Source organism: Haemaphysalis longicornis, unplaced genomic scaffold (assembly GCF_048455015.1).
Source record: "Haemaphysalis longicornis isolate Haplotype H1 unplaced genomic scaffold, Haemaphysalis longicornis Haplotype H1 scaffold_14, whole genome shotgun sequence".
Classification (NCBI taxonomy): domain Eukaryota; kingdom Metazoa; phylum Arthropoda; class Arachnida; order Ixodida; family Ixodidae; genus Haemaphysalis; species Haemaphysalis longicornis.
The window spans coordinates 13,530,782-13,674,960 of record NW_027526245.1 but is presented as its reverse complement, the minus strand read 5'-3'; the positions used below and the strand labels follow the sequence as shown (position 1 = coordinate 13,674,960).

Genomic DNA, 144,179 nt, shown 5'->3' with positions numbered 1-144,179 from the left:
CACTGTGGCGACTCCAGCAAATGTGGCGATTGGAATCGCCGCTGGGAGCTCTGCCGCTCTCACTGTTTCCTCTTCACCTGCCCTAGGGACACCTGAGGGCAGGGAGGTGGAGACGGGGGGGGGGCCCACGGCAGCGCCCATCCTATCTCCACCGCCTGCCCCGCCCGCGGCGCAGGCAAAGAACACCCGACCGGGTACCAAGTCAAGGGGGCCCAGTCCACTGGGTACCCCCTTGCCTTCAGATGACGACATGGACGTCGAGCCCTTCCGGCTTCCATCCCAGCGGAAGGAACGGGCTGCGACGTCCAGGTCAGTAGAGAAGGCCAGAAAACCCCTTCCAAGAGTCCAAGCCCCAAAAGACCCTACATAAATAGTCACACTCCAGTAGCTCCGAACACATCATAATGGGAAGAGAAAATATTGTTCAATGGAACTGCAGAGGCCTTCTGAATAATCTTGATGACGTGTATGAGATTCTGCATGCCAATCAGCCAAGTGTAATGTGTGTTCAGGAAACACACCTGAATTCCAAGAACACAAATTTCTTGAACAGTTACTTGATATACAGAAAGGACAGGGATGGCTGCACGCACTCTTCTGGGGGTGTGGCCATAATTGCCCGGAAATCCTTAGCATGCCACCCTGTCGCTCTGAACACTGTCCTTGAGGCTGTGGCAATTCGAACAATAATATTTAATAGGTTGATAACGGTGTGCTCCATATACATTCCTCCTGATGTTGCACTTTCAAGCTCTGACGTCGAGGCACTGGTTGACCAGCTGCCGGAACCATACATTCTTACAGGCGACCTTACTGCTCACAACTCTCTTTGGGGCTCTTCTCGCACGGATGCCCGAGGTCGCCTGATAGAGAAATTTCTTACATCTTCAGGAGCATGCCTTTTCAACAATAAACAGCCTACATACCATAACATAGGACACAACACATACTCATATCTTGACTTGGCGATTGGCTCTGCAGTTCTCTTTCCTCTTCTCGAGTGGGGTGTTGGCACTGACCCATATGGCAGTGACCACTTCCCCACCTCACTAACATACATACATAGATAAAGGCCCAAGCAGTTCATCTTCCCATAATAGGTTCAATGAAGCACGAGCTAACTGGAATACATTTACAGAGACATCCATACTACACCACACATCCATAGGACACCTACACGTTGAAGAAGCTACCCAACTGCTGACGGCGCACATCCTCGACGCCGCCGAAAAGTCCATTCCCCACGCCTCTGGTGCCCCACGCAACCAGCGGAGGCCGTGGTGGAATGAGGACTGTAGGCGGGCGCGAGAGGCCCAGAACAAGGCTTGGGGTATCCTTCGTCGGTACCCCACGTCGGGAAACCTCCTCTTGTTCAAACGGGCCAAGGCATACGGAAAACGTGTGCGCCGTGAGGCAAAACGAGAGAGTTGGCGTACATTCATAACATCAATAAACTCCTACACAGACACACGGAAAGTATGGACACGTATACGCAAACTCAAAGCACAACAGACACACAGCCTGCCCCTGGTCAGTACAACAGGGGACACTCTGGAAGACCAGGCTGACACACTCGCACAACACTTCCAACACGTGTCCAGTTCAGCCCACTACACTAACACTTTCCTGAAACATAAAGCCTGTTGTGAAAAGAAGTCCCTACACGACAACAACAAATCACAGACTTCTTACAACTCCCTGTTTTCACTACATGAGCTGAGGGCTGCTCTGAGCACGTGTAAACCCTCAGCTCGAGGCCTAGACAACATCACATACACAATGATACAACACCTGCACGCAGACACTCTTCTAACACTCTTACACCTATATAACAAGATTTGGCTTTCGGGGCACATTCCAAACTCTTGGAAGGAGGCTATAGTTGTAGCTTTCCTGAAGGAGGGAAAGGACCCGTCGTCCCCCTCAAGTTACCGTCCTATTTCCCTGACGAGCTGCCTGTGCAAGCTCTTCGAGAAGATGATAAATCGCAGGCTCGTGTACTTCCTTGAGTACAGCGGTCTTCTCGAGAGCTGCCAGGCAGGCTTCAGGGCGGGGCGATCCACGAATGATCAACTCGTAGCTCTTGAATCGTATATTAAGGATGCCTTTGTACATAAACAGTATCTCGTAACTGTGTTTTTCGACCTCGAAAAGGTCTACGACACCGCTTGGCGCTACGGGATCCTCAGTGACCTGAAGTCTTTCGGTGTTTCGGGCCATATGCTCAACACTCCAACTAGTTATCTGTCCCACAGAACGTTTCGCGTGAGAGTTGGTAGCGCACTGTCAAGGATTCATGTGCAAGAAAACGGCGTGCCGCAAGGTGGAGTTCTAAGCTGTACTCTTTTTATAATTAAAATGAACTCTCTTGGGAAGGCATTGCCACCTACCATTTCTTACTCTATGTATGTAGACGACGTACAGATATCTTTTAAATCTTGTAATGTGTCAATCTGTGAACGTCAGGTCCAGCTTGGTGTTAAAAAACTTGCCAGCTGGGCAGACAAGAATGGTTTTAAACTCAATCCAGGAAACAGTTCTTGTGTTGTGTTCTCCAAAAAGCGCGGGATCCATCCGGACCCAGATATTACTCTGAATGGCGTTTCAATTCCTGTTAAAAAGGAGCACAAGTTCTTAGGCATAATAATCGATAACAAGCTAACATTTGTCCCACACTTGAAACATCTTAAGCAAAAATGCCTAAAAACTATGAATATTCTCAAAGTTCTCTCCCACCAGTCATATGGTGCAGACAGGCAACTCCTTCTGCGGGTTTTTAGCGCCGTAGTGGGATCCCGCTTGGACTACGGCAGTGTTGTATATGGGTGCGCAACCAAAACGGCACTAAAAATGCTGGACCCGGTGCTGCATTTAGGGCTACGCCTCGCATGCGGTGCTTTTCGCACTAGCCCTGTCCAAAGTCTCTATGTAGAATGCAATAAATGGTCCCTAGATCACCAGAGGGTGTACATGGACGTTTTATATGCCTCAAAAATCATGTCTATGACAAATCATCCTTTTACTCCGACCATTAATGATGCATCCTCACAGCAACTCTTTTTAAATCGTCCATTAATCTACATGCCGTTTCATCTAAGAGTGTGAGAAGAAGCCTCTGAGCTAGAAGTCTCGTTTTCAGGCATTCACAAGACGCCCATCATTGATTCAATTCAACCATGGCATCTCGAGCCCTGTGTCATGTGACCTGTCTTTTATGCAGTTTAGCAGGAACAGGTCACCAAGGATTGTGATTCTGCAGCATTGTTTGTGCAGCATAAGTATCGCTGTGAAGAGTTTTACAGCGATGCGTCCAAGACTGCAACTGCTGTGGCTTGAGCTGCGCATGGGCCAAACTTTAACGTCAGTAAAACAATGAAATTTTGTAGCAGTATATTCACAGCGGAAGCATACGGTATTTTAATGGTAATAAATCACATAGTCCAACATCAAATCGTAAAATCCATCGTGTACACGGACTCTCTTAGCGTTCTACAAGCACTTGCATATGGAAAGCATTCTAAAAACGTTGTCATCAATCATGTTTTTAAGGCTATCATGTCTGCATATGTATCAAACCTTCAAATAAGTTTCTGTTGGGTTCCAGGGCACTCTGGAATTGCCGGGAACGAAACCGTAGATCGAATGGCCACTGCAGCTACACTCTTGAATACAATGGACATAGCAACAGTGCCATACACAGACATGAAGCCACACATCAGACACCAACTTCGCAACAGATGGCAAACACAATGGAGTGAATAAACAGATAACAAGTTACACGTTATAAAACCACGCTTGGGACCATACACCACTGACACACGCAATAGATACACAGAAGTTGCCCTTGCTAGGCTACGGATAGGGCACACACATGTCACACACTCGTATCTCCTCACGGGGTCTTCAAGACCCCAGTGTGGCAGGTGTGGAGAGGCCCTATCTGTAGTTCACATACTCATTCAATGCAACGCACTTCACACAACACGACGCAAACACTTCCCACAGCTATACAGACTACACGTCCCACTACACCCAGCGTTTTTCCTCTCTGACGATCCCATGTTTTCTATCAAGTGCGTTTTTAAATATTTAGAAGAAGTTTAATTTTTATACCTCATTTCATACCACGCGTGATCACTCTCTGGCCCTATACACCAGCCATGCTCATTGCCGTTTTGTGATTTTACTTTTGTTTTTGCTGACTTTTCGTAGTGTTTAAGGTTTCACCCCTCATATATGACTATTGTCTTGGCGCTCTTTGCCCCAGTTGGCCTTGCGCCATAAACATCCAACCATCATCATTATTCGTAAACCGGAACAATTTTGTGTTGTTGATGTTGCGGAAAAATATACCGGATTTTATTATGCGGTTTGCAGTCCCACAAATCAGATAAGGAATTCTACGCAAACTGTCTTGGTGTACACGTGACCGAAGCCTGCACAAGTTAACTTTGTACCTCGAGGTAAAGAACCGACTCAAAAAGGAATTCGGCATTTCTTGAAGTGACTGTCATTTTTAACTTGAATTATTTGTGTTGAGTGATACAACTTTAGTAGTTTTGTTCAAAAACGACTTTTTTACTCCGCGCTTTAACAACGCAGCAGGCTGAATTGTTTACAGATCGCTTATGCCGCAACCTGGATTCCTTCATTCGCTAGTAAACAGAATGACTGTGTTCTTCGCATCTGTTTTTGATATGAATGCCGAAATGGCGATATTTCGTTGTTTATACAAGTGGCCTCTTTCACTTGTACACGTTCGTAAGCCATCTGTGTGCGAGAGACTTTAGGGTGCGAAGAATTTTTCGTGGCGTTTAACTTGCGCTATATGAAGGTCTTGAGGTATCTCCATACAAACGTATTCACTGTACGCGCAGTTAGCGTCAATTTAGCCCACGGCATGCAAGTCAATATTTGCAACAAGTGTGATGAACAGACATATGTTTATTAGAAATACAAAAAATGAACGGGAGTTATTAGTACCGATACACTGTAGGCGAAATTGGATATTGATCAATAACGTCACTCAGCAAGATTCAACATTCTTGAGACTGAAACCAACTAAACAATGCATGGTCAGCGAGTGCGCTCTTGTATCTTGAAGAAGACGGCGTAGGGGAAAAAGTAAGGACTCAACACTGTACCCTAGACAGCAGTGAGTGCATTACAAACTACCTGTTTCTGGGAGTTACAAACTCCCAGAAAGCGAAGGAGAACACAGTCGCTCAGATAGCCGAGTTGGTAAGGCATTCGAGATCTAATCGAAAGGCGTGGGTTCGGTCCCCACTCTGGGCGCGTGTTTTTCTTTCTTTCTTTATCACGTAATTAATAAAATAATAATAATAATAATGTAACGTCACTAACGGTAACAAATAGTCCAACCATTCCCCTATGCCTTCTTTGGCGTTGTAGACTGCCGGCATTTCTTTCTGTATTTCCTAACGAGCCCCTCATTTCTAAACCCTATTATCGTGCGAAAGCTTAGCGAGGGCCTCGGTTCTGGCAGCCTTGATGCCAAGGTAGCATAAGAGGGTTTCCCGCCAGTTCGCGTCACGCCCCGGGGGTTGAAAAGAAGGTCCCCTTCTCCCCGTGTAGTCTGAGTGGCGCTGGCTACCACCCTCAAGCGTCAGATACAGTTGTAGTAAATATAAATAACCCAGAAAGCGAAGGAGAACACAGTCGCCCAGATAGCCGAGCTGGTAAGGCATTCGAGATCTAATCGAAAGGCGTGGGTTCGGTCCCCACTCTGGGCGCGTGTTTCTCTTTCTTTCTTTATCACGTAATTAATAAAATAATAATAATAATAAGGTAACGTCACTAACGGTAACAAATAGTCCAACCATTCCCCTATGCCTTCTTTGGCGTTGTAGACTGCCGGCATTTCTTTCTGTATATATATATATATATATATATATATATATATAATGCACGTACTCTGTGCGTAAATAAAATATTACGATACTCGGTATTGCCGATCAAAAATTTTAAGGGTCCTTACGTTTTAGCTGGGCCCAGCGCAATAGAAGATAAATGCGGGCTGCTGAACTTCGTGATTTTAAAGGGTGACGTAATGTGGTGCAGGGGTTCATGCATTCGAACGAGATGAAGCGGTATAGATTTGGATGTGTAAAGTTGTATAGTTATCAGGTTCTCATTTCACGTTTTCAGTTTTCGCATCAACAAGAATTATAGGTATAATAAGTACTCACAGCAGAGCAGAAACGATGGAGAAAAAGATAAGCAGTGCCAATTTCTTCATATTTTCTTCATTCTGAAAGGAGTGGAAGATGTTACATGCACGGCCACATATAAAGCATGTCTCCCGAAGACAAATGATTGAAAGGATAAAAGGTGCTTCACCGAAAACGATAGAAACCAGTGCTTTAGACAAGACATACGTGGCTGTCATTATGACAAGTATTGTTCACAAACGAGCAACAGACGTTACTTGAACAACTAGAGTGTTTTTCTTTGAAGTGCATACCTAAATGTCGCTTTAGGATGAAATTTTTGAGCAAAAATTGGTAATTTTTTATGATCCTTAGAAATTTTGAATAAAAGTGTATTGTTTTCTGGCCAAAGGAAAATTCGAATTCTGGCAATATTCAAGCACCGTGAGTCATATAGCCCGCACCTAATACCTTTGCTAAAAAAATGCAACCTATTCATGAACTCCTTGAAAATTTGCGATACAAAATTTAAGTAACCAAATTGTCTGTACGTTCGCAACCTTTTCGAAGCCATGAAGGAATTCCAATACACTGCAAAGCTATACAATAAGCTAGTTTTGGTAACATCGATAATTTACCAGGTTTTTCTGTAAGAAAACAAAGTTTGGTTGTGGTACAAGGTCTGCCATCCTTCGTGCATACATATGGTTCTGCTAACGTACTTGGCCCCCAATTTTATGCTTTTGTTGCGATAAAATGGCCTGTGAATTAGAGACGTACCACGTCTTTGCGTTCTACTTTTGAACAATTTCTTTGATTGATGTCCTGGCAACCTCTGCCCACACCCTCCGATTATAAGGCAAATAAATTGCGTTCCACAGCACACTTTTTATTTATTTTGGGTAGTCCTTAAGATGCAGTTTCCCGCTTAATTAGACCTATTTGAACTCTAGGAGAATATTAGTGAAAAGTCATTTTAGGAAAAACTGCAAAGAAACGTAAGCAAAGTAAAGCATGCTTTTGGGCTTGTCTGTTTTGTATATTTAGACGCAATACTCCGCACAAAGACGGGACAGCGAAGCGGAAGCGAAAGTCGAGTTGCGATTCTGGAGTATACTGTCTGTCACCGATATACCGCCGTCAGCGCCGTGCCCTGTGCCTCCTTCTCTGTACTACGCCGGTTTCGCTGTTTCTAATGAGGTGAAACCGTAACAACGTGCCTATTTTCCCGTTATTTTCCTCGTCCTCTCGCCTTTCTCAATGTCGTGTGTTTTCAAGGAGTTTTACTTGAAACATACAAGCTTTCCTGAGTTACAATGGCGAATAAATAACTCGCAAATTTAACGCTCCTGATTGTTCAGTCAAGCTTGGTGCCCCAAGTAATTGTGGCTGTAGTGATTCTGGGAGAGTTCAGCGGGGTTGATTTTGTTGGATTGCTAAAGGCGGTAATTACGCTCATTGCTGCAATTGGCACTTTTCCTGTGACTCTGCTCAGGTCGCGGCGCGGTTCACGACTTTTGTTTTCTGGTGCGAGATTCTTAGTATAGAATGTTTGGCATGTAAACGGAGGCCTTTTCTGCGCTTCGCACACTGACGCCTCCTTCGGCTTTGTGACTCAATAGGCTATATATTGCTTTTGCCATAGCACTGAGCAACTTTACCGCATACATCACGCGTTTCTGTCCAAATTCAAATATAGTTGCGGGAACTACCAAGAGCCCGCTGAGTTCGCTGGCCCTCTGAAAAAAGCATGACTCAGACCACTGCACAACCGGAAAGTTTGATCGCTGAGGTGTATTTGCCGGACAGACATGACGGTGTGTAGGAAATTTGCCTAATTTCTAAAACATTTTACAGTACTTCTTTCAGGCAATTTGGTTGCTTGCATACGAAGCGTAAAAAAGCAACTTCGTTGTTCAGGGAACAATGCTGTGCCATTTGAGTCAGCTCCCTTGTTTCAAGAAGAAAAATATTTTTTTTGTTACACGCCCGCAGCGTACTAAAGAAAACAGTCTTGGAGTTTCTTGAGGAATGCCTTTTGCCAAGGCTGAGGTGATTACGAAAATTTCTAACAGAAAAGTGAAAACGGTAACGGACGTATGGCTCCGATATCAAGGCGAGTTAGGAAAGACATAGTGGCAGCGAATAGCCAATGCTGAGGCTTCAAAACGATGTGTTTTTTGCGGGATGACGAATTCTCCTACAAAAAGTGCTGTGCAAGATGAGCATGCCGGTGTTTTTGCTGAAGACGAGTGGGATTTGTTACAAATGGACAACTACAAACAGTTTGTGAGGAAGGTGTGCGTGGAACCCTTGTAGAAATGAAAAGGTCGGTTGTGCAAAGAATTCATAATTGTAGCAAATGACAGTGGCCAGATAAAAAATATTTGGAACCTCTTGATTTATTTATTTATTTATTAGAATTGCTCACCAACAGTGCAGGCCTTCTCGGGGTGACACGAGGTACATGAATATATATGCAAAAGACAGCATATAGGAAGGGAAACAAAAAATGGTCAAAAATAAGTGTGTAGATATATACAAAACAGAAGAGTCATCAAAGAAAGAAAAACCTTTTCTGAATAACAACAGCGCTGAAGTAGTGTGTAGAGTATGCACTAAAGAACACATACAGGCATAAGCAAGGTGGTGCTTGTGGTGCAGAAACACAAAAACGGATGCAAAAGTTCAGGTCTGACCTCTCCGCAAGATGCGCATTCAGACTAGAAGGAGCGTTTGAAAAGAACCTTGTCATGGTGAAAAATTCTCAATAGAAGATAAAGGTTAAACAGACGGTAAAGGCATGGTTAATAAACGCGGGCTTTACGCGAAAAAAGACAACGCATACAGGAAGGACAGGACCAGCGCAAACTCTGAACTAAACTTTATTGGACGGATCACACAAATATAAGTACACTATTATCTGGTCACTCATGCGCATTCATACAATTAATGCAATCTTTACAGACAGCTCTATCACAACGCTACAGACACATGCAAAGATATACAATCTCTGGTTTATGAAGAAACACCGATGTGTCACTCGCGCATCCTTCTTCCTTCTTTCTTGTAAGGTAGGCCTCTAAAATTTTCCGGCTCTTGGATGGCGTGGACTGCGTGTCGAAGACAGCCAGTAACCGCCCCAACCACTCGAGGAGGCATGACCCAACGGCAAGTATTGTCTCCTTTTTCAAAAAGAATGAATTCCGACTGCTGCAACAAGACAGTGGCTACCAGGTATCCACTGAAAAGTGATTGCCACGTGTCCCTTTCGCTCACTATATAACTGAAGAGTTCCCCAACCGTAGTGGGTTTGGCGGTGAAAAAAGAAAACAGCTTTAAACTTGTGGTGAGCCCGTTTTCGCCACTGTCCTTTGAAAGTTTCGCTTGCTGAAAGCTCTTGCACAAGACTATTTACACAAGTCTACTTACAAGTGGCCTTACTCCTCAGCTTTGCAGCACTCACAATGTCAGAAGAAAGGTCTTGTTGATGGCGAGTGTAGTTTTCGCGTTAAACGTTCCAGCGGCCATAGCCACCAAACGGCTTTTCTTGTCGCTTTGTAGTAGCCTCAAATCGTTTACCACGAAATAGTTGATCCTGGCGTCTAACCGGCGACGTTGTTCTCGGGTAGGTGAGGCGGTGCGGAGAAGACCCCCGAGTCATCTTTCGCTGTCTTTGGCCTGCACTTTTATGGTTACTCTATTATTAAGAGAAAGCAGTTAATGGGCAGGCATCATCTTCTCGGCGCAGTACCTTGGTTATTTTTGAAAAAAATTCCAGCTATCTTGCCGGGGACTTGGACATCACCGAATAATTTGAGGATTCCAGCTCCGCCCGCTTCTTTTCAAGTTGTCTATGGTGGAAGAACGAATATTGCCCTCCACCAGAATTCTCTTGTTTCGGCGGCAAGACGTCGGTAGAACTGATATCTCCTCTTTGCGATACACTCAGGATACTAATGAAGAAAAAGACTCGCAGTGAACCCTCGTCATCTTTCCACTGAGCCTCCCATTAAGTATGCACCACTTCGTCCAACATCATGCTTTATTGAAGTCACTTGCGGCTGCTGCTAGCTGGATGTGAGTTCATGAAGATTTAGTGAAGTTTCATCCTTTCAGTTAACTTGATGCACTCTGAAGCAAGGCCAGTAGATCCCCCGTTTAATGTGGAATGCGATTCCTCCGTTAACAAAACATCTCGCGAGAATAGGAAACTCCCCACACACGGTGGGAGATGGGGGCGCATCTCGTGCGAAAGTGGTATCCTCTCTACTCGGTGAGACTTTCACCCTCACGCCGTCTGGTCAGCATGCAACATCGATGTCATATTGGACCTGGTGGCTGCTGTTAGGTTTACTATCCTGTGGACAAATTACAGTGCAGGTAATGCCTACAAGTTCGTGTGCCGCTTTGTAAGTGTAATCTTTCACGAAACAAAAAAACTGTGTTACTACTAGCTTAGGTAAAAAAAAACAACCTCCGGAATGCCTGACTGCGAAACCATTCCCAGCAACCGCAGCCAGCGCCAGACAAGCTACAGGGCCATCGTGGGTTTGCTTCACTTCACAGCAGTCGAATACAAGGTAGGAATGAAACGCAAGGTACTTCCAGAAACCGTTCCGACTCAGTCTCGGTTTTACCCAAACAACAAGCTGCTGTCTCGTTTGAAGGAGCGCAAAACTTTGCTTTGTGCGCATTATAGATGCACGCAAGCGAGAATTTCAGAGGAAACTCAAAGGAAAAGCCTCAGGGGAGGAAGCGTACTAGTTCATAATGGGTAATCTCGTCTATACATACGTCGAGAAAGCCCTGCAGTCAGCAGAGATCTGTCGTTGTGGAAAAATATGCGAGATACTCTTCGAGTTCGGTACTTTTGCAACTCACCAGCTACCCTTTATAACATTGTTGAGCGCAGTAGAGAGAACACAGGACGAGGGATACAATGACTCTACTGCGCTCAACAAAGTTATAATTAATTACCAACTCGCTTGTACCCACATGTTAAGCTACCCTTTAATGCGGTGTCCCACTTCCAGTGACCCGTACCGCTGTGCAAATTTATGTGAACTCGTTATCAAGACGCTGCTAAGGACCCTGTTGGCCATCTGGGTTGAAAACACCAACCGATGGCTAGAAAAAAACACTAATATTGCCATCAGCTGCTCTCCCGCAACTTCTTCCCTTGTGAGGTATTGAGACTATGTGAAATGGAGTAATCACTTAAGTCGTGTGGTGTCGGAGGAACTACTGCTGGGACCTTGGCCAGACGCGCAGCGTTCCCACAAGGCATTTAAAGCTGTGCTGACATTTCTGCGCAGCAGCGGCCTCTCAGAGATATTGTAGTTGAGGTCCGTCCGGCTGAACTTTAATAACACATGCACAGTATAAGTATAGGCATCTTCTGTACATAGCCATTTATTCATTTCTCCGCCATATTCATCTCTCTCGTCCTCTATCCACGCTCTTTTCTCCCCTTTCCCTTCCCACACACAGAATAGCTGGCCAGATATACTACCATCAGGCCAACCTTTCTGTGTTTTTTTTCATATGAATAAAATTCCTCTCTTTTTATCTCTCTCTCGCTTAAGTACACCCGCAACTATTTACTAAGAATCATAACTGACAATTGTCCGATTCATATACGTCACTCTTGATCGTCGCACGTGCCGGCACGATCGACGAGGTCATCGGGCTGCGACCAGGGAAGCGCGATTGGAAGCTGACGACTTGCAACTGCGGCACTTGCCATTGCTGGGGCCTACAAAAGCAGCCTGCACCGTCCGTAGCTTCACTTGGCAGTGGCAACGGCACTTCGGGAGCAGTGTCTAAGCATTCTTCTGCCTTTTGCTGCAGGTTGGTGTCAACCATATTTCCTGGTCTCGTTCACTTGTTTCTGTTCTCGTTCGCTGTTGAGGCATTCTAACGCGCCGACGCTACACAGGCGATAAGGCGCGGCGTAGTGGACGGCTCCGGATTATTTTGACCCCCTGAGCAACTTTAACGTGTGCGGAAGTCTCGAACTCTTGGGAGGCCTTGCTTTTCACTTTCATGAGAAAAGCGGCAGCCGCGGGCGGGAGTTCACTGCCAAGTTGAGCGTGTTTATCGATAGAAATGGCGAAAGAGTTTGCCAAATTAAAGGTTGAAATAAAATCTCAAATGATTAAATGTCAGTATAAAAAGTTCTTCCGTAATTATCAGGGTGAACTGAAACTGAATGAAGTATGAGGATGAACCGACATTTGGTGTCAGTCGCTTAAAAGAGTACTTTTGGATGGAAGGCGCAAGATTCGCAATGAGGAGCAAACTGTGAGTGAAAGTATAAAATATTCAGATAAAACTCCCGGCCGCGGCGTCCGCTTTTCTGATGGAGGCGAAAAGCAAAAACGCCCGTGTGCACGAGATTTTGGCGCAGGTTATGATCCCCAGTTGGTCAAAATAAATCCGGACCCATCAACTACGGCGTGCCTCATCGCCTGCGTTACGTCGGCACGTTAAACGTTGTAATCAATCAATTTTCTGACAAAACTATCGACGAATTACAGAAAAAGCGTGAATGCGAACGCGCAAACAGTGCTGAACTAAAAAAGCAAAATGATGCTCTTCTTGCGGAGTGCGTAACTTTGCAGTGCAAAGCAGCTGACCACGAAAAGAGGTCGCTTTTAGTAGAAGAATATTCGCGTAATGCAAACATCGAGATCAAGGTCAGTGCCAAAACTAGCGGTGAAAACGTTATAAAAATTGTTCCTAAAATTTGCACGGCTGTTCAAGGGCCTATCTCTCAATCGGATATTGTGACCGGCCATAGTTTTCCTACGCTGAATTTTGACGTGTTGAACGTCATTGTTCAGCCAAAGTAGATAAGGCTAAGGAACATCGCCATCGGGCTCAACGATTCGGCCCCCGTTTCTGTTAAGGAGCAACTGTGGCCAACGTTGAAAAGACTCATCGCAATGCCCACGAAACGCAAGTACGAACACAGATGGAAGTCGGTGTGGTCGTACAATGCCAGGAGATATGCGCGGCAACATGAAAACTCAGATTATGTCGTTATTGATGACGATAGTGACCTCGGAAAGATATGCGTACAATCGCTTGACAAATCTCAGCCGAAGTAAATGCCCGCCCTCAAGAATGCGCTTTCACGAAGTCAACCTTCCCCAATCTGTAGATACCAAGCAATCACTGAGTTATTCTGTCCTACACCCTAATACACGTTCCGCACTGAACAAAGAAAATAGCATTGCGCAGTTCCTGAGCTAGTTCTCATTTCACTTTAAAATTATTGTTTACCGAAGCATGGAATCATCACTACTGCGCGATGCGACATCTTGACGGATGGAAAGATTGCTTCATTAATCGCGCAAACCCGCCCAGGTGGTGGTGTGGCAGTTTAGGTGGAAGCCTGTCGTCACGTCGAACTTTTATCTGATTTCTGCGAATCAAATGGGACTATGGGATACTAACACGTAAGTGCAATCAAGAAATTGTTTCGGTAGTGTATCGCCCCCCCCGCCCCCCTCAATGAAATATTGCTCGCTGTAATACTTCTTTTGGAAACTTTGTTAAGTTCCATTTCTTTAATCAATTCTAAGTACGTCTGCCTGGAAGAATTCAACATGTTTACAAATCATAGTGCGTCCTAACTTTACAGATGTCACCAGACCTCAGCGTAGAGTATGTACTTACCTTTTCAAAACAATTTGCCAACATGAGGATGTAAAAGCTCCTCGTCATTTATTCAACACTGCCCCCTGTTTAAACAAACCTCTTTAAAGAACGTTTATTCACAAAGAACGAGATGTGCGCCACCATATATCGGGAGTTACCTTGCAGTTTTACCAGGAGTAACGGCCCAACTGAAAAGTCGGGTTTTACGGGTCGGGTTTACGAAAGTGCTGAGATGGGAATACAATGTGTTCTGGAATTTGGCACGATTTACTAATTAGTGAAATGGGTCTGTAGTTCAAAGGGTTCAGAAGTGTTGCCTTGCTTGGGCACTTGAACCTCCTTTCCCGCCTTCCAATCACTGTGACGGTTAGAGCATTGCAAGGACTGTGTGAAGATGCAAGACAAAATTATAGAAGAATACGTTACAGTGTTCATTAAAAGTTGCGCAGAAATTCGAATAGTTCCAGGGGATGAATTCTTCATAATAATGAGCCACTCAATTCCTACCCTGTCAATACCAATGAAATCAGCTGGCGGCAAAGACACGTTGTAAGTGCTGGACAAAAAAAAGGTACAAGAATTATTACCAAATGAGACAGTAATTGCATCCTGTAAAACATCGCAACACTGGTTAGAAAGAATGGCAGTGCCTTGTTCATGGCAAAGGTTGAGTAGTTTTTTTTAAGCCATTAAATAAATTCCAGAACTTACGCGGGTTAGTTTGAAGCAAAGACGGCAAGAAGGTTGCGAAAAACTTCGATCTCCTCTCTTTAAGTGCCCGTTTTTATTCAGAAACAGCGGTAAGCGCACCATCTGCCTGCCTTATCTGTCAACACAGCGCGCCGGTACAGGCGCTTTTTCTTGTTGCAGAGCCTGTTTAGGTTAGACGTAAACCACGGAGACTTGAAATTAGAACGTATGGTAGGGGCGGGTATGAATTTGTGGATCAGTGATAAAGGTTTGGTTTTGAATGCATTCCAGTTATCTGATACTGTGCGATTTTCGAAACTGCTGGCGAAAGAATCTGCAAACGCTTTAAGTTCTACATTGGTGGCAGCAAAATCGCCCCTGCATAATCTCCTATCTTTGTGCTTTGTTCTTTACTAGGAAATTTGGTACACTGAGCAAACTAGTATACAACGGTCGCTTAGACCACTTAGGTAGGTCACAGGGGAAATGGTGTCGGGGGTAGTGGTGAGGATTAGGTCAAGCACATTGGAAGAAGTAGGCGTAGCGCGTGTAGGTTTTATTACCAGTTGGGTTAGGTGGAGATCCTCACAAAGGCTAATGAAACTTGTGCCTTCAGATGAACGGGCACAGGTGGGTTACTAGTTCCCTTCCAGGAAATATCAGCAAAGTTATAATCACCCAGGACGAAGATTTGGGAGGTGGGATATCGGAACGACTAAACTGTGGAACGCGTCGTACAATGTGTCGCAAAACGTGGATGATGAGTTTGGCGCGCGTTAGCAGGCATATAAAACCACTTCTTTGTGGGCCGAAATGAATGCATGTACAAACAAGCTCGAGAGGACAACTAATGGGAATAGTATGACAATGCAATTGTGCAGAAACAGCGATTAAGACGCCACCACCGACTCGTGTCACGCGTTCGTATCTTTAAATTATATACTCCTGTGCGGTTTGAAAAATTTCACTATCTTTTATCCTGCTGAACAACCATGTCTCCCTGAGAATTACAATGTCGGTGGCGCAGTCATCGATTACGGAAGGAAGACCGTCACGCTTTTTCAGAATGCTACGGATATTGGTAAATAGAAATGACTGTGTTTGCAGTGGTACCAGCATTACTACAATGTGATTGCTAGACAGTCGAAGGCCTAATATACGCTCCGAGAGCCCTTCATGTCCGGGAATCAGAAGGTTCAGTGACATGGCTAAAGTCTTACACTTTATCAGCCTTTGCACAGTAGGCGAAACATTTTTTGTTAACATAGAGCTTGTTATAACGGAGCGAGTATTGCTGACCGCTCGTTTTGCCGTAGTCCAGAAGCGCTTTCTTGAATCGCGCGATGATTTCCAAAAATATTCCCAATCGCTTTACCCGTACCTTTTAGTTTACTTTTGCTAGAAAAAGCATGGTTCCTAACCTTTGAAGACAAAAATTTGACTATAGACTGACAATAGGTTTCAATGTAAATGCCCAGTCTATGCGCCCTTGCAATGCTGTCCGAGGGTATTTCAACCTCACGTGTAGAGGACGCGAAATTTCTAATTGCTTCTTCAGATTCTGTTCATGATTCGGTCGAAGTGTCAGCCAGGCCATAAAATAGATTTTCTCTGCGAGACTGGTCCTTTAGGTCGTCTAATCGGGAGTTCATCTCTATGCTCTCCCTCTGCGCCGCTTGCGCGACCGCTTGCTGAAGCTCAGTACTGTTAGACTTTTCAATCAGGCTAACACGGGATTCAACGTTAACTATTCTCGTGGTGATGTCTTGAACACTTTTCCTAGCTTTACGTGCCTGGACTTTAAATCATCCAGCATGCGTTTGAACTCGTCATGACGCGAGTCAACATGCTCATTGATGGCCTTAACTACCGTAGCCAGCTCTTGTGATAGTAAGTTGCAGCTGACGTGTTCGTTAGGCCCAGGATTAAGCTCGACATCCCCACATAAGACTAATAGCTTCATAGTATCTACACAATCACATATATGTATGCATAACACTGGTGGGCATGGGAACAGAAGCAGAAAGAATGTTTGACCGTTTACAATGCTAGGATGGAGCGGTACAAACCTGTAAGATGAAACAAAACGAATTTTGGAGAGGCTGAATTTCTGCGTCTCTCCCATGCCCAGTAAATGAAGAACACGTCGGCCGGGTTCTTATGTAGTTGTCAGGAAGTGAAGGCATTGTAGCCGAGAGTACGTTGCCTATAACGGGAAGCAGGCGTGGCATAGATGACGGAAGCGACTCAGGGCACTGCGCGTGGTCACGAAGACACCGTGGTATTGTGGTGATAGGTGCGTTGATGCTTGGCGCGTGAAAGGCTGTGCAGGCTCGGTCGTTGAGGGGCGCAAATCAAGTGCAGCCGAACTCGCCTTGTCCGTGTGGGAATTCGTGCCTTCAAAACGACACCCGAAAGGGCAAGGAACGAAAATATATTTATTCCATCTCACTCGAGCGGCGGAAAGTCCAGTGCGTCTTCGTGGCTGCGCCGAACAGCCCCCATTTCCCAGCGCTGCACACATTTATATCCTACGCAAGGGGTGAGGGGAGTCGCTGATAGCGACCGCCATCGCCCCCGACAACGCTCGTGCCAGCAACGCGCATGCGCACGCCGTTTGTGCGCCTACATCCGGGACAGGCCATCCTCTGGGTTGACCGCGCATGATCCAAGCGCCAGCAAAAACTGTAAGATGAAACAAAACGGATTTTGGAGAGGCTGCATTTCTCGCCCACTCAAAGTTAAAGTTCCTCACGAAAGTTTAAGGCAAGCACATTTTGACTTTCATTCCTGTGTAGCTTAAAGGGAAGGTGAAGCGGTTTTAGAATTAAAAGAAAAGTTGACTAGCAGCAAGTACACATTGAATAGTTCATGTGTACGAAATATTTTCGCAATACATGCAATAGAAGCGGCGCAATGAGCAAACAAAAGTGGTCCAATGCCCCGCCGCCATCTCGCCGCGCGATGCCGGAAGACCGAAGAGCGCGGGCGAAAACCGGCTGAAAAACGTCATACCTGGACTTCCGGCCGGATCGGCCGCCTCGGCCATGCTCTTTTCGCCGTGTTTCCTTGTGAATGATACTTGTTGTTGTTGTGGTTGATAGCACTCATTTGTACAATTTTCGTGTTCAAAAAGTATGCACGAACGCCAAACGAGGCATACGTTATCATGCCGTATTCCTAACCAGAATAATGCCACGCCGGGACGCTTGATAACATACGGAAGCGACAGCCGAGGTGGCTGTGCTTGATGACAGAGAATATACTACACTACGTTAAATACTTTGTAAACCGCTCCAATGCAGTTTTTTTTATGCGACGGACGTGAATGTTCACATTAGATTCTAGATTTAGGAAGGATGGGGAATACTGCTGTACTTTGGCCGGGGATGTTTCGTTCCATTCCAGAAACCAAGTCACATTTTTTCTGGAAATACTTGTTTCGTTAAACGCGTCGGTTTTCTTTCCCTATGGGCTCAGGACAGTGTTAAAAAAAAAAACAATTTTTTGGCGAAACTAAAACAAGGGGCCAATCCTGATAGAAGTTCTCTCCCGGCTGAGAGGTAAACAGTATTCCTACAAAGTAAAAGAACCAATACAACCAGATTACTTATTTTGCAAGTATACATGTCACGATAAGGTGATGTTTGTCTGGAATAAAAAAAAACACCACTCCGAACCACCACCGTGCCGTAATTTGGGTTGACTGCGGGGGCCTAATTTTTTGCCCAAGATTCCGTCTGGCTGCATATGATAACCTGTCAAGCATTTGTTGTCACTGATCCTCAAGTGTGCTCCAGTGATAGTCGGTGATATATATAATGATGATACTAAAAAAATTAGGAGCGAAGAGTAAATATACGGCCTCTGTCCGACTAGCGCGGTAAATGCTTAAATATAGAAATGCTGAAACAGGCCAACGATTCATTATCACAAACATTTGGTGATTGTTACCTAAAGTAACGTAACTACAACGTGATTGTTACGTAAAGTAACGTAACTACAACGTAACTGCCTTGTCCAACTAGTCTGTTAATTATTACGAGGTGGCCGTAATATTGTGGCAGAATGCGCAACGCACAAGCGAAAATCAAGCCCTACTACAGCCAAAAATGCTGAGCAGGCACTAGTATGCTGCAGTGTTTTCAGAATAAATGCATGTGAAGCAGTAAGACGCCACTCATCGAAGTGCAGCTAGCAATCGCGGAGGCGCCGTAGCGCCGCTGCCGAAATGGCACGCGCGTGTGGGTCTGTGTACGGGGATGAGTAACGGGGCTGGGGTGGGCGACAACGAACAAAGGAAATGCGGAAGCAGAGTCTGCTTGTTGGTTTATGCTTGTACCGGCAAGATGTGTCTCGCATATACGTTTACAGCGCATGAACGCTATTTTTTCGCGCAGTGCACGTACGTGCTTTTCGCTGGTAGATTGTTTATAAAATGCCCATTAATCTTCGGCATAAATGGTTTTGTGTATAATAAGAAACAGTAAAGGCAGTACATAATATTAACATAAGGTATAAAACCCCCCTATGCTGGTTGCCTAATTCAAAAATATTTTGATAGAACCCACTAGTCGACGTCACAGTCACTGCTATGTCGTGTAAAGCAAATTTAAGCTCCACGATAATTGAACCAACAGCACGGGAAATTATAAAACAAACTTCCAGTCATGTGCGAAAATTAAACTGCAAGCTAAATTGCCGCAAAGGCAACCGTGCGATCGTTCGGAATGCTTCCGACAACCCGTGCGGCAGAAGGGTGTCCTCCTTTGACGTCCTGACGGGCGCAACCAATCAGGGGCGTCAAAAGACGAAAAGCGCGCGTCTTTCAAACGGGGCCGCGCTTTTTGTAAGATATATGCCACTTGGACTCATGTACGATAAATTTCAATGTGATATTCGGAATCAGCGCGCAAGAAACTATATAACTGTTAATCTAACTATAATATTTTGGAAAGCGCTTCAGCTTCCCTTTAAAGGGAGGAGCTGCATTGCACTGGTTTATTTATTTGTTTTAAAAGAGCTGCTATCCTCCTGCCGGAGGCTGTCGAAGGATTTCGGAAGTTCGTGACGCGAAAATGTCAAATGAGAGGAAAGCCAGAGTATTTGTACTTGCCAAAGAACACAAAAGGCGAACAACAAGCGTACACATAGTGTAGAAAATAAAATGGCGGCAATGGCATAGATAATTTTATACGATGCGCCACAGTTTGAAGGAGTGGATAGCGGACGGCAACAAAAGTCATTTCAGTGTTCATAAAAATAACCGGTTCGTGCAAGCTGTTATACCCTCATTATTTTCTGTACCTGGGCTTGTTTTGGTGGATAAAATCCTTCTACCATTCAACTTGTTCAGGGCTTATAAAATACTTATAAGACGATTGCGAACAACGGCAGCAAAGCGACTTGGTCTGTTTGACCCCATGTATGTTGCCTCAGAAAACTTGGGAACAGTTTCACCTTCTTTGGGCCACTCCCCATCTATCACATTTTCGTTCCAGGCTTCAGCGTCTACAAACCCTTGAGGAGAATATTGCACTTTCTCCTCGTCAAGTGGATTAAACAGTGGCGGGGAGCTACTGATGCATGCACCTATCTAGTCACATTTCATCTGTCGCCTTCAACTGCCGCCTCAAGATCCGCTACCGGCTTGAGAGAACGACACAAGCATTATCTATTACGTGCCCCTCACGGGACAACCTGTAATTGTAAGCTCGTTCCTCGTCACCTTTTAGGGCTCGTGTGGGATACGGCCGCTTGAGGTAAGGCTTTAGGAGAAACTCGTCGTGCCCAAGGATGATGTAAGGTGCAACGCCACCCCCAGGAAGTTGGGAGGGTTGAGGAACTCTGAGTTCTTTCCATTTCAGGGCATGATGGGGTGAAATGCTACCGAAAACCAGTCCGTAGCTCTCACCCCACACCGTAAAGAAATTTATGTTCCGAATCGCACGTGACCAACAGAAGGTTGCGGAAGCTCCTTTTATAATTAAAATTTTCAAAGCCAGAGTTGCTGGGAGCCTTGATTGTAACGTGTTTTCCGTCTGCGCTCCCTGAAAAAAAAATCTTTGTTAGTATTCAGAACCTTAATGCCTGCAGGAGTGTAGAAAACAGTGGTAAAAGAACTTTCGGAAGCATGAACTTGATGCGTATTTTGAGTGTGCACAAAAAGTAGGGAGCATATATTATTTACCAATGCAGTTTGGAATATTCCACCGTTGCAGAAAATCTCTTGCAACAACAGTACATTCACGTTCTGTGCGGGGGCACTTGACGTATTCATCTTTCGAGTTGTTCCTTATTTCCACGATGTCTCGGATATTATTTGCCTAACAGTTGATCTGTAAACTTGAAAACCTTACGACGGGCTGCACTGGCTCGTTGGGAAGATCAGTGAATGATATAAAAAGGTTTCAAGCAAATTGAAGAGATCGACCAGCCACGCATTGTTGCTCTTATCTTAAACTACCATGCAAGAGTTGGAACAGGTACTTTATTCGCCAATGTTTGGCTCTAATTCAAGATGGAAAGCCCACGATCCGATAACATATTACTTAGTGAGTTCGTACGCATATACTTATTCCAGATAAATCTGGCTTGTTGCCTGTGAACCTTTCCTGTTTTTTATTATAAGAGGCAGGATACCCGAACCATACGGCGTTGGCGTATTCTAGTACTGGCCTTATGTATGTGGCGTAAGCTATGAGTTTGGTCGATTTAGGCGCAAGCCACAACATCTTCCCATATAAAACCGCTTGCGCTGTTTTAAAACAGCGGATGCACTGTTTGCGATGTGCGAGTAGCATTTAAGATCACATGTAAGAATTACCCTTCAACATTTGTGTCCATTTATTTTGATCAGTTGCATCCTATTCATGTCGGAAGAGAAATCCATGGGTTCGTTTTTTCTTGTTATTGTCATAGGCAATGTTTTCTTCGCATAAAGGCACGGTTTTCTTAACACAAATACTTATTTGCCACATGTTGCACCAGTTTGCAAGGTGTTTTAAAAAAAGAGTAAGGGCGAGATGATCCTGGGACTGTTAATTTCCTGGTAGATAATACAATCGTCTGAGAAAAGTTTGATATCGCATGAAATATTGACCAATATGTCGTTAGTAAGTGGGCTAAGAGCGGAGCTCCGGGGGACCACCGGAGTACGTGACAGCCGGGCTCTCTGATGGTACGTATTCAACCCTTGCAAATTGCGACCGGTCATATAAGAAGCCTTCAATGCACTTGGTGAAGTTCCGGTTACAAATGCACTTTTTAGTTTTGCCATTAATTTTCTGTGGCATTCCTAGTCGAACGCGTTAAAAACGTCGAGCAGCATTAGGTCTGTTATGCGTGCAGCTGTTGATAGGAAAAGCGAGGTCGTGTAAGACTTCTGTGATCTGTGTAGTCGTTGACCGTTTACTTCTAAAGCCGGGTTGTCTAGGTGATAGTGGGCAAGTAGCCGCTAGGAGCAATGTTATATGCTTTAGAATGATGTGTGCGAGTATTTTACATTATGTACTAGTGAGGGAGTTAGGCCTGACGTTAGAAGGCCCTGTACTGTCGCCTGCATTATATACAGGTGTTATCTTTGATTTTTCAGGTCATCCCGAACCTTTGATCAAGAAATAGATTTACGGTAAACCAGTCTTAATTACCTGCTACAACATTCCCCATATCGCCTGAGAGAATTATTTGGTATGTCGTATGGCCCGCAAGCTTTTTTAGGCTCAACGTTCAGCAAGAGGCTAAGAATTTCCTTATCATTAACAATTAATGAGTCCATCGTAACGCCGCCAACAAATAGAATGTTGGTAGTTTTTGCGCTGTTTTTTGTGAAGTTTTTGTAGGGATTAGCTTTAGCTCTTTTTTCTTCAGGCGAGAAATTGCGGGTGTCAGTTTTTGGGGTGACCTATGTTTACACAATCTACCCGGGCTATTTTTTTGAAGGAAGGCAGCGTTTGCTTCAAGTAGTATTGGTTTGCGTCTTTTGATTTTTATTTGAAGTTTGCTATTGCACGTGTCAGGGCAGACAAGTCCAAAGCGCTTGCGCCATTTTTCTTTAAAGATTTACGTACATGATGTCACTTGAACATTATTAGGTTGCTGTATAACCTAACGTAGGTTAAGAATTAGAAAGAAATCAATGAGCGCACTTGATTTCAATGAGGAATATATCTGGGTGGTTAAAGTCACCCATAAGGATGACTCTGCTGCCTCGGGGGTAATGCTGAAGGAAACCGTGAATTGTTGTCGTGCACTCGCAGTCAGAGGAGGGGCTTCGATAGACACAAATGGCCACTGTTGTCACCCTGCTGCACATTGTCTTGCAAAAAAATGCCTCTAGTGTTAGGAACTGCCAGAAGACGAGTGTGCGAAATAGGTTGTCGAATCATCAATGCCAGGCCTCCCCCACGCGATGGCCTATCTTTTCTAGTAACCGCGTAGTTTTGTGGCAATAATTTGTTATTGTGGACAGTTGATGATAGCCAACCTCCAGTATAGCTACGGTGGCCGGTTCATAAAGCAGCAAAGCATTTTCAAGGGGCTGCACTTTGTTAACAATAGTTCGGGCGTTCAGGTTCAGCAAGGCTATTTTTTGTTCTGCGCGTTGCTGCGCAGCTGGTTTGTTGGTCGCTGTCGTATTTCGTCGTTTTTTTGTCTAGTCGTGCCCTGTCTCTCTTTTCTCCACTGCAGTCAAAGGCGTGGTTATTTATGTACAATTCATCGAAGGGCAATGACTCTCTTTTTTTATCCCGGTTTTCTTTTGTGCTGTCTCAAAGTTTCTTTCTTACATCCCTAATTCTGCTCTAGAAATCTTGTCCGATGGAGTACCTGATATCTTTAAGCTTATTGTCGCGAATCCAAAAGTTTGAAGATGAGAGGCCGCCTTTTTTTTGGGGAGCTTGCCTGCCTAGACAATGGATTCGTTGGTACTCAACCCAAGCGTGCCGCAAATTTCTTCGTTGACAATTTTTTGAATGTTTCGCTCGTTTCGTCTTTAAGCTCGGATAGGCCATAAAAGGAATAAATGTGATATTCTGCTTATGTTTTCAAGTTCATCGACTCTATTTTCCAGTACTCCTGTTCCATTATGCATGGAAGTAGCCTCTAATTGACAACGTGCCAGGTCAGTTCCAAGCTTTGATGAAGTTCCACGTTTTTTTAGATGCGACGCTGAGAGCGTCTCTTGTCGGCGGCCCTGTCCCTCCTGCGTGCGTCCGTCGTCGGCGTCCGCACTTTCCTCCGCTCACCCCCTCTCCTCTCCGATAGCGAACGCTCTCTCGCGAGGGGCATTGGATTGGATTCGATTGGATTGGCTTGGCTTGGCTTCGCTTGGATTGGATTGGATTAAAGTGAATTGTGTTGGATTGTGTTGCGTCATTGCCGCGGCAGACGCACTGGCGCCGGCGCGTGCCCAGTTGAGAGCGAACACTCTCTCTCAACATCTGCGGCTGTGCGGCCCAGCGCGCTCTCACTTCACCGGTGGGCGGCGGTGCGCGCGGTGCTGCGAATGTGCAGTACTCTGTCTCTCGGCGGTCTCCTCTCCTTCGGGCGCGCTGCGCATATAACCGGTGTGCCGTTCGCCGGCGGCCTTTCGGTCGACGGTAGCTCTCCGCGTGCGCTTGAACCCCCCTCAGCGTCGCGTCACACCAGGGTTCCCGCGAGGGGAGGTGGGCGTAATTTTTCAGCGTCCAAAAACCGCTCTTATTTGATTACTTTGATGTCGTCAGCGATTTAGTTAGGTTCATTAGAAATGGTTGTGAGTTTAGAACTTGGATCGGTTTCAACGTCGCCTACTAATACAAACAACTTCCTGGGGAGCTGCAAACCAGATTTGGGCTCCTGATCATTTTCAAAATCTCCTGACAACGTGAAAAGTAAGTCGAAGATTGCATGAAAGCACTCTACGGCAACACCAAGCGAACCCTTAGGGCTGCGCAGCTCAAACAAAACGTGATTGCTTGATCTCTTGGCAAAACCGGCGTATGGCTTACGCACCTACGTAGCGAAGAGAAGCAGATTAGGAGACCGTGCTTTCGCGAAGCCACAGAGCACACAGGGAGCCGGGCAGGGCTGTCGCTCTTTTAAAGGGTCCCATCAGTGGTGGTTAAAGACGGTGGCGCTTTCAGGGCAGTGATGGCGATCGTATGTCCTGTTGCCGGAAGCGCCGTCCGGGGAATGGCGATGCCGGGAAGGCCGGAAGCAGTGGCCAAGAAAGCGAGCTGCAAGCAAGACACGGGGCCGCAACGGCCATCACAATGTCCGGCGAGGCAGCTAGCAGAAGAGGGTCCAAAACAAACACAAGTATGCTTGCGGGCACCTGCATAGCGAAGAGAAGCAGTCTAGGCAACCGTGCCGTGACCCCCAGCCGAAACTGCTAAACCTAAGGACATGAAATATCGGGAGTGCGCTTTTTTCATGTAGTACGGGCGCACTAAGGCGCGATATTTAAAATGTATACCCCTAACAGTTGAACAGAGAAAAACTGCGTTTTTGTAAATTCCTGTTACTTGGCTCAGTCCTTCAGATATCGAAGTTTTTATTGCATATGTATGTAGTACGTCGGAATCTAAAAAATGTTTTAGGTTTTGTTTTACTCAATACTGATGGTGCGGGTCCATATTTTGGAGCAGATTGGGTGTCATAATGATCTCCAAAATATTTTTTACTGGTTGATGTATTCATATTGTTTTTGCTAATTCATCTTACGTATTTAGCAATACGTACAGAAACGTACAAAACCAATTATAATTATTTCGTCCTCCGACTCCGCTAAAAGGCAAAATAATTGTTTTTGAAATTGGTGCCACCAGAGTGCTCTTTCTAGACGCTTCAAATTTCACGAGTACATTGCTATTAAGGTGTATGATCTATATATGGCTTGTGTTTTGAAAAAAAATTATGCTGCTGAAGGAAGGAAAAAAGTGCTGCAAGAGATTTTCACAAATTTCTGTTTTTATCGCATGCACATTATGCATTGAACGCGTATTGTAATTGTAGAAGAACCATATATACATGTATAAACTCCGTTTTACAAGAACTTTGATAGGAGCGAGCTTCTATTAATATTAGGAATTTTAGTATAGTTGCATCGTTTGTCCGGTTTCTCGCTAATTTATCAGCTCGTAAATATGGCCAGTACTTTCTTGCTTACATAGGCCGGCACAAAAAAGCCCCCAAACCAATTTCAAGATTTGTTTTGGGACCTTTGTAGGAGACATGCCAAACCGTGTAGGAGAAATTCCGGAAATGGCCTGGCATTACCAGGAGACATACATCCCGCTCAGGTGGGCTGTAAAGATAGAGAAAGGTGGAGGTTGTTCTAAGAAGAACGAATTCGGGATATGAGCATTCCTGCCACCACCAAGGTATTTGTCTGCCTGCAAAGTAGCAAACCAACTTGCTCTCTAAAGCAGCATATTTTTTAAAACAAGAAGCATAGTACGTGTACTAGGAGTCTCTGGGATCCGAAGTACTAATGAATCAGGCGTATTGGCTCGCTCTAAAGAAATAACTTTGGTAGAAATGCGGAAATCACGTCATGACCGCAGAAATTTCTTTTCACCAGTCAACGAGGGTGGTGATTGTGAGAGCACATTCAGCTGACAACGAGAGCAGACGAAAAAGAGACCGGCTTGCTACGTCGAAGTTTTACACCAACCCCACAACGTTTTACCCCACAACGACTCGCGCTGAAGTATAGTCGCCACACTTTCTTCCAGGGAAAGCTCCAGTAGTACACGCATTACGCAAGACTTGCCGGACATATTTACAAGCAAGGCTTTAGGTTTGCCTCCCTTTTAAGCTTACCTTGTTTGGCTACGACCGCTTTTTACTGATGTCATGCATTGCTGTAAAGTAATCGGTGTTTATTTTGCTCAGTCCTTGACTTCGATTCCCCAGTTAGTTCACTGAGGTAGCTAGTGTTCAAAAACGGCGTAAACTTCATGAATTGATTTGGGGCAACCCGCTGTCAATCGATCCGCTTCTCACAAGTAGCGAAGTCAGGTGTTTTCCTGGGATAAAGACAGCTGCATGGCACGATTTTTATGAGTTATTACAACTGCGGGTGAAAGTCATTGTACAACAGTCAGATGCTTTCTCTAGCCGGGTTCCCTGGGCTCACCTATTTGTAGATATGTGTTTCGTTTCATCTTTAGGACAAGGACCGTGATGTGGTATACAATAAATTTAGCTTTGTGCCACGTGATCCTTTCTGCGCAATGTGTACAGTAGAACTACCCTATTTACATAAATTACGGGAAGAATGCGGAGATGGTGGTGGTGGTGGTGGCCCAAAAATGGCGCATACTATCTTATGGGGATTGACCAGCAAGAGGTCTTTTTTTGACGCTAATCAACCGAATAATGCATACTAGTGGAGCAGAAGAACAAAAATAGTGTAAGTTCTAGAGACAGGGAGAGAGGGATATAGAAAAAACAAGAAAAAACAGGGAGAAGAGTAGGAAAACCAGGTAAAAGTAAGGCTAATTTTTAGCGCGGCAGACGAGCCGTTTTCGAAATAAAGAAGTGAATGGCGTTGCGCACGTCCCTATGGCAATTACCCAGCCTAGTGCCCCGAAATGACAAAAGCATTTCCACAGTCAGTGGCAGTCCAAGACGTCGCAGGGGAGTCTCCAGCAGCCTTCTCCGATGATTAGAACATCGGTGGCACAAAAGCAAGAAATGTTCATCGGAGTCAATTTCGTGGCAAACTTGGTACAAGGGGATGTTGTAAAATCTGCCCGATATAGATGTTGCTTAAATGGAGGCATGCCACAGCGAAAAGAGGTAAGCGATAATTCGCACAAGCGAGTATGGCAGAAACTTCTTTTCCAACGAAACCTGATATTTGAGCTGAGGTGAAGTGCACAGCCCGCGATCAGAGGCGTCTTGGGCCAACGTTTACTTGGGATAACGTGCCAGCAACACGGCAGCAAACGGAGGTAGCACCTCTACAATCCTCAAGCCGAAGATGTTTCGGCTAACATATCAGCGGTTTTATTCGGACTAGTGAATCAGGAGAATGTTATGAATTATGTTAGTCGGGAGAAACTTAGCGGTTTTCAGAAAAATCATTCCGAACGAAATGTTTACTACTGTGGATGGTAACTGCAAGGCGGGAACTGAAAGGAGGGTGGTGTTTAATGGAGAAACAACGAATTTGCAAAAATGACCTGTGGGCGACGGAGGTGAGACCAATAAGCACCAAAAACGACATGGAATGCAGGAGAAACAGCTCGTGGTCTGGCCAGCGGGGACTCAAGGAACTTTGCGAATGCATTGACTGTTAGGTATTTGAACCTTAAGTTCAGCGTTTGGAGTCCGACATATAAGTACAACACCCGGATTGGGACGTAACCGGGCAGGCCTAAGCAGAAGCGCAATCCTTGCTCAAGCTTCACTAAAGGCAATAGCTTATAGTTCGCAGAACCAGACACCAGAACTCACCCAAATTTTAAGGGTGAACCAACATACATGCTGTAAATCATCAAGAGCATATCTGCTCTCAGAGTTGTTCGCTTATGACTAAGACCACTAAAAAGAGCGACAGCGCGGTAGCTTTTCGCTGTAATGTGATAAATGTGTAGGCACCAATTCAATTTACCGTCAGATATGATTCCAATGTATGTTAGCGAATAAACCTGCCGAAAGGATTGTTGTCGATAGGATAACGAGATCGATATTGGGTGTGTAAGGGGAAATACGAGAATGACGCACTTATTAATAATAACGAAAATTTCAGTGTCCATCCATAATTCCAGGGCGTTCAAATATGACTGAGGAGAATGAAACAGCGAATGATTATCCTGCGAAGAACAGAAAAGGCAATATCATCTGCAGACACGTATGTTTACACATCAGGTTGAATGGTATGAAACTCAAGAGCACGTTAAATAACCCTGGGGAGATGACAGGTGTATAGCGTTTCTCGTCGGTGTATTTACGAACTGCTGTTCGTAATTGTGATGGTGATGATTTCCTCGGTGATATTCCAAGAAGGCAATAGCCGACGGAATCCCCACACTTTCACACTTCACTTTCAAACTTTTTTCAACTTCCCCACCACCACTCGTAACGTGCTTTGGAGTGCAAATAATATAAAGTATTGCCGCTATATGTTGATTTTGTGCATTAAAAGTGTATGTGTTTAGTTTCATGAGAACAATCATCTTTCGAATTCTCTCATCAACAAGCCTCTTTCGAATCAGTGATAATGGGAACGAGTGGCGAAGACGCAGAGCCCTGGAGAAAATAACGCTCGTAATTGATTCCAAGGGATAACCTGAATCTCTACAACCGCGAGTGTCAAATGCATGGATTTGTCCTATACGGTTGATAATACAGTCATTTTTTGTCAGTTAAGCAGCAGGGCTTGTCGATTAGGTTTCTGTCGTGAAGCTGTGAAATGGGATCTCAAGGTGCTAATAAGGTGTGACAACGGACGGGATGCGTAGCTGGTGCTACCTATATGATTAGTCCGCCTCGCGGCGTAGCACTAGCCGCTGAAATTAGTTTGCGTTGTGAACAGTCATCATTTTACGCATTTGTTTTATGTACGACCTTTCCGTGTTAACTCTGACTTCAACAAGAGCCCCGTTACTTGTGCTGAGACGAAGGCTGAGAGTAACCATAGTAGCCTTCCGCTTGAGGATGTTCCTTCGATGCCGCTTCTCTACTAAGGCGGGAATGAAGTAAGGCGGAGGGTATTGAGCAAGTGTTTTGAGAATACAATCTGTTGTCGCAGTGGCATTGTTGGCTATGTGGCGCATTATGTGAACAATCAATCACATGAACCATTTGCTCCTCTTGCTTGAGGAAAAAGGCTATAGTCGCTTTGAAGACTGGGTATAGGAATGCTGATTTTTGTCTTTTACGGAATTGGTGTGCCGTCAAGGGCGAGGGTTATGCACCTCAGTCTTGCGCTTGGTCGTGATTTGTACGGAGTGGCACTTGAGGTTTTTGTATCAGAAGAGCGGAGTCCTCACAGGTTGGCCAGCTGCTGCACTCACGGGAGAGAATTTCGGGCTGAATGTTGAGTGCTTTCCAGAGTTTCCGTATTTTCCCAGATAGTGACGGTCTGCATGCTGCGTAATGGTCTCCAAAAAGAGTAGGACTTGCAAATTTTAATCCGATGCAAACTAAACCGTGTGATTCAATCGCGAAAGATAGGCGTCTTTCTGAAGACTCGGACTTGCAAGGTGACTATAATAACTCAACCGTACAGCATCCTTGACGAGGTTCACCTTCACAAGGCACGCTCTTTATTTTAGGGAAAAAGAGGTAACGCGTTTTCAAAAACCACTTAGCATCTGGAAGTGAAGACAAACCACCTAACCGCTGGAAGAAGTTACTGTGGCGCATCTGTAGCGCATGAAGTCAGAGTTGTTATCACATGGTCGGAGAAAAGGCTGTCAACGCCATCCATGGTGAACGAGCTGGTCAGGGATTCGAGCAATGGGTAGAGTGTGGCCACAATTTCTGCGTACGCTGCCTGCATATAAAAGAACAATGTTTTGTGGAGGGACTTCGGTTCGAGCAGAGCGTGTGCTTCTAGGTGGAGCCAGCAGGGAAATTCTCGGTGTTATTTGAGCCTAAAGGCTTTCATTCCGGCTACGAAGTCAATCTTTACTGATGCGAGATCTAGCCAAAACCAAGCAGCGAAACTGCCTACTCATAACTGTGGTCACTTTAGAGCGTACTTTGGTTGATACAAGCACTTGTGAAGACGCACAGAATTACTGTACTTTCCTGCAGCCACCCCGCATGGCACTGCGTTGGGTGTGCACCGAGTCAACAAACGTACACCAATACGACGCACACCCAGAAACTTATCTCTGCCACCGCTGGGGCGCTGTTTCTGTTGGGACCATTTGTGTCAACTTAACCACTCCATACCGATAAAGCATGAGATAATTACGCACGAGGTCGGGGCACAGATGGACATCTATATCACGCACATAGGAACCTTACACTCCACATGCTGAACCTTCCGGCCCGTGTAGTTCATCGTCACAATGCCTGCAGCACTCCCTTTGCTTTGCATCTTGCTAAACAGAGCAGTGAAAAGGTCTGGACGTACAAAGAGAATGGCTTAGCCTTCTTTTGTATCTAAGCCATGCCTGGAGAAAGAGGACACTTTAAATTTTGGGAGTACTGTTTCACTATGGCCTAGGGGATCACCAACTCTAGATTTACGGATATATACAGCCAAAGAGAGGAAAAGAAGGCAACGGCCTTTTTCCAAATTTTACGTCATATTGGGAATCCGTTTGGAGATTTAAGTACAGCTTTGCTGAAACATGTAGCCCGCAACATGCCCACCTAGGAAGTTTAGGAGTATTACCATTTCGTATAAATCTGCACAGATCTGAATCTGCATGAACTGCATATGCGTCTGCAAGGCACAAATCTGCATTTCAAATTAAATTGCGTGCTTTTACCTATTCTCCAATAACTCTTAGAGCTCTTGATACATAGAATTTGTTTTTGCTGATAAGTGCCGCTCATACTAATACGAAAAATACTTTTAGGTATGTCGTCACAAGATGCCGCTAAACATGAGAGGACTTTTTTCTAAATTACCGGCCCAATGAACAGAAAAAGCGTAACTGGAAATACCAACGCCCCGCCAAGCATCTGGGTCTAAAGATTTTAAATTGAAATACATACCCGACGCCCCTGTCCTCCTTGCAACATATCAGAATCAGTAGTCTCCGTGTAGTATCAGTAGGCTCCCTATCGAAATTATCATTGTTAACCAGCTTACACTTCAGAGCTGTACTCGTTTTGCGCTGCATAACAGTGTTTTACTTCCTAAAGCTCAAACTAATTATGGTAAAAAAGCTGTGCATTTTTATGCTGCTTACTAATGGAACTGTTTGCCTAACTTCACAAAAAGTGCTTCCAATATTTCTTCCTTCAAGAATACCTTACGTGCTCATCTTCAGTCAATTTGAGTTCATTTTGTTTGCTTTTATCACATGTTTTGTTTGCTTTTTTTACTATAATTGTGTAATCTCAGTTTTGTAATATCTGTTTTGTCTGTTTCAACATGATACTGTAAACACTGTCTGTTGAAATATTTACTTGTTGATGCTTGTATTATAGGAGGTCCCCCTGCAGTCGTTGACTTCGGGACCTCCTACTGTATATACCCATTGTATGTTGTTTCTTTGTGATGAATAAAGCACCACCGAATCGAATTGAGTTCATCCTATCATGACTTAAATACTCTAATGACTTGAATTTTATAATATGCATTTGTGAGAAAGGGAGAAATCATTACATGTTTTCTCAATATTTAGGAGAAATAGCTTAGATTTGCTGTAAATTACTCCATTTTATGGACGCATCAAATGGAACCGCCCAAGCAACGTTTTCAGGCTTTTTCCTAAATAGCTTGCATGAGAAGGATTTTGAACCACAAATAAGAAAAGGCTTAGATATCATATCATCACCCTACGGAAAAAGGATGGTGCTCCCATTGTTTCTGAAACCACCTTCCTCTCCTCCTCCAAAATATATGACAGCAAGTGGGAATTCCGATATGTGTGCAGGTTCACGGTCCCTCTACAACTGTGCCAAGTAGAGGGTATCTTCATAGGCGTTACAAACATTAGTACATTGACTTTCCCGGACATCTTGTCTAGCGGCATCAAAACTTTTATGGCAGGCACAAGGTCTGCAGCCTATATTGTGTTCTTGCAACCTTAAAAACACCGAGACGTCCCGCTTCGAACAAAAATCGACGGCACTATAACATTATTCTAGGCGGGAATGTTGTAGAGTTCCTTCGAGGTAGGTCACGCTGAGATGTATTTCTTTGTGTTTTTACGTTGGCATGGACATCGCCCTTATAGAAGCCGGCTGAATCCTTGCACTTTAACTGGACGGTGTGTCGTTGGGCCGTTCAATCATGAAGGCGCCACCAGTTCTCGGGCTTAACCCGTCCATACCGTTTTTCGCATTTGCTTCTATAGAATGCTGGTGCTCGCTGCAATTTTTTTCAAAGGTAAGGCTCCGAGTGAGAGTTAGGCCAGTTGCTTCTAGACTTCGTCATTGCTTTTTCCAGGACGTTATGAAGGAAGAACTACGAGGAACATGGTGTGAGGAGATTATTAAACAATTGCCGATTGTTCTTACAGAAAAGAATAATTTCGCAATAAGAAGCTGTGCCGATATGCGTAAGCGCAACAAACGAAGTTTAGCTTACTCGTTATTTTCCTCCGCGTCGAGCAATCGGTGCACCAAGTGCAGAAGACACGATAGTCATGTGGGATTAATTTGTAGTCCCCATGCCACCATGTTGCGCTTTGCGCTCCAAGGCGGCGGTGATAAATAAGAAAAAAAAAAGCTTATAAAAATAAATACAATCTTGCCTGCTAGGTTCAGGGTTCTCCAGCGTCTGCCTTCCGGAAAACGAGGTAGACAATGCTGTTCAACTTCAAAACAAACCCCAAAAATGTAATTCCGTTTAAAGAGCCAAGCTACCTTCCGGCGATGAGAAGTGCTGTGATGGAGGCTTCCAGAATAATTTTGGTCACCTGCACATGTTGCTTGCGTGGAAATTATTGCATTAGTGCGTTTTTTCTTGTCGCCTTCATTATGAAAGCAGTCATTGGCACCAAGATCGAAACACTCTCCTTGCGTTTAGCAGCACAACCACTGTACCACCGCAGCAGCTGCAAAGCTAAATGTCCAATATATGAAGTATTCAACTGTTTCGTCGCAACCGTGAGCAGCCGCACAAACATTGACTGGCGAGTGTGAGGTGAATTGAGTCGGCAAGTACATTTTGATATTCACGAAACTTATATTGTCCAAGCGTTCAGCCAAAATGTATACGTGATCACCAGAAATAGGGCTGATGCTATCAAAGTGGCACCAGTGCCTGCCGATATTTGCTGCTTTAGGCTACTTCTTTGGCAAGGTAGGCTTTTTGACGTGCTTTCAGTCGAGAGATGTGGATCTGAAACACCTTCAGCTAGAATTTTGAAATAAAACGTGTTTAGAAGAACTACAGTCACCGTAGGCTACTCAGACATTTTCGCTGTTTCTGTATTGACTCGGATGTGCATTGGGGTTAAAACAAGACACTTCAGGGGCACTTTCGCCCACATAATTTATATAAATCATGTGGTCACCTGAACGAAGCTGTTGCTCCGGACCACGACCGGCTTTATACATAGCGACCTGACCATGGTCATTGATTTCACGTGGGGAATTTGCCATTGCTTGTTATTTTTTTTTCTTCCGACACCAGTGGACTGGCTGACGCTGCATTTAATCGCCAATCCACCGCTGTATACGCGCTTGCTCAGCCTGCCATCCTTGTTTATCGTCTTTCTCTGTCCGTTGGGATCAATGTTTGCCGAGTCACATTGGGAGAAGTTCACACCTTCCGTGGGCTCGACAATGCGCTAAAATAAATGTTGTCAACGAAAACTTTCTACCTGGCTAGGCTGACGAAAGCGTGCACCCACCCGGCTATCATCCGCAAAAAACACTCCACAGCTGCTTACCCTTTGATAACGAGTTCCGTGGCATTCAACGCATTTGATAGCGTGCGCATTTCCGACAAATTAAAACCAAAATAAACATTTAGCACGTTTTTTAATAGCATGTCACGGAAAAAATTAACAGGAGGAAGCATTATGCCCTCACTGTCTCTTATACTGAATAAAAAGGAAAAGGAATACAGGAAGAAGCACTTGGGACGTGATTAATTCTCATTTGCTTAATAAAACAACCATAAAACAACATAATAAAACAACAAACAAACTAGCGTGCGTCGAAACTTTCGTGCGCAGTCTTGGCACTCAGCTTTTGAGGCAGTGCCGCAGCAGCGTGAATAGTAATTCTTGAAGGAGTAGCTGCACTGAGTGTGATGCCAAGGTTGTAGGTTGTAGCAAGGTCGAGGACCGGAATAGCTGGTATATATTCATTATGATGGGACTGCGGCAACTTAACGGTGCGAATGCAGGACACAAGACGATTGCTCATGTTGTGTCATTTTCTTGTGCCGTTAAGTTTGCGCTGTTCGAACATAATGATTGTAGGTTATATTCGACTTAGGCTAGGCTCGGCGTCAAAACTAGCGAACAGAAACGAGTTCGGGAAAGAATGTCCTGAAATATCATGCTACATTTTTGCACCGTACTTTCCGTGAATCCTATCGTACGAGATGGTATTTGTCGCTTGCAGGTGAGAAAGCCCGACAGCCGCACGGCAAAGGTAATTTGTTTTCATCGGTACCGATCGCTTTGGTACAGGGGCAGTTGCTCAAAAAAGATATTCTGAACATAGCTGTGTTTCTCACCGCAACAAATGACGTAAGACGGCTGCCATACTCAACTTTGCAAATTGTTGGGCTTGTAAGCCAGCCCGACGGAGCTTTTGCGAACGTGGCGCTCCAGTTAAGGTGTAAACTCCGCAGCGCCGCTGAAAATGTTGCCATCGATCAGTGCTCCTTTCGCTGCAAAACATTTTTCCCGCAAGAAGGACGGCGCTTCCACGCACAGGATGGCGCTGTTTGGGGGTTTACACAAAATCCAGCATACACTGTAAACGTTTGCCGGTGCATAGACGAGCTTCGTGTCGAAATAAAGCTCGTTGATGTAAATCGAAGTCGAATACGTTTCTTTACGTTTAAACTTACAAAAATGCTCGAAAATGGAGAACGCTATTCGAGCAGGTGCGTATGGTAGCAGCGTGGTTTACTTGTGTACGTGGGCATTTTCATAGGTAAGAAACAGGGCCAGACAACCTTGAGTTCTGGTTGCTGGCCGGTGGTATAGGTGGTGATTGGTACATTAGTGGTACATTGGTACATTAGGGGTACATTGGTACATTAGCGGGTCACGTTCGGCATTGATTGGTACGACCGCTACATTTTATGCGAGCAGTCGCAGGCCCCACTGCGAGCGAAGCGAAGCCGGCGAGTTTGAGGATTAAACTTCACCCCACCTGAAGGAGCACGCCTTCCCTACACGGCAGAATATTTGGCACGCTGGCTACCACTGTCGCGGGCAGCCATGGGTAGGTCGCTATCTATATAGCCGGTCGTGCTCCTGACAGAGCGCGAATGTTTTATTTCAAGCTCACATACCGGAGTTTTGCAGGGCATCGGCCGGATAATTTGCATAGTGGTAACCCACGTGCACAACCAGACACTACACTGCACTGTGGATTGCCGAGGAGTCAAGCCGATGCCTTTTACGAAGTCAGATGGGAAGAGTACCATTATCAGTAGCGAACAAGGTAAGATGACAACAACACACGTGAGAGCGGGTAGTATCAACTATGTGGGGGGAAGCTATGCATTTGAAGCTAAGAAACCAGTTACCTGACGTCTTTGAAAGCTCCGAATATCCTTTACAGCAAATTATTATTTTCTCAGGGAAGAAACTCTGTCAGCAGGTGCGTATTCGAGCAGGTGCGTATGGCAGCAGCGTGGTTTACTTGTGTACGTTGGCATTTTCATAGGTAAGAAACAGGGCCAGACAACCTTGAGTTCTGGTTGCTGGCCGGTGTTATAGGTGGTGATTGGTACATTAGTGGTACATTGGTACATTAGGGGTACATTGGTACATTGGTACATTGGTACTTATTTTGGAATACTGGAAAAATACTTATTTAGTGCACCTCTTCCAATAAGCAAATCTTTGCGGCGTGAGCCCTAGTGCTTTATTGGCGGGGAAGGCAGCAAAGCAAAATACACATAGTCGTTTCCTGTATATCACGAACGGCACTAAACCAATCACTGATGCATTCTATTTTTCTGTGCACTACAGCGAGAAGCAATGACGTTTGGCTGTGGTGCATGCAGAGAAAGCATGCGAAGGTGCAATTTGTATATTAGTAAGTACAGCTGAACTTGGCCTCTAATGTTCGCTAACCCGCACAGTGTTTTATTGGTCCACTTATGTTACCTCTGTAAAGTCCGTTTCTACGCGTAAACAGATGTATTTTAAACTTACCGTCATTTTTTACATTGAAATGTGCTATTAAGAGCAAGAAGGCCTTGAAAACAATCTTTTGAAAGTTCAAAGTTACAAACACAAAGTAAGTGAACGTTTTTGCGAACAAATTTAGGACGCCATAATTTCTAGCGAACTTATTTTGGAATACTGGAAAAATACTTATTTAGTGCACCTCTTCCAATAAGCAAATCTGAAGTTTGTTGCAATGGAATATAGTAATTATGAATAAGTTGTATATATCTCTAGGTTCCCGTAGAAGAAGCTCAAATGACCAGCAGAACCACAAATAAATGATGATGATTGTGATGATGATTGCTGTTGGTTTCCCCTTTGAAGCGGGGTGATGACATGTCATCTTACCAAAAAGGACTAATATAACCATGTTTTACACTCTTGGTTTAATACTAGCGCTGCTTAGGGCAGGCACTAAAGCTTATTAGGCCCGAAATACTTTCTTTTCCCTGTTACAGGTGGTAACTTCCTAGGCAATATTCCCCTCTCTGTTTTTCGTCCACCAGCATTCTAATCTTCCTTTCGTCCCCTCGACAGCCTTGAAGTTAACTTCCTCTGTGATACCCTGAAATCCTAGGGATTCTGGAAGCCCAATATTCCCTTCATGTAGATTTGGATGGATACCCTCACATTCGAACACTATGTGCCGCATAGTTTCTGTTTCTTTTCCGCAGACCACACATACCCCATCATTTTGTGAATACTTCCCCACAAAACTCTTAGTTCGCAGGCAACCTGCTCTAGCCTGAAAAAGCAAAGCACTGCCCTGGGAATTATCGTAGAAATTTTCCTTTCTGATGTTCATTTTTTCAGCCCTCGACATTTCTAACGACGTTTTAGCTTCCATTTTTTCCCTCTATTTATTCGTTTCAATCTGCCTTGCCTCTTTTTTGGTTACCTTTGCTGTTTTGGATTCTCCACTATTCTTTCCTTATTTCATCGTTAGCCTTCTAGTCTTTCTTAACCACTGCGTGTCCACGCTTTTCAACACCTCGAGAAAACGGATTTATTGTTATCTGGTTACGCGCCTACGCGTTTATGCGTTAGGGTATGTTCAGACTACTGACCCAAAGCCATATCGTGATCAATGGAGGCAAAAAAAAAACGGCGTCACGCAGTTCGGTTGGCAAAGACGTGAAATGACGTCATTCTTAAACGTCATTACGGCAGTTACGGCAACAGACTGAACCCGGCCTTACTCTACACTTACGTTTCGTGATACAACGGCACGAAGTATTTTGATGGCTACGTACCCCGAATGTTACTGAGTTATCGCCTGTCAAACTGTTATGGTGCTATTATATGATGATCAGGATGATCATGATTGGTTGTCGCTCAATACATACTATGGGCAAAGAACGTCCGAAAATAATTCATGACAGTTACGTGAAAGCATATACTAAAAAGCCTCTAAGTAAAAACAAATGTGCAATGAACTAAAAAGCAATGAAGATGGCTGGTGTAAAGGGTCTGGTTGTGATAATGTGAGAGAACGAACTGAGGCGTTAAAAGCTTTGTCCAAAACTTAACACCATTATCTATCTCAACCATGGGAGCGTCTTCTGAAAAGATATTCTAGTGTAATATGTTGTTTGTACTGCAAGGGTTTGCGTCGTGTTGTGGGAGTTGCTTTACATTTAAATATAATGGGAGCTACTGAGAGGCCTTCTCCGCACCTGCAACACACTGGTATGAAAGCCCTACTGAGCAGGTGAGAGTGTGTTGCTTAGTATGAAAATCCGTAATCTGGCTTCCGCCATTACGGGTTGTGGGGCCCACTTCTGTATCATCCGAAGTGTCCTTTGTAACCGTAGTTTGTTGTCTGTATGTCTGATTATAACTGCCCACCTGCCATGTTTTACGAAGTAGCCTCATGTGCGGCTTGAGGTCAGATATTGTACGGTTGTATTCACTTTGTCTTGCCATGCAGTAGTAGCTGCCATTAAATATGTTACGTCATTCCCGAAGACACCATAGTAGCCTGGAGCACTGTAAATAGTCGTTTCCGTAATTGCAGCATATTAGATCATAATAGCTTTAAAAACAGGCTTGGTTGCATAGTTTACGAAAAGGTTTCAGGGTGGGAGTGTACAGACAACGCTACGGGAAATCTTGTACACAATGGTCTTTGGAGTTTGATGTTGGACAACGTGACTTAGCACAAGCAAGATTCCGAACTGTGCTTCCGTGAAGATACTTCTTTAGAGACAGTAAAATTTTGGTTTTGAGTGGAAGGGAAAAATTGCTTGCCAATCCACCGCGTGAAGGTGGTTGGAAAGAGAAGCTGGAAACGACACCGCAACGATTACCCATGCCACGTAACTTGAATTCACACACGTGGCTTTACACAGACCGAAACCAGAGACAGGTGAAATGTACTTAACAACGCCCGTTATTACTTCAAAGAAATATTCTTTTGCTCGGGTTCTATGAATGCATGATCTCTGACTGGTGATTGGTTGAGTTGTATTGTTTAAGTACATGAGTGGAATCTGTTTCTATAAAATAACAGAAGCTCAAACCCGGTGTTAGACTGTCTCACTTTTACTCCGTCTCTGCCGCCGCTGACGGAGGCGACGTTACCGGCGGCAGAGACGGAAGAGAAGTGAAATGCGTTGCTTTGGGGTGAACTTCCTTTAATATTTGCTAACTCCTAGCGCATGCGCAGGGCGCGCACACCGGCTCTACAGGTTCCGTGGCGCCCGTGTCGAAGGTTACTACTTTTTATCGTACTTTTTGTATTCTATTTTTGTCATTTTTTGTGGAGTGTTACGTCACATGTTCCTGTCTTGCCCTTTCATTGCTTGTCAAACGACAATGAATTTCAATTGTTATTCGTCTTGTATATCTCGCTACGTTCACCGCTCACCGAAACACGGCCATCGCCGTCACGTTCTTGAAAATTTGAAGCATGCATGGTTATGTTTTTAGCATTTATTAATTAAATGACACTTTCGCATTGGTCTTGCTGGTCGTTATTTGGAGCACGTCACGCTGAAAACCCAGTTTATCTTTGACATTATGAAAAGTTACACACGAAAACAAAGTAACGACGACAGGACATAAAGCCTCACTATTCAAAACGCAACAAAACATGCAAAATGAAAGTTAATAGTTAGGATGGAATGCTGAAAAGAACAAAACAAAGTAAAACAATTACCAAGTTTATACTTGCTTTACTGCATCTGTGGTGGTCTTTCTAGGCTTTATTGGCAATCTATCGCAGCACAAACGTGGCTCTTCGTTGTCTAAGAAAGCCCCCCACCCATTGAATTTGATAAACAATAAAAAAGAACGCTGGCCTTAATGCAGAAAAAAGCGCAGTCCGAAAAGGCAAAAAAAGAAGGGAACCATGTCAAACAATTGCCACGCCTTCTCTTACTTTAAAGCAAGTGTAGCAAAGACGAGTTTTCCGCCACCCCTTTCACGTACCCCCCTCTCTCCTCACGGCTTTCCACTCTCGGTGTCTTCCCATCTCGTCTTTCTGCCCTAATGGTAAATGAATAGAGGCTTCTTTTATTGAATTTAATTGGCCTGCCTTTTAACTGCTACGGAAAGGGGAGTCGGAAAAAAGCGCACGTTTCGTTTTATTATTTTGTTGCTTGTATTGCGTTGCATGGCACGAACTCCATCTTCACTCTTGTGTTCGCTTTTATTCCACCGTCCTGCGCCATTTCTAACGCCCTTTTTTAGATGCAGAGCATCTGATTCACTCGCCTTGTCCCTTCGGTTTCGTCGTCATCGGCGTTGTCCGCCCCTCCCCCCATTCTCCTCGCCGCGCCAGCTGCGCTCTCCGCCGCTCACCCACTCTCCTCTCCGATAGCGAACACTCTCTCGCGAGGGGCATTGGATTGGATTGGATTGGATTGGCTTGGATTGGATTTGGATTGGATTGGATTCAAGTGGATTGTGTTGGATTGTGTTGCGTCATAGCCGCGGCAGACGCGCTGGGGCCGGCGCATGTGCAGTACTCTCTCTTCCGCGGTTTCCTCTCCTTCGGGCGCGCTGCGCATATAACCGGTGTGCCGTTCTCCGGCGAAGCAACATCCACGCTTGGCTCAAACACCTAGAGTCCACGCCGCTTTACAAGTACGCCAACGTCGTCATCGACTGGGACCGGCTTACGCAGTCCCCTCAACGTTATGCGCGCTATAAAACGCGGTCCCTTCGCCGCTCCGCCTATGCGTCGCATCTACACAGGGGTTCGCGCGAGGGGAGGTGGGAGTTTTTATTGGAGTCGTGACAAGTGACACTACTTGCATTCCTAGTAAAGGCACCCGGCCGCTCTCAATTATCTACTCTTGTTTTCCGTGAAAGGTAAATGCACTTTCAATTAGGCTAAGTATTGCGGACGTGTAATACGCGTGCCAGCCGTTGTCCTTGTTTGGAAGGGTCCTGCTTATACGTACTTCGCAGTCAAGGCCTACTTTGATGGGGAGGCTCAATTACCACAGAGAAACAATCAGCCTGACTACGTTTTTATTGCTTGTTGCTTTTTGTGTCTGAAAGTTACAAAATTTATTACACAAACGCATAGCTTTACCTAACACAGTGCCGTCACCTAATTGCCTCACAATAGAAAAAATAACGTAAATTTGCATAACGCCGGAGAACGTCCTCACAAAATTACAGTCTCTATCTAGCCAGTGCAATACAGCCTAGAACTAAAAAACAGTAAAATTGCTGAAAAACGTTAAGAGTTGCAAGGAAAAATTGGAACAAAAGCAAAAAGCAAAGGATGTCAAAGAAACACAAAATGTGTCATATCTTGAATATCATGTCATAGACGTTATAGTTATAAAACAACACCGAAGCTACAACAGTAAATCTATCTTGCAATAGGCTCTAGGCTCGAATACCGTAAGTCCTTGTAAGTTGTTCTGTTATGCTTGATAATAGGACGGATGCTAACTACACATGAATTTTGGCATTGAATAGCGTGTTGCAATCAAATACTACATATAGGGTTCATGCGAAGGAATCATCACTCTTTAGAACTTGTCGGTATAGTATTTGTAAAATACCGAAAATGCTTAAAAACGAATAAATACAAAAGCCGGGGCTTTTGTTTGACATTTTGTCTGTTTTGTCTGTTAAACTGCAGCTGCTCTATTGTATAATTCAAGATGAGACCCAGACAACTTTTTAAAGCTGTTATTCAACATATGCAGCGTATGGACAGCTTATGAAGCTACTTACGGCGTGTCTTGCGTTCGTCCTATTGCCAATTTTGTGAGTACACTGTCTGCTATGTAATTGTAGATTGGTTTTACTTTTTATTATGATGTTCCTTGCGCCGTGGAACTATGGCAGCCTTTATTATTTGCAATACCGACAAACCACATGCTCAATGTTGTTGATGGGTTGTCAAATGAGCGTAAATTAAAAAGCAGCTTCAAATAAATATTTAAGGGAATTAAGACTGATTTTGTGAAACGCACTTCTAATACTTATCTCAGCTATTTTACTATATAAATGATACCTGTGTTAAGAAGCGCCTTGAGGGATGTAGTTTTTTGTCTGTAACAAAAATGTCAACGTGACCTGTTGCTTGCATATAGAAAAGTGTTTTATGGCAATGATGGCGGCTCTTAGTCGGGATAGAACAATGAGTACCGAAGTTGAGCTAGAGAATTTAAGTAGCACTTTTGTTCCGTGGGCTTTGTTTACAATTCCCGAAATTACAGCTGTGGGGAGGATAAGAATATCTTTATAGAATTATGATCGCAGGAATCAGCGGTTTATACAATGGTTAGTTCGACATAGCGGAGTTTGTATGTTTACGGCGTGACTTTTCAAATTTAGGTGTTTGCTGGAATTTCGGATGTGTGGTGAACAATTTCCTTCATATAGTGTTGTTTGGGGCTTTTTTTATTTTTTGTGTACAATAACGCTCATTTTTTGGATTTAAATAACCAGAACGTAATGTCAATCATTATTTCAAATAAACAGAACGTAACGGCAGACTCCCGGGACCCAGCTCAGTCTCCGCCGCGGGAAGAAAATAAGCTGCGTATTTTGTTACGATATGTGCCCACGGGCAACTTTTGATTTTCCGCTGCACTGCCGTGCGGTGCAGCGGTGGCGTAGAGGTAGCGAGTAGAGGTATAGTATCCGCCTCGCGTGTAGAATGACTGTGGTTGAAATCCCCGTGCGGGACAACTCCCACAAAAAAAAACAAAAAAAAACGCGCAATTATTGAATTGCAGTAGGGGCTTGGGGTGCGGCTTGACCCCGGCGACCATTGCCGGTAACACACTCCCTCACCAGAGCAGGATTGGCCACCCTGGTGTAGTAACGGCCACAACCTCCCAAGAATACGCCATTTAACCCACGGCTTTCAGTCTCCAGTGGCTGCAAAGCAACTGACTACAGCGGTGGTCAGACCTGTAACGCAGCAGGGGGTGTTAAGAATAGCTGGGCCCGGACAGGCCACCATTGGAATCTGAACCTGGCAACGTTTAACACGAGAACCTTATCTAGTGAAGCGAGCCTGGAGGTGTTTGAGGAATTAAAGGGCATCAGATGGGATGTCACAGGGCTTAGTGAGGTTAGGAGAATAGGTGAAGCCTTTACGGTGCTGAAAAATCGACGCGTTCTATGTTACCGTGGTCTAGAGGACAGAAGAGAACTGGGTGTGGGATTTCTAGTAAATGAAAGCATAGCTGGCAACATACAAGAATACTATAGCATTAACGAAAGGGCAGCAGGTTTTGTAATTAGGCTCAATAAGAGGTACTAGCTCAAGGTGGTACAGGGCTATGCCCCCACATCCAGTAATGATGACCAGGTAGTAGAACGCTTCTATAAAGATGTGGAATCGGCAATGGCTAAAGTAAAAACACAGTATACCGTAGTTATGGGAGATTTCAATGCTAAAGTAGGCAAGCATCAGGCTGGAGACAAGGCAGTTAGGAATTATGGTCCGGGGTGTAGAAATCGCAGGGGGGACCTACTAATTGAGTTTGCCGAACGGAATAACCTACGCATAATAAATAGCTTCTTCTGTAAACGGGAGAGCCGGAAGTTGACGTGGAGGAGCCAGAATGGGGAGTATAAAAATGAAATAGACTTCATATTATGCGATAACCCTGGCGTCGTGAAGGATGTGGAAGTGCTCGGAAGGGTAAGGTGTAGTGACCATCGTATGGTAAGATCTCGAATTAAGCTAGATTTGAGGAGGAACCGTACCAAGCTAGTACGAAAGAAGCCGAATAATGAGCTAACAGCAAGGCGTAAAGTAGAAGAATTCAGGATCGCGCTGCAGAACCGATACTAAGCTCTTACCGAGGAAGCCGAGCTTACGACACAGGAAGTCAGCGACAACCTTACACGCATTATCACGGAGTGTGCAGTAGAAGTCAGGGACACGATGGCGAGACAGGATACTGGTAAACTTTCCCAGGAGACGAAACATCTATTTAGGAAACGGCAAAACATGACAATCTCCACCCCAGATGACATAATAGAACTAACGGAGCTTTTGAAGTTAATCAATAAGTGTAAGATAGCTGACATACGGAAGTATAATATGTAGAGGATCGAATACGCTGTAAAGAACGCAGGTAGCCTGAAAGCAGTGAAGAGGCGTCTTGGCGTGGGGAAAAATCAGATGTATGCACTTACAGAGAAGCAAAGCAATGTCATCACAAATAGGGATAACATAATCACAGTGGCCGAGGAGTTCTATAGGGATCTGTACAGTAGCCGGGACATCCAGGATAATGTCGAATGAGAAAGTAGTTCGGAGGAGATAGACATCCCACCAGTAACGACCGAAGAAGTAGGGAAGGCTTTGAAAGAGATGAAAGGGGGCAAAGCACCTGGTGAGGATCAGATAACAGCAGACCTCTTGAAGGATGGCGTAGAAATTGTACTTGAAAAACTGGCAAACCTGTATTCGCAATGCCTATGTACCGCAAGCGTACTGGAATCTTGGAAGAACGCGAACATCATCCTAATCTATAAGAAAGGTGACATGAAGGACCTGAAAAATTACAGGCCGATCAGCTTACTGTCAGTCGTCTATAAGGTACTTACCAAGGTAAACGGTAATACAAGTTCTGCGACTTTAGAGTTCAGTCAACCTAAAGAACAATCAGCGTTCCTTAAAGGTTATTCAACAAGGGACCATATTCACACGATCAATCAGGCAATAGAGAAGTGCGCTGAGTATTCTGAACCCCTATATATAGCCTTCATAGATTATGAGAAAGCATTTGACTCGGTCGAAACCCTGGCAGTTATTCAGGCATTACGGAACCAGGGGGTAGATGAGCATTATGTAAAAATACTAGAGAATATCTACAATGGGTCCACAGCTACCATCATCCTCCATAAGGAGAGCAGTAAAATACCTATAAGGGAGGGCGTCAGAAAGGAGACACAATCTCTCCAATGTTATTCACAGCATGTTTACAAGAAGTATTCAGAACGTTGGATTGGGAACAGGTGGGAGTAAGGGTTAATGGAGAATACCTCAGTAATCTCAGATTTGTTGATGACGTTGCCTTGCTAAGTAACTCGGGGGACGAATGTCAAAGCATGCTTTCCGCACTAGATGAACGGACTAGAACCGTGGGACTGAAAATCAATATTCATAAAACTAATCATATATAACTTCGGGATAGCACAAAAGTTTTGGATAGGGGCGAGTTAGTGGAAGTGGTAAAAGAATATCTCTACTTAGGCCAAGTTGTGACCCCGGATCCCAACTATGAGGCAGAGTAGAAGGATCACAATGGGGTGGAGTGCACAGGGCAGACATTCTCAGATAATAAATATCAGCCTACCATTGTCGCTGAAGTAGAAAGTGTATGACAGCTGCATCTTACCGGTACTCACCTACGGGACAGAAACTTGGAGGCTCACTAAGAGAGTTCAACTTAAATTGAGAACGACTCTGAGGGCAATGGTGCGGAAAATGATAGGTGTAACAATAAGGGACACGATGAGAGCGGAGTGGGTCAGGGAACAAACGCGTGTTAAGGACATACTAGTAGAAATTAAGAAGAATAAATGGACGTGAGCAGGCCATGTAATGCGCAGGCAAGATAACCCTTGGTCATTAAGGGTAACAAAGTGGATCCCTAAAGAAGGCAAGCGTAGGAGCGGGCGGCAGAAAGTCAGATGGGCGGATTAGATCAAGAAGTTTGCAGGGATAAATTGGTCACAGTTGGCACACGGCCGGGGTAATTGGAGAATAATGGGAAAGGCCACTGCCCTGGAGTGGGCGTAGATAGGCTGGTGATGATGATGATGATGCATGTCAATGAGGAATTTTTTTGTATTTTATATTTCCCGTTCGGTGGGCTAATGAAGTGTTTTTGGGATTATGTGCAACTTGAAGAGTATTAGTTCAAGAGCCGATCACGCTATCTTCGGACTGGGCCTTTATCTTTCTGTATTGTGGTCACAGCGTGTTGATAGCTGTTCCAGACGGGGTTGCACCGTGGTTTCCTTTCCCCACAGCCATGCATCTTAGCAACAAGGCTAGATATTTATTCGCGCAGTGCTGGTCAAGTATAACCCTTGCACTTAGTGTTCCCATTACCAACGCTGCGTTCAATTGAAGGACTTTAATTTTTTTCATTTTCTCAAGTATTCCTTCAGCACAGAGCGAATTGATTTAGTTTCATCAAGAGGGCAATCATGTTAAGACTGACAGATAACACGCATGCCGTTACATGTTGAAGTACTCGCGCAACGAGTATTAGGAGTAGGGTCTTCCTTAAATCGGATCTTCAACGAGTTCATAAATGTTATTTACAATGAAAAATTTTCCACGTATACCAAAACGGCTCGATGTATGAACAACACGTACACGAAAATTACCGTAACGTATACGGTAGCTGCCTTACACGGCGCGAGCATCAACAAAGTCCCAATAAGAGAATGGCTCCACCGTCTTCCGTTTTGCTCAAATAAGCGTTCATTATTTACCCTCGTTCACTATCAATTCCCTAAATAATAGCCTATGACTGTCCTTAACAAGATTAGTACCCTTTGTCATTCTGTAATATTTGTCAATTTCTGAAAAATACTATACCTTTATTATAACAGCGAACGAGTTTGCGTTTCAGGGGCGAAGCCCCTGAGGTGCTTAGGCTGTCGGCGTCTGTTGTTATGTCGTCGTTAGGTCTTGTCGTCATCTTCGTAACCGTTGTCTGATGTAGTCGCGGTGCTAAAACCTCGGAACACTCGTTTACGCCTGGCGCTAGGATGTTACGCGCAGTAAAAAATACCAGAACAGTCGTTTACGCCTCGCGTTGAAACGCTTCGTTACGCGTACTGAAAAAAAAAAAAAAAACACCGGGACACTCATTTTTCAACGCCTGGCGCTAGACCGCTTCGTGCCTCAAAGACACGAGACTTTAACAGCAAAGCTGCATACCTCTACCCAGTAAAGGTTTCATTTCCATTTGCAAAAATACCAAGACGCCAAGAATACACTTACAGACCGTATCCTTCTCCCCTCCACTGTTTTAAGGTTCGTGGTGATGGCTTAGGATTTTTTACAGAAAGGCATTGGTTTTTGACTGGTACTTGAGTAGGGCGGAGGTGCTTAACTTTCCGCAAGACCACAATATCTTCTGCTGTCAGAAGTCAGAAAATGCGACCCTTATTCTTTGCATATATTCCTGAAATTTTGGTTTTATGCTATTGGGTACTTATTTTATTTAAATCCGGAAACTCTATAATGCGAAGTAAATAATGGTGCGATAAGGAAACTAAAAAAGCAAAAAATTGCAGAAAGAGCGCTGCCCACAAATACATTTGTGGGATCACGCAATGTCGACACTTGTCCTGCTTAATTTTGTGCTCCTGTTCTTCGTCGTCAAATCATTTGCACGGGAGCCATCACCTAGCCCACTACCAACACTACCAACTACGCTTGCCAAACTTCAAACCCCAAAGTAGTAAATCGAGCATACAAAAGACAATCGAGCATACAATACAGATAATAGGTAGATTAGGCTAAAGCATGTATTAGGTTTTTGCCCGTGTATACCTGTATTAACCACTGGACTGAATGAATAAATCAAGTAACTGAACATTTTCCGGCATAGCCTTCACATTTGTCTCAAGCCCAAGGGCACGTGAAAAATAGTTCTTGACGATAAAGTCTGCACTGCCACCCACAACATATTCAAACAGCAACACAATGCAAATCAATTACCACTTCTCACAATTATTGGCGCAAGCCTACTGTCACCTGTGCACCAAGTAAACTCAGCCAGGACTACTGCTACCAAAAAGGCCGCTAAAACTGTACGACCGTCTAATTTTGGTAAAATTGAGATTGTTGCCGATCCTTGTTGTTGTGTGCGGAAGCAAATGAACCCATGGTGATCTCCCAAGCAGTAGTACATATAATCAATGATAACACATTACATGTAACAAATGCAGCTGTTTGGTCTGGTATACAGCAAGAAAACACGATTCCTAGCAAAGATGCGACACATAATTATCCCTGTGCTCAGCCATCAGAGTGAAATATGGCGTAAATATATTGCTTGCATACACAACGCTCATTAAACTTAATATGGAATTGCGCTGTTTGGTACCCTCACATATCAAAGAACATTGACTTGTTAGAAAAGATTCAAAGGAGACCTATTCGGTTTGTTTATTTAAAATTTCGTCGCACAGATTCTGCTTTTGAGCTGATGTGGAATAACAGAATTCCAACCCGGGAGTCCAGAAGGCAGTTTCGCCGCCTTAAATTGTTGTATTTATTTTATCAGCGCAAACTTCCCTTTGACTGGAGTTCATTCTTGAAATCTCTTGCTACTCGACGTACTCGTCATTGGCGTTCTCTGTCCTTAAACTCCAATCTTCGCTTCTACCAATCTGCTTAAATTTTCTCCGCCCCCCCCCCTGCACAATTAATGATTGGAACAAGACACGCGATAATTTTCTTAACTCTCTTTTTTCATTACATGCAAATGTTTAGTTGTGCCTGTTTAGTTGGGCCTAGCGAACACTGTTTTATACTTGCTTTTCTTGTTTCTGGTTTTTTGGTGTTTACAGTTTACCTTATTGTATGGTTGATGTTGTTACCACCTTATGCCCCTCCTGCTTGGGCCTCCATGGCCTACAGTATGTTCGTAAATAAATAAATAAATAAATAAATAAGTAAATAAATAAATAAATAAATGAGTAAATAAATAAATAAATAAATGAAACTTCATTGACACAAAGATGGCGACTCGGCCTATGTGGGGGCGGGTGCAGAGTGTGGTGTCAATTCGGGAAAACTTTACATTCTCAGATGAACGCCAGTAGCGAGAGCGAAGTCCCACAAGGAGGCAAACACCTGCTTGGCTGTGGCTGCGGGTGGGTAGAGCCAGTCCGTCAAACACGTAACGCTGCTGTCTTTGCACGAGGTGCGCTCCGCGTGCAGTCTTGGACACGCCCAAAGGAGATGTTCAATGGTCGGTGTGGCTCCTAAAGGGCACGCCATGCACGTGCGTGGTGTCATGGCCGGCGGAGGTGAATTGCTTGCGGTATTGCCTGGGAGAACGGGTGGCCTCCCTTTCTTTGGTATCTAAGAACGCCACTTAGAAATGATGTCCTCTGTAAGCGCCACCCTAGCACGAGCCTTGTGGATCAGAACCTGAAGGCCACGTGGCAGCCGTGTAGGTAACGGGTAGTCATAGGCAGGGGTGTGGCTGCGGAGTCGAGCTCTAGCACATCGCTGGTAGGTAGCACGGTCTTCAAAGGGGTCCAAGTTAGGGTCGTAATGAGGCAAAACTGGGTGGGAGCGGGTGGAAAGAACATCGCTCGCCAGGGCGCTCGCCGCCTCCTCGGAGGAGTTAACGCAGTGCTCTGGCACCCAGTTTACCCGAATTTTTAGTCCTGTTGTACAATGTAGCCTCCGGGCAAGCATCTTGATGGACGCACAGATAGAATTCTGATAAGGCACCCGGCGCAATGCACGGAATGCCTCCTGGCTGGCTGTGAAGATAGTTGCACGAGGCTGGTCGGTAGGCCAGTGAGAAATTTGAAGTTGTCGGATAGCCACGTAATATCGCTTCGAGTTGGAAGTGGGTAGACGATGGTGCTGTTGGGTATTCTTGTTGGCAGGCGTCTTGAAATGTCGACTGAATGGCCGCTAATCCGGCAGTATTCGTGGTTGGGTCCCAGGTGGCGTCGGTATAAACAGCGCTATGTGGAAAACGCTCGGTCATTTCAGCTGTGCGTCTGTGGTTGTTAGAGTGGCGAAGCGTAGGGCCGGTGACCAGGAGTGGCTTTGGGTTAACGACGATGAAGTCGTCCCATGGTGGAAGCGGCGAAGGCATGCGATGTTGTGGTGCCGCGCATTGAGGCAGTAGGGCGAGTAGCACACGGCCGGCGAGAGTGGATGCTCGTCGGAAGGCGTGGCCTTCCTGACGGGTTCGGATGATTTCTGGGAGAGGAGAGAGTTTAGCGTGCTTGTAGAGCTCCTCGAGTTTGGCATGTTTGGGAAGGCCAGTGATGATTCGAACGCTCTCACGATGTAGCACCTCCAGCTGCTGCAACTGAGCCTTAGTGATGTCGAAGCATACTGCCCCATATGTGATTTTGCTCGTGAGGACAGCCTGGGTCAATAGTTTGAGTGTCTCCGTTGTAGTCCCTCCTAACCGGTTGCTTATGCGTTTGATTATGTGCAGCTATTGATGCCATGTTTTCTTGATTTGTTCAAGCCACACACTGCAGTCGCCATCCTCAGGGACAGGGATGCCAAGAACTTTAAGCCACTTTTCGGGGGACGGCTTAAGGAGCGATCGTACAAACTGAAAAGTGTAGGAGTTCTTCTGTTGCTGTGTGCCGCCAAACACCACATATGTGTTTTTGTCAGGTGATGGCTGCATCCCAGTGTGTTGGAGGGCGTCGGCGAAAGTATCGAGTGCAGTTTGATTATATACCTGCACTTGCTGTTGGTTCAGGTCTGTCTTACGGGGATCAATCCAAATGGTAATATCATCGGCATATGTAGTACTTTGAATGTGGGGTATTTGTCAGAGTTGCCTGGCAATGTTTGACATGACAAGATATAATAGAGTCGGAGATAAAATAGCTCCCTGTGGTACACCTCCGTAGTTGTGGAAGATGTGGGGGTGCTCTTTACCCGTATGAATTTCAAACGTGCGGTTGCATAGAAAGTTCTTGACAAAATTGGTGAGTGTGTGACCGATGTTAAGCTCTCCCATAATCGAAATGATGTAGGCGTAGGAAACTGTGTCGAATTCTTGAGGTCAAGAGTAACAAGGACTCCTGGAGCTGTGTTAACATTCTTTCTCCATTTTTTCTCTATCATTGGTCGTAATAAGAGCAGGCTGTCAGGAGTCGTCAGACCGGGCCGGAAGCCGGTTTGTGCAGGGTCGTAAATGGTGTCGTTCGCTGTCTCGAGCAGGTAGGTGAAACGAGTAAGGATCATGCGCTCCATCAGTTTGCAAAGAGTGGATGTAAGTGAAATGGGACGAACGTTGGAAATGCAAGGGGGGGGGGGGTTTGAGGTTTTGGTATTGGGTGCACAACGGAGTGCTTCCATTCAACAGGGAGTATCCTAGATTCCCATATTGTGTTAATTTCCGCCAACAACTGTTCTTTTGATTTCTCATCAAGTTGACGGAGCATTTGCCAAGTAATTTTGTCCTTTCCGGGAGTGCTCTTGACATTAACAACCTCAATGGCTATGTGCAGTTCTTGAATGGTGAAGAATGTGTCCTCAGGCTTCAGGTGATCACCGAGGGTTGAGGTGTAGATAGTTGAATCGTATACGTTATCTTGGGGGAAGAATGTCTGGGCTGCAACTCGTTCCACTTCGTCTTCGTCTATAGACTGAGCAAGTAGGATGTTTTGTGTGGTGTTAAGGGATTTTGTCGGACCAAAGAGAGCTTTGTAAGTGCGCCACAGCTTAAAGGAACCGGTTCTTTCATTTAGGCTTGCGCAGTGGTCAAGCCAGCGGGTTCTTCTGGGGTGCTTGGCGTACCGTCTAGCTTGTGCTGTTTTGTTCCGAACTTTGAGTAAGTCGTGGAATTGTTTTCCATTGCTGAGATATTGAAATTGGAGGGTCTCGCGGGTCGAGCAAAGGTTCATCAAGTGTTTGTCAGGTGTCGGAGTGTCGTCCGGGACGTCGAAATTTCTGGTGGCATGCTTGACAGCCCGAGCTATTTTAGTGGCTAACGGTAAAGTGTGCTCGTATTCCGCAATGAGGGAGCGAAAGCGGTCCCAGTCTACCACTGTGGGACGCAATTTGATTCTTCCAATGTTATCCATGTGCGGTAGTGATCGGAACCCATAGGGTCTGTACCACAGCGCCATTCGCAAACTACACTGAGGCCCACGTGATGTCGAGGTTAGTGTCCGTCTGATTTGCGTGAAGCCCGTGACGGGTGGGGTAGTTTAGGTCATTCTGAACTTCCAGCCTTGCTCTGGTAGCGTTATCGACAAGTGCTTGGCCGCGAAGGTCCCTTGTATTGTGGCACCAAGCTAGGTGTTTACCGTTGAAATCTCCCACGAAGAGGGGTTTGTCATGCGGGTATTGCTGGTGTAAACTAGGTAGCCAAGAATAATCAATGCCAGGAGTGGCTTGATAATCTGTTGTAGTGCGGGCGTAATGAGATGCTACGAGATATCTCGTCTTGTTAATTGGGCAGCGGGCAGCTACTGTTTCCCGTATTTCCGTACAATAGGAAGAGGTATCAACTTGGGTGTGAAGTATGTCCTTCCTGATGGGTATGGCGGCTTGTCCTTCTGTTTTGAATTGTCCCCCGCGTTGTTTGTAGTGTATGGACGGCACAAAGTAGCCCTGATAACCTGCTATGTCTGGGGTCGTACCTCTCGTTTCCTGAAGCAGGAGTGCGAGGGGCTGACCTGTTGTCCGGAAAAGTTCCCCAAGCTCTGTGGCACTGTACTTGAGAGAACGGCAGTTCCATTGAAGAACGTCAGGGTGTGAATAAGGCTTAGACGAAGCCATGAGCTATGGTTGCGAGGTTGTGACCAGTGGTCACGTCTAACTGCATGGCAATACGTTTAGAGCCTTCTGAGTCTCAGTTAGCTGTTGCGCTATGTGTTGCATGCATTGCTGAAATGACTGAATGTCCTGGTGGCATTCGACTGGGAATGTTGCTGTCTCTTTTGTGTCTTTTTCTAACATAGGGAGAATTTTGAGGTGACTGGGGGCTTGGAAATTAACTTGAAACTTTGGTTCGTCCGGCGAGGTATCATCCTGGCGACGAGAAATGGCAGGGGAGGTGGTTCGTTGTTTTTCCAGAGTGTTGTTTGCTTGAGGCTTGCTTGATGCTTGCTTGAAGGAGAGATTCTGTCTTTGTGTGATAATGTGTTTCTTTGTCATTCATTCCCTGCTCATGGTTGCATTGGAGTAATAAAATTTGTTTCGGTAGAGCTGTCATCTTCTCAGTGAATTGTATCTCGTATTTTTGACGTGCTTGTTGTACTTCAGCAATTATGGGATCATCCTCGTAGCTGACGACAGATTCCAGCGGCGTGAAGTCTTGACTGAGATAGTTTATCTGTGAAGCTTTCGATGCAACGGGTAAGGGTGAGTCGCCGGGGTCTGTAAGTCGCCGTTGACGGTTGCCATTTTGGTAACGGTTTTGAAAGTGGTTTTGTTGCTGGCGTATTTTAAGCATTGCGACGAAGTGAGTGCGAGCTGGACAGTCTGGGCTAGTGGCGAGGTGTCCGTCTTTTTTACAATGCAGACAGTGCTGCGCCTGTTCCTTATAAGGACACAGACCTGGAGAGTCCTTCAACCCGTGGTATCTACCACATTCGTTACAAATAATAGTTGGGGAAGGACAGCTACACGCCCTATGCCCTGGTTTGTGACAACATGTGCAAAGTAGTGACTTTGCCTGATAACTTTGAACACGGCTTAGAAACCGTGGTAAGTTACAAACCGTGGAACGATGTCAGAACCGAAGCGGATAAGCACAGTTCCATTACGACCCATGGGGCGTGCAGCGAGTATAGCGACGCCACCAGCTTTAAGAGCGCGCATGAGAGTATTTTTATCGGCTGAGGAGTCGCACTTATATATGACGCCGCGTGTAATGCCTCGGGTAGGAAGTTGATATACATGCACCCGTAGGCGCAGGTCGGACGAAATAGGGATGACGCGTATCGTAGAAGTCGCTCGGCATGTACAGAGTCGCATGTGGTCGCAGTAACGCTATTGGAATTCTTATTAGTTTTCATGATAACATACTTGGTCAGTTGTGGGTCTCCAGCGAGGTGGTAGATCGCCTGTTGCAGGAGATGAACGGGCAATATCATTACGTCGGTGTGCTCGATCAATTGAATCTTTAGGACGTGTGTACCGAGCTCATGGCGTTCATCACTGACTCGTTTAGGTAAAGGCACAGGTGGGACCGTTTTGTCCATCTGACGTTGCCGGCGACTCCGTGGCTTCTCCCACACTCCGCTGACAGCCTCGAGGGTATCTTCGCGCGATGACCACGGCGCCTGAAGACCATCGATGTCGTTGTGTTGGCGCTTCGGGTTTGTGGAATTCGTGTAGTCTGAATTAGCATCGGCGATAACTTCCTTGCGCTGCTGTTCAGCGAGCTCCACATCCACGCGTGTGCCGGGGCCTGTTGTGGTTTCCATTGCTATATAGTCACCCGTCGGTGGGGCCTGGCGCTTGCGGCCTACGGAAATGCCATGTGGCGGGGTCGCTGCAGCTGTGGAGAGGAGTACTGCGTCTGCTAGAAACACATCATGATGGACCGTAGCCAGAGCAGGCAGCAGTTCTTCACCCGGGGCACTAAACCTATAGCCCGGTTTTCAGCAGCAGCCTGAATGCATAAAAATGCATTTAGGAGAAAACCGATGACTTGAACGGAATTTCGGGCATTTCCAAGGAAATATAAGGTCGCCACTTACGTGTTGTGGCGAAAACTGCACAAAATCTCGGAATTACAGTCGGAGCGACCCCTGTGAACCGCGATCAACTCCTCTTCTTCCTCGTCTTCAATCAACGTCCAATAAATAAATAAATAAACAAATAAATAAATAAATAAATAATTAAATAAACATGATTTATGAAATGAGAGATTTACATGCAGTATATATAGTAAATAAATAAATAAATAAATAAATAAACATGATTTATAAAATGAGAGCTTTACATGCGGTATAAAACCCCGCACAGGGCATATTGTGTTTTAAGGGGACGGTGACACCGGGGTCCCCGGGTCCCCAAATATACGCCGTAGCCAAGCGTTGCGGGGTGGTTATAAGTAAAGGGTGCGAAACCATAAACAGTGGCCGTAGAAGCCCTGGTGAAGCTCAGGCCGATGGGCTTCCGGTCTTTTTAGAAAGCAGGGAGCTATGGGATCTCTCTGGCCACTGAGGTAATGTCTGAGAAAAGAGAACCCCTGTCCCCTACTTTTTTTCTATGGAACATAGGAAATTGTGCCCCCACCCTCCCAAAACCCGTATCAGACCGCACGGAATGTTCATTTCCACCCCTGCCACAATTCCTTTCCCAAAACCAGATACCAAAATACGTGGACTAATCGAAGCCTCTTTCCTCTCAATCCGTATTCTTTGTTTCCAAGGTCTTTGAACATGTTCTTGGCAAATCATACGACGTTAAAGATCTGTGAACGGGTGAAGTTCTAGTTGATGTCGAGCTCACCAGCAAACCAAAATTTTCCTGACCCTAACCCGCTTGGCAGATCTGGATGGACATCAGGATCACGCCCTACAGCAGCCTCAACACCCCCCAGGTTGTGATGTCTGAATCAGATCTGATGACTGAAAAGGATGCGGACCTTTTAAACTACCTGAGAGATGAGGGTGTCCCTTTTGAGCATCACTATCCGCCTAGACAAGATGGACATACACCGCAAGGGCATTATCTTGGCTTTCCGTCGGTCAGCAATTTCTGAAAACATAAATGCAGGCGTCATTCGTTGTGCAGTTCGACCATACCTACCTCACCCGCGTCGCTGTTTTAAGTGCCAGCTGTTAGGGCATGGTACCAAGTGCTGTCACGGCTGAACAGCGTGCCAAATTGTGCAAAACACGACCAAAACACAGAAATCTTCAATTCACAACAACTCTTGTGCACTATCAGGATTCTCACACGGTATACTTCTATATTTGTGGAAGGTTGAAGTTATGAAGGAACATACAAATCAAAGAACAGGGACATCTCTTTTACAGAGGTACGAAAGACGTTCGCCTCTTTCCCCTGAGGAAGTATGCCGAAGAAGCTTGCTGGGGGAAGGAGCGGCGTCTGGTTGCAGCAGCGACTCAGGTCAGCAAGACCTAGTTTCACCCCCGGCCCAGGCTGGGTTGCCTCTGGCAGCGCAACCCGTCTTCAAACAACTTGCTGAGGAGACACCGGTTGTGGTGGCAACCGTCTACGTTGGTAATTCATTTTAAAAATACCTGCAGGGCGAATATTCAATTCCTTTCAATTCAATCTTTATTTCCAAGAAGAAGTTGGGGACCCCCAGGCGAGAAGTGACCGTAAAGACCACTTGAAAGGTGCCTGTGTGCCCGCACCCGCAATATAGACAGCTACAGTATTCTGTTTCCCTTTTTGTCTCCATTATACAGGGTTGTTCGACTTCAAGAGTAGGCTACGAACAATATACACTGTCATGCGCAGATGAAAAATCAAGCATAGCGATTGAAGTGACACAGGAGCAAAAAAAAACAGTCGTAAAAATCGCAATATTTGTATACAAAGACTCCAAGGCACGATAAAGCAAAAAAAAGAAGGAAAAGAAAAAGAGAAAACAAACGACATTTTTGATCAACATATATAAACAAGAACCGTGTATGTTAACAACTTTTTAAAAACAATTCCCTGATTTCTTTTCCGGTGTAGCCACTTCAATTTGTGTTTACAATATCCCATTTGTTTAGCAGGGAAGGGACAGTACATCTTAAAGACTGCAGAAGATAGTCAGTTCGTCGAAGGGGAACTACCACCTGTCACAACCTCGAGTGCGGGAATCACTCTGTTGAACTTCTAAATCGCCAATGTGTTCCAAAAAAGCTCGGTACCTTTCATTTGAAAAGAAAAACGAATACATTAAACGAAATTCATAAATGTTCTTGACAGACATAATTTTACAATGAGAGAAGAAACACTGAATTGAGTGCGAGTAGGGTACATTGGCGATGTAGCGCAGGGCCCTTTTTTGTAAAAGAAAGAGTCTTTCAATATTCCCAATGGTAGTGGGGCCCCATATGAGAGCAGCGAACAGGGCATGGTAAATCTGAATTTTAGCTTTCACCGGAAAATTATGTCTACATCACGCTAGTGCACCAGCCGCTGACGACAGTGATCTAGCCAAGGGTTGTATGTGACCCGTCCATGTCAAATCAGAGGAGAATGTTACTCCCAGGATTTTGTGCTTATTCACTATCTCTATAGGTACGCTGCCTAAAGTTATCATTTGATGCATCGTTGTGTCCTTGTTTTTAGCTCCAAATAAGATGGCTTCTGTTTTGCTGGCGTTAATTTTTAGGCTGTTGGAATTTCCGTTCTGAAAGGTATGACTGAAGAAGAGAATGCGCTATACCGTGGACGCCATAGCGTTGTAACTTCGTCAGCAGAATACCATGGTTCAGGTAGTCGAAAGCTTTGCTATATTCTATAAATATACCAAGTGTAAGATTCGTATCCTCAATATTTTTAATTATAAGTTCTTTTTGTGCCAGTAGTGCCGTTTCTGTTGCTTTGCCTCGTTGAAAACCATGCTGGCAGTTTGTAATTATGTCGTGCTTCAGGATAAATGTGGTAATGCGGGAACATATAACTTTTTCTAATCCTTCAGAGAATATTGGGAGTATGGATATGGACCTCTAGTTGTTTGCGTCATTCTTATCACCGTTCTTGAATTTAACAGACACTCTGGCTATCTTCATAGAACGCGGAAATTGACCAGATTAGAAAACAAGATTATATATGTATGCCAGACATGGTGCTATGATGTCTATAACGTACTTAATTGGTTGAAGTTGAATGCCGTGAATATCTTTTGCTTTACTGTTTCTTAAACTAATGAACGTTCGACAGATTTCTCTTTCATCTGTTGGCGCCAGAAATATAGTGTCAGAGTTTTGATATTTTATTGAGGCCCCTGCCCGGTGTTCCGTTGGCTGCACAATATTAATAAAATGATCATAAATATGCTCTGACAGAGCTACCCCTGAAAGTTTCCTATTTTGCACAGTTATCGCAGATACTGTAGGTTTCGCAGAATTACGGTTTAACGTATCATTTATTATTTTCCATACCTGATGAGGATTCTGTCTAGAGGCATCTGAGAGACGGTAATCAAAATAGGATGACTTTGCTTCTTTTAATTCAGCATTTAGCTTATTTCTGTGCTTCTTAAATTCCGCTAACTTGCAAGGATCCCGCGTTTTAATAAATTTTTTGAACAGCTCATTTTTCTTGTTAATCATTTTTACATGCTCAGGGCCAATCCAGGGTTGCCGTCTTTTCTTTTTTTCTTTGGCATGGACATATAGAAAGCAGTCGTCATAATCATGATAAAAAAATGTGAGAAATTGTGAATAGCTTTCATTAACGTCATTGTTAGCGTAAACTGCCGACCAGTCTTGGTTCAGTATACGCCCTCGGAAGTAGTCCATATTTGTACTCGAAAACAGTCTGTACTTTGTGCGAAGCGGACAATCGTTGCGTGTATTGGCATTCATGTACGCAATAAAAATAGGCCAATGGTTACTTATATCATAACTTATTGTGCCGGCGGCATGTATTTCAATGCCTTGATTAATTATGAAGAGATGAAGAGTGATCTGGCCAGTCGGTGTCACACGCGTGGGTGTTGAAATTATATTCTTAAAATTAGAAGCAGCTATTTTGGATCTGAGCTCACTCGAATGAATATTGTCAACCAGCATGTTCACATTGAAGTCACCACCAAGTAACATGTTATAACCCTGAATTGAAGAATATTCAAAAAGTTGGTCCAAGAATTCGGAAAAAGCTGTGAAATTGCTAGAAGGTGGGCGGTAAAGCACAGTGTACAAGGTTTCAATTTTCACGCACGGAATTTCATAATCTGCAGTTATACGCGTGTATTTGTGCGCCAATTCGCAAGACATATTTTGTTTTACATGCATTGCGACTCCCCCGCCGCGTTTCCCACTTCGACTGACAAAATAGAGATTGTATCCTTCCATAACAAACACAGCTTTCCGCGTGATACCATGTTTCGGAAAATATAATTACATCGAACAGAAAGTTGAATTCTGAGAAAACCACGCTGAGTTCATCCTGCTTAGGGGCAACCGATCGTGCGTTTACGTGAATTGCAGACAGCATTTTTTAGACCGTGGCGGTACACAGATATCTGCCGGCAAGCAGTGCTCATGATAGTGCATGAAAAAAAAAGGTGTTAACAGAAGGAAGAACGAACAGCCGCTTTAGGCGATCTTTTCAAGATCACGCTCTGACTGAATACGCACTGAATAACTTGCTTCCGACCCTCGCCCATAGATCCGCCCATTTCTAGTCCACACAAAGCGCCACTGGTGCTCCCGTTTCTTGGCGAGTGCCTGTGCAAGAAGCTTTTCCAGGAAGGGGCACAAGTGGTCGTTCTCAAATATAGCACCATCATTCAAGATTCCAACATTTCTGCATTTGATGCGGTTTGTCCGCGCCTTCTCGAGGAGGACATCCCGTTTCGACCTGCTATTAAACTGCACAACAACGTTTGACTTGCCCTCCTCCCCAGTCGGCACTCGGTGGCACACTTCAATGTCGTCAGCACTAATAGGCTCGCCAATTGCCGCGCCGAGTTTACTCACTAGATCAGTGACGTCCTCATTTTCCGCCTCCACAAGACCTTTTATCTCTACGTTCGATCGGCGTGAGTACTGTTTACACTGAACGAGCCTCCTGTGAAGCTCTTCTATTTTGGATTCATTTTCCTTGCACTTTGCCCTCAGCTTTTCGTTTACCTGTTTTAAGCTTAGCCGCTCGTTTCGTTCTTCTGCTAGTTGCTTCTTCATGGCTTCGAACTCTTTTTCCATGAACTCTACTCCTTTCATCATTTCCTTGATCTTAGCTCGTAGATCTCGAAGTTCACTACGGCTTTCCCTATCGCTTTCAGACTTGTTTTTTGACATGTTCACGTATCCAACAATGCAAGGTAAGAGGAACACAGCAAAAACTCTGAACTCGGCAGTAGTGACAGCTATACAATGAAAAGGGGTTTTCGCAACAAAAATGGCGAGACAAACCTGTGGCGAGATTTCGAAGAAGGTTAGGCGATCTGTCAACCAGCCGTCGCCACTGCCGAGTGTCCGGTTCACGGGTTGATGCTCATTTTTGTAGGCGTGTTGAAACGCCCCCGAGCAGCCTCCAGAGCAAGCTTCCACGTCACGTTGAATCTGGTGAGGGTATTTACGCCGAGTGGTTCCAGCTGAACGCTACCGTGACCGGTGACGAGCTTGTCGAGATTCCTGCGGCGAGATTTCGAAGAAGATTAGGCGATCTGTCGACCAGCCATCGCCACTGCCGAGTGTGAACAAGGACACACAACGAATACGGGACACAGCGCTTGTCCCCTCGTCTCTCTGTGTTCTTGTTTACTTTTAAAATGAATTAACAATTCGCCCAACTGTACACCCCTTCCGTTGGCAGCGATGCCGCTCCCACCGTTTCCGCTGCACCGGCCCCAACCACAAATTAGGGCGCGGAGGGGACGCACACGGAGGCACCCGCGACGGCTCTTACCTCCGCTGCACTGCCTGTGCCACCCGCGGGGCGCCTGATGCCCTCTACCGTGGCGGTCTAGGGTGCACAGTCTAAAGAGATCCATCCGTAAGGTACTTCGATTACATCCGAAGACATGAACTTCGGACTTCTCCTGACTGCGTCGCTGCGTAAGAAACGAATTGTGACGTCCACGCCCTCACAGAAGCCGAAAAAGCACAAAATCACGCCTCGGAAAAACGATGCATAACAATACATTAAACGCACTCAACTATGCATAATGGGAATAAGGACATCACACAGAAGAACTTTAGGGGCCTAAATAAAAATCTGGGTTACGTAAAGAAATTACTGCATGCCAGCCAAACAAAGGTCCTGTGCTTAGAAGAAACATACCCATAAACAAAAAAAACGTACAAAGTTTCTTATCATCCATCTGGTATTCAGAAATGATGGGAGTTGGTGCCAACTTCTTCTGGTGATGCTGTCATAGCCGCCAAAAATCGTTAGTATATCCTCCCATCACTCCGAGCACTGTCCTTGAGGCCTCTCCAATGAATGATGTTTAATAGGCTATTACAATGTGTTCTATATATCTCCCTGGTGATTATAGAATTTCAAGTACTGATTTAGAAACTCTGATCTGATTTAGAAACGTTACCTGATCCATACATAATAGTAGGCAGACTTGTACATGTTACAGAAAATAAGCAACCGATTACAATACTTCCTTTAAAATGTAAGTGATTACAGTGATCAATTGCAACCACAGAAAAGTAACTGAGCAATTACAGAACTGTAATCGATTACTTTTACGTTACTTTCTATCAAAAGCTTATTGCCGTAAGAAAATAAGACAAGTTTACTCGAACTACAATGAAATTTAGTGGCTTGTATGGCAGAGAGAAGGCTGAAGGCTTTCGTCAAGGCTAGGAGGCTTACTGTGATTTCTGTGATATTGTGTTACATGTTGTTAACTTTCAACATAACTTTTTCAAAGTTGTTGTCGCTGATTCTTCCACGTTTCCTGGTTAAAATGTCATCTGCTACACTGAACACACTTTCACTGCATGCGCTGTAGGGAAGGGGGGCATTACAACGTTGAAACACTCGTGCACCTGCTCCCAGTTGCGCAGTGCTTGTAAGCTAGTGTCCATGTCCTCTATTCAGCGTCGCGCATCGCTGTTGCCGGCGCTTGGGTAAGGTGCTACAAGTAGAGCCAAGGAAAAGGTGAAAAAATCGTCGGTAAGAGATTTTTTCGGAACATCAGATGCGTCGTTTGGTGTGGAATCACAGCAGCGGTGGTTCAAGTCGTTGATCAATAGCTGGTGAACGCGCTGGCGTTGCCCTTCACTGGTCGCCCAATTAGCTTTAAATCAAGAAATTAAAACGGATGCCTGCAGACGTTCGCGTTCTTCGAAGAGGTGGCCAAATCCGTAGCGTACGTAAAAAATATATGCTTCATGCTTTATGAACCCAAAATATCGCCTACGAGGAGGCAAGTGCACAGTAGGGTTTTTATAAGTTACTTTTCAGGTAGAAATACGAAACCTTTCAAAGAAAACAATTGCGACTATTCTGTGACCCCGTTTGTAGCATTATGACCCAGTTTGTGACCAATTGTGACCCAGTTTGTAGCGCTAATTAAAATATATAAGTTTCGAAGTTTCCAGGCTCTGTCACCACTGCGAACTGTGGAGGGCTAACGAGGGATCGCACCACGTGACTAACGCAAAAACCACCCATATAGTTAAGAATGTCATCCCAGGCAACGTTAAAGCTAGACTGCCCGGCGTGGAGATACACGGGAAGCGGAATAGCCGTCTTGTCTACCCCAGAATACACAAAATCATTAAAATATTGGGCTACTTGGTAAAACGCCTCATTGAAGAAACAGCAAGTGTGACCAAGAAAACGCTAAGACTCATGCAGGCGCTTATTCTGAGCTACTATAAAATTTACCCTCAGCAAAGAAAACAAATTAAATATCTTCATTACCATAGCGCAAGACAGCCTTTAACCTTCAAATCTTCACGGTTGCTGTAGAAGCCCTAAAACTCAGTGTTTATACATGTTTGAAGACATCGGGGAGGCTATGTTCTAGCGCATTGAAACCGCTCGGGAAATAATAGGGGTGGCGTATCGTACGCCAGTTAGGCACCTCCCTAACGAAAGTGCACGTTACGATGGATATGTCACCGATACAGCGGCTCCTCATAACCACTCTTTTAAATCCCAATCATTGAACATAAACACACACATGGCCAGGATAGAAGGCAGAATAATTTCCTGCAATAAGTCTACCAAATGCATGCACAGCCTGCGCACCGACACCAGAAAGAACAAAACCACAATCGTCGCAGTGTAGTATCCTGCAATCTGTCTGACTTTATGGCCTTCCCCCACGCACACGAAAAAGAAGCGGAAATCGGAGTCAACCTCCTGGCAATACAACTACCCAAACCATCAAATAGAAGCACCAAAATCATTGGGGACGCATTAGGACATTTTAAACATCAGTACATAAACGTTTGGAAAAAAAGTTTCAATCCACAATGTCGGAAGTGCAAATTAAACACCCAAAGGAGACGGTCTTGTAGAGATTGAGTCTTCTAACCATGAAGCAAGCGAACCCACATTCGAGCCCCTTTCGACCACGCGTGCCAGACTCCCCTTCCTGAAAAATATGGGTAACGTGTCTTCTTCCTAAGCATGGTAACACGACCTTTCATGTGCAACAAGGGACTTTGTTGAGAATTACCATCCCACCGCTGCCACCACAGGTTGTGACTCGCATCCAGCTCGTCACCTCCCTTGGGAATCAGCCACCCCGACGCTGTCTCCGCTGCTCGGACTGGGTGCGCACACCGCAGCCACCACTGTTGCGACTGGCCATCCGAGTGCAGTCACCGGTGTATCGAGATTGGTTTGCTCCGTCCGCTATCGACGCGGCGCAGAGCAGAGCGATGAAGTTCTCGAGCCGACGAAAAGATGAAGCAACACTTATAAATACAGTATGTACAAGGGTAAGCAAACGTTACATGGCTCGCACAAAAGCGACAGCCCCTCTCCACTCGTTGCTTCCGAAGAGACTGGGGCCGAAGAATGCCGCCGGAGAATCCCGACGCTACGTCATCCGGGCGGGTTTTAGATGCGAAGCATCTCATGCTCGGGGTTGTGTCCCTCCCTTCCCTTTCGTTGTTGTCCGCCGTCCGCACACCCACTGCGCAGGCCTGGCCAGCCACCACTGGTAATTATTGTGGCAGGATGCCCCAAGGGACTGGCCATCCAGAGAATCCATGACGGGATAGCCGAAGGAAGCAGAAGTGAACCATAGCCCGGCCACGTTGCAACGGCTCTTTTTTCAATGTTCTTTCGCCCGTTAAACTGGCTTTTGGTCACCTCAAACGTGCCTCTACAGTGAGTGGAATTTCACCGCTCCTTACTGGCATTTCTTATCACCCACTGCTTCGCAGTAAAATTGGAATATCGTCATGAACAGCGACGCCCGGCCGTTAGGCCTAGTAAATGGGGCATGTCTTCCTCGACGCCAACGGGGCTCTTTCGGCCGCCGTTGCTGGCGTATCCATGCCCGCCGACCAACCTGAAGGACCCCGCACGCCTCCGCAATCGTCTTCACAATCGCGAGGGCCCCCACCTACCGCGCAGCCCCAGAACTCTCCAACGCCATCTGACCCGAGCCCTGCTAACCGTCCGGCCACACCGCAAGACGTCGCGATGAATGAAACAGAAACTGTTCCTGCTGAAGACACCAATCCTGGTCATCAGCTCGGCTGGAATCTTCAAGACGCCTCCAACAACTTCATTCAAACTGGATATCAAAGCCCCGGTCCTCGTGCAAGTCGGTCACGTGGAAGAGATCCTCCGCTGCACACCCTCCTGTCAACCAAACCGACCGGGTGAGTAGACCTCGCTATCTGCTCGTGCTAAGACCGCTATCAAAATTTACATTAACAAAATACCCAAAAAAACTCTCGCTAATCCGATCGGCAACACCGCCCCCCAACCGTACCTTGCAGAACTAGCCTCTCATCGATACTATACACTCGAAAACTGCCTGCACATCACGACGTACGACGAAACCCACAATTACCGCTTCCTAACAGTAACTCACCTTCAGTTTCCTCAGTCTGGCACCACTGTCACCCTCCCAGTCGAAATAAAGCCTTCTCTCTACCGGCAAAACCCATCTCGTGGGGTTATCGAAATCGAACCCAGCGACACCAGTGGTGAAATCAAGCAATGGCTACGATGAGAACAGGCCAAAATTCTCGACTGCCACCGCCTTGGCCGCACTAACAAAGCTGTCATTACATTCGATTCCCCCGTGCCCCCCAAAATGGTAAAATACTATATGGCCATTGTGAAAGTGTCCCCATACCAACCACGCGGAATGGTGTGCTTTAATTGTCATAACATTGGCCATATGTCAAAGTACTGCCCCTCCCAAAGGTGTGCCGCTTATGCGGAAAAAAGCACCCAGAATCCGACGACTGTGGCCCGACGACTTACTGCGTGGTGTGTGATGAGTTCGGTCACTTTCGCTGAACCCAACTTGCCCTGCACGCGTACCCCAAACCACCCAGAGCCCTCCTTCCAAAGATAAAACTCAAGGAATTTTATGGGTATACCGTGTCAAGAACAGTACCAAAGAAATAGACTTTCCTTCACTTACAGCCCCTTCAAACAAAACAAGAAATGCAGCCAGGGCAACGGACCAAAATCCATAACTCGCCGCAATCCTTGATCAGTTGAATGCTCTTCGAACAGAAAATGAGCAACTTAAAGCTGAAATCGCTCAGCTCAAGCGAGTGCATGTCCCCAAGCGGAACCCCCCAAATAACCCTCCGTGAAAACAATCTGTGGCGCCGCTCAGAGTTCGCGGCCGCAGCCCCAGCTCTAAGCGAACCCCTACCTCTCGGGCCAAAAATGACCCCCAGATGACCCAGACGTTGCAACCAATTCGCACGGAGATCCATCAAGAACGGCTTGCACGGTTGGACGATGGCCGTCGCATGCAAGAATATTTTGAAGGCCAACTAAACCAAATCAGAGACCTCCTCCAGCAAGTCCTTAAATCAATGCACCCTCCGGAACCCATCCCCGAACCCCCAACAAAAGTTCAACGTCGATCCAAACCATGACTCGCACATCACTCACAGCCCTACAGTGGAGCTGCCGAACCTTCTCTTCAGCGAAAACAATTCTGACCAGTAAAATGCAATTCAGACCAGCTTTCCTCCTCCTTCAAGAAACTTTGGATACCCCGAAAATTTCTGGCTACAACCCTTTCGTAAATCCCTCCATATCACGAAAAGGAGCCACCCCCGGGTATTTATTTATTTATTTATTGGTACCTCAAGGGCCCTTTTGGGGCATTACATGAGGGGTGGGCAGGAAAATAGGCAGGCAAAATACAGTGCAATGATGTAAACAATAAGGGTCACACGTCATGACACAAATCTTGTATCGCAGAAATAAAACGAGTGCTATCAGTAATAACGGCGATGTCGGCAGGAAGATTGTTCCAGTCATGCGCTGTATGAACAAAAAATGAACGTTGAAAAGTTGTAGTGTGAGCGCGTGGTGGGTAAACAGCGTTACGATGGCTGTGGCGCGATGTTTTAGGAGGGGGTAGGATGAACTGATTGTTTGGGGGCAAAGTATAAAAAAACCGGTGATAAAGAGACAGGCGTGCTATCTGTCGACGGGAGGTGAGAGGAGGGAGGAGAAGTTGCGATTTTAATGCCGAGATGCTTGAGTGATACGAATAATCTGAAAGCATGAATCTGGCTGCGCGGTTTTGAACGGATTCAGGGACGTTACAGAGGTTTGCTTGGTGTGGGTCGTAGATGGCGTTGCCGTAATCGAGTTTGGAAAGAACGAGTGTTTTGTATGCAAGTAATTTAACAGACGATGGCGCTAAGGAAAGGTTGCGACGGAAATAACCGAGAACACGATTTGCTGCGTTAGTAATTTGACTGATATGGTAGGACCAAGTTAAATCGTGACTGATGTGGATGCCTAAGTACCGTAATTACCGTAACATGCTATTACAACATGCCTACCGTAACATGGTATTACAAGTACCGTAACATGCTATTACAACTTGATCCCAAAAAACCTCCGGGGCCTGACGGCATTCCTAATGCTTTTTTTAACCGGTACGCTGAATACTTATCGGAATTCCTAACTGGACTTTTTAATCTTTCAATTGCTACGGGGGAAATACCGGCTGATTGGGGTATAGCACGTGTGAAACCAATTCATAAAAAAGGTGAACCTTTATCATTTGAGAATTACCGCCCCATTTCTATTACAAGCAGTTGTTGCAAGCTTCTTGAGCACGTTATTGCTAATTACGTCTATGAATTTCTCAGTGAACACAATGTACTATCAAAGCATCAGCATGGCTTCAGAAGGGGGTTATCTACTGTTACCCAGTTAGTTACAACTGTCCATGAATTTTCACGTGTGCTTGATGTTTCTGGGCAAACTGATGTACTGTTTTTAGATCTTTGTAAAGCCTTTGACAAAGTGCCACACGGGAAGTTGTTACACAAATTACAGCGTATAGGACTACCTACAAAAATTGTTCAGTGGATTCAGGCTTATCTTCAAGATAGACGTCAGTATGTAGTTATTAATAATTTTTCATCGACTGTTCTTCGTGTGTCCTCTGGAGTCCCACAGGGCAGTGTGCTAGGGCCACTTTTGTTTTTAATTTATGTTAATGATTTAGCTTCTGTTATTCCTGAAAATGTGTCTGTGCGTTTGTTCGCGGATGATTGCGTCATTTTTAAGCAAATTTCCTCACCGTGTGATCATGTGGCTTTACAAGATGCACTTATCGCTATCGATAACTGGTGTCAGAACGGGGGCTTGCAGTTAAACACTAAAAAAACTGTGCTTCTGCGCATCACCAGGAAGCTAAGTCCTAGTCAATTCCATTATACGCTAAGAGGCACTAACATAAATAATGTAGACAAATATAAGTACTTGGGCGTCACTCTCTCAAGCAAATTAACTTGGTCGAACCACATAACTGACATTACCACTTCTGCATTACGTAAGCTATGGTTTCTAAAGAGAAAACTAGCATCTGCACCCTCGCGTACTAAAATCCTAGCCTATAATGCCTGTGTTCGTTCTAAGCTTGAGTATGCTTCCATTATCTGGGATCCGCATACCAAGAAAGATATTATGAATCTGGAACGTATTAACAGAAAGGCTGTAAGTTTTATTTTTGGCAAATATCGTAGGTTTGATTCCCCGACCACCTTAATGCAATTAAATGACATTTCTACTTTAGAAGCTCGGAGAAAGTTCAGTCGTCTTTCCTTTCTTTACAATTGTTTGTGTGGTATTGTAAAAATTGATCTCCCTGACTGTGTTAAACCGCTATCAGTACGACGTACTCGTCATGGTCATGAACATGCTCTAACCCCAATTTTTGCCCGAACAAATGCTTTTAAATATAGTTTTTTTTCCTAGAACTGTCGATGACTGGAATTGTTTGCCGTGTGACATCTTTCATTCTAATAGGTTTCTTGATGACCTTGAGCGTCACCTTCTTTCTTAAACTTTTGTTTCTTTTGTATTGTTGTCTGTTGTTTTCTACAATTATGTTTGATGTATCCACTCCTGCTTGGGCCAGCACATTGGCCTGCAGTATTGTGAAATAAATAAAATAAATAAATTACCCGATTCTAACGCGCACTTTTTTTCCGGAAAAATAAGTAGAAAAATCGCATGCGCGTTAGAATCGGATACAAAACCGAAACTGCCGAAACAACGGAAATTTCGTCCTGCCCATCGCCATCTCAAGATGGCGCCAAAGCCTTTAGCAACGATTTTTCGGACGCAGGAAGCATAGCACTAGGCTTTTCTATCGGCGTTCACAGAAACCGTCAAATCGTTGCACTTGCGCGCTTGATAACAGCAATGACAGCAGTGGCTCTCACGCGTTCAAAACGAGCGGACGGCTGAAGCGTGCGCCTCTGGAGAAGCTCGTAGGATGGGCGTGCGAGGCGTGGGCCAGGATCCCATCGACCATGGTTGAACGTCCGTTATGAAGTGTGGCATCGCCAACGCGCTTGATGGCACCAAGGAAGAGATGTTGTAGTCAGCGAAGAGCGACGAGGAGTGAGATGAGTGAGATTACTTCGAGAAATAAATCGCTAGTTTCTCTCGAATTCGTTTTTCTTGCTCACAAAGTTCCGTGCGCGTTACAATCAGAGGTGCAAAGTTTTTCGTTTTTTTTGCCTGGAAAATCGGGTGCGCGTTAGAATCGGGGGCGCGTTAGAATCGGGCAATTACGGTACTTGACTGACGTACAGGAGGGTACTGCAGTATTGTTTAGGTAATACGATTGGGGTGCATAATTAGAACGACGGTGAAAAGAAATCAAAGATGTTTTACTGACGTTAAGTGACATGAGCCATTTCCTGCACCACTCTTGAACAGCAAGAAGATCGTGTTGAAGGGCAGTCTCATCTGAAGAGTCGGTTATTGGCCGGTATACAACACAATCATCCGCAAAAAGGCGGATATTAGAAGATACAACGTCGGGCAGGTCATTAATATAAATTAAAAAAAGAAGGGGCCCAAGCACGGTGCCTTGGGGGACACCCGAGAGAACTGGGGACAGGGCGGACGAGCGCGAGTTGGCATAAACAAACTGTTGACGATGCGTAAGAAAACAGTGAATCCAGTTTAATGTGGACGGATGTAACTTCAGACGAGACAGCTTAAATATTAGTCGAGAATGGGGGACTTTATCGAAGGCTTTCTCGAAATCTAAGAAAAGGGCGTCAACTGGAATGTTGCGGTCAAGATGCGAATGCAGGTCGTGAAAGAATAGAGCAAGTTGAGTGTCGCAGGATAGGCCTTTGCGGAAACTATGCTGGTTGGGATTAAAAAAGTTTGACGACGATAGAAAATGGGCAACATGGGAGTAAATAATATGTTCCATGATTTTTGAGCATACACACGTAATAGAGATTCAACGATAATTAAGGGGGGATGATCGGTTTCCTTCTTTGAAGACAGGAGTGATTTTGCCAATTAACCAGTCTAATGGAACAATGCCGGTGTCCAATGACTGTTGAAATATGAGGCACAAGATACTTGACGATGAATATTTGGTGTTTTTGAGCACTTTAGCATTAATACCATCGATTCCAGTAGAGGAAGAATTACTGAGTGAGTCTATAACCTTAACAATGCCAGTAGTGTTGAAAGTAATGCTAGTGTCGGAAGGGTGTAAAAAATCGGGCATATCAGGGAGATCGTTGGCAGGCTCGTTAGTAAATACTGAACAGAAAGCAGTGTTTAAGATATCGGCTACCGTTGCATCGGTGATAGGGCACCCGGTGCGGTCGAGTAAAGAGATAAGGTTAGATTGGTCTGGGTTTATGGTCTTCCAAAATCGTTTAGGGTCAGTTTGTAACATTGTAGGCAATGTGTTAGAGTAGAACTTGCGTTTAGTTTCGGTAATTAGTGTGTCATATTCTTTAGCAGCAGCGTAATATTTTTGCCAGGCAGAATACAACCTAGTAGATTTTGCAGAGCGAAACAGGCGTTTTTTCTTGTTATTCATGCGTTTTAAAGCGACGTTAAACCAAGGAGAGCGAAGACGTTCAGTTATGGTGGTAGTTGGTATATAAAGATTGATTAAGCGGTGCATTTCATTCTTAAATATTTCCCAGTTAGATTCGACAGAGCGGCTGGAAAAACTATTGGCGAAGTTGTCAGCGAAAGTGTCAAGCTCTCGGTTCATGTTCAGATAATCGCCACGATTGTAAAGGGTAATGGTTTTCTTTTTCTTTTTGGGTATTTGAAGACTGCACTGGAAGGTTGCGTGTAAGACTGCGTGGTCACTAAGCCCTTGGAGATAACACAGGGGTGAAAAGCGATCAGGATCTGTGGTAAGGATTAAGTCGAGAATGTTGGCTGAATGATCAGTAATTCGCGTGGGATTCGTGACGATTTCGGACAACCCGAAAGTAAGACATGTGTCAACAAACTGAGATGCAACGTTACTGGATGATAACGCAGGGGCGAGGTCTGACCAGTCGATAGTAGGAAAACTGAAATCGCCAAAAAGTAGAATGAGGGCGTTCTGGTGAGTAGCTTTGATTGCGAACAAGGCGTCGTGAAACGAAGCCGCAAAAGAGCTGTCGCTGTTAGGAGGGCGATAGCACACACCAATATGCACGGGAGGAAAACAGGCGTTGGAACAAATCCAGACCATTTCAAGTGATGTTGACAAGGTAACTGCGCTGCATTGTAACTGCCGATTAGCTGCTATTAGCACGCCACCACCGCGCACATTACTGGTTCTATCCTTGCGAAATATGTCAAAATCTTTGAGCGGTGGAAGCACTTCAGTATCGAGTATCGACGGGTTTAACCAAGTTTCTGTGAGTATGATAATGTTACTGGAAGATGAATTCGATAGGTCACATAAGGAATCACGCTTTGGAATTAGGCTACGTATGTTAGTAAACAGGAATGATAAGGGGAAATGACTGGGCTGAGAAGGGCACTTTCTAGGTTTATCTAGTTGCTATGGGGTCAGTTCGATAACAGTTTCGGAAGTCTGATCAAAAACGAAGGTTTTGCCATCACAAGTAAGTTTGTCGAATTTAAGCTTAAACTGCATATTGCGGGCCTTTCCGAATTCGATCAGGTTCCTTCGAGCAAGGCGAACTTTCGGGGAGAAGTCTTCCGCTATGCTGTGATCAGTTTCTTTAAGTTGGCTACGCAACGAGAGGATACTTTGTTTGTCTTTGAAGTGCGAGAATTTAACGATTACCGGACGGGGCCGGTCCTGGCGAAAGGAACCTAGCCTGTGGGCACGTTCGATATTACGCGGCTGAATGGTCAAGTTAAGGTGTTCGGCGCAAAGGTTAAGGACAATCTTTTCGGATGCCTCCCAAGTTTCATTTTTTTGCGTCCTTTAAGCCGTAAAAGATCAGGTTGGAACGCCTTGACCTATTTTCAGCGTCATCTACACGCGCAGACAATTCCGAAATCTCGGAAACACACGCTTGCGTTGTCGACTCGACGGCTCGAATTTGTGTTTTAACTGTTGTAATGGAAGCGCAGTCCGATTCTATTTTTTCTAATCGAGCTTTCAAGTCATCAAATGTTTTTTCGTGGTTTGCCAATGTTGTGCGAATGAACTGGAGTTGCTCGAGCATAGCATTCTGCCCTTACTGCAGGTCTTTCAATGCGCTGAGCACGTCGAGAGGGAGAGGGACAGGTTTCGAAGGACCGGGGTTTGACTCCACGTCACCGGCAAGCAAGAGAAGAAGCTTAAACATCATACGGCAGCAATCACACAAAATGTCAAGAAAACACTGCAGCAATATTAATCAGCAGTATGCAGCAATATTAATCGATGCGTCGATTCCTGCTGTACAACTACAGGTTCCCGCCTCGAACTCGAGCATGCACGAAGTTGTGGCCACTGTCGCCCAGCCACCCCACGCTAAAAAGTTAGTCTTGGTGTCCGTCTACTATCGGCCATATTCTGCCTCCACCGGCAGCAGCCCCTTCACATGGCTTAAATAACTTATCAATGCACATCCAAATACCAACGTTCTCGTCGGGGGTGACTTTAATGCACATCATACGGCATGGGGATATTCAACAACTTCGGCTCGTGGAACAAAGCTAGTTGAATTTACTGAAATCCTAAATCTTCAACTAATAAATGATACAATATACCCTACCCGCATCGGTCTCCATCCATCTCAAAAGGATACCACACCAGACCTTACCTGGGCCTCGCCAGGTCTTACAAAATCATGGGTACTCTGCTCTACAACGTGGGGCAGTGATCACTTCCCTATTATCATCACATTTCGCGGCAAATGAATCCGGGACGGGCGGAACAAGAAACAGTGCACCCACCTTAATTTGTTTTCCTTCCAAGATCGTCTGCTTCAACACGATCCCCTACATCACTTGCAGCAATGGCCGAAATTATACGGAAATCCTCTTCTGTTTCATTGGAAACTATTACATGTGATGAAGATTTCCCTACATTTTACAATCACCTCGCCAAACTTTGGAAGCAATGGGGTACCTCACCCAGTTCTACCGCTCTATTGGAAGAAGGCACAACATACTCCGATGTACCCGACATCAGTACGAGGCCATTAACCAATACCAAAAAGAACTATCAAGCGACAACTGGGTAAATCTGTGTCACAACCTCGGGAAAACACCAGGTTATGTTTCTTTATGGAAACTTAACCGCAGCCTTGGGGACAAAAACACAGTAAGACACCAATAATTAGCACCGTCATGCTGAGCAGCACGAATCGCGTGGATACCGAGGCGTTGCTGCTCAAAAGCTTCTTTCCACACATATCACTAACTCTCCCACCCCTCTACCCGAAATACAGATCCCGGAACCGTGCTCCGACCTTGAAAACCCCCTTCACAATTGCTGAACTTTCTACAGCTATTCGTCAAGGTAGACCGAAGTCTGCCCCTGGACACGACGGCATACAATGAACCCACCTCCGCAACCTTCCAGAACCACCATGATATAAACTCTTGGAACAAATCAACGATTCCTGGGAAACCGGGCAGGTACCTCCATATCTCAAGCTATCCCTCATATATTCCCTACCGAAACCTAACAAAAAACAGACCCCTCCTAACAATTTTTCATTTCTTCGACCAATCTCCCTAACACCTGTCCTATGCAAACTCATCGAACGACTCATTAACAATCGAATAGTGCACTACCTCGAGTGTGTCGAACCATACCTTCACGCAGCGCAAATTGGTTTGCGCCCGAATCTTGGCACTACCGACAACCTATGGCTGCTGCGACGCGTCATTAATCGCTCAAGCTGTTCGAGACTCCCGGACTATGTACTCGCACTGGACCTCCGAAAGGCCTTTGACTGTGTCAGTCAGAGCGCCATCCTCGATGAACTCGCTAAGGCCTTTCCTAGCCAACGAGCACAGACATGGGTCCGAAACTTCCTAGAAGCGCGCCCCATCAAGCTTCAAGGAACATTTCCAGGTTTGACCCCTCGTACCTTCTACCTCGACAGAGGAGTTCCTCAAGGCTCGATCCTCAGTCCCACACTCTTTATTCTAGCCATGGCTAGGATCGCCCGGAACCTTCAAAGAGACACTAGTGCGAGGTTCATGATTTAGGCGGACGATATTACAATATGAACGGAGTCAAGGCACTAAACGAATGAACGAACTATGATTACGGCCCTGCAAAATGCAGTAGAAAGCCTTGAATCTACCGTACCGGATCTCGGGCTTTCCTTAGCCCCTAATAAAACCGAATTTCTATCAGTTTTTGGCCGCAATCCAGCTCCTGACTAGTCCGCCTTGAATCATCGTAGGCATCACACCTATCACCGCCAAACTCGACCAAATTCGCCCACTAGGCATCCCCGTCAGTTACAAAAGTAGCCCGACTATATGGCTGAACCAATTAAAACAGAAACGGATTTAGACTCAACATGCCTACGAAGACTCTAATAAGCATGGAGGAGCAAAGCAAAAAGCAGTGCAGACACTTTCCCGCGCCGTTGCAGTTGGTATTCTTACATATGGAGCCCAATCTTACACATTGAATTGTACCCAACGACGCGCTCTTATGTCCTTCATAATGCGACGCTTCGTACAATCACTGGCTTACCACGCCATACAAAAATCTCGAATCTCCAATCTGCTGCTGCCCTTCCACCAATTGAAAAAATTATTCAAGAGCAAACCGACCAATACAACTTCAAGCGGAAACTTACCCATCAAGGTGCCATACTCACGGCCAGGGATAAGCAAGATCACATCCCCTTACCTGATTTCCTGATAGCTCTTCCTCCGTGGCAACGACCTCTCCTGACCGAATCAACAACAACTCACCCCATCACCCACACAACGGCCATTCCTAGACAAAAACGTTGTCAGAGGCTATTCAGCAGAAAACAAACCGACGAAAACGATATTTACACTGATGCCAGCCTGACACCACCAAATGTTGGAACTGCCTGGGTTTCCCCAGATGACCGAACCATTATAGGAACCCGACACTCCAAAATTCCTGTCACACCCACGGAAGCGGAACTACTCGCCATTGCCCATGCTCTTGACTACTTGGTGTACGACCACCATCAACCTATACGAAAAAAGATCAGAATATTAACCGATTGCTACGAAGCATTTCAAGAACTTGGACGACCATTTTCAACGCACCCTTCCGTAAACCGAATTATCCGGCAAACAATGACCCTACAACTCTATGGCATTCAAGTCCGCATTGACTGGACTCCTGGCCATGATTTGGCGGCACCGGGGAATCAGGCAGCCCACGAAGCTGCAAAGGAGGCTTGCTCTTTTCTATTCTCCGCTGACCTCGCCGTCGCCCAGCCTTCAGACCTTCCTGAATGCTTGGACACTACCGAAAATACCAGCGTACCCATGCCATTCGCGTACACCAGTACAAACACGAAAAGAAACTCCGTCTCAAGCAACTTAAGCCGAAGGATCACGTTTCCAACGACCTTACCTTACAAGAACCCAAGAAATATTTATTAACAAATTGTACAGATGCATCAGTTTCACCGGAAACAATTCGCAAATGGTACTACTCCCACATCAACCCAAAGTGTCCATACTGTTAGCAAGCCGTAAAGGCTGATTTGCACCACCTGGTCTGGATATGCCCCAAATTCTCTCGATACCGGACTTTAACTTCCCCAAACCCAGATCCCTCAACCCGTATCGATCCCCTCACATTAGATGAATACACCCTTAACCTTATAATACGGTGCGCCACTAAGAGCGATCTAGCGCGAGTTATATAGCGATAGCGTATACACCAGTGAATGGATCTCCGTGATCTCGCCTCCAGGCGAGTAGCGACGGGCCCGTTGCAGTCGTTCACCCAATGCAGGGTTTTGGCCGAGCCGCCGCGGCGTAAAAAGAGAGGCGACTATGTGGCGCTGCATGTTTCAACGGGTTTCACCGACCGCGGGCGGTTCGGTATGGTTTGGACGAGGCGTGAATCGGCCCTGCTGTCGGCGCGTCGCCCCGTGCAACGCATTCGGGCAGGGCGCTCTGGCACAACTTTCAGTACTTTAGTATGGCAATTTCTGCGTAATACTGAAAACAATCTCTATATTCGTAAATCTATACGGGCGAAGATGTTTGGCAGTAAACAGCCGAGATTAACTGAAAACTGGGGTAAATTTATACGCCGTGCACACTCTTTTTCAGAACCTAGTCTTGTCCTAGACTATTATGAGGGCACAGCAACACAAACATTACATATTCCACGTCGGTAGAGAATTGGGAGGCAGGTTTTGAAGGTTGCTTGTTTTCGTCCCAATGAAAGGACCGAAAACGAGCTGCTGTATCCGGGTGTCTAGACTTTGGGCAACCTTCTGCCTAAGCTACCGCTCTTTCTTACTCAACAAATGTAGGTTCTCTTTTTGTGTCTCTCTAATCAGAGACCAAAACGTTGACACCGGCCACGACATCAGGGCATAAGCACTGACAGTGCCGTCGTCTCGAGGCACTCAGGAACGTCAGGGCGTCCCTTCCTTTTGCGCCCACATATTAAGTGACAGAAAAGTAGGTGGCGTCTGTCTTTCTTGTGCTAAGGAGGATTTGAAACTGTTGTGGACGCTAGTCTTCACGTCTTGGCTGGCCTTCAGGAAATGTAAACTATAAATGGTAAATCCAGCAACTCCGTTCCGACAGGCTTCTTTGGTGTCAAAGTAGCGCCGTCGTGCCGTACATTCAAGACCTACACGTAGATGCCACCGCTAGTTTTTTTATATTTATACTTCTCAAATGGACACCGGAGATTTTGGTGAGGCGCTACTGAAATGTTCACTAGACAAATACTCGGAGGTAACGATTGACTTATTCATGGAATCAAAATACCTACATTGGCAATACGTATGATGAACCTCAACTATATCTTTCAGAAGCTCCAGCTTTCGGTATATCTATTTTTGTATCAAATCGCGGCAATACTTATAGCACAGCCACGAGAGTCCCGCGTTGCGCCTCGTGTTGGCTTCTTCATGTACTCCAGGGCTCCGACGGCCGATGCCCTCTCGCAGTTAGCCGCCCTCTCTTGCTTACGGCGGCGGACACGGAAAAGATAAACCTTTAGAGTGGTTCTCTTTTTCTTCTTTCTTGTTGTTGGGTCCGAAATTACCCGATTCTGCTCTATTTGCGGGCATAATACGAGAAACAAACAGTCGCCGCTCTGGGAATAGGGAGGACACACCTGAGGCTTTTCGGTCGAGGGGGGGAGCCGAACTAAACTGAGGGTGACGACCGGTGTGCGTCGTCTTCCTGTGAGCGGAGAGCTCCTGCTTCTACTCGTCACTTGGACATCAAATAAGAAGGAAGGGGGGGAAAGGGGGGGGGAAGGGAGCTGTCGCGTTCGCTTTGAAGCGTGAACTGGATGTCGGGGTGGAGGGAATTTGATGCTTTTCGTAACTAAACTTCGGTGGTCTACAGTGCGCAAAGACTTTGTATGTCTATGTCTTTACATTGTTTACATGTCTGTACGTCCGTATTGTTGTATGTATTCTTGTGTCTACACCATTGTTGTGTCTATACCATTGTTTTTACCTTCCCCTTATGTAACACCCCGCAAGGGCTCCCTGAGGGTAACCTCAACAATGACGATGCTGCACAACTCAGCGGTTCTGCACGTAAAGTGAAAGTGTGTGGCACCCTTTTATTGTACAGTTTATTGTTGTTTTTGCTTGTTGGCCAATGTTAGGCCCATCGCTGTTGTTCCTGCTGAAATTGTATGAATGCCCACCTGCTATGGACTCGCCCGAGACAGCATTGAAAATAAATAAATAAATAAAATTATGAGCAATATGAAAGGGAACACGGGAACGTGTGGCAAACAGCCTGGAACCAGGCTCGGAGCGATACGCGGATGTCGCTGTGAAAAACAAAGGGGAAAGGAGGACGCTGTTCCACTTACTGTTGGCACTCCCAACATGCTGGAATTTCTACAAAGCAGCAGCTTTCGTCATTTCGCCGATAATACGGTATCGTTCGACAGCCGATAAGACGGTAATCGTCGCAGTGGCATACCCCGATTTATTTTCTTTTCTTTCATTCATTCTTTTTTTTTCTTCGCACAACCGCTTGATAGCATCCTTAGACCAAGCTCGTCCTGAACCGAATGTTTATTTGAATCGACGCACCCAGTAGTCAGTGGCACCTTGAACAGTGGCCGCGCTCGAACCAATGACGAGACAAATATAATGAAGAAAAATGAAAAGAATCATTGATAAATTGCCGGTCGTGCGACTGGTTGCACCAAGTTCGTTCACAAAAAATCACGTCGCACACCGCAGTGGCCCACGCAGAGCAGTAAAATGTGATTTTCTTCCCTAACGATGCCTCGAGTGCCTCTTAAACAACGGGAAGACATGGTGGAAATGTATAAAAGAGGTTATACGCAGCGCAACATTGCTCTCGTGACAGGCCGCCCACTGAAAACGGTCAACCGGATCATCCAGGCTTCCCGAGATGAAGGACGTATAAATGATGCGCCGCACCGAAGGCGACCCCGATCAACAACAAATGACGAAGACCTTTGCATCGTGGCTGCCGTCAACGACAATCCATTTCAAAGTGCAAAGGACGTTCGCGGTGCTCTTGGCCTGGCAAACGTGAGCGACAGCACGGTACGGCGAAAGCTTAGAGAAGCACGACTGCGAAGTCGCATCGCCACCCCGAAACCTCTGCTAACCGCAGCCAATAAAGCAGCTCGCCTGAGTTTCGCTACTAAACACCGCAGCTGGAGTGAGAGCGAGTGGAAGTGTGTGGTCTTTCTGACGAGTCCACGTTCTCGAGCCGCTGGGACCAACGAAAGAGAGTGTGGCGGACCGAAAACACCCGCGTTAGTCCACAGAATATACAGGAGGTGGCCGCCAGCGGGCGCGTGTCTGTGAACGTCTGGGGGGCGTTTTCCCATGAAGGCCTAGGCCCACTGGTTAGAATTGATGGGAGGTTCACCAGTGCTGCGTATTGCACTCTGCTCGAGCACTAGATGATCCCCTACGTGCTGAACGGGCCGCACCCGGATGGTTGTTATTTTTTCCAGCAGGACTTGTCTCCCGTTCATACATCGAAAGAACTGGCGCGCCTTTTGGAAGATCGAGGGGTAATGCAACTTCCGTGGTGCGCGAAGGTTGCCGACATGAACATTATAGACCATGTTTGGGGCCGTATGAAAGTGAACCTTTCGAAGTTGTCCCTGGAATTGGCGAACTGCGACCAACTATGGGAAGGGATAGAACATGAGTGGAAGCGCCTTCAACGGGATACCGCATTCATTGAGGCTCTCTACGCGTCTCTGCCCCAAAGAATGGAAGCCGTCGTTAAAGCTAGCGGTGGAATGACGCGTTATTAAGCCACCAACGAACAAAACAAAGGACAACAATGAGCTGGGATGATGCTATTGCCTAATTTCATTAGCTTCTTTTATATTTGGCAAGCACCAATAAACTTATTTTCTATTCCCCATTACAGCCCATTTTTTCCCACTTTACAAGCTTTACCATATATCAATATCGAAATAAGGCCGGTTTCAGACTGCTGCCGCAACTGTCGTAATAACTTTAAAGGAGCCATGAAGAAAAACCAAAAGTTTGTTTTATTCGAAAGATTAGGTGTTTCATAGTACCCCAAGCGCTTTTCCGGAATCAAATGATGCTTTATTCACTGAGAAATAAGGCAATTTAGGTCAACATTTTAAATCTCCCGCTAAAATTTCACATTTCGTGACGTGAACAATGGCGTCATACGAGCCGGTCCATGAAACAGACACTGTCGACTCCATATAGCACCCACACGCGGGAGTCAGACACTAACCGAAACTCGTGCCGAAACCGAGATGGCGGCCATTTTAAAAATACTAGTAAAACCTAGTGCACCCGCAGCCCTAGTCAAGGAATCGCCTGATCCGGAGAACAAAACTCTCGCCGAGGAGCTAGGGCTTGCATTTAACAACCTCACACCACTTGAACTCTCAATGCTTCTAAGTGCACGAGCGGCAGGTGTTGTGGGATACGTGGTGGACGGGAAAGCGACCATTCCGCGATAGCCACAACAGACGAACGCCCTGCCGTAGGCACCGCTGCCTCGTCGGCCCCGTCGCGACGGACGAATATAGACTGGTATGTATGGGCCGTATTTTTATAACGGTTAGTAATAGTTCAACTTCAGTAGCAGTATCGCTTATGCCAGTTGGCCGGTGTCGTGTATGGAAAGCCGTTCGCGCGAGCTCTCTGCTCCGACCAGAAAGATACGAGCGTCAATGCGCGGTGTGTACGGCGTTTTATTTCCCCCAAGGTCAGAGCGCTTTGACGGCGATTTGACGAAGTCGGCGACGAGCGCCAGCATGTCCTAGGAGTGAGCTAACGTAAGGGTCCCTGCCGTGATCACTTCCTCGGAAATGAAGCCAGGACACTCGTACTTCCTTTAGCTCTCTTTCTCCTCCGTTTGCAAAGTTCACAAAACGTAGCCACTTGTTTCGCCGAGGTTCGTCGTTGGGCAGCACATGAAAGCAGATCTCCTCACCGGTGGGGACGTCGCACTCCCTCGACGATTTGCCCGTACTACATGGGCATTTCAAAACGTAGCAACGAAATTTCATTGTAACGTACTCGAACAAACTGAAGTTTTCAGTGGTTGTAAACTGGAAACGAGCTCCTAACAATAGCAGCAAGCCAACACCATTCCGAAACTGCGACGACTGTCACTATCTCGTCGCTGATTGTTGTTGCTGGTTGGCGATATGACGGCCAACCTCCTGTGAAGGGATTACGATACCAAGCAAGGTCGCGGCTGTGCGTGCTGGGACGGTTCGTTGGCCCCGAAGAGCCTCGAACCCGAAAATTCGTCTGCGTGACCGTGGCGACGGCGAGATGTCGAGTTCGGCTGGCGGTATTTTCGTACGCATTGGCGTATACGCTTGCGTGTTTATTCGGAACTTCAACCGTTTACTCCACCGTTCTTTGTCATAAAAAGAATGTGCAGTATGTTTCACGGGCATATAGCTCGCTATGCCAACTGTAAGCCCTGCCTAACATGCGTTTGCTTTTGCCGGCCTCCGCCAATCGCAGAGCATTCTCGAGTGACATCATAGGTTCTGTTGCGGAAAATGAGCTGGTGGGTCGCATGGCCATTTCCTTTTTTCCTAATTATGTAGCTTATTTGAGCGAAGTTTGCGTTATAAGCGGTGTCGTTATGGTCCTAACGAGGCAACCTTTCGAATGAACCAAACTTGTGTTTTATCTTCATGGCTCCTTTAAAGAATGACGTCATTTCACGTCTCAGCCGACCGAACTGAAGGACATGCCGTTTTTTTTACGTACATAGATCACGATATGGCTTTTACGTCGGTAGTCCGAACATGGCCTAAGTAACAGTGCTATTTTTTGTGACGTTTCGGCGCAAGATGTTACCAGTTGCGCTATATCTAACAGGGTTATCGAAGTCTGCCGGCAATATGCACGGCGGTAATGCGAACAGTTCTTAGAACAGCGACACCCTTTCCACTTTTTTTCCGACAGCGGCCGCTGCGTATCACCGATATCTGGGTCTGAGGGTGTTTTCTCGGCGTTCCTGTGTTCCCTTTCATATTGCTCATAATTATGAGCAATATGAGCAATATGAATATGAGCAATATGAAAGGACGATCTATGGACGTAAAAAAAACGGCATGTCCTTCAGTTCGGTCGGCTGAGACGAGAAATGACGTCATTCTTTAAAGTTATTACGACATTTGCGGCAGCAGTCTGAAACCGGCCTTATTTCGATATTGATTTATGGTAAAGCTTCTAAAGTGGGAAAAAATGGGCTGTAATGGGGAATAGAAAATAAGTTTATTGGTGCTTGTCAACTATAAAAGAAGCTAATGAAATTAGGCAATAGCGTCATCCCAGCTCATTGTTGTCCTTTGTTTTGTTCGTTGGTGGCTTAATAACGCGTCATTCCACCGCTGGCTTTAACGACGGCTTCCATTCTTTGGGGCAGAGACGCGTACAGAGCCTGAATGAATGCGGTATCCCGTTGAAGGCGCTTCCACTCATGTTCTATCGCTTCCCATAGTTGGTCGCAGTTCGCCAATTCCAGGGACAACTTCGAAAGGTTCACTTTCATACGGCCCCAAACATGGTCTATAATGTTAATGTCGGCACCCTTCGCGCACCACGGAAGTTGCATTACCCCTCGATCTTCCAAAAGGCGCGCCAGTTCTTTCGATGTATGAACGGGAGACAAGTCCTGCTGGAAAAAATAACAACCATCCGGGTGCAGCCCGTTCAGCACGTAGGGGATCATCTGGTGCTCGAGCAGAGTGCAATACGCAGCACTGGTGAACCTCCCATCAATTCTAACCAGTGGGCCTAGGCCTTCATGGGAAAGCGCCCCCCAGACGTTCACAGACACGCGCCCGCTTGCGGCCACCTCCTGTATATTCTGGGGACTAAAGCGGGTGTTTTCGGTCCGCCGCACTATCTTTCGTTGGTCCCAGCGGCTCGAGAACGTGGACTCGTCAGAAAGACCACACACTTCCACTCGCTCTCACTCCAGCTGCGGTGTTTAGTAGCGAAACTCAGGCGAGCTGCTTTATTGGCTGCGGTTAGCAGAGGTTTCGGGGTGGCGATGCGACTTCGCAGTCGTGCTTCTCTAAGCTTTCGCCGTACCGTGCTGTCGCTCACGTTTGCCAGGCCAAGAGCACCGCGAACGTCCTTTGCACTTTGAAATGGATTGTCGTTGACGGCAGCCACGATGCAAAGGTCTTCGTCATTTGTTGTTGATCGGGGTCGCCTTCGGTGCGGCGCATCATTTATACGTCCTTCATCTCGGGAAGCCTGGATGATCCGGTTGACCGTTTTCAGTGGGCGGCCTGTCACGAGAGCAATGTTGCGCTGCGTATAACCTCTTTTATACATTTCCACCATGTCTTCCCGTTGTTTAAGAGGCACTCGAGGCATCGTTAGGGAAGAAAATCACATTTTACTGCTCTGCGTGGGCCACTGCGGTGTGCGACGTGATTTTTTGTGAACGAACTTGGTGCAACCAGTCGCACGACCGGCAATTTATCAATGATTCTTTTCATTTTTCTTCATTATATTTGTCTCGTCATTGGTTCGAGCGCGGCCACTGTTCAAGGTGCCACTGACTACTGGGTGCGTCGATTCAAATAAACATTCGGTTCAGGACGAGCTTGGTCTAAGGATGCTATCAAGCGGTTGTGCGAAGAAAAAAAAAGAATGAATGAAAGAAAAGAAAATAAATCGGGGTATGCCACTGCGACAATTACCGTCTTATCGGCTGTCGAAGGATACCGTATTATCGACGAAATGACGAAAGCTGCTGCTTTGTAGAAATTCCAGCATGTTGGGAGTGCCAACAGTAAGTGGAACAGCGTCCTCCTTTCCCCTTTGTTTTTCACAGCGCCATCCGCGTATCGCTCCGAGCCTGGTTCCAGGCTGTTTGCCACGCGTTCCCGTGTTCCCTTTTATATTGCTCATAATAGTACACGCTAATGATGTACAGTTGCTAGCTTTTTAGCCCTCCTTTGTAAAACGAGGATGTCTACTTTATGCCATAAAAACCCGACACAACAACACCATCTTAGTTGCAAGGGATCTGAAATTAGTTTTAGTGGAGACAATCTTCAGGTTTTTTGGAACTCTTAGGACGCATACGGCTATCCCGCCTGGGCTGGCGGGGACTGAGGTTGGCTGGACGATAACAACACAGCACGCAGATCGCCGTGGCAGTGAACGCTTTCTTTTGTGAGCCCCGCCGTTTTATAGTGGTGGCTCAAAGAAAGGAAAAACCACGTGAGGTACTGACGCCACGATACCAAGCCTGCATGTTTGCAACGTCAGGATACAACAATCTTCCACCCTTTAGGTGAATAACGGTCTATTGGTTTTTTCTTACGGCGATATCGTCGTAGTTGCGGAACCAGGTTGTCATCACCGGGAACGGGATGCGCCAGCGCCGCTTCTTCCTCAAGAAGGCACCAACGCCCTTTCTTGCACCGACGCTGCTTGTTTCGAAGAAGCCTTCGTCACTTTGGCTGGGCTCTGACGTGGGCGAACTTCATCCAAGCATCGCTGCAGCTCACCTTCATCCGTCTGGATTGTGACCATGCGGGAGCCCGTGGTTCCTTTTCCAGTTCCTGGAAGCCAGCGTGCTCTTTCGCCGAAATTGCGTGCCCAGACAGAGTCACCGGGGCCAGGCGCACTTTCGCTGTCCACCTGCGTACAGAACGGAAAAGACACAGGCGGAGGAAGGCAGGTGTCTAGGCGCGACCGAATTTGGTATCCCAAGAGCCGCTTGGACGGAGAGTATCCGTCTTCCTGAGGTGGTCTTCGATAGTTAAAAAGAAGCTTCGCTAAACGCGTAGGTAGACTGCCCACCTGAAGCTTCTTTGAACCGTCCTTAATGGTCCGAACGGCCCTTTCGGCTAGACCGTTTGATTGCGGGTGGTAAGGTGCCGTACGTAAGTGTTTGACGTTGTTTCCAGCCAGAAACTTGGCAAATGCGTCGGACGTAAACTGGGTTCCATTGTCGCTGACCACCGTTCTAGGTATACCTAACCGGCTGAAGATCTCGCGCAGCGCCGTGATATTAGCCTCGGCCGCGGCGTGCGGCATGGTGACTACCTCTATCAACTTGGTGTGCGAATCCACCACCACCAAAATCATCATGCCGTTCAGTGGCCCTGCAAAATCAACATGCAGCCGGGACTAGATCTCCTGCGTCATCGGCCAGTTAACAGGTGGCTTCGCGGGTGGCATAGGCCGAAATTGTACACTCGAGGGACAATTACTCGCCATTTTTTCAATGTCACCATCCACTCGTGGCCACCAGACACTCGTGCGAGGGACCGACTTCATGGCACAGGCCCCCTGGCGAGTCTCGTGGAGGAGTTCCAGCATCTGTTCCCGTGCAGGAGCCGGCACGATGAATTGATGGCCCCAATACACGAGACCATGAACCACCGCCAGCTCCAACTTTCCGTTCAAGTGGCCAGCCGTTGAGTATGAAAGTTCGAACTGTCTTGAGTAGCTCGTCCTTAGAAGTCATCTGCCGGAGCATCTGTGACGAAAGATGCGTGTTGTCAAATTGTTGCAACGAATGCACGTGCCCTGGAAGCTCCTCGGTGACTTCCTCCGGGGTGTTCAAGGAAGTCGACTGAGGGCGTCCGCTTTTTGGTTGTCAGGCCCGGGCTTGTACTCGATGTTGTACTGATGGGCTCCCAGAAGCAAAGCACAACGCTGGATCCCGGCCGCGGCCATGAATGGCGTGGGGCGGTCTTTCGGAACAACTGCACCAATGCCTTGTGATCTGTACCAAGTATAAAAGATCGCCCAGGCAGGTAGTCCCGAAACTTTGTAACCCCAAACACCAACGCCAACGCCTCTCGCTCGAGTTGCGAATAATTTCGTTCCGCCATAGCCTTCGCGAGCGGAACCCAATCGGTTTTTCGATGCTCCCGACTCGATGAGAGAGCACCGTTCCTATGCCGTGCGTCGATGCGCCACACTCGAGGCGCAGTGGCTTGGTGGGATCAAAATGCGTTTGCATCTTGGCTTGCTGCAGTGCGAGCTTTGAGTCGTCAAACGCTTCCTGCTGTTTCGGGCCCTATACCCGGCGGGAATCCTTACTTAGCAAGTCATAGAGCGGAGCGAGCAGGCTAGCCATGTTGGGAAGAAACTTGTTGTAGTAAGTGAGAAGACCAATGTAAGAACGCAACTCGCTTACGTTCTTGGGACTTAGAGCCTTCATTACAGCTTCCATTTTCTTCTCCAGGGGCTGTAAAACTTCGCTGCTGATCCTGTGGCCCAAGTATAAAACCTCAGGCTTGCGGAAGCTACACTTGCTTTTCCGGAGCTTCACGCCATTCTCATGTAACCGCTGGAGTACCGCCTTGAGAGTGGTTCCCCCGTCCAGCTTCCTTTCAGCAAACAGCACGTCATCCAGGTACACTTCTACCCCTGGAATACCTGGCAGAATGGTTTCCATGGTGCTCTGAAAAATAGCCGGAGCAGACGACACTCCGAAAGGCAGGTGGTTGTAACAAAACAGTCCCCGATGGGTGTTGATGACAGTCAGCTTCTTGGACTCATCTTCCAATGTTATTTTATTGTACGCGTCGCTCAAATCAAAGTGCTGTACAAGTCTCCCTCGTTGAGAGCAGCGAAGATGTCGTCTATCACGGGAAGTGGGTAATGTTCCGTTTCACACGCTGCGTTGATGGTTAACTTGTAATCCTTACAAATCCTGATTGACCCGTCTGCTTTCTCAACAGGCACGATGGGCATTGCCCACTCAGAATGCGCCACTGGAGACAGCACACCGGAAGCAAATAGTGTGTCCAACGCGACGTCCACCCTGTCCTTCGTGGCCTATGGTAGCGGCCTTGCCTTGAAGAACTTCGGCACCACACCTTCCTTCACGTACAGGTGCGCGGGTGGTACCTTGAATAGGCCTAATTCCGGCTCAAACACATCACTGCAGTCTGTCAAAATGGTCTCCAAGTTCAGACCTCCTCCGTGACTGGCAGAGCTGGACAAGCTAAGGATAGAAACTCCCAAGTTGTTTAGCTTTTGTATGAGGTCTCGACCGCATAAACATGGCCCTGATTGACGAAGCACTGTCACTGGCGCAGTAACGGTCTTATCACCGTACGAAACTGGGAGAGTCAGCTTACCGGCCACTGGCAGTGGTCCCAGTAGTACGATAGTTTCAAATCGGACTTCTCGAGCGGTGGCCAGCTAGCTCGATGGCAGTTGTAGGTCCCAGGATAACACACATACTGGTGAGCCAGTGTCTATTTCCGTAACGAAATCCACTCCCCCCCAACAGAACTTGCGCCGTACTGGCCCGACGATCTTCTCCTCGACGACGGGGTCTTGCATCAGAGAGGACCGCTGCGCCGACTGCGTTTGGTCGTCGTCCGATTCCGGGTCACCCGTAATGGCAAACGTCTTTTGCTTCTGCTTGCCCGTCGAACGGCATAACGCTGCAAGGTGGCCTTTTCTTCCACACTGGAAACATTGGGCGTTCTTGAACGGGCAGGTCGCTTCGGAGTGCTCATGGCTGCCGCACCGGTCGCATGCTTTCCATGGTCTGTGCCGGTCCTTGGTGCTTTTCCATGAAGACTTTGCGACCGCTCACTTGCCAGCTTTTGTAGTTCCAGCTCGACCTTCACGTCCGGAGCTTTCATCAGCTTTGCGTCTTGTCCCGATGCTTCCGCCGCGAGCACCATGTTCTCCGCTTCCTGCAAAGTCAACTTCGGTCGAGCCAGCAAGGCCCTTTGGGTTTCGACACTTCGTATTCCGCAAACTATTCTGTCCCGTAGCACGCGGTCCAATATTTACCCGAAGTTGCATCTGTCGGCCAAGCTTAGAAGTTCCAAAATGAACTTTTGCGCAGATTCGTCCTCCTTTTGAATTCTGCTAAAAAACTTGAAGCTCTCCTCTATCTCGTTCGGCTTCGGTGCGAAAACGTTTTCCAAGAACTTCACCATTTCCGCGTAGGATAACTGATTAACCTTATGCGGCACACAATGCCCAAATAACACATCGATGGTTTTTGTGCCGAGTGCCGACACGAGAAGCGCTCTTTTCTTAGCATAATCTACAATGCCGTTTGTTTCGAAGTACGATTCAATGCGGATTACATACGAAGTCGACTTATCGTTTGCGTCGTTGAACTGTGGCATTCGGCCCGACATTTCCGTAGGTTGGTGGTTGCCTCCGTATTCTTCAAAAGGCTGGTTCAATACTCGTCGCCATTGCAACCCGCCTGGGCTGGTGGGGACTGAGGGTGGCCGGACGATAACAACTCCGCACGCAGATCGCCGTGATAGTGAACGCTTTATTTTGTGAGCCTCGCCGTATTATAGGGGTGATTCAAGGAAAGGAAACACCACGTGAGGTACTGACGTCACGATACCCAGCCTGCAAGGTTGCAACGTCGGGATACAACACATACGTTTACCCTTATACATGGAAAACAGCATTTAATTTAGTCAAAAACAAAGGTCCTATTAAGATTTCTTTGCTACAGAGAAGTCAAGGCAAACATTTCGAACGTTCTGTCAAGCCCCTTCAACAATTGTATTGTGTGGCCAGTATGAATTACCTCCCGAATTCAGTACAACTAATTTTCAGTCACTATTCCCGGCAGGATCTTTTTCCCCGTGACGTGAGTACATGTTGAAGAAGTGATAACGTAGCGTTTTTGAACTTTGGCAAGAAAAAGTTTAGTTTTTGAGCCCTTTTATTGTGCAGGTCGTGTTCATATTTACGCAATGCCGTAAAATATAAATCGCAGGATCCCCGTTAGTTCTAAGAAGCTATGTAGCAGAAAAAAACTCTCTGGAATTGGGTATACCCTACATCAGTGGTGGCAAAACATACCACGTGACTTGCTGCCGAAAAATGCAAACTGCAACAGGGCCGTCCTAACCTCGGGTCAATGGTGCCCCTTTAATCAGAACCCCTTTTTAATTCTCTTGCAAATCAATCTCATTGTTTCTTACATGCAGGAGTGTTGTTTGCCTTCAGTAGTCGGTGTTATTACTAAAGCTTGTGGACCAAAAAGACGGCAGTTTTCTGTATTTGACCTCTTCATGATTTAAATACGTTTTTACAGGCAAAGAAATACAAGGTATGATTTGTGGTTGACTTACAAGGTTGACAAGATCATGTGGTTGACTTACAACGTAAATTAGGAATTGAACTTGAAATGCCTAACCACTAGCGACGTATTTAACTGCATTTATTGCAGGCTTCGTCACTTTCGTCCCGTAACCAAATACAACCACAGCGCATAACAAAATTTTACAAGGCCTTTAGCGATTCAATTTTGTTGAAAATCACTCAAAGATGTATTTTTAAATATTTACAAAATTTTTAGACACACTCGTTATATTTCCAAAGTTAATAACACCCCTGATACAACCAAACCAATTTCAAATGTTTCTGCCAGGGCACAACGCTGGGACGGTGAGCAATCTCCAACTTTGGAATGCGGAAGTGCGGTGCGTATAACATGATGAAACTGATGGCGGTTGTTACTTTAGAAGTTATCTTTTTATGTTAACTTAGACACAAAATAATTCGTCTGCAGATTATTTCATAGAAAAGAAATATGACGTGTGGGCTTTAGCATTTGAGGTTTCCACTAATTGGGTAATAAAATATATCTGGGTTAAATAAAACACCGAGAGAAAAAATCCCAAAATATTAAAGTGGTATTTTCGGACGTTACCAACCTGCCATTTTGCGTTTTCCCTTGGTAAGGTAGTGCCGTACAAAAATGTCAAGAAGGCACTTTTTCCTTCGAAAACATCTAGCCTTTTTTACGTGTTGCCTAAAATTATACTCCGCTTCTAACATTGAAAAAAAAGCGCACATAGAAACACAAAAATGCTGGGAGTCCAACAAGTCGTTTAAATTCGGTAACCTAGCAAGTACCTCGAATATTATGGAGTTTCTCTGTAACCGCAGAAAAGGGTACTATGTTGAGATTAGAAAGTCGTCACTCTGAGAACGTAGTCAGACCGGGGTTTTGGAAAAATTACAATAAATTAGGACGTTTTGGAGGCAACAAGATAAGTTTAGAGTTTACTCATAAAGCTTTCTTCGAAATGTGGCCATACATACTAGCTGTGCATAATTATTCTACAATAAATCCTATAGATTGAGCCAAATATTGGCAAAATTCTTGCGAGACAGCTACAGATTTCTTACATAATGTGGTCCCTTTTCACTTAGGTCAGTTCATGTCTATTACGTTTTTTCCCTAGATGCAACTGAAGCTATATATTGAAGGGCTACTAAAGCGAAAACAAGATGTACGTAATCTTTATACGAGAAGTAGGACTTTCAGAACTTTTTATTAACCACAGAATGGACACAAACATCAAACCAGGTATTGCAGTACCATACTTTTTGAAGGGGGAAGGGGTGTCGCCGGCAGGAATGCGGATGGGGAGAGTTTTCCTCAGCGTTTTCAAGTGCAGAGCCCTTTAGGGGCTTGCCTTGTCGTCGTAGCTCACTTACGGTATATGTCAAGCGACTGCCGGGGTCAGGCGGCAGAGCGTGATAACGGACCCAAGTAGAGCCTGGTGTACCGTCATCAGGTACTGAGGCTGCGGGTTCCAAAACCACGCGGTTTAAATAGTCGTAACCATTCAAACGTCGTGAACCGCTGGTGCTTGTTTAGCGCAAGGAAATCTGCAGGTACATTTCAGCACAAACTCTTTGTAAATAACTAGCAGCCGCCGCGCTCATTTAGTTAGGAACGCTCGTTGGGTTGGTTTTACGACAGTAAGCGAAAAACGCGACCGCGCAAGAAAGAAATGGCGCGGTCGAAATGACGCAGAAAGGCTACAGCTGCACAAGAGCGCAAGAAAAAAAAAGGGCGGTTTCAAAATAGCGCAGAAAGGCTCCTTCCGCTGGCGCAGTTTCAGGCAGGGGGTGCGCGAGCACTGTGAAGGCGGGAAATTTGAATTGGATATTTATCAAGAGAGGAGACAGGGTGGCGAAGAGTGTGAGGGGGGTAGCAGTGAGTGGATAAAGATTCCACCACCCATTATGGCGGATCACTGCTCTGCACTTCCGACAGCTTTCACATAGAGTGGAACGGCTTTAGGTTTTGCTTTCAAACATGGTAAGACACAGATCACATTTATTTACAAGTTTTTAGCGCGCTAGATATTTCTCGCGTGTAGGTGTAAACGAAACGACCAGCAGCTAGCAGATTTCATCTAGAATGCAGGCTGAGATCTGCTGGTCCAGTTGGTCTTACTCGGTGGCTCAGTAGCTAAGGTGGTGTGCTCCTATGCCCAATGACGCAGGATAAATTCCGGCTACCATGGCTGCTTTTGATTGGGTGCTAAAAGCGAGAACGCCCATTTGTCGAAATTGCAGTGCACGTAATGATTCCCAAAAGGTCCAAATAATTCCGGAGCGCTCGACAACGGCGCGCCTCATTTTCGTGTTGGGTCCAGATTCGGCCTGTGAAACTACATAAGCTGAATCTGAATATCGTTTGCACGGAAAAAAAGTGCACCGCTCTGAATTGCTTGGTGAATAAAGTTTTGCGAGAAGGAAGCGTTTTTACAGTGTATTTTAATCAAATCTAGTATTCGCTGTTATGCATCCGCAGTCGGTGGTGGTGTACTCCGAAATGCCCGGCAGGAAAGGCCACTCTATCCAATTCTCTATCATCATCATCATCATCACCAGCCTATCTACACCCACTGCAGGGGAAAGGCCTCTCCCATAGTTCTCCAAGTACCTCGGTCCTGTGCCAACTGTGACGAATTTATCTCCGCAAACTTCTTGATCTCATCTGCCCATCTAATTTTCTGCCGCCCCCTGCAACGCTTGCCTTCTCTAGGGATCCACTCTGTTACCCTTAATGACCAGCGGTTATCTTGCCTTCGCATTACATGCCCTGCCCACGTCCATTTCTTCTTCTTAATTTCTACTAATATGTCTTTAACACCAGTTTGCTCCCTGACGCACTCCGCTCTCTTCTTGTCCCTTAATGTTACACCTATCATTTTCCGCTCCATTGCCCGCTGAGTCGTTCTCAATTTAAGTTGAACCCTCTTAGTGAGCCTCCAAGTTTCTGCCCCGTAGGTGAGTACCGGTAAGATGCAGTTGTCATACACTTTCTTCTTCAGCGACAATGGTAGGCTGCTATTCATTATCTGAGAATGTCTGCCATATGCACCCCACCCCATTCTGATCCTTCTAATTATCTCTGCCTCATGGTTGGGATCTGGGGTCACAACTTGGCCTAAGTATATATATTCACTTACCACTTCCACTGCCTCGCCATCTATCTCAAACTGCTGTGCTGTCCCGAGGTTATTGTCTCTATAGGGTGTGCTCATACCATTGAGTGGTTTGGCGCCTTCAGGCGCAGCTCGCGTTAGCCGTATGCAGATGGTGCGGGCGCCCGCGCAAGAGTGGAAGGCCACAATCGGAGCCAATCAGCGTCGTCGCTCACATTAGGCCCCACCGCAGGGGCGGTCGCTCGCTGTCTTCCGGTTGTTCACCTTGAATCGCGGCGTTGGTAGGCCGCGCGTGGTTCTTTCTGTGGAAGAGCGGATAAATACTGAAGAACGCTTAATTTAGTTACAAGAGAATGACGTACAGTGATGTATACTAAGCATGTGGTTCAGGTAAACCTGAGCGAAATCAAATAGTTTTCTTTTTTTATCGATTGATGGTTTGGCGTTTTCCGTTTAGGCATTGCATCGTGGTTTTGGCAGAAGTATTATTGTGTTGGTCTTGAAGTCATTGCCTATCGACATTAGTTGTTTTCGTTTTACTGAGATGAAACTTTACGTGCACCACTGTTTCCAGACGCGAGGGGCTTATTTTTGCTAGGTTGCAATGCCTAGCCAAAGCCATGGGTTGGAAGTTCGTACTTTAACGCACACTGGTCAGTGTCAGGTTAGCATTTTAGGGCTTTGTCTGTCTCATCATGCTTTCCCGCAAGTGTTGCGGTGTAAAACACATAAAAGTACAACTTTTTAGTGCCAGTTCTTGGCATGTTTTCTCTTATTTGTTACAAAAAGTAACCAATTTGCAAAACATCATTATCTGATTACACTAGTGCCCATCGGCAAAATCAAAACCAGTACGCGACATGGGGTATTTTGATGATTTTATATAGCCATATCCGTCGCGAAGAACTGTTCAGACAGTTTGACGCATTGGAATCTATTTGACATGTTTCTGGCTAAAACCATTACGTTTCACGCATAATCATTGTGTTTTCCCCAAATGTTATGGACAAATTTTGTGTGGACACTCTTTTGGTACCAATTTACGAATATTCTTTACCCATGATTTAACATTGCACTTTTTTTTTCAGTGCAATCCTAAGGAGGAGGAGGACAACTGCCCTCCACAATGCCCTTGCCAGGAATGCGGCAAAGGCGGGACAGGATTTTGCGCATTCGAGCCAATCCCTGCAATCGGATGATAGTTTTTATTGGCTCCATAAAAGCATAATAAAACTAAAGTTGTTGTGTTAAGAATTTTGAGAATTGCGAACTTGCGGAAGGTTAAAATTATGTATGTCTGATTCACTTATCATTATCACAATCATCACTAATGCCATTGTAATCATCCCCCTAATCATATCAGGACAAACCCCTCTTCCAACGTTTAAGGCCCCTCTTTGCGAGGCAGCTGAGTTCATTTTTTGCGCTCAAATTTTCGTTGTTCCTCCATACACCGAATCCTGGGCCACATGATTTTGCGTTTACGGGGAATGGGCAGCCACTTCTTTATTCGAATGATCCACCTTTTGTATTCATGCATATAGTGTGCCCTGTATATGCCCACTTTTTTCTCTAATTAAAACTAGACAGGCTTTTTCTCGGTTCCTTCATTCATGGAGCCCGAACACTGACTTTGCGGATGCCTGTGCCAACTGTGCCACGAAGGGGATCGCCGCGCTTCAAGCTCTACTCGAGAATGCCGCTGCCGCCGAGCACCGAATTCAGGGCTACGTCACCTTCCTTACTGAGCAGCAGAGCTGCGCGCCCTTAACGCCAAGGTCCAGGCTGCACGCACGGACGAGGCCTTTCAAGCCGACTACGCCATATCATGGCACTACGAGCACAGCATTTCCCAAATTCGGGCCCGCGTGGACACCGCCCGATCGTCGCCTTATGCTGTCACCGGTTCCTCGAGCTCCGCTGCTGGTGAGCCTATGCAAGGTCGAATGGCAAGCAAATCCACGGCTCATCCCGCCGGGCCAGTTCCCCGCGTCGCCCTCCAAAAGTTGCAGATTGCACCGTTCTCTGGGGACCGTGGCGATTGGCAGAAATTGTGGGAATAATTCGATGCCACCAACTACACAAAACATCATTTGACTAAAATCAACAAATACAGTTACCTCCGCTCGTACTTAACCGGCCCCGCTAAGACCGCGATTGAGGGCATCAGGCTCCTCGAGGATGGCTAAGACGCTACGGTCAAGATCATGAAACACCGTTTTGGCCGCAGAGACCTATTGATGGTGGATCATGTCGATGCCCTCCTCGCCTTAAATCCAGCGATGACCTATGCGGTCGTCGAGAAGCTGCGGCGCTCGCATGACGAGATCGCCTTTCGCCTGAAGGATTTGGAGGAGTTAGGCATGGCGCCCGTTGTGTAGGCTGTAATAGTCCACAGGGTCCTGCGAAAGGCGTTACCACAATACATTGGCCTTTACCGGCAACGCATAAAAAAATCGGCAGCGAGTGAGGTGACTGGGGATGCCAAGCAAGTTTATTTATTATTTATCTGTTTATTTATAATGCGTTAAAGGTCCCATTCAAGGGGTGTTTATTGAGGGGGTGAACAGTTCACTAACAGATGCTTTGTTCAATGGCTTCTTTTAAATGAGCGATGCAGGAGTGGTGCACGATGGCAGCAGTACGATCGCCCCATTCCGTTGATGTTTGCACAAAAAATGAAATGTGATGGGCAGTGGCATGCGCACGGGGGGATAAAAAGCTTTTGAGTTGCTGATACGGCATGAAAGACAAGGAGCTGGAACGAGGTGATCCGGTAGGTTCCCCGAATTCAGGTGGAAATTCGGGAGGGAGGGCACATAGACCTTACCGGCCCTCAGGTTAGACGCCGTCCAGCACACCGGCAGCCACCCAATTAGGAGTTTTTCTCCACCGTCGGTCGCGGTGCTACATGCGGAGGTCGTCGCCTCCTCCTTATAAGGACTGCTGCATCTTTGTGACGGGCGAGGCCATGGGATCGCGCAATGTCCCTCCACTGTGCTACCAGACGAGTAGCGACAACGACTGCAAGAAGGCAGACATTGCTTCCGGTGCAGCAAGCACAATCATGCTGCACGTGCATGCGAGATTGCTAGAACCTTGTGCTACAGTCGCGGCTCGCGCCAGCATCTAACTTCACTGAGCGGCGTGACGTAGCCAGATCCCGTGCACGCTACCACGCCGGCCCACTCACCTGGTCAAGGGGGCCTGCCCGCCCGCCATCCATGTCTAGACCTTCCCAAGTGGCATCATCGGTGGTTATAGCCTCAACCAGCGTCACACGGCTCACTCCAGTTTACATGCAGATTTTCCGCGCGTAGGCGACGGGTCCCAACGGCCAGATTCTGGGGGGGGAGGGGATTCTTCTAGACACGGGCAGCCAGCGGACATTCGTTCGACGGGACGTATCGCGTGCTCTGGGGCTCACCGTCGAAGGCGTTAAGAACCTAAAGTTTGTAATCTTTCGGCAAGACCCACCATACAGCAGCCCAGAAGTATCCCCGTGTGTCGGTTGCGCTAGCCAGGGAGATCTACGGCAAGCAAATTGCTACCGAGGCCCTGCATGTCCCAAGCAACTGCGCCATTACGAGTCTGCCAATCACAGATGACAAGCTCAGACTCATGGACGACCATGGTCTTTTCGCCGCTGACACTTCGCTTGCGTCCGCTTACATGGACGACCACATCAGCATCCTAATTGAGTCATATTTCTATTCGGAAGTTACCTCGGATAACATTTCATGGCTGACGCCGCACCTCACCGCCGTCGAAACTCTTCGGCTGGACTATCCAAGGTGCACAGTCCGACGAAACTGGCTTTCCTTCAGAATTGTCCACTGCTTTATTCCTAGCCTTCGTTGAGCCTTCGCTGGATGACGCAGCGGCAGAAAACGAGTTATCGTCACTGTGGTGGCTTGATGCTATCGGCATCAAAGAAAGACTTGATGCCTGAGTGCTGGACGGTGCAGCCGTCGAGCCATTCGAGAGTGACATGAGGAACGATGACGCGTGGTACGAGGTTCCACTCATGATCCACTGATGGTACGAGGTTCCACTCATGATGCGGCACTATATGCCGCATCACAGTGTGGTTCGTCGTGACGCCGTCACAACAAAACGGAGTGTGGGTTTTAGTGTCTCGTCACATGTTTCGGGGCAGCCTTCGCTGAACAACATCCTCTGTGAGGGGCCCAAGTTGGAGGCGGGCCTGCTACGGCTCATTCATAAATTAAGGAGCTATCTCATGGTCAAGGTCGCAGATATAAAGAAGGCCTACCGCCAGGTGATTGTTCGTGAACAGTTCCGGGAAGCTCTCCGTTTTTTGTTGTTCGAGCGTCTTCCTACACCGACGGAGCGCATTCCCGCAGTAGTGAAGTGGCGAATGACGCGGGTTCCTTTTGGTGGGAGGTCGAGTCCCTTCCTGCTTGCCGCCACTTTGCACCGTCATCCGCGACTCACAAAAGTTTCCGGACACCGCTATCATCTTGCGAGAGTCTTCCATGTCGACGACCTGATCATTGGCATGAACAACGTCGACGGAGCTTATAGGATATATTCGGAAGCAAGGGCCCTTATTGCCGAGGCCGGACTGGAGCTCCGCAAACCGGCTTCCAACATGTCTTCCCTGCGAGACTTATTCATAAAAAGTAGCTCGCGTTTGAGGATAAAGGTGGCGACGCAACCACAAGGAAAGTTCTCGGTGTGTGCTGGAATCGCATTGACGATACGCTGCTCATCAGCACAAAAAATGTGGCCGCGTTTATCAGCACCAAGCGCACCACCAAGCCAACCCTGCTACAAACATTTGTAAGAATCTACGATCCGCTAAGCTTTTTTTGCAGCATTCACGGTCCGGGCAAATGTTATATTTTAACCCACGGGACAGTTCTCTTCCACGTGAGCAACTCACCACCTGCAATGCATGGTGCTCCGAAGGAGCTACACCACCTTTGTTTGCCACGAAACCTGTCAGACGAGCAAGGATACCCGGAGCCGTCCATCGAAATCCACTTATTCGCGGACGCTATCCCATGAGCACAAGGCACAGCTGTCTACGTCCGCCTACCCTCCTCGCATGGTGACATGATTGAGGCACATCTGATCAGCAACGGTCGTGTGGCTACCATCAAGGCGGCGGCGTTGCCTAGTCTCGAGCTCCTTGCCTGCCTCACCGTAGCACTTCTTTACGACTACCTAATAGCGAGTTCCTGGCTATCAGCCCCACGTGCGTTCTACTGGTCGGACGGTCAGATCGCTCTGCACTGGATATCCGGGGAACCTATCTCGTGACCACCCTTCGTCCGGAATCGCTTCGAAGAGATCCGGCGGCTGACCAAAGGATACAGATGGGCGTATTACAGCAACATGGGCAGTCCTGCCGACCTCATCACACACGGGATAAATGCAGCAGTCCTAAGAACATTAGAGATTTGGTGGCATGGACCATCTTGGATCGCCCATCCGAAAACCTGTGGCCATCGAACCTGCTCCAGGAAGTAGCTGAGCTTGTCTACCCGTCAACAGCCTTCGCGCCATCTTTCCCGGTGGGGCCTTCGCCACTGAAACCTCTACGACAAACTTCGGATTATAGCCGCTACTCCAAGCTACATAGAGTAACAGCCTGGATTCTGTGCTTCATGAATAACCCTTTACCGCAGCGGCCGTCGAGGATTGGGCCACTGACTACTCACGAAGGTCAGGAAGCCTAACTGTACTGGGTCCTCCAGGTAAAGCAGGGAGCATTTCCTCATGACCGGGAAGCTCTATTCAACGTACAGCGTGGTGTGGGGAATTCCCGATTGATTCGTTTACAGCCCTTTTTGGACGCCACGGGCCTTATCCGCGTGGGTGGACGACTGCAATGTTTACAGTCTTCTAACGACGTGCGACATCCGATCGTTCTGCCCGGAAAGCACGATTTAGCCCGGCCGCTTATTCTGGGAAGCCAGGAGCGCCTGTTGCACGCTGGAAGAGAAGCCGCGCTAACGGAGATCCGCCAGTGCTCTTGTGTCATTAGAGGACGCCAGACGGTGAAGAAAGCCCTCCGCGAGTGCTTCCCGTACCAAAGACGCAAGCCTACACCTGAAACATCTCCGATGGCACAAATACCATGTGACTGCATAACCGAAACAAGACCATTCTGCTTTGTGGGCGTATACTTGTGCGGGCTTCTGTACTGCCGTACGAATGATCCATTCAAAGTAAAAGCATATGTCACCGTATTCTCGTGCGGCGTCACGCGGGTTCCACACCTAGAATTGACGACGGGAACGACAGTGTCACGTTTCTTGCTCACTTTCAGGCGCTTCATTTCTCGCCGCAGAATACCTGCCAGAGTATACTCCGACAACGCCATCGCTTTTAAACAATATGCGAAGTCTTTCCACTCCCTCACGGACGCCACCCTTCAAGAGTTCTGCAGCAGACAGCGCATTGTTTGTAAATTCAACGTAGAGAAGGTGCTGTGGTGGGGCCTTTGTTGGGAACGAGTGATTCGGACCACAAAGCAGACGCTAGACGTACCCTTGCATGCAGCTCCCTCAGAGCTGAGGAACTGGAGAACGCGTTGTGCGAAGTCAATCAACAGCCTGTCGACGTACTTGTCCACGGATGGCGACGGACCTCATCACATAACACCGGTTCACTTCTGGCTCGGCAAGCCGTACACGTGCCTGCTGCAGAATCGTGGGCAATTCGAACCATCATGGACAAGCTCCGAGTTCAGACGCCGCTGGAGGCGCCTACAGAAGGTCACTCCACATCCCATACCGCTTTAATCACTGCAGTATTACGCTCGGAGTGGAATGCTTTTTCATATTCTATGGATACCACGTACATGGTTTTTGTTCTCAGAACTTTCTTTGATTTCATGGTAATATCATAAATAGTTTGTGACGTTGAGCCCTTATTGTCACTAGGGGCAAGTTTTCTTGACTGCTGTAAGTGTAATTTTGAGATTTTGATCAGGGAAACGTTTTCTATATAACGTGTTGCAGGGAGGAGGCTAGAGGTAAATCGAAATGCGAAGTGCGGGCATTCCGAGACGAGGTAGAAAGTGTATGGTGGGTAATGCATGACTGAGTGGGAAGTAGACGATAAGTGCAAATTGGTAAACTCGTTTGCAGTTACAAAAGGTGTATGCTTGTAAAAGTTCTGAGCTGTCTGCTTATGACTGTAGAGACCGGATTTTAGGCAAATGCCTATTTTTTTCCTTGCGTTCCTATCACCCCATTTCGATATATATGAGCACGAATTGGAGGTCAAGGATGGCTTTTATGGTGGTTTTATAGTGCCTATAAATGCCTATTTTGGGTGTTGGTGCCTAAACTCCGATAAATGCCTATAAATGCCCTTTTTCTCAAATTGGCGCCTAAATCAGAACTATGTAGCATCAAGTTTCGCTTTCGAAGGCAATTTTCGAGTGCAACCTTTATTCATTCTACCTGGAAATATTTACTGCTCTGAATTCTATGGGTTTGAACCTGGTCCTCTTTTTAACACTTCCCCCCCCCCCCTTCCTTTGCGCCGGTGCAACCGGAGCGGCGGCTGCTGCATGCTTTACAGGTGGCTTTCCCGCAGGACTTGGCGGTGGACGCACAACTCTACTCCCCAGGGCAACTATGATACCGTCAGGGGCAAAGAAAGTCATGGGGAAAAATTATGCCCACCTCTTCTCGCGGGAACCCTGGTGTGATGCAACGCATCTGGGTGGTTCCTTTGGTGTTTCCGTTGGGTTGATTCTCTAAAGGAACCGTCGCATCAAGCAATCGTCGAGTACTGCGAGAGAGTGCAACGAAGCACGGACGACCGTCCACTGAGACCACGTTCGCTATCGGAGAGAGGAGAGGAGGAGAGTGGAGGAAAGACGCACTTGTGCCGACGCCGCCGCTGCCGAGAGGAGAGGAGAGTGGAGGAGAGACGGACGCCGCCGCCGCCGCTGTTTGGCGGGAGCGTTCGCTATCGGATACAGGAGAGGAGAAGAGTGAAGGAGAGACGAACGCCGTCGCCGGACAGACGCAGGAGTGACATAGCCCCGAGTAAGAGATGCGTTGCATCTAAAAACACTGTGACGTACACGCCCTTATCTTGTTTGTAATTTACTACTTGAAAAGTTCACCACCAGGGGAGAAATTGGCTCTAGGCGATTGGACCCGACCAATAGGAGGCACCCTTCCCTTCTGGTCCGGTCTTTTAACGTGCACGGTCTGGCTTTGTCTGCTGCCCTTTTGCCCTTTTGCCCTTTTCAGCCATGCCGAAACGGAAGACGCCCAGAAGTGCGTTGATCCGACAGTGGACACTTAACTCACCATGCTACAGAATAGACGGAGAGACCGTGTTCTGCCAACCGTGCGGAAAAAAGGTGAGCCGACGAGTTTTTGCGTGGCGTGAGTATTTCATGTGTTATTCGAAACCACGGCCCCTCGATCAAGTGCGCTTGATCCAGGGGCCGTGGTCGAACTCGAAACTATGCAAAGTTGTCCATTGCGCCGCCTTGGTTGGCGCGTGGGCGTCATGGCCACGATTCGCTGTTATTCCTTTTTGTTTATACTGCCCCTTCTTCTGAGGAAAAAAAGGAGGCAGCTGTGTATTTTGAATACGGCAGACAGCGTTCCTTTCGGTGCCTCCATTTCTTCAAACGTTGGTTATTTTGATTGCTAGCGTTGTTTATAAGTTCCAAACTTTAAATACCATTGGGATTATTGAAATGAAATATTTTAGATACCTTGAGAAGGAGATTCACATTTTTATGCACCGTCCCTGTGTGCTGCGTTAAGTGAAAATCCAGAAATTCCTTGATCAAACCAGCAATTGATCTGTTGGTACTGAAGGATGATGTTTCAAAACTAGCGCTGAGGAACGGAGCGTGTTTTTAAGATATGCACCGGACATCCGTTAAATCGAAGTCCACCTTGTAGCTACTCGGTTAATTACATGCAGACGCTAGCTAGAATTACCGAAGTACGCCACGCTAAGTTAACACGCAATTGAATCTGGTATCTTACTCCCCCGCCGTGCCACCGTGAAATTTAGGGTATTGATGGCGCGCGCCGAGTCAGTTGAACAGAACGTCAATGGAATCTCAGCTTCTTGTTTTTCAAGTACGTTTTGGTGGTATGACACGCGTAGCAGCGCGGCGCTCAAGTGCAGTTATACCATCAAATAGGACACAGCAGGGGTGTTCGAGCGCTTCTCTGTGACGTTAGAATGTTTATTGATGCTTATCGTATTTATTTGTCTTCTGTTAGCATGTCAAGACGCTTAGTATGCTAGCATGTTTATCTGCGCTGTGATGTTGAATATACGCTTCGTATTTAAGAAATCCTAACGCATTTGCGCAGATTCCTTGCGAGAAGAAGTACCACCTGGCTCAGCATGAGAAGACGGCAGGTCCCCTGGCAAACCTTAAGAGGGACAAGCCCTCAACATCCAAACAGTCTTTTTTGACAACAGCCTTCAAGGACGACAGGGCGAACGCTTTCAACGTTGATTTGTGCGAGGCCCTGGTGGCCGCAAACATCCCTTGGACCAAAATTGAAAATCCCGTGCTGAAACAATTTCCATGTGCAGCTTTCCCGCTCATGGCAGTCCTTTCAACAGTGATTACTCTGCAACTTTTTTTAGCAAAATAAAAAGTTCTTTTGCACAGCTAATACTTGGGGTGAATACGTGCTTTGTGCACAGTTTCAAGTCGCGCACGTTGCGCGACTGGGTTCCTGAGCCATGGGAACTATCCCATAGAAATGCATGGGGAGCTAGATTTGATAGCGAATTACACAAAACAATAGTCAGAAACCTGAAATCTTCTTTTAGCGTTTTAATCTTCACGTTGGCTTCTAGCTTTGCGCCAAATATTTTCTTAAAGTGGTTTTGCTAGGTTCCCGATAGGTTGTAATTTTGAGCGAGAAAGCTGGGTATGTCTACAGAAATACTGCAATCACAACGTGCCGTCTGAGTCTACTTTGAGGAAGAACTACCTCCGGCCTTTGTACGAACAGACATTAGCAAGAATCATAGAAGAGCTTGGCGACTCCTGCATTTGGATTTCCGTAGACGAAACAACAGACGTCAAAGGGCGCTTTGTCGCTCACTTTCTTGCTGGGAAGCTTGCGGCGCAAGAGAAGTCAAGGGCTTTCCTCGTGTGTTCGAAACCTTTGGAGATAACAAATGGGGAGTCTGTTGCATTCTTTGTGAACGAATCCCTAAAGGTTCTTTACCCTACAGGAGTCGAGGCCACCAAGGTTCTGTTGCTCTACACAGACGCTGCAGCCTACATGCACAAGGCCGCTCATCTCTCCTGAAGGCCTTCTACCCGCAGATGCTCCATGTCACCTGCCTAGCGCATGCGCTTCATCGTGTTTGCGATGAACTGAGGAAGCACTTCACTGACGTCAACGAGCTTATTGGTTCAGCCAAGGCCGTGTTCCAGAAGGCACCCTCTCGCGTGCGCGTCTTCAAGGAGATGCTGCCTGATGTGTCCCTTCCTCCAGAACCCGTCGTCACATGATGGGGAACATGGCTAGAAGCTGTTGAGTACTACAACTGCTACTTTTCAGACATCAAGGCCGTGATCAACGGCCTTCCAATTGAGGAGAGTGTTGCAGTCACAACGGCTCAAGGTGTCCTCGCCGTGAATAGCCTTCCAGGAGACATCGCGTACCTTTGCGCCAACTTCACATTCTTTGCGGATTCTATCAAAAAACTTGAAAGTGCGGGAGAAGCTCTTGTTGCGAACGTTGCTTTAATTCTCCACGCACAGGAAAGAATCGCAACCGTTCCCGAAGGAACCGTCGCCGAAAAGGCACGTGCGAAGCTGCAATCGGTCTTGGACAAAAACAAGGGGTTTTCTGTCCTTAAAGAAGCTTCAGAAGTCCTTGCTGGTGAGCACTATAGGATCCCAGTGTCAATTAACCCATCGAATCTTCCCAAGTATAAGTACGCACCAATCACATCTGTCGAGGTCGAGCGTTCGCTCTCCGCGTACAAACTCATTCTCAGTGACAAGAGGCACAATTTTGAACCCGGCAATCTGGAGATGCTGGTAGTTACCTATTGTTTCTATAATTTTCATAGTGATTCTTAAACTAGGTTCCGCGTTCTGTCAAAACACAATTCTTAATATTTATATTTCGAATGAGCGTATGTGTATTTGGCAGTGTTGAAAGGTCTTGCCTGTATAATTAAGGTACCTGTAGAAAACTGCTAAAGTTTGTACCTAAGTTCTCACTTAACAACATGTTAATTTCTTAGAAACCTTGTCTATCTTGCATTTATTATTTTCTTGCGTTATTGTAATTTAATTGCGTCAGGCAGACATAACTTTGCGCTTTTATAAATCAGTATTACCATATTTCAAGTATTGTTTCTCCTGCCTGTTTCACAATATGCGACGCTTGAGTGACTTTCACATCTGAACATGTATGTAAGCAATGCGCTTGTGAAATTAAGCCAATTGATCGCCATTAGCCCAGAGGTATTTATTACGGGGCAATTCCACGTCTAAGGTCAATGTATAGAACTTGTTATGAGAGAAAAATGAGGAATTGAATTGAATTATTTAATTAAAAAAAACCCTAAAGGCCCGCTGGGGATGGTATTACATGGGGTAGGGGGGTTACAAAGGTGTCACATAAACTAGAACAAGAACAAAATAAACACAAGAAATAAAAAATGGTAGAAATAATTAACAATGCTAGAGTGAAAACAAATACAAAAATTAGGTAGAATAATAAGAACAGCTATTGGTACAGTAACTAGAACAAACTACACCGATTATAACCACATGGTATATTACAACATGTCATCTGACAACGCAAGAACTGAATGAAATGAGGCAGTGAAATGATACATATTATACATTGATATTTTTGCTCACAACATTAGTAAATTTCGTGGTATTCGGTTCAGTAACAATGTTTGATGGTAGATTATTCCAGTCTATTGTGGTACGAGGAGCAAATGATTCGGCAAAAGCAACGGTATGACATGTGATGCGTTTGATTTTGCATGAATGATCTCGACGCGGAAAAATGGCGGCGGGTTCACACATAAATTCGTTATGAAGGCATGCATGGTAGTACAGTTTATGAAATAATGTTAAGCAAGCTATGTTGCGACGATGCGATAAGGTTTCAAGTTCAGCACGATTTTTTAATTCGGTTACGCTGGTACAGGGTGAGTAATCAGAAAAGATGAAGCGGACAGCACGGTTTTGTAAAGCTTTTAAGTCGTTTATTAGATATGCCTGATGAGGGTCCCAAATGGCTGCCGTGTGCTCTAGTTTAGGGCGTATTAGTGTAATATATGCTAACTTTCGTAAACGCGCGGGTGCTAGTCTGAGGTTACGTTTAAGGAAACCAAGCGAACGGTTAGCAGACGCGAGGATATGGTTAATGTAATTATTCCATGTCAAGTTACTGGTTAGATGTACGCCAAGGTATTTATAGGTGGAAGTTCTGTCCACGAGGCTGTCGTTTAATATGTAGGATGCTGAATTTTGGGAGGCGTGATTAGTAAAGGACACTAGTTTTGTTTTAGCAAGGTTTAGAGGCATTAGCCAGGTTGAGCACCATGTGTTTATAGCATTAAGGTCAGATTGTAGAATATCGTGGTCATGGTTAGATTGAATTTTACGGTATAATACGCAGTCATCCGCAAATAACCTTATGTTAGATTTAACGCAGTCTGGTAGATCATTAATATAAACTAGAAAAAGCAAGGGCCCGAGTACACTTCCCTGAGGAACACCAGATGTTACTGGGACTAGAGAGGAGTTGTGATTGTTAACTGATGTAAATTGCATCCTGTAGAAAGAAAGGCTTTTATCCATGTTATAACAGCAGAGTGGATGTTCAGTAGCGTAAGCTTGTGAATAAGTCGATGGTGAGGAACACGATCAAATGCTTTTGAAAAGTCTAGGAAAATTGCGTCGACTTTAATTCCAGCGTCTACGGATGAATGTATTTCGTGAATGAAGCCAGCTAGTTGGGTGTCACATGAATAGCCTTTACGGAAACCGTGCTGATGCCGAAAAATAAGGTTATCTTTTTCGAGGTAGTTAATGATCTGGGAGTGAATAATATGCTCCATGAGTTTGCATATGGTACTGGTTAGTGAAATAGGGCGATAGTTCAGGGGTGAGGTACGATCACCAGATTTGAAAAACGGAACAACCTTCGCCACCTTCCAGTCATGGGGTATAACGCCGGTGGTTAGAGACTGTTGGAATAGAGCGGATAATATTGGGAATATGCTTTGTGCTATATTTTTTAGAATAGTTTTATTTAAACCAGTGGTGTCAGCCGAAGAAGAAGTCTTGAGATTAGTCAGAAGAGAAAATATGCCAGCATCGGTTATGGTTATTTCAGGCATAAATGCATCAGTGCTACTGCGTATGGTTGCCTGTGGGAGGGAAGATTCGACTGTAAATACCAAGGGAAATGTTGTGTTCAGTAGTTCCGAACAGTCACTGCCAGTTAATATTACTCCGTTCTGATCAGTAAAGACGACGTCGGGATTATGCTTGGGATTGATGACACGCCAGAAACGCCGAGGATTATTTGTTAGCATGGATGATAAATCACGTTGAAAAAACTGTAAGCGTGTGGTTTTGAGCAATTTTTGATATTCTCTATCACATTCCTTATACCGTTGCCAGGAAACAGCTAATTTACTTTTGTCAGCTTGTCTGAATAATCTTTTCTTCTTGTTGTTTAGGCGGCGAAGTTTCTGTGAAAACCAAGGGGCAGTATTATCGGATTTAATAGAGATGACCGGGATGTACTTATCTATCAGATTAGTGAGGGCGTTTTTCAGTAGTAACCAGTTTTCTTCGACGGTCCGCGACAAGTTATCTGTTAGAAAGTCAATGGCAAAAAGTGATAGTTCGTGGTTAATACGATCGAAATGAGCTTTCTTGTAACATCGAATGAGCTTGCTAAATGTTTGCCGCTTGATAAGAGGAGGAACTATGCGACCGGTTAGCATGTCATGATCGGATAAACCATTAAGATGTGTTATATCAGAGCATATATCTGCGTTGTTAGTCAGTACCAAGTCAAGAATATTCGAACAGTGGGTTGAACGCCGTGTTGGGCTTGTAACTAATTGGGTGGGGTTGAAATCAAGACAACATTGTAGAAACGCATTAGACTCGGATGGTGTGCTAGAAGTTAATTGAGTAGACCACGATATGTCAGGGAAGTTGAAATCCCAAAAAATTATGTTTGATTGCGGAAACCGACGAGCAAGTTCGGCAAGAATACGATGGAATTCTGCAGCAAAACCGTGTGAACAATCTGGAGGGCGATAAAAAACGCTAAGAATTATACTACTGGATTTGAATTTTAAAGAAATTACTACACATTCCAGAAAAGTACTGATAATCACTGGCACAACCAAGTACTGTCTGCTTACCGCAAGAAGGACACCGCCACCCCGGCGGTTTTGCCGATCACAACAAAAAATGTTAAAGTCTGTTTCACAAATGAATATGCTATTGCTAGGAACAGAATCATTTAACCAAGTTTCAGTTAAAGCTCTAATGGTTGCAGATGTTGAGTCTATTAATGAAGATAATGTGACATTTTTACTAGTAACACTCCTAATGTTAGTGTATAAAAAGTGACAACTATCATCGGTACTAATATTGCTATTTGATGTTGCTCGTGGCAGCTTAGCTAGGGATGAAGGGCTTACATCACGTAAAATAGCAGAAACCACAGGGGAAACAAGTTTCGCACAATTGAGTTCGGTATCCCATATGTAAACATCCTTGTTAATTTTTAGCTTATTAAAGACGAGGTTGACGCGGTCTTTTTATTTCTTTATAGTGTTTGAGAACTGCCATAATTGTCTTCTCTTTTCACGAACTGCCTCAGAGTAGTCTCGCAAAATCCCAAATTCTGTATCTTTCAACTTGTGGCCATTGCTTATATATTATATCAATTTCTTTTTCATTGAAAAACGTCCCAATTATGGGTCGAGTGCGATCGCTCGAAAATCGACCAAGGCGATGAGCACGTGCAATTGATGCTGCTGTTACTTCCAGCTGGTCTTCGCAGAATTTTTTTACTATTTCCTCGGACGTTTCCCACCCTTCTGATTCGCCCGTGTATTGAATACCATAAAAAAGAAGATTAGAACGCCTGGAGCGGTTTTCCAAATTGTCTATCTTGTCATGCATTAAAGCAATGTCATGCTGGCTGGTGCTGGAAGGGTGAGTCGAAGCTCCTGATGTAGACTTTGATTCTAAGTCTTTGATTTAGTTTTGCATTTTCGTAAGACTAGCATCCGGACTCGATAGTGATGCCTGGGCGGTCAATGATTCTAATTTACCTTCTATTTCGTGTACGCGTTTGGTAAGCGATTCAATGTTGTTTTTAAGTTCAATGTGAGTGCATAGCACTTTGTTAACCGATTCCAGTAGGTTACCATTGCTTGCTTCCAAACGTTGCATAGTAGTGAACACCATATCAAGTCTTTCCTCTTGCGCTTTGGTCATGGGACCCGGATTGGTTTCGATGTCGCCCCCAAGCAACAAAAGGCGCCAAAAGTACACTGCTCTACGTGCCAACCCCGTGAAGCGGTTGGACAGGTCATGGACTGTTACTGCCATTGTGGCCTCATAGCAATGACATTTTTGAATTTCCTGTCGTGCTTACAGTTCGCTCACGTCTTCACTTGAAATTATTAGCATTTATTTAAACATTTATTGCGCCTATTTTATTCTTTTTAGTGCCTAAAACATTGTTTTTTCCGCCTATTTTTGGCGCCTAAAACGTGCTTTTTTAGTGCCTAAAACTCCGGCCTCTTCTTATCAGTCAGTGAGGAAGGGGTATGGTGTAGAATATTTGCTGCGGAGAAGCTTTAGTCGTAGGGACTGGCTTTAAGAGTTTTCAAATATTTATGGTGATGTAATCTATGGTTAGCAATTCGGATGCTGCAACTAGGTGGTGGTCCATTGCGCAGTCTGCAGCATCGCCTTGCTTCATCCCCTGCAGGCCACCGTTAACAGGGGCTCCCAATATTTAGTAAAACACAATGTTGGTCAAGTTGGTGCATAATGGTGAAAAATTAGAGCGGAATGAGTGGACGACCAAATCAGGACGAAGGGGCAAGCGCTTCTAAGCGTTTCCAGTATTGCCATGGGTACTGAGGGGCGAGCTCTTGCGATAGCGGAATTACTGCAAGAAACAGCTGCCCACGATTGTAGTGTGCTCATGACTAGAGAAGCAGCCATGATCGATGAGTGACGCGCATCGCACTGCATGGTAGAGCTGTAGAGGGAGAGATCTTAGGTGTTATTTGAGTCGATGACCGCAGTAGTGTTCCGATGGTCATGTTGAGCGCATGCAATACCTGTATAGGGACGGCGCAAGTCCGTGTCAAAAACCTTTTTTAACTTTTGAGCACGGCATAGCTTGCTACTTCTGTTGTAAGGTGGGTGCCTGCTTGTGGAATTGGGGAGATGTGAAGTCTAAATAACTGGCTAAGCGATTAGTTTAGCACTTTTACAGTGTTGGTGGAGAGGTCCAGCACGTAGTACTACCGCGAAATATATAATTTCCGATTCGACAGGACAAAATAAGACCGTTCAGACAGAGCGTATGACGAGTAATTGCTTTTTTTGTAGGCGAGGACCGTTTTTCAAGTTTCTGTGGTATCCACATCTTATATGTGGGGTGTTTGAAACCTAGTACTACGAACGAAGCTTGTCTTGATATTCTATGGTTTTTTTTGGACCAGTATGCTGCAATTGTTGAGTGGTGCGCATATTGACTGTAGATGTTCAGATTGAAGAAGAACGTGTTCAGAAGAAGGACTGTAGTGTGGTAGCGTTAAAAAAAACGCGTAGACAACACGAGCGCCAAAGATGTGAGTTAACCCAGAAGATGCCCTTGTTCGGTGGTATAGATAAATTTTGAAAGTTTGTTAGCCCGTTAGCTTAGGTTGCGGGATGTTTGTTTCTTGAAGGGCGACGGCATCTACGGAAGCAGATGCGGTTGAAACGTTTTGCGTATGAACCATCCGCAACTTTCCGCAGTATGTGCAGTGCCAAGGTCTAGTGTGTTTTATTTGCCGGTAAGATTTTACCCTAGCATTTTTGCAAGTGTGTATTGAGTTTTTATTTGTGTTTTGAGTTGAGGTATTGGGTAGTTTTTGAGTGCGAAAGTGGAAGCGGGTTTCTGGCGATATATGTGCCAGGAGGGGAAAGGAGTTATTAGGGAGGTAAAGCTAGTGTGTTTAGGGAACGTTGTGTTTTATTGCGTATGGCGTATGTGTGTGTGTGGGGAGGGGTGTGCGATAGGGGCTAGAGCCTGCTACATGTTGGTAAAAAGTGCGGACAACAAGGCCTGTTACTTCAAGTCACTTTCGGCCATGAGACACGTTTCGAGACTGCAACGCGCCGGGTGAGGTGCTCATGTCACAACAGCATTTCAAGTCTTGCGCATATACATACCAAAGTGGGAGGAGACGCCTATCGTAGACAGAAAGGGCAGAGCAGTGGCAGAGGTGGTATGAATAGCTTGCAGCTCAGAAGGCAGCTGAGCGCTGGCAGGTTGCCCTTAGGTAGAGGCGAAAGGTGCTTTATGCCCAGCTGCGTGGTCCAGGTGGCCGACATAACTAAGGAAGTATGGTTTGATCGGGACTCCAAGTCAGGGCTCTGCTGTGGTACCCAAGCATTGTGGCATGTTTTTGGTTGCAGTTGGATCAAACCCAGGATAGTTTACCTTTGGTGATACACTATTGTCTAGAGAAAATGTTCGCAGTGGGATGCTCAGTCGGGGTGATTATCTGGGGGAGGGCGAGGGTAAGTCGTTTTTTTGTATCCACTAATCTCACAGTTAATAAAATCTCCGTCATTCGGGGATATAAGCGAATTTTCATGAGCCCGCACCCGAGTGCACTTAGTATGGAACATGATTGCCGTCCAGGGGACGTAGAACCAGCCTCTTCTGACTCATAAAGTGGCGTGGTCCTGGTTGGGTTCTTTGGTGCGAGGAGTCCTTGGATAGTGGAGAATACATGGTATCAGACGCCATGGACAGCTCTTGGTCAGGTACCAGGAGGTTGCGTCGTGTAGGCACGAAGTTGGTATGTGGCAGAGAAAAAGCTAATCCTCTGTTTGGGGATTACTGCCAATAAAATTTATATTCTTAGAGGCAGCAACTACCATGTTAGTCGTTTCTTGAGTGATAGGCGCTTGGCGTATGAAGTCTGCGCTGTCCAAGCAGGTGGTGGTGACAGAGCTGTGGGTGATGTAAGATGTCGCCCCGTTTTATAGCACAGCCAAAAAAGTGTGGCGTCTTGCATTCGCGAAAAAATACAGAACACGCGAAAGTAACATAAGTAGCCTTTATAACCGCGCCAATTGTGGTAACTGCTTGATAAAAATTTAAACAGGCGAACAAACACAGGATAATGAAAAAATATTACGCAACGAAAAATTTCACGAAATCGAAACTACGAATCCTATACATCTCCTGCAAAAACGGGAAGGCTATACGAAAAATTCCAACAAAATAACGTTCAGATTAATAAATCATATAACGCCCTGCATTTCCACAAAAATGCATAACTGTTGGAAATAACACATCTAATCGGTATAATAGCGGAAATGGAGATCACAGGTCGAACAAAAAAAAAATCCTCCGTCGCATGCCCCCGCGCGAGGGACACGAGTAAATGCAGAGCATTGGGGTCGTTTACGTGGCGTAGGGTTGGTGGTGGTAGTGGTGGTAGTTGTTGGTGGTAGCAGAGTCCTTCAACGGTATTAAAGGGACACTGAAGTGAATTTGTCAAGCTCCCGTTTTTGCTTGCACTTCGTAGACTGGCTCAAATTAGCACACTTTTCATCGTTTATCCGGTTGACAAATCGGTAATTATTTTACAAAGCGCGAAAGAAGAAAAACTACCATGCGCGGTTTGCGGCGGCCGCACCAACTAAGGCTGTGACGTTGGGAGGAGGGGCGCCGTGATTGGACAATGCCCAAGGTTAGCAATCAAACAAGTTTCGGTTTCGGTTTCGGTTCTGTAAAACATAACCAATGGCGTTGTTGGATGGGCATTCTCAATATCTCAGTAATCATCGTACCGCGCTTCTGCCATGTTGTCGGCTGTAAAATGCACAAGATAAGCCTCCCAGGACGGCTTGTAGTCGTAGCATTCACTAGCCGAGACCTACGCAGTGCATGAACGCCCTCCGCGTACCCGCAGACGCCCAAATGTCATGCGCTTTTCCCCCATATTTGGAGCTTGCCTCCCTCATGCCTGTATTGTAAAAAGCGTGTTCGCACCAGGCCAAGGGGCTGTTCATTCTGGCCTGTGCCGACTGCCTGCAAGCAGTCGGTGCTTATGGCAACAGCACGCCAACGAGAACTCGCTAGCGCGCCAGTGCCAGCCTGCGCGCGTTTTGTGAACTAGTTCGTGTAGCCATGAACGTTGCGGCCCAAAAAAAGGTGAACTCAATATAGAAAACATCGGCGGAAAACAAAAAGTTAACTTACAAAAAAAAAAGCACGTACCCGCGGGGAATTCGAACTCGTGACTTGCAAAACACTTGCGGTGACATACCCAGCGCCCCAGACCACTGAGCCACAAAGCGGAATGCGAAAGTCTTGCTAATATAGGGTATATATTTTACAACCGGTTTACACTTTTATTTAGTTTTGGCATTTCAAGCAGCTTAGGTGACTATTTGTTGTACTACGCTCGTGCAGTAAGCGTCGCCCGAGTTTCCACAGTAGCTCACGTCTAGCAATTGCATTTCGTAGACGGAAAAGCGTTCGCAGATGCGTAGTCGTGCTGCTGACCGCTGTGCTTGTTCGCCCAGCGCAAAAACGTGCTTCCCGCGCCCTAGGTTTACGCGGTACGGTAAAAATATCAGTTGATTTTATTTCCTTAGTACCTATATTGACTTCGCTGACTCTTCTCCCGCCTTCAAGAGGCCTTATATTTTCCTACTGGCGTACCAGTCAGCGAAGCGTCGCATGTGCGCTTGTGCAGCGCTTGTGTGAAGCGACCTTGACTTGGTGCTAGATACAGTGTACAAACAAACCAAGTAAAGAAAGGCACATTCTTCCATTCACAAACGTGTCCTGGCTTCGTTTCAACTAAGCGAATGAATTGCGACCAAGCTATTTTTTTTAACCTCCTTGACTGCGACGACCCGCCGGCGGACGAAACGCTGGGCCGACTGACTCTGTCTGAAGGCCGGGGAGCCGTGCGATAGCGCAGCCAATTGCCAGCTCATCCCCTCCTGACGTCACACGAAAACGCCACAGAAAATGGGCGAGCGTAAAGAGAGGAGGACAGCATTTTCGAATTAGTTTTTCTACTAAATAAAATCGCGTAAACGCGCCTAGAGTGGTCGAAACATGGCCTGGGGACTCCGGACTACAATTTGCGCTAGTAATCCCGCAATGTTTACATATCACTTCAGTGTCCCTTTAAGGGACTCTGGAGGTAGTTAGCGGCCCGACGCTGACGTGTCGCAGCCGCGTGTCGCGCACGAATCGAAGGCCCGACGCTGACGAGCAGACGCTGCTTCTTCCTGACGAAGGCCTGGATCCGCTGCTCGACGTTGACGCTTGGCCGCGGCTTCTCGTTCACGAAGGTCGGCTTCGGCGGCACGCTTACGACGCTTGCGTTCGGCGTCGGCAGCGCGCCGCCTCGCCGCCTTGTCTTCTGCCGACGTCGACGAAGACGATGGTACGATGTCTTGTACTGGTTCCGCGACGCTGATGTTGGATTGCGTCGCGGTACTAGTTCAAGGTCTTGCTTCCATCGCTTACCAACTGCTACCGCCGACGAACGCAAGAGAAGAGAGCGCAGGAGTTGACTGGAGTGGATCCCGCGCCAGCCAGCCTTATAGGGGGTGGTTGTATTGTGGTAACGTTTAGTGTTTGGGGGGTTGGTGCTATCACGTGTGCACCACGCAGCTATCACGCCGCTGAGTCGCCAAGGCACGCCGCTGACGAGGTAGTTTTAATGAGTCAAGGATATAAGGCGGGCGCGTTCGTAGCCTTTGATTCTGTGTCGTTTTGTGGCGCAGTGGGTAGAGCACCATGTACCTTGCGTTCCGCCCGCAGGGTCGTGGGATCGAAACCAGGCGCCGGTAACTGTTATTTCTTTTTCTTTTTATAGTGTAGGGGGAGGCTGCCTGCTGCGGACGCCGACGCACGGGCGACATCGTGAGTTATACAAATTCTGTGGATTGAACTGAAAATCCGGAAACACAAGAAACGAATAAATATTTTGCAAGTATTCTGGACAAAGTCACAAATATTGTTACGGGGAAAATGGTATATCAGAGGTAATAAAAATGTCACGCGGTGGGGAACACAGCAGCACAGTCTCATGTGGGTGCAGCCAGAGAGTGAGATCGTTCGTCCTCTTTCTCCTCGTCACTCAACCGGTAACCACACAAGCTGTCCGTGCTGGGGTTAATCCCTCGGTGTCTATATTCCTTTCGGAGGGTGTGCACCCATCCCGTGACACAACCCCCGCCGGTGGAAACATCGTCTCGGTGCTCATGAGCCTGGTGCGGAACTTTGGCGATAGGGCTTGAGACGGGATACATTCACGACGTCCGTAAGGATGTGGCGTGACGTGTCAGGTTGAACAGGGGCTATTTCATATGTTATCGGTGTAACTTCACGGAGTATACTATAAGGCCCAGAATACCGGGACAAGAGTTTTTCACAAAGGCCCACATCATGTGAGGGCGACCAAAGAAGTACAAGAGACCCCGGTGTAAAGTGGCGATCTCGGTGCCGGCTGTCATATTTGTGTCTTCTGGGACTGTTGGGATGAGCACAGGTGGGTACGGGCAACTTGACGGGCGTGATCAGCACGAGCTATGGCGGTGCAGGCCTAGTTGGACGTGTGTACAAGAGACGGCAAGACTGTGTGTGGCAATGCTGATTCGTGGCCGAAGAGTAGATAGAAGGGAGAGTAGCCAGGACTGTCGTGACGCGACGAATTGTTGGAAAAAGTAACGTAGAACAAAGCCACGTTCGATTCGTGGTGGTCTCCGGAGTCGCACATGAACAGCATGTCGGTGATTGTTTGGTTAAGTTGTTCCGTCAAGCCATTAGTTTCAGGATGGTAGGCAGTGGTGGTGTTGGGATGGGTGGAGCAGGAGCAAAAAATGTCGCTAGTAACTTGCGATAGAAGGAGCGGCCACGATCCTTGGCTCGTGACGAAGGATGTCGTCACGAAGCAGAAAATCAGGTCGTAGGAAACGGCCTGTGTTATTGCATAACGCTTGGAATAGTCGGTGGCGACGGCTATCCATTTATTGTCGGATGTGGACTGGGGAAATGGACCGAGCAAGTCTAACCCAACGCGAAAGAATGGTTCGCTTGGTATTGCCAAATGTTGAAGAAGCCTAGCTGGAGGAGTATTGGGTGTTTTCCGTCGTTGGTAGAGGTCGCATGAGCGCACATACTGCCGAACAGATCGGTAAAGGCCGGGCCAGAAGAAGCGGCGTCTGATGCGATCGTAGGTGCGGGAAAGATCGAGGTGATGATCACTTGGGAGGTCATGAAGTTGCTGGAGAACGTCTAAACGAAGTCCTTTGTGCAGAATAGAGTAAACGAAATAAGAATTACCTTCATTCGGCAGTGGAACTACTGCCCAGGAAAAGAGAATCCAGCGGACTGCCTCACTAGAGGAACTTCATCCTGCCAATTGCAACAGTCCACATCGTGGTGGCAAGGACGTGTCTGGGTTGCTACACCTGAGTTTTGGCCTACACAACCAACACCTTCAGATGAACAAGGCAAACAAGTTACAGAAGATACCCGAAACCCGATCCTGACGTCAAATATCTCGACTTCTGCAGTCGTCGACTTTACCCGATTTGGTTCCCTCTTTCGCCTCCATCGAGTGGTAGCTTGGATACACCGGTTCATACATAACGTTCGGAACAAGAACAAGATTACGGGACACTTGACGGCTGAGGAACTGTAGTAGAACGGACAATAGGGCTAGTTAGTAGTTCATCTTGAAGGTGGAGGCGCTCGCACAACAGGGACAAAAGGTAGAAAACAGAGACTACACGGCGCTAACCCGGGACTATACGTTTATTGAAAAAACACAAATATATAATTTCAACATCTCACGCGGTGCGTTAATCTCATCCAAGATAAAACCAACAAGGTCACTTTTTACAGGGGCATGCCGGTGTACACATGACAATGGAATGGCACAGGAATAAAAACAGCAACACCATAACATATCAAGAACCCCTACGAACGCAATGAGTTGCACAGATAAACATATTCTTTGTGTATTATAAGTATTTACGGGGCGCTAACACATCTATTTCCGGACCTTTTAATGTGAAATGCTTCTATCAGCTCTCGAGTGGTTTTTTCGCTATGCCGAGACAAAACTGTGGTATCACTAAAGATGGGCGAACACCCATGCATGGTGCCGTGTTCCCATAGTTGGGAGCCCTGCTTTGATTTTTCACCGTTTTTGTTTTCTTGCAGACGTATGTTTAACCATCGTCCAGGTTTTCCTACATACATGTGGCCACACGTCATCGGTATTAGATACACAACCCATGTTGCACACTGCACAAAGGGGGGAGTATGCTTGTTTTCTTGACGGCTTCTCACTGGGAGATAACATCCTGTATATTTTGCCACATAACTTAATCAGTTTGTTTGGGGCCGAAAAACCACGTCCACGTCATACCGCTTAGCAACATTTTTTAAGCCGTGCGACATTTTGTGCTTATACGGAATGACGACAGGGTTTTTGCACTTATTTTTTTTTTCTCGTCCCAACCCGAACTGATTTCGCGCCTGTTATTAACTTAAGGCATATCTTATGAATGACAAAGTGGGAAAAACCTGCCCTATTTAGTCTTTTTAGCTGGCTTGCGAAACTACTGAAAATTTGTTTGGTGCGCGATTTTGTTAGGGATGCTCGCAGGCAAGAAACACCGTTCCCCATTTTAATGATCTTTGAGTGCCCGGAATTGCAGTTTAGTATTGGCTTCTTTGAAAGCGGGAAGTAGGACCAGCATACATGTTTTTCGTCTCGATACAGCCTCAGATCCAAAAACTGTAATTCGTGTTCCTTTGGTAATTCAACTGTGAAGCTCAGTCCACAGCCGTGCTGTATAAAAAGGTTCAAAAGCTAAGTCACCTTTTGGTCAAGGCTGTCAGGCTTTTTGTACAAAAATTAGAAAATCATCTACATATCTGACAATCCTACTGGCCACCTCTGCCAAGTTTTTCTCAATTTGTCTGTCAATTCTTTCTAGAAATATGGTGCTAAGAACAGGGGCAACTTTAGACCCTATGCGTGCACCTATTTTTTGAAGATAAAACTTTCCTTTCCATTCCACAAACGTGGACCTCAAATAAAACGATGCGATTTCTTGGAAGCTGTTGGCAGACACACCACAAGTGCTAGCGAACTTTATCTCGTCTTTATCTTTGGTTATGCAAAGTCTTACACACTTCATAAGATCCCCGAATGGCATGGAATAATATAGGTCTTGTACATCAATACTAAAAAAACCGCAGTTACCCGGATTCGACAGGTTAAGAAAATTCACAAGTTCATCAGAGTTGAGGATGATGAATGGGTCGCATACAGCAAGGTTGTGCAAATGCGTTTGCAGAAATGCAGACACCTATCGCTGCCAAGCACCTCCTTCAGTTACTTTTGCATGAAACGGAACACCAGGTTTATGCGTTTTGGCTTAAGGACTATCGTAAGATAGTCCTTAAGTTATTAAAAGGCGCGAAATCAGATTGGGGGTAACAAGAAAAACAAAATAAATGTAAAAAACCGGTCGTCACTCCGTATATGCGCAAAATGTCGCACGGGTTAAAACACGTTCGTAAGCGGTATGACGTGGACGTGGTTTTTTCGGCCCCAAACAAACTGACCAAGTTATGCGGCAAAAGAGACAGGATGTTACCTCCCAGTTAGAAGCCGTCAAGAAAAGAAGCGTGCCAAGTGAACCATACATCCCTCTTTGCGCGGTGTTTGACGTGTGTTGTGTATCTGATACCGATGACGTGTGGCCACATGTATGTACGACAAACTGGACGATGGTTAAACATACGTCAGAAAGAACACAAAAACCGTTAAAAATCAAAGCAGGGCTCCCAACTATGGGAACACTGCACCATGCATGGGTGTTCGCCCATCTTTAGTGATACCACAGTTTTGCCTCGGCATCGCGAAAAAACCACTCGAGAGCTGATAGAAGCATTTCACATTAAAAGGTCCGGAAGTAGATGTGTTAGTGCCCCGTAAATATTTATAATACACAAAGAATATGTTTATCTGTGCAACTCATTGCGTTCGTAGGGGTTCTTGATATGTTATGGTGTTGCTGTTTTTAATCCTGTACCGTTCGATTGTCACGTGTACACCGGCATGTCCCCTGTAAAAAGTGACCTTCATGGTTTTATCTTGGATAAGATTAACGCACCGCGTGAGAGGTTGAAATCATATATTTGTGTTTTTTCAGAAAACTTACAGTCGCGAGTTAGCGCCGTGTAGTCTCTGTTTTCTACCTTTTGTCCCTGTTGTGCGAGTGCTTCCACCTTCAAGATGAACCGCTGAGGAAGTTGGAAAGGCTGAGCTTAACGGCATTCAGAGCACGCAACAGCTGGTTTTCCTGAAGAACTATATTGTGTAAAGGAGGGGATTCATCTACCACCAAACTCATCTCTAAAAGCAGTGAACCTGTTTCTTGGGGATCAACGACTCATGCGGGTACAAGGCAGACTACATGCCAGCCCTGAAGACTACAGCCAGAAACAACCTATTATTATTCCTCACAAGTGTTTTTGCGCTGCACTGCTCGTACGGTCAACCCACACGAAGTTAGGTCATGCTGGTCTCCGTGTAACGCTGGTTCAACTGCGAGAAAGATGCTGGATCATGAAAGGAGGACAAGTCGTTAGGAAATTGCTACATGCCTTCGTGACATGCAAACAATTTCATTCGAGAGCGTGTGTTCAAGATGAAGCACTCTTACCCAAGGACCGAGTCATAGAAACTACTCCATTCGAAACATGTGGAGTAGACTTTGCTGGTTTACTCTACGTAAAGACAAAATCGTCGTACAACCGGACGTACATCGTTATTTTAAATGCGGAGCATTTCTTAGGCTCGCCTGGTCCTCCGTCGTTGATGGCGGCGCCGTCCACACGCTCACTACGCATGCGCAACTCTCCTTACACCCACAGCTCCGCGATACTACACTATAACAAAAAGAAATACTTAGCGGCGCCCGGTTTCGATCCCACGACTTTCTGGCTGCAACGGGAGGTACGCGGTGCTCTTCCCACTACGCTACAAATCCGGGACAGGAGCAAGCGCTACGAACGCGCCTTATGTCCTTGACTCATTCAAACTACGTCAAGAAGCTACTGATACAACGAAGGCACGCGAAGCTGAATGTCAACGGAAACGACCAACTGAAAACTTTAGAGGGGGATGCTGAATTTCCTGTGGGAAAGCTGTGGCGGGAAGCGCCACGCGCCTTGCAGCTCAACCAGCCCCGTCTGCAGCGCCTCTGATGCTGATTCTGGCAGGATGCCCCTAGAGGTTGGCCAACCAAAGAATCCCTCACGAGATAGGTTCGCGTTCAACCACCGTCGTCATCTTCCCGTAGGGGAACCGCCGAAGAAGAAGGAGGAGACAAAGCTGCGAAGAGGAGGGCGTGTGCATTGCTCTCAGCCGGTGCACCAAAGTCAACAACCTTTACCTCACCAAAGCTGACGGAGGCTACCGATTCTACCACAGAGACAACATCGACAAGAACATGATGGACGAGTTTCGGCGCCTCGAGAACCACCGCCTACTCACCGTAACACAACAGCACTTGCGTGCCTTTGCCACCGGTGTGGACCCGGACGCGGAATTCCCTCTGGCGCTAGTAAAAACCATATCACTCAGCATAACGGCAACACAATGGAACTACACGGAAGCACCACGATGCTTCGCATCCTCATCAGAGTTCCCCACGCGAAGATGGTGTAATTTTTTTTTCGTGTGCAGTTACAAGAGCGATTCATCTCGAGCTGGTGCCAGATATGACATCAGAGAGTTTTATTTGCGCTATGCGCCGTTTCCTTTTGAGACGCGGACTCTGTCATACGGTATATAGTGACAATGCGCGCACAAATGAACACAGCGCCCGAAAACTCGCTGCTATGTGGAAAACACTCAAGCACCCCGACGTACACGATGATTTCACGTCCTCGTCAATATCTTGGAAGTTTATCGTGGAAGGAGCGCCCTGGTAGAGTGGCCTTTATGAGCGACTTGTGCTATCGGTAAAAACATCTTTGCGAAAAATGTTAGAACGACGGCTGGTAGAAATTGCTACCGAAATAACTACCATCATCACGGAAGTGGAAGCCATAAATAATTCCCGGCCACTCCCGTTTATTTACAACAATGTTACAGAACCTTCTCCACTATCACCAGAATGCTTTCTTGTTGGAAAAAGGCTGACCTTGTTACCAGCTTGGCTGCTGCATCTTAAGGATCCCCCGGAAATGCAGTCGACGTCAACGGAGCAGAAATGATCTGGCGACAGCGAGAAAAAAAATTAGACGAAATTTGGTCACGGTGGAAGAGGGAATACCTCTAAAAACCTCAGTATCGAAGGGAGACACGTTGAAAGCCATCCAATGAGCTAAAGAAAAATCTGTCTTCCGCGTTAGCGATGACTCTAAACAACGTGCATTATGGAGTCTAGCTTGTATAGAGACGCTGCATCCAGGTCGTGACAACAAAGTTCGCTCCTGCACCTTGCGGTTTCCGAGTGGGCTAATCACAAAGCGACCAGTGCAACGTTTATATCTGATAGAAGCGGACTGAACAGCGCTTCTTCGTGGGCGGGGAAGATATTGAAATTTTACGTGTTATCATCGTTGTTGCCCTGACATCACCATCATCGGTGAAGATCATCACACGAGCGGCCATCTCGGAGCTGCTTCACCCTGCTTCAAAAAGTCGCAATTAAAAGTAGCTGCGATCTGCGAGGTAGGTATTTGTTTGGTGGAGTTCTTCGTCCTTTGGGCTAGATTCCCACAACCTACGTTGCGAATAAGTGACCTTTTGCGACCCTACAAGGTAGGACAAGACAACGATCTTTTTTGGTCACGTTCGAGCGTACGTGCGATAGGGCTCAGTTTAGCCGAGACTCATGGCCGCAAAAGGTGCTTACGCTTCTGCCAGGTGAGGTATCCGACGTGGTGGCCTGCTTGCCAAAGGAGGAGGCGCAGGACGAGAAAGTCAAGTCGAGCCTCCTGCGTAAATACAGGCTTTCGGCACAGCCGTTTCGCCAGAAATTCCGTGAAGGCGAGAAAGCTAGGGGCGAGTCGTACTCGGAGTTCGACTGTAAGCTGGAGTCTAACATGGAAAAGTGGCTCAAAGAGGCAAAGGCTTTCGGAGAGCACGACAAGGTAGTTGAGTGCTTCGGTCTCGAGCAGGTTTACTGCCTTCGACGGAAAACCGGAACATTTTGGTGCAAGACAGGCCAGGGGTAAATACTGTTGATCAAGGTGCTCAGCTAGCCGACCAGTTCATCGCACGTCGAGGTGCACAAAGGCTGCAAAACGGTCAAAAAAAAATTACACCATCTTCCCGTGGGGAACCCTGATGAGGATGCGAAGCATCGTGCCGGTTCCGTGTGGTTCCATTGTGTTGCCGTTATGTAGAGTGATCTGGTTTTTAATAGCGCCAGAGGGAATTCCGCGCCCAGGTCCACACCGGTGGCAAAGACACACACGTGCTGTTGTGTTACGGTGAGTAGGTGGTGGTTCTCTAGGCACCGAAACTCGTGCATCATGTTCTTGTCGATGTTGTCTCTGTGGTAGAATCGGTAGCCTCCGTCAGCTTTGGTGAGGTAAAGGTTTTTGACATTGGTGCACCGGCTGAGAGCAATGTACACGCCCTCCTCTTCGCAGCTTTGTCTTCTCGTTCTTCTTCTTCGGCGGTTCCCCTACGGGAAGATGACGACGGTGGGTGACCGCGAACCTATCTCGTGATGGATTCTTTGGTTGGCCAATCCCTAGGGGCATCCTCCCACAATCAGCATCAGAGGCGCTGCGGAAGGGGCTGGTTGAGCTGCAAAACGCGTGGCGCTTCCTGCCACAGCTTTCCCACGGGAAATTCAGCATCCCCTTCTAAAGTTTTCAGTTCGTCATTTCCGTTGGCGTTCAGCTTCGCGTGCCTTCATTGTATCAGTAGCTTCTTGACGTAGTTTGAATGAGTCAAGGACATAAGGCGCGTTCTTAGCAATTGCTCCGGTCCCGGATTTGTAGCGTAGTGGGAAGAGCACCGCGTACCTCCCGTTGCGCCCAGAGAGTCGTGGGAACGAAACCGGGCACCGCTAATTATTTCTTTTTTTATAGTGTAGTATCGCGGAGCTGTGGGTGTAAGGAGGAGAGTTGCGCATGCACAGTGAGCGTGTAGACGGCGCCGCCATCAATAACGGAGGACCAGGCGAGCCTAAGAAATGCTCCGCATTTAAAAAAGTTCAGGCCGAGGCTTAATAAGTCAGGGCCAAAAGGCAGAGTTCCCCAGACGGTGGGGCTAGCACAGTCGTTTTCTCGGGCAGTGAAACAGACCAGCAAAACGAAAAGAGTGCAGACGCTGAGGAGCAGCGCCGAAAAAAGCTTTGGAAGCTTGTAACCAGGTTGTGTGGTACAACTGCGGCGAGGCGGGGCATTTTGCTGCGAGTTGCAAGAAGGGCAAACTCGACTTTCAAGTGCTAGCTCAGAGTAAGGACAGCAGGCAGTTTCTGGAGCCGTACGTACGTGAGCTCCTCGTCAACGGTAAACCGTGCTGAGTTCTTCGCTACTCCACGGCGACGGTGGACAAGATATACCCTTCGTACGTTGAACCGGATCAGCTGACCGGACAGTGTTTGGGTGAATCGGGCCGTAGCAGCACGAAACTTGCTCCTGCCGATTTCTAAGGTTAGCATCGCAGGTCCGTTTGGTGAACTTCTTATGCAGACGGTAGTATCCCCACAACTCCTTCCGGAATGCAGGTACCTATTCTCGAATTGATTGATTGATTGTAGGGTTTAACGCGCCGACGCAACGCAGGCGATGAGGCGCGCCGTAGTAGAGGTCTCCGGATTAATTTGGCCACCTGCGGATGTTTAACGTGCGCCGAAATCTCGTACACACGGGCGTTTTTGGTTTTCGCCTCCATCAGAAAAGCGGCCGCCGAGGCCGGGAATCGAACCCGCGACCTCGTGCTCAGCAGCGCAACGCCTTAGCCACTGAGCCACCGCGGCGGGTCTACCTATTCTCGAATACGTCGGATCAGCTGTTACGCAACAAAGGCTACAATTTCGAGAAACTCCCGAGGAAACAATGAGCTGAGCTCGCTGCGAAAGGCTCAATTAAGGATAGTATCGCCACCTCTTAGAGTAACAGAGACACTCATAAAGATAGCGAAGATAGTGCATTTCCGGGGGCTCACGGCAGAGGGCATCGTAAGTGTGTAAGGCCCTTACTGTGAGCGGATATGGGTCAGCGTCTTGTTAGCAGTGCTCAGGTTCACGTGAGGCCTTGGAAATGGCTGGCGACCCGAACGCGCGCAGTTGTCAGGCTAACGACGTTCCGCGGGAAAGAATAAACAGTGACGTTAGCGAAAGGAGGCAACACGAGTCCGTTGAAACGAATGGTGTTTCTCGGGACGCGAGTTCAGAACCCAGCAACGCTGTGGCAGAGCCGACAGGCGAGACACTGAACGCTTTTCACGGTGCAGCTACGCTTGGCGACGCCGCAACTGAACAAGTCGCTAGCGTTCCACCTCCAACTCCGATACTCGATGTCGAGCAACGGCAAGCGGAGAACGTAGCGATTCCGGTGTCGCCTTGGGTTAAGCCGTCTTATGAGATCGGGCCGCCCGTACCTAGATAGGCCTTGACAGCCGGAAGCGAGAACGAAAACACCCTCTTATGTTCGCTTACCGACAGTGTCGCAAAAAAGTGTGGCAAGAGCTCCCATCCGCGCCTGCCGAGTGGCAGCGCCGCACGCAAGCTTTGCGGTGGGTCTCAGCAGGCCTCGCAGTGGCAGAGATCGAAAGCGTATGCCTTGCTCGAGCGGTGAAAATTAGAGCAGTTTTCTCCGGCGCTCTATATACGTCTCGGAAGAAGGCCCATGTGAAATCGACCGATCGCAGCAGCTTTCAGAGAACGGGCGCACCTAAGGTGCGATTTCAAAAAGGGAAAAGCTCAGGGCAATGAAGAGCGCTCCAATCGCAGCTCTCAGCGTGAGAAGTGGCCTGTAGACGCCTGACTTTCTCAATTGCATTGTTCTTCCTGAAGGAGGTCTCGCCATTTAGGATTACGTTTTTTTTGTGTGGGACATTAACAGCAACAAGAAATGTCACCTTTCACGCTTGTGTGCTTGGGTAAAGTACTGCTGGGTTAAAATATAACTAGTGTAGTTAGTTATTCGCGTATTTTATAACAACTTCAGAGCTTCAGTTTGGATTTGTCTTCGCACTTGCCGGAAATGCGGTTGTGTCTTTTTGAGCTGTTTTGTTGCTTGCCTGACCAAGCCAGAGATGTTCACGGAGAGCCACTATTCATCCAGTGACTGGCCCGGAGAAGCTCCAACGCGGTGTTGTACCGCCCAGCCCTGGAGTCGAGCGTCTGCCGAGCACTTCTCTTAGAAACCATCCCTCCGGACAATGGTTGAAGACCCTTATCCTTCGGGATCTCGGACCTCCGGCGGAGAAGCTGTTATGAATCAACCCGCAGCCCTGCTGCGGGCTTTCTGCAGCGCTCTTCGGCTGCGTGGCAAAGTCTACTATGTGCGCTTTTCAAGCAGGCTCTCCTGTCGGTGACTCACGCTTGCTTCCGAGGTATCCAAACACGCCGCTACACGCCTGGAAAAGTCGGATTGGTGGCGCCTCGCTCCCACCGTGATTCAAATTACCGGCGTAATTCAACACGCAGAGACTTGTCGGAAGGACACGGAAGCCTTTGCGGAGATCTCCTCTCTCCCCTCTCTCGGACTCAGCGTGCGCCGCTGCTACCGGCCGCTCAAGAACTCTGGAAAGAGTGTTGTAGGTGTCTGTACCGTTCGTGTCGTGTGTACAATATAGAGTTAACGCATCTTTGACCGTTGGCGCTTTGGGCATACGTAACACACCCCAAGCGCTATAGTTCATTCCTGTTGGAGCAGTGATTCAATTCTGCCACTCTGGTCGACTCCTGTATTGTAACCTCGCCAGTCAGGGCATTGCTCTTGTCTGGCTTCGTCCCATCGCTCGCCATGAAGTAAACAAGTTGAGTTTGCTTTTGGCTTCTGGTCGCCTTCAAGGTAGCAACATTGGCTGGCCGCTCGCTTCACCTCGCTACCAGTCGCATGTCGGAGGCGATGGAGCTCGGCTCGGGTACGCCTTCCCGTTCGCAATATAGCACAACAATGTTTTGGCTTGAGTTATTTGCGTGCGCTGGAACGCGATTGCAAGTTTCATTGTCGTGTTCCGCAATTGTTTGCCCCCAGCACGTACCCAACCTTTTTAAGCACATTCGCTAGGTGTTCATCGGTTGTAACCGGCACTCCTTTGAGTTCCAAGTTATCATTCCTGGGATACTGATCTTCTGCCGTGACCATTGAATAAGTGTCATACAGTTGCTTCTTGAGGCAGTGATTCCTCGGCATATTTTAAAGCCGCGCTTGTTTCCTTGTGGCATCGATGATGATGATGATGGTTGGGTTTTTATGGCGCAAGGCCGAATAAGGGCAAAGAGCGCCAGAGAAAAGTTTATTTAATGAAGTGAAGTGGTTACCACAAAAAGGTAGGTAAAAAAAAAGTGTCAACCGAACATAGCAAAATCAGTTAAAGATAATGGTGATGGCTGGTGTATAGGGCCAGATTTGATTATGCGTGATAGGAAATGAGGTTTAAAAACTTGACGTCTGACAAATACTCAAACACACGTCTCACAGAAACACTGGCATCGTCACCTAGAAACAGCGATGGATGTAGTGGGATATGTTGTCTGTAGAGTTCTCTGAAGTGTTTGTGTCGTGTTGTGTGAAGTGCCTTGCATGTGATTAGTATGTGCACTACGGATAGGGCCTCTCCGCACCTGCTGCACAGAGGTCTTGGAGGTGCAGTGTGAAGGTGCGAGTGCGTTGCATGTGTGTGCCCTATCCGTAATCTGGCCAAGGCGATTTCAGAGTATCTATTGCGTGTGTCGGTGGTGTATGGTCCCAAGGGAGGTTTTATTACGTGTAACTTGTCTGTTTGTTCACTCCAGTGTGTTTGCCATGTTTTGCGAAGTTGTTGTCTGATGTGTGTTTTCACGTCGGTGTAGGGTAATGTCGTTATGTCTACTGTATTCAAGAGTGTAGCAGCATCAGCCATTCGGTCCGCTGCTTCGTTCCCGGCTATACCACAGTGGCCAGGGACCCAGCAAAGATCTAGTTCAAATTTGCGTACATACACAGACATAATACCCTTGACGATCAGATTGACAACGTGGTTTTTCGAAGGCATTGCTGACGACAGTGCCCGCACAACACTGAGGGAATCTGTATAGATAATGGATTGTGGAATGTGGCTTTGAAGTATATGATTGACAACATGAAGTACACCGTAAGCTTCTGCCGTAAAGATACTAGTATGACTATTCAGAGTTGTAGTGACACTAAGACCGGGCCCATGCGCCGCGCAGGACACAGAGGTGGCAGTTCTAGAAGCGTCCGTACAAAATTCAGAACACTCATACTTCTGCTGCAAATACACGAAATGCTGCAGGTTTGCACATGTGGGAGCTCGGTTTTTATTTACATGTGTGAAAGATGTGTCGATGATACAGGGCGGAGATGCCATGGTGCTATAAAATCTGTTAGAGAACTTTGGATTGTATGTAAAAAGGAGACAGCAAGCTCTGACGCTTCCTCTCCAACTCTGTAAGAGAAGGGCGGAGAGAACAATGGTCGATTTAAAAGGAGTTCAGTCATGAAGGTATCATGAAAAACAGATTTAAAAGGATGGTGAGGCATGGATGAAATTTTAAAAGCATAAAGGTGATCTGTGTATGCTCGCTGACGTTGTAGGTTCCATTTCTTGCACTCCACATAGAGGCTTTCGACCGGGCTAGTGCGGAAGGCGCCACACGCCAGGCGGAGCCCGAGATGGAGCACTGGGTCCAGCATTTTGAGGGATGTTTTATTTGCTGACCCATAAACAACGCTACCATAGTCCAATCGTGAACCTATCAAGCTGGTAAAAACACGCAAGAGAAGTTTTTTGCCAGCACCAAAAGAGATGTGCGACATAACCTTCAGGATATTCATTGTTTTTAAGCATTTATGTTTTTGTTGTTTTATGTGTGGGATGAATGTGAGCTTTTCGTCAAAGATAATACCTAATAACTTGTGTTCCTTTTTTACAGGAATCGAGACACCATTGAGTTGAATGTCTGGATCCGGCCGGATGGCACGCCTCTTGGAAAACAAAACACAAGTGCACTTTCCGGGATTAAATTTAAAACCATTGCTATCTGCCCAGCCAGCTAGCTTGTTAACACCAAGCTGGACCTGGTGCTCACAGACAGACAAGTTACAGGATTTAAAGGAGAGTTGAACGTCGTCTACATAGATTGAACAGGAAATCGACGGTGGCAATGCCTTCCTAAGGGAATTCATTTTCACAATAAACAAAGTGCAACTTAAAACCGCACCTTGCGGCACATCGTTTTCCTGCACATGAACCCTTGAAAGTGCAGCTCCAACTCGCACGCGAAACGTTCTTTCAGACAGTTAACTGTCAAGCGTGTTCATCATGTTACCCGACATTCCAAAGGACTTCGAATCGCTGAGGATGCCGTACCGCCAAGCAGTGTCGTACGCCTTTTCAAGATCAAAGAATACTGTCATACAGTACTGCTTGTGGATGAAAGCATCTTTAATATATGACTCTAACGCAACGAGTTGATCGCTGGTAGATCACCCCGCCCTGAATCCTGCCTTGCAGCTCTCGAGAAGACCGTTTATCATCTTCTCGAAGACCTTACACAGGCAGCTTGTCAGGGCAATGGGACGATAACTGGCGGGAGAGGAAGGGTCCTTCTCTTCTTTTAGGAAAGCCACTACTATGGCATCCCTCCAAGAGCGTGGAATGTGCCCCGAAAGAAATATTTTATTGTAGAGGTGAAGAAGTGTTTCAAGTGTGTCTGCATGTAAGTGTTGTAGCATCGTGTATGAAATCCTGTCTGCACCTGGAGCTGAAGGTTTACAAGTAACGAGTGCGACCTTCAGCTCATGAAGTGCAAAGGGGGTGTTATAAGATGAATTCGACTTATTACTGTCTCGCAAGGACTTCTCACATGATGCTTTGCGTTTAATGAAAGTGTTGGTGTAGTGTGCTGAGCTGGACACGTGTTCGAAGTCTTGTGCAAGCGTGTTGGCCTGGTCTTCGAGTGTGTCCCCTGTTGTGCTAACCAGGGGCAGGCTGTGTGTCTGTTGTCCTTTTAGTTAGCGTATTCGTGTCCAGACTTTGTGAATGTCGGTGTATAAGTTGATGGAAGTGAGGAAGGCGCGCCAACTCTCCCTTTTCGCCTCACGACGCACACGCTTCCCAAGAGCTTTTGCCCGTTTAAAGGAAATGAGATTATCTGACGTCGGGTGCCGGCGAAGGACACCCCACGCCTTGTTCTGGGCCTCTCGCGCCCGCCTACAGTCCTCGTTCCACCAGGGCCTCGTTGGGTTGCTGGACGCACTGGAGGCCTGGAGAATGGACTTTTCGGCAGCGTCGAGTATGTGCGCCGTGATGTGTTGGGCTGCTTCCTCAACGTGTAGGTGTTTTATGGTTGTGTGGTGTAGTTTAGATGTTTCTCTGAATGTACTCCAGTTTTCTTTTGATTCATTAAACCTGTTATGGGAAGATGGACTGCATGGGCCTTTACCTATGTATCTTAGGGAAGTGGGGAAGTGGTCACTACCATATGGGTCCGTGCCCACGCCCTACTCAAGACATGGAAAGAGAATTGCAGAACCAATAGCCAATTCGAGATGTGAGTACGTATTATGTCCTAAGTTATGATATGTAGGCTGTTTTTTGTTGAAAAGGCATGCTCCTGAAGATGTAAGAAATTTCTCTATCAGGCGACCTCAGGCATCCGTTCTGTAGGAGCCCCAAAGAGAGTTGTGCGCATTAAAGGGGTCCTGAAATACCATCCGCCGATGCATGGATGTACACGTACCCAAATAAAGCAATGTATTTGCAATCTCCTCCCGCAAGAATTTTGTTAAAGCGATGAGTATTAGCTGAGAAATCGTAAATCAAAAACCGCGCATTATCGTCGCTCCGCGTGTCCTCCTCCTTTCGACTTACTCTCCGCTGTTTACGGCGCGCAAGCCATTGGCGAGCCTCGCCTCCCATGATGCTGCGCTCCGCAGCGGCGATGTACTTCCGCTATTGCGCTGCTCAGACTGTCGTCTGCTATGGGAAAGCTTTGTTGACACCATGAATCCCGCACTCCGCTCAAGGCTCGAAAAGCGACCGAAAAATCTGGTCGCATGTATGCGGCGGCCTGGTCTTTCCCTTTCGCGGTGTACGTTGCTGGCGGCACATTACTTTTTATCGGCGGCGAACTCGCAGCCGCACGGGGAGTGTCGTGCGCTCGTTCCCTTGATGCACCGCGCACTGTTTATCCAAAAAGCGCCATATCAGATGTGGCCCCGCTGGTGCCAGGTCTTATTTTGCGGCGGTGGTAATTCCTGCCGGCGGCATGTGAAAAAGTCATATTAAACGGATACAGAACCCGTGCACAAAACGCTTCAATCATGTGACCAGTTCAGCTTGGGGCGACGCGTGGTGGAGAGCGGCAACGTTGGCAAAACATGCTCTGCCGCGGCTCTGAGCTTTCTAGCGCTGGAGCGAGTGCCATTTCTTTGACAATCTCAAACATTGGTTGCCTTGGCAACAAGGCACAAACCGCTCCAGAAGTCAGTTACGGTTGCGTGATCCCGGTTCAGCTCGGGGCCCCACCTCGCGACATGTGGGCACTGCAGGCGTACCATTCACTCCCATTGGGAACTGCGAGATGCGTTTGGCATTACAGGAGGCGATGGTGTGTGTGTTGTGGACGCCTTTGTTTCGCGATGAAATGCGACGTTGTGCTTCTGCGGGTGGATAGTGCTTCCCATGGTCTGGATTATCTTTCTCGAGCGACGTACGACTCAACCTCGCATGGGGTATGTGCTGTGTGCGTGGCTAAAAGCCATAGGCTTGTGCGCCAGAGTTAAGTGACTTGCTGTTCGTGCCAGCAAAGCGCGCGCGAGGTGAGTACCGAATTTACGACGGGCAGGAGGCAACCCATCCTCTGTCAATCGTGGTTCAGACTTTCAAGGCATGTTGTGACGTTGTGTTCGTTAGAAACGCAGCTCTGGATTGTTTTGATGTTGAATAAAATGTATGCGTCAAACCCGGGCATTCAGCTAAGGGCGTTCTCTGCGATTGCATGAAAGAAGTGCCACGGGGCTTCATCGCATTCTTTATGGAACGTACTCAGGTAACAGAATATCCATGTCGTGGTATGGCTGTGTTGCATTCAATACAAACGGTTAAGCGTTTGTTTTACACTTGTTTCGTTTGTCGTAAAATGCCCAAGCACTCCGGCACTCCGCTGGCAGATCAGCCGGCGAGCCGACGCTGAGCAGACGACTCATCTCTTTGCCGGAAGTGCGTGAAAATGCCACCCAATAGCAGGATGTCTAGCTCATGACGAACATCTGGGAATCGATGATGTAGACATGTGAAGATGGCGGCGTCCAAAAACACGAAGGGAAGGGTGAGAAAAAAACGACAAACTTTGCAACAAAAGTGTGAGCTTTCCGCTGCGCGTAAAAGAGTAATACTTGGCACAGAGGACGTTGACGACCCAATCTAACGGTTGCCCTAGTTCATTTAGTGTGCTCAAAATGCCTTTCAGGGCCCCTTTAAGGTCGCCTGTTAGGATGTATGGTTCGGCCAGCTGGTCGACCAGCGCCTCGAAGTCAGAGCTCGAAAGTGCATGATCAGGAGGAATGTATATGGAGCACACCGTTATCAATCTATTGAATATTATTGTGCGAATTGCCACAGCCTCAAGGACAGTGTTCAAAGTGACAGGGTGGCATGCTAAGGATTTCCGGGCGATTATGGCCACACCCCCAGAAGAGTGTGTGCAGCCAACCCTGTCCTTTCTGAATAACATGTACCTACTTAAGAAATTTGTCTGTTTGGAATTGAGGTGTGTCTCTTGGAGACACATGAGACTTGGCTGATTGGCATGCAGGATATCATACACATCATCAAGATTTTTAAGGAGGCCTCTGCAGTTCCATTGAATGATGTTTTCTGTTCCCATTATTTACGTTTAAGAATGAATGGAGTGTGTGTGTGTGTGTTCATATGTCGTCTTTCGGGGATGTTACTGTGGGATTAGGCTTTTTAGGCCTGTCTGTAGGCTTGGAAGTCGGTGGCCGCTCCTTGCGCTGCGTTGCAGGCAGGAACGGCCCGACATCCACCTCGTCGTCGGATGTCCGAGGGGTGCCCGACGGACCGGGCCCCCCGGACTTGGCCCCCCCTCGGGAGCCCTTCGTTTGAGCCGCCACCGCCGAGGGCGTCCGGGGCACCAGAGGTGGCACGGGCGGTGCGGTGGCGGTGGGAGCCGGTGCGGGGCCCGTGGTGTCCATCTCCTCGGTACCCTCCAACGCACTGGAGGACGGGGAGACAGAGGCGGGAGCGGCACCGGTCCCGACAGAAGTGGTTTGCACCACAACCGGTGCTGCCTCAGCAAGCGGCGTGGTGCCGGGTTCGGCTGCGTGAGGCAACCCAGCGGGGGGCGGGCGCGGGACCAGGTCAGACTCGCTGAACTGGGTCCCTGTGGACACCAGACGCCGCTCCGCCCCCCGGCGAGCCGCGTCGGCGTTCCTCTCCAGGGGGAAAGAGGCGAACCTCTTTCGCGCCTCTGGGAAGGTAAGGTTCTCAGTGACTTTCACCTTGATGATCTCCTTCTCCTGTTTGAATTTCTCGCATGTTCTAGAGTAGATGATACGCCTCACTGCTGTCACACCTTGGTCCTTAAGGCCTTCCAACAGATCGGTTTCAGTTTCATTCATCATATCTGTCTCAGAGATCACACCCTGGGAGCTAATAAGGCTGCGGTGGGGTGTGACGCTTATGTCGAGATCTGCGAGGCGATTTTGAGTCAAGAGATTTGTAGCTTGTTGCTTGTCATTCACTTCTACAAGAACTCCTGTTCTAAGTTTTTTTTTGCTTTGTAGGATTGACCAACAATGCCCTCAAGAAATTTGGAGATCAGGAAGCCAGACTTTGTGGCAAGGGGGTTCGACGCATCAACAGAATAAATTACGAAAAACCTAGCATAGTTGTCCGGCTTTCGGAAACTCGTCATTGGCAACGGAGGAAAGGATACTTCGGTGCGGCCCCTTTTAGGGGGCCGATCTTTGGATTTAGAAAATTTAGAAACCATACACCATAGTATAAAAGCAGGGGGACGGGGGTACTTTCTTCTTTGACCTTATCCTGGTAGTCAAAGAGGTCCCGGAGCTCCCTGCCTGGTACACAGGCAAGGAGCCCATTGGCCGGAGCTTGACCAAGGCTCCGACGGCCACCGTTCGTGGTTTCTAACCCTCCACCTATAAACACATCACCACGGTTGGATCCAGCTTATGTTTGGGGGTTCGGGTCCGCGGTATCGCCAGTACCGTCACCAAGATTGCTCAAGGTGCCCCGTGCGGGGTCCTTGTGGCATCATATTCTTTTTTTGTAGTTCCTCGTAGCTCTTGTTGAAGAACTCGCAGCTTTTCTGCATTTACTGTACTTTGTTTCAAAATTCACGCTCGAGATTAGTGGTCTCGGGTTTTAGGCCAGCGACATCAGTTTCGACAGCCCAAGCAATGCAAGATCACTATTCTTAGACAAAGGCACATAAAAACAATGACACTTGGTGGTGGCAGCAGAGGCTACAGAAGCAGTTTCTGAGGAAGCAAACAAAGGCTACTTGCTAAAGATTGAAACCTTTGAAGTTGGAAGTCTGCCAGGCGACTACTCTGTTCGCTGCGTCCACGCTCCGAGTGATGCTGAGGCGGACGGAGTGTTTTTTTGAAGGATCCACTTGACAGCGACACTTGGCCGAGGGATCAGTTAGGTGTTGCGAGGCGATGCAGCGGTCGTTGCAGTTACATCCGAGTCGGCAAGCAGGAAACTTTCCACAAGGCGATTAATTCTAGATGATTTCAGGGGCATCCCTGAAACCTGTGAAATTGGAAGACTGGAGGGGAAAGCTCTGTTCTTTGTCTCCACTGTCACGTGGGCTGAGACGAAGGGAGCGCTCTTTTAAAGGATCGACTAGATGAAAAAAGGCCACGTTGTCTAGAGAACAGTTGGGTGTGGCGAGGCGATGCAGCGGTCGTCGGAGTTACATACGAGTGGGAAAGTAGGATCTTGCCTTTAGGCGGTGAATTCGAGACGATTTTCAGGGCATCCATGAAACCTATGAAACTCGGATGATGAGTTATTAGAAGCACACCTGTGTAGCCAAAGGTTAAGGTTAGGAGCAACCGAGGGGGTATTCCTCCTCTCACACGTGGCGCTGTCGGCCTACAAAGCCACCCAGCTCCCCTTAGTAGATGTGCGTCGCACTCCATTAAAAACGTTAAAGTACGACCACTTTACTATGCAGCATGCACCTTGTCCATCATGAAGGTTGCCGAGAGGCCCGATCCCGGACCCCATTTTAAGTGTACGAAGATAGATGATCTACCGCCAACACGAACGCAGCCTGTTACCACGGAAGAGCAGCCATGGCAGCCACCGTCGTTATTAATAAGCAACAGAGATACAGCATCTCAGTCCGCGTACACAGCTCCTTCCAACATGAGAAAGCGGTTATAGCATTTGCGCAGGCAGAGTGATGTCATAATTATAATCACTGATTCTCAATCGGCGTGCGTCCACTTTGCTAACGGTTGATTGCACGTCACAACACTCCGAAGAATAAACAGAGACCACGAACGAGACCAGCCAGGATTGTGTGGGCACCAGCTCACAGGGGCATCCCCGGCTACGGGATCGCCAGCTCTGCGACTGGAGATTCCACGCGCCCAAGTGCTGATGAATGAAGGGCCGGGAACTGTCCTTCAAACCCTTGTGGCTTTGGCAAGCCGGCAAATGTATTCTGTTTATCGAATCAATCAACCAAGTAGTATTAATATTAATAATAATTATATTATTATTATTATTGATTGATTGATTGATTGATTCCTCTTCTTTAAGTTCCTCTTTATCTTTAGGCAACGCTTCCGTCATGTGCAAGAAGACGCTAACGGCAGTGTGCCTTTTCTGAAAAGTCTTCCTTCCCTTCGGTGTCGACGAATGCGAGGTGATATTATCTTTCTTGAAAAACTTCTTCATGGGGATATTTTGTGTGACGACTTGGTTACACTTATTAATGTCAACTTGCCGAACAAACGTTTCCGAACATTTCGAACTTTTAGAACAGATGCTTTAAGTACAAGACGATCGTCCATCTGCAGAATACAATGTGCATATAATGAATATTCTGATCGTCTTGATATATTCCAGAGCTCTTTTTCTTTGTTCTCAAACGACTTGAAAACTGTTGTAGCTTAAGTGCCTTTATGTCATTGCAAATTTATGTGCCATATTTATTTTAGGCAAATCATGTTCTTGTTTGTTTGTTTTTTACATTTCCTGGTTTTGCGTTGCTTGAATTTCTGTAGGTTTGAGTGCCAGTGCTTGTAATGCTGAACTTCTTTAAAAGTTGAAACTTCAAACATTTTGTTATAAAACCTTCGTTTTATGCGTATAACTTATCTCTGTCATGTTCAGTGGGTATTTCCTGTTTTTCACGTGCCTTGAACATTTCGCTGTCCGAGTGTCATGGCTTGCAACGCTAGGTCTCCTGTTTCTTTGATTTTCTTTTTTTTACTGTTTTGCTTTCTGAGATTACTGTAACTATCTTTACTTTATTGTTTCTTTCATGCATACGGTTTTGTGTGTTGTGTTGTCTTGTTTTTAGTTTGCTTTTATGTATGTTTTGTATATGGTGTACCAGTACCACTACTCTAGGGTTGTTCCTGGGCACCGAAAATAAGGGTTGATTGATTGATTGATAGATTATTATTATTATTATTATTACTATTATAAATATTATTATTGGGCGCCATCTTGTGCCAAGATGGCGCCCAGCACAGATGTCTGCGTGCTGTGCTCCGCTGTTTTTTACGGCAGACAGAAGTATTTTCGATGCACATCGTGCAAATAACGTGCGCACTCCAAATGTATTCAACTGCCCGACATGGAGCTGCAAGCTGTGAAGACTGGTGAGAGGCCCTTCCAGTGTAATCTGTGCCTGTGTTCGGCGTCGGAGGTGGTGAGTAGGCCTAGTGACGATTCCGTACACGAGAGCCTGCCGGTCACGCAGCCACCCAATCCTCAGAACAGCGCTCCTCGACCAGGCGACCTTGGAGGGGACGCGACCGACATCCACGAAATGCTGCTCCACGCTCTCGAGGGTCTTTCATTCCTGATGGACGAGGTGGCAAAGCTACGAGAGGCCAACGACCGCCTGAGCAGGGAGAACGCGCGTGCTTTCACCCAGCAGTCAGGCATAATTGCTTCTTTGTGGGCGGAGGTTCGCAGCCTTCGAGGGGAGCGGCTCCCGCGGTTACCGCGGGCCGATCCCTTGCCTCCCGAGCTGCCTGCCCCCCCTTCGACACCTGAGCTCAACGTGACGATGGCGACCCCTTCAACGCAGCGAGTGGACCTTTCATCCTTTGCCACTGTTGTGGAGAAGATAAACGCAGCGTCTACGCTTTCAGCGGACGAGCAGCTGACCCCAGCCGCTTCCGAGGCTTGCCTTTTGTTAAATGATGCATCCGGCAAGCCACCTTCCAACGACTCTGTCCAGTCAAACTAACGCAGAGGGAGTGCAGTGTGTGTGGGTGCTTCAGATGCGTGTAGCATCTCCGTCGTTTGTCCATCTAAGCGTCCGAGACACATCTTCGTGTCTAAACTGTCACCGTGCACCACTTCAGCCCAACTGACCGAACATCTTTCGACGGTACATGTCGTACCTCTGGCTTGTCAGCGGCTGAAGACTAAGTACAGTTCATATTCTTCCTTCTGCGTTACGGTCGATGAGGACTCCTTCGAGCGTTTGAGCGATCCTTTGTTCTGGCCGAAGGGCTGCCTTTTCAAACCTTTCCGCGGAAAGCTGCATGCCGAAATGTTCTGTTCCACTGATGTCCCACACGATGAAAAAAACTAACAATAGGGTGGACATTCACTATCAAAATGCGCGCGGCCTTCGCACTAAAGCGTCCGAATTTTTTGCTAATGTACTTTCCTCAAATTTTCCAATTATTGTAATTTCTGAATCCTGCCTCTGCAGCGACATTAGCTTAAATGGATATTTTCCTCCAAATTACCAAGTTTTCTGCAAAGATAGGAATTTTACTCGGGCTAAACAAAAGGGAGTGGGCGTATTAGTTGCGGTCGATTGTGGTCTTCAGTGTAAGAGGCGTCAAGACCTTGAGGGCGACAATGAGTGTGTCTGGCTGGACATACGACTGACTGGGGGTGAGAGGCTCTTAATAGGGGCGTTTTATATTCCCCCCGATGTTCCTGTTTCTTCGTTCAGTGAGCTACTTACTTCTGTAGAAGTTTGCGCTTCACACCAAAATCACCATTTTATCATTCTGGGGGATTTCAATGCACCTGTTGTACAATGGGACAGTCTAACTAACCAGCATTACAATTATTACGTACTGCAAAAATCTCGCATTGTTTTAGATTTCCTAGATTTCACATCAATGGCACAACTGAATAACATCAAAAACTGCTCCGAAAATATCTTAGACCTGTGCTTCTCAAACATTAAGAACGCGTGAGTATCAATGGTGGATATCTCCCTTGTCAAACCCGACAAGCTTCATCCTCCATTTTCAGTTTCGGCTCCCGTTTCGATTCGGCATTGTGGTACCTCACTAAAGTATAATGAACTCTCTCCCTTCTGTTATGCACGTGGGGATCACGTTGACTTGTATATCTTTTTTTCTTCGTTTGATTGGTCGGAAATTCAAGAACTCCCTGATTGCAATGCACAGGTCGAACGGTTCACCGAAATGGTCAAAAGCGGTATGGACCAATTTATTCCCAAGTATAAACCAAACCAGTCCAAGCACCCACATTGGTTTTCGAAAGAACTTCGTACGACTTTTAAATTAAAAGACCGCTGCCACAGAAAGTATAAGAAAACCGGGAGTGACGAATGGAAACAGAACTTCTGCTCTTACCGTAAATTATGTAAAAACCTTTATGAGCGGGACCAGCGCTCCTATCTCGATTCTGTAGAGAGTAGTGCGAATTCTCAGCCTGAACCATTTTGGAGATACATCCGGTCCCGTAAGAACAACTCACATGATCTTATCAATCTTGTAGATTCCTCTGGGGAAGAAGTTCATAATGTCGCCAACCACTTTGCTGAGCACTTCAGTGCCACATAAGGCCAGCGTGACGTCTCTGAAATGAACATATTGTTAAATCGCGTACAAGGCTCTAGCTTAGTGCTTTTGGACGATCAGTTGGTTTTGGAGAGCCTAAAGCGCATGAAACCGTCATTGTCGTGTGGAGCTGACGGAATACCTCCAACTATTCTCAAAACATACGGCAGCATTTTTGTACCTGTTTTGACGGTGATATTTAACCAGTGTCTAAAAACAAACGTGTTCCCTCTCGTGTGGAAAATTTCTCGAGTGCGTCCTATTTTCAAGTCAGGCTCCAAATCGGATGCAACAAACTACAGAGCAGTTTCTCTCCTTTGTGCTTGTTCCAAGCTGTTTGAGACAGCGCTGTACAAATTACTGTCAAGTTCTGTACAGAATCTTCTTGTAAGTAAACAGCACGGCTTTATATCAGGAAGGTCGACAACAACTAATCTCTCCTGCTTCATGGAGCAGGCCTCGGCAGCCATTTCTGAGAGGGGCCAGCTCGACGTTGTCTACTGTGATCTGAGCAAAGCATTTGACGTTGTCTGCCACACGCTGTTACTTAAAAAGCTTTTACAGGTAGGACTTGATACACCACTCGTGGCATTGTTGGGTAGTTATCTAGATAACCGGTTCAGTTTCGGTAGCGTGAACGGGCAGACGTCTGCTCTGTACAGATCAACAAGCGGTGTGCCTCAAGGCTCCGTGTTGGGGCTACTCTTGTTCTCAATTTTTATTAATGATGTGTCAGCCGCAATTAAGATGTCTTCTTTCCTTCTTTACGCTGACGACATTAAAATATTCAGACGGATTGAGTCCAATAATGACTGCATTGCCCTGGAGCAAGATATATCCTCATTTTCCAAGCGGTGCTCAGACAATAGATTAAATCTCAACTCTACAAAAACAAAGGTCATGTCTTATAGCAGGAAAACGAACCGCACTTTATTTTGCTACAGTATTAACGTCGGTTACTTGTCTAGAGTTGAAGAGATCAGAGACCTCGGCGTGCTTTTCGACAGTGCCTTAACGTTCTCACCTCATGTCACTCAACTTACTAGGCGGGCGCTACGCTCTCTTGGGGCTGTATGCAGGTTTTCTCGAGAATTCTGGGTTCCTTCTTCATTCCTAAAACTATTCAGAACGCTTTGTATTCCGCAACTAGAATATGCTTCTGTCGTTTGGAATGGAACCTGTAGTTCCAACTGTCAACGTAAAGAGCGTGTACAAACCAAATTTTCATCAATATTTAGGCATCGTTTTCCTTCGGAGCCTATCCCTATAACTGTTTCTCTAAGTTCCAGGCGGACCCACTCACACCTTCTTTTCATGTACAAATTGCTTCATGGTATTATTTTATGCCCGGAACTACTTGAATCAATCAGTTTTCGCGTTCCACAAAAAGCTACAAGGCTCGCCCACCCTTTTAAAGCAGCTGGAGCTCTCAGCACAAGTTCTCCTCTTCAAAGAATGCAGCATCTGCATAATGTTCACTCCGAGAAGCTAGATATCTTTCAGCGTCCTCTCCGGGAGTTTTTGGCCGGGTTGTCAGCTCGGACGCACTAGGTTCATCTTGGCAGTGGTCTTTTTAAAGCAAAGCTTTTTACCTCTACCCCCCAAGGGTTCTTTCGCGACCGTTGGTGTCACCAGAAAACTCCAGCGAACAAATAAAAGAATTAACTGGCACCGCCGGGAATCGAACCTGGAACTAATAGACTAACAAGGCGAGAGCCCGTTGTCTTACCGATTTAGCTACGAGCCCACCATGAAGACTGGGAAGAAAGGTGGTGTACTCACCAAGCACATCTACGGGTTTACCCCCTGTGTTCTCGCTGAATGCCACGTGAAAGCGTCACGCGACCACGCACGCCCGTCTAGCGGCCCTGTGTACACCTTGCTCATGTGCTAAGAGTTACAAAAATTAAAGGAAGCTCACACCAATGCATGACATCTCACTTCTAGTAAGCCAATGTGCTAAAGCCTGTGCTCCAGTATTCACGCAAACAATCACAGCTCCTTGTCGTCCGCCCTCACGCCAAACCAAGGAATACATTCAAATACTCCTTCATGGCCAGGCCATCACTCCAAGCCCCAGCATCAAGATCCTGGGCCTACATCTCGAGGCTAACACCAAGAGTGACGTCTCCTTGCAGCGCCTCAAAAACAGCATTAATGAAATCATACACAAGGTCAGGTGAGTCGCCACCAAGAAGCGAGGCCTAAAGGAATCCGGTACCTTTCGATTAATTGAAGCTTTGGTCCTCTCGAGAGTTACTTACGTCAACTCCCTGTCTTCTTCTCGACGAGGAAGAAATAAAGATGCTTTATATAGTGATTAGAAAGGCGGTCGAGCAGGCCATTGGTCTTCTCATGAGTGCGTCCACACAGAGGCTGCTTAGAACGGGGCTCCACAACACGGTGAAAGAGCTAATAGAAGGCCATATTTCTAACCAGAAGGTCCGACTCAGAACTGTGATGGGTAACCGCATGCTTCACCAGATTGGCTGGGTAGCCCAGAATGTCACTCCGCTTGACGTACTCCCAGACTCTTGGCGACTAAAAGTAAAGATGCTCCCTTTGCTTTGAAATATGAACCCCTCACATGACGAGGGTCACCGAAAAGCGCGGGCTCAACCACCCTCGGTGGGGATCATGCAGAGACGCCTTCTACACAGACGCCTCCAAACATCGAGGGCAGCAATACGCCATTATCGTGGCTACCTCCAGAACCAACCTCCTTGCGTGTACCTCGCTTAGGACCCAAGAAATGACGGCAGCAGAAAAGGCAGCCATCACCTTGGTTCTCGCTCAACCAGGGGTTCGGAGGGTAGTCATCGATTCCCAGCAAGCCTACTGGAATTACCAGTAGGGTTGGGTCTTCACCTGCACTGCGCGTGCTAAAAAGCACTCCCTAGACGGTTCCATTCAGCTAATCCGGACACCCCCTCACGCTTCAATGGAGCGCAACAAATACGCCCACCCAACAAGCATGCGCTTTTACCTCCCGTGCTATGGAGCTGCACGAAGACAGTCACCCGCTTGTCACGTTCAGGGAGATAGCCCAGCATTATCGCCTTCTGAGACAGACCGTACCTTCGGCTTACCCTGACCTTTCCAGAGAACAACAAACTACACTACGGCTCATACAAACCGGGCTCCTTCCCACAGCCTACACTTCTTCACTTAATGTATCCGAATCGCTACGACGCTGAATGTAAATTTTGCTCAGAAGTAGGAACACTCCGCCCGTAATCGGGGTGTGCGACTTTAGCCCTGAGCACCCTCCTCTGTTTCCGTCAACTAACCAAGAAGAGCAATGGGAGATGCTGCTGTCCAGGCCTTCTCTACCTATCCAGCTTTAGCGGATGGACAGAACACAGGTCGCGCGGACTGCATATGGGCCCCACAGGAGAAGGAATCACTCCCCAGTGCTGCACTCTGGGCCGTTCAGAAATCTGAACAGAAGTATTTCTTCCTCCTCCTCCTTCTCTGTCGCAAGTCTCGTCGCCTCCGTCCGCGGCGCCGAGACGGAGAAGACAGATCGTCTAACACCGGGTTGGAGCTTTAATTTTATAAAAAAAAAGTTTCCACTCTTGTGCTACACCAATACAACTAAACCAAACACCGTTCATGCTTCATGCATTGGTTTAACCTTACCAAGAATATCTCTTTGAAGTAATAAATGGTGTGGTTAAGTGCATTTCACTTCTCTCTGGTTTTGCTATTTGTAGAGCGATGTGAATGAATTTAAGTGACGTCGCATGGGTAATCATTATGGGTGCCGTTTACAGCTTTGCTTTCCAACCACATTCACGGGGTGGACTGGCTCAATTTTTTCTTCACTTATCCTCCTGACGTGTGCATTGACTTCACCGAGCTTGTTCTTGTTCCTGGTTATTCGTGTATTGTGCTGATACTGCGACTGTAATTATCGTAGAATTTTTCTTTTTCTGCCGTTTTTATCATTAAAAGTTGCCATATTCACTTCATGCGTCCATTTGAAACTGAAAATGTACGCTTGCCGAATCTTGTAAAAACTTTCTTCTTTTCACTCACCCTTCCGTATAGTTACGCTTATTGTAAGATGTCTTCTTGGAATTGACCAGACATTACAGTTTCTATAGATTGCGTAATGTTGCCTAAAATTACACTGGTATTTTTATTCTTCTTTGAAGTTGTAGTTTCTTCTTATTTTTTGCTCACTCACTGTTCTTTTGCCAGCTGTTGATGCATTTCATTGCTGTCTTATACCTTTTCTGTGCGCCAGCACGACTTGATTGTGTAAAGTCAGTTGGATCGCACTGTTTAATTTCTAATTCTTCTTTGCCGTTTTTTGTAGGTCTTTCTTTTTTTTTTGCTCACTGATAGTTTATTAGCAAATTGTTGATGTACTACAGTGCTGCATTTTCCCCTCTGAGTGCTCCAGCACGAAGGCCTCCGCTGTTCCTGGGCACTATAATAAATATTGATTGATTGATTGATTGATTGATTGATTGATTGATTGATTGATTATTAATATTAATCAACGCACTGAATCGACGTCGTTTCCTACTCTGGCGGTCACTACCAGTAGGTCTGTGTGGCCTGCGCAGCCGGGCTGTGCTGGTGCGGCAGCGTCGCCGAAGTCGTCCGCCTGCGCTCTCCCGCCCGCCAACAAACCGTCACCGCTTCCGACGCTCTCGCCGTCTGTATGCGGGCCCATGGGGCCAGTGCAGCCGAGAGCGCCCGGAAATGCTGCCTCGGACACGCCTTGGCTATCGTCAACCACTGGTGAGAGCCCACCACTTCTACAGGCAACAGGCTCTCGTCGTCCAACAAAGGAACGATCACCGGCGAGGTTTGGACTGGCAACAAGTACAATGTTGTCGGTCGCCAGTCAACATCGGCGATCGAAGGCGCTGTTCGTGACAAAGCTCGCTCCTGAAACATCGTCTTCCCAAGTGTCGACATATTTTCTAGCGTTGCGATCGTACCGTTGGTGTGCAAACGGCTGAAAACGAAGTATGAATCCTATGCCTCATTTTACGTTGCTGTTGACGACGAAGCTTTTCAGAAGCTGCAGGACCCGGGCCTATGGCCGACAAACTGCCTTTTTAAACGTTTCCAGGGAATTCTTCATGATCGCCATCTGCACGCATCTGAATTAGAATATGAACAGGTCACTCATGAATAGGTCCCTTAACGTTTTGTATCAAAATTTTCGTGGTCTAAGGACTAAAGCAAACGAGTTTTTTTGTAATGTATCTTTCTCAATTTTTTCTGTGATTGTTCTTACGGAGACCTGGCTCTTACCCAGTATCTTGTGAAAAAATTATTTTCCGCCCTATTACAATGTGATCCGCAGTGACCGTGCCACATCTGGCCTTAAACGCACGGGAGGGGGAGCTTTGAAAGCCGTCAATAGCTCATTCAGATGCGTGAGGCGCGCAGACCTGGATATAGAGGATGAATCTGTCTGGGTTGACTTGTGTTGCATCGGTGGCGAACGCGTCCTGCTTGGTGCATTTTACTTAGCTCCTAACATAGATCCGGTTTCTTTTCAAACTTGTTTAGCATCGATTGAAAATGTAATTTCATCTCATCCTAGACACCGTGTCGTGATTCTTGGTGACTTTAACTCGCCGGGAATAGAATCGGGTGACCTTAGTATTTCTCATTGCAATAACTACGTTGTTCAAAACGCCTTAGCCTTACTGGACTTCATTTCATTTACTAGTCTTGAACAGTGAAACCACGTTGTGAACTTTGCTGGGAGTTTACTTGACCTGTGTTTTTCAAACATCGAAAACTTCAGTATCAACATAAGCCCTACTGGTTTAGTTACCCCGGACAATTACCATCCACCCTTATCCATAGTACTACCTATTCAAAGCAATGTGCAAAAGGACAAGCCACGTGTTTCCGAATTCACCCGCTATAATTTTGCTGCAGGTGAATACATCAGTTTTTAACAGTACTTGTCGAATTTTGATTGGTTGGCAATCCTCGCGTCAAATGACCCAAATTTTCAGGCCAGTGAATTAACCAAAGTACTTCAAGAAGGTATGCGCAGATATATACCACTAAAGAAATCTAAATCTACGAAGTATCCTCTATGGTTCTAGAGTGAACTCAGGTCAGCACTAAAAGGCAAAGAGCGTGCCCACAGGAAAGCTCAAAAGAGTGGGGAGACAAAACGGAAGCTAAAGTTTAAAGAATACCGGTCACTCTGTAAAAAACTGTATGATCGTGATCGGGCTGCATACATTACGTCCATAGAAAGCAATCTTAAAAGGAGCCCCAAAGATTTATGGAAATATATCCGCAGTAGGTCACCCCAGCATAACAATGAATGCATTAATCTTCTTAACTGCGATGGAGTAATCATTGATGACGTCCCTGCCGCGTTCGCTCAGCAGTTTAAAACGGTGTATAGAGATACCTGCGACGTTCCGTCACCTCCAATGTCCAATTGTCGCGGTACGGCACCGAGCACGGCATTTGTAGGGGAGGAAATCGTGATGAAAAGCCTACGGGACGCGAAGCCCTCGCTAGCGTGTGGCCCAGATGGCATTCCAATGGCTCTACTCAAGGCTTTCAGTCCTATCCTTGCTCCAGTGCTTGTATGTGTGTTTAACAACTGTATTTGTACGGGCACGTTTCCTAACTGTTGGAAAATTGCTAAAGTTGTACCTTTACACAAATCCGGGTCAAAAACAGATGCAAAAGATTATAGACCGATTTCCCTCATGTGCAGTGATTCTAAACTTTTTGAATCTATAACTCATTCCCTCATTACATCAAGAGTAAGATATGATGAAATTATTCCAAATCAACATGGTTTTATACGTGGCCGCTCGACCACTACAAACTTGGTTTCTTTTATGGAGCATGCGTCAAAGGCAGTGGAGGACCAAGGCCAACTTGACGTGGTATACTGTGACCTTAGCGGAGCGTTCGATGTGGTTTCCCATTCATTGTTGTGTAAAAAACTTTCCCACCTTGACATTTCTATTCCGTTGCTAGATCTGCTGCGTGACTACCTTACCAGTCGTCAGTGCTACGTTCACTGTAACGGGCTACAATCCGGAACTTACTCAGCCACCAGCGGGGTGCCTCAAGGCTCTGTCCTTCGGCCTCTTTTGTTTTCACTCTTTGTCAACGATGTTTCGACAGCAATTCAGTAGTCATCGTTCTTGCTATACGCAGACGATATTAAAACATTCAAAGTGATTGGCAGCATCTCAGACTGCACAACTGCAATGTGATATCGCAGCGTTTTCGGACTGGTGCAACAAAAATAAGTTGATACTCAACAGTGAAAAAACCAAAGTGGTGTCGCATAGCCGTAAAACAGATGATGTCAATTTCACCTATCGCATAGGTGAATAAGATCTGAATCGGGTATGTCAAATCAGAGACATGGGAGTTTTGTTTGACTTTAAGCTCACATTTACCGCTCATACTGATGAGATTACCCGTCGTGCTTTGTGAAGACTAGGTGCAACATGTCGTGTCTCCAGAGAATTCAACTATCCAGACACATTTCTTCAGCTCTATACGTCAATGTGCCGCCCTCTATTGGAATACGCATCCGTGGTCTGGAATGCAACGTGTCAGTCCAACGCGGCGGCCATTGAGAGAGTGCAAACTAAATTTCTCTCAATACTAAAACATGAGTACGCTACTGCGAAGGCTAAAGATTATCGTGGTGTTGATGCCGCCAGCTTGCTTGCAATGGACCCACTACACAGCCGGAGGGCAAAGACTGACCTTTTATTCTTGTACAATCTGGTCCACAGCCTCATTGATTGTACAGAGTTGTTGGTGCCCTAAATGTGAGAACCCCGACAGGCAACACCAGGGCACCTAGACCGTTTCATGTCCCCGCCCGTGTCAAGAGCCCCGTGGGACGCATTCAGCACCTATACAATATGCACGCAGAACGTTTGGCCGTATTACATCGTCCCTTTCCAGCTTTTTGTAAGGAACTGCGTGGCTTGACAAACCACGAGTAGTTTGCTTGCCCTAGTAAGTAACTTCAACTCACGCACTTTATGCTACCGGGGTTAGGTTTATCTACGTATGTATGCTAATTTGTTCGATGATTCACTTCTGTATGTAAGTTTTATGGCTTCATTGTGGCGTGATTTCTAGCTAATATATTTTTCCTGTTTACATGTTTCAGTGTGCAGAGTTTTAATCATGTCTTGTTGTCTTACACTTGCCTTGTTTGCATATGTGCGGGGGTTATGTGCATGTGTTGGCGTGTGTGTATCTCAAAGTGTCTCATTCTAGTTCAGACTAAGCAATGCTATTTTTTATATTTTTCTGGGGTATGCACTTTTCTTTCCGCATCAGCACATCGTTCCTGGACACACTATTAAACAATTAATTGGTTGATTCATTCGTCATTTTTATTATATCTGCGATTTGTTGGTCTGATCATTTATGTCTATACTCCTTCCATTGTTTTTTCGCTATTTTTCTGTCAAACGTGTTGCT

At 46.5% G+C, this 144,179-nt stretch overlaps 1 long non-coding RNA gene across 1 annotated transcript; it reads left to right on the top strand.

The window, feature by feature from the left end:
- The first annotated feature begins 41,618 nt into the window (after nucleotides 1-41,618).
- On the top strand, nucleotides 41,619-92,387 carry LOC144164969 (uncharacterized). Its single transcript, XR_013321281.1, has 3 exons — nucleotides 41,619-41,752; nucleotides 88,320-88,371; nucleotides 92,229-92,387. It is a non-coding gene; the product is annotated as an uncharacterized LOC144164969 (long non-coding RNA).
- The last annotated feature ends 51,792 nt before the right edge of the window (nucleotides 92,388-144,179 follow it).